This window comes from Ammospiza nelsoni, chromosome 2 (assembly GCF_027579445.1).
Source record: "Ammospiza nelsoni isolate bAmmNel1 chromosome 2, bAmmNel1.pri, whole genome shotgun sequence".
In the NCBI taxonomy this organism is placed as follows: domain Eukaryota; kingdom Metazoa; phylum Chordata; class Aves; order Passeriformes; family Passerellidae; genus Ammospiza; species Ammospiza nelsoni.
This window is the reverse complement of record NC_080634.1, coordinates 114,806,259-114,927,255: the sequence shown is the minus strand read 5'-3', so window position 1 is coordinate 114,927,255 and position 120,997 is coordinate 114,806,259. Positions and strand designations below refer to the sequence as shown.

At 46.4% G+C, this 120,997-nt stretch overlaps 3 protein-coding genes across 11 annotated transcripts; all 3 read right to left on the bottom strand.

The window, feature by feature from the left end:
• Positions 1-17,501: 17,501 nt before the first annotated feature.
• Positions 17,502-46,531, bottom strand: LOC132087620 (cystathionine beta-synthase-like). The gene is given in 18 exon segments (XM_059493978.1): positions 17,502-17,711; positions 19,484-19,568; positions 19,873-19,981; positions 20,908-21,042; positions 22,201-22,272; positions 22,763-22,868; positions 24,413-24,497; positions 26,364-26,489; positions 28,318-28,409; positions 29,792-29,861; positions 30,749-30,880; positions 32,234-32,313; positions 33,325-33,459; positions 35,399-35,505; positions 38,315-38,457; positions 41,505-41,540; positions 41,542-41,644; positions 46,527-46,531. Coding segments are annotated over 18 exon segments (1,719 nt in total). The 3' UTR covers positions 17,502-17,613.
• A 5,951-nt stretch (positions 46,532-52,482) lies between these two features.
• On the bottom strand, positions 52,483-80,467 carry LOC132087435 (cystathionine beta-synthase-like protein). 2 transcript variants are annotated; one of them, XM_059493645.1, is made up of 18 exons: positions 80,355-80,455; positions 73,084-73,214; positions 71,977-72,188; positions 71,046-71,152; positions 70,193-70,327; positions 67,639-67,718; positions 67,033-67,167; positions 66,460-66,529; positions 64,367-64,458; positions 63,420-63,545; positions 62,208-62,292; positions 61,934-62,039; positions 61,100-61,174; positions 60,258-60,392; positions 59,041-59,149; positions 58,713-58,742; positions 56,503-56,587; positions 52,483-55,225 (listed from the first exon to the last, which is right to left on the bottom strand). In XM_059493645.1, exons 2-18 carry the CDS (start codon positions 73,123-73,125, stop codon positions 55,116-55,118), a joined length of 1,734 nt encoding a protein of 577 aa, XP_059349628.1. In that variant the 5' UTR covers positions 73,126-73,214; positions 80,355-80,455; the 3' UTR covers positions 52,483-55,115. The 2 variants fall into 2 exon arrangements, with proteins under 2 accessions (XP_059349628.1, XP_059349629.1); XM_059493646.1 differs by lacking the exon at positions 58,713-58,742 and having other exon boundaries at positions 80,370-80,467.
• Positions 80,468-90,684: 10,217 nt separating this feature from the next.
• Positions 90,685-108,059, bottom strand: U2AF1 (U2 small nuclear RNA auxiliary factor 1). Of its 8 annotated transcripts, none has more exons than XM_059491536.1 (9): positions 107,918-107,991; positions 106,553-107,078; positions 105,447-105,534; positions 102,570-102,636; positions 98,358-98,407; positions 97,676-97,774; positions 96,411-96,544; positions 95,313-95,405; positions 90,685-93,650 (listed from the first exon to the last, which is right to left on the bottom strand). In XM_059491536.1, the coding sequence occupies exons 2-9, from the start codon at positions 106,720-106,722 to the stop codon at positions 93,515-93,517; spliced, it is 837 nt and encodes a 278-aa protein (XP_059347519.1). In that variant the 5' UTR covers positions 106,723-107,078; positions 107,918-107,991; the 3' UTR covers positions 90,685-93,514. The 8 variants fall into 8 exon arrangements, with proteins under 8 accessions (XP_059347519.1, XP_059347512.1, XP_059347540.1 ...); XM_059491529.1 differs by lacking the exon at positions 102,570-102,636 and adding an exon at positions 101,700-101,766; XM_059491557.1 differs by lacking the exons at positions 106,553-107,078; positions 107,918-107,991 and adding exons at positions 103,218-103,248; positions 105,178-105,234 and having other exon boundaries at positions 105,447-105,493.
• Between the last annotated feature and the right edge of the window lie 12,938 nt (positions 108,060-120,997).

Sequence of the window (120,997 nt, the reverse complement as noted above, 5' to 3'; positions counted from 1 at the left end):
TGATGTGTTTTTTTTGGTGATTGCCCAAATCAGGTAATTTGTTCATTCCTGTCACCTGGAAATACAAAATCTGTTCCTTTTCTGTGACTTAGTTCTTTAGGACCTGCTGAGTGATCACAGTTGGTTTTGCCAGAGAAAAGCAAGGTGTGAGAAGGCAGGGAAATGCCTTTCCAACCTTGTAGACACATAAAGACTCAGAGTTGGTGTTAATAAAATCCAGTGTTTCAGGTGGTGACAGAAGCTGCCCATGCCCTGCCCAAGGATTGCAGCACTGGGTCTGTACAATTGACAATCTTTAAAATGTGAACCCTCTAACTTTTCTGTCCTTGGTTATTAAGGGATTTTGCAGCAACTAATCTATCAAGGGATGAAATTAAAAATGAGAATATGCTTCATGGATGATTTATTTTTACACTGCTGCTCTCTGAACAGAAAAAGCACATTTTGGAAGCAAAGCATTTACGTTGCTTTAACAGTATTGTTTGGCTGAAAGACAAATACGTTTTCAGGAAATCTTGAGCATAGTTTCAAACTATTTAACCAGTTCTTGGCCAGGGAAAGTCCTTGGCTCTTGTATTTGTTTGGGGTTTCTTGTTTATGCAAATGAAGAAAAATGTTTACTAGTTCTTACCAGTGTGGGGATTTTTATTACGCTTTTGTAATGCAGGAGCAGCTTGGATGAAAGAAGGAATAAGCAGGTAAATAGTCCACAATGTTTGTGACTTTGGGTGGGGTTTTCTTTTTGTTGTTGTTTCAAAATTATCCATTAAAATGGCATGGACATCAAACTCCAAATAATGGTTCCAAGCATATATGGTAGTGATTTATTTGAAAACACTTCCTCTCTGCAAATCCCATGTGTTAACTTGTTTAGCCAGATTGTAACACACATCTAAAATTACCATGTTCTACCAAATCAGAAATCTTCAGGAAATGAGCAGCTCCTTTGTTACAAGATTCTTCTCAACTAAGAATCTCAAACTCATTTCATATCCAGCAAGTCCTGCTCAGCAGAGATTAAATCAGATGTAGGTACTCTTGGATTTACTTCTGTTGAGCACTGGACCATTACTTATTCCTGCTGGAGCATTATTTATTCCTGCTGTCTCTTCCCCAGCATCTGGCATGGCGACACCCATGAGTGCCTCCAGAAGGGAAGAGAGCAGATTTTGGATGATGCTTTGTGGTTAAAGGGTTAATCTGTGGATAGACAAGTAGTTTGTGTTCTAGACAAAGGAGTATTTATCATTTCCTTGTCTGGCATTACAGGGGTGTCTGAGAGTAGTGCCAATAACTCCTGGAAATAATTTTAACTCCACTGCTGCCAGGCAGCAATTTTTTCCTTAATCTGAAATGAATAAACAACCTAACAAAAAAAAAAATCCCCCACCTGTAAAGTACAAAGGGGAATGGCTTCAGACTGAGAGGGAGTAGGGTTAGATTGGATCCTAGAGAAGATTCTTCCCTGTGAAGGTGGGCAGGCCCTGGCACAGGGTGCCCAGAGCAGCTGGGGCTGCCCTTGGATCCCTGGCAGTGTCCCAGGTCAGGTTGGATGGAGCTCTGAGGAACCTGGGAGAGTGAAAAGTGTCCCTGCCATGGCAGGGAAGTTAGAATTGGATTATCTTTAAGGTTCCTTCCAACCCAAACCATTCTGTGATTATATGATTATGTCAACAAAATGAGGTCCCATATTGAGTATTTTTAGTTGGATGGTTTCAAATTCCCCTGAGAGATAAATCCCCTCTTCAAGAAGCCATTACAGGAATCAGAAGTAAATAGTTGTAAATAACTGGTGAACTGGTTTGCTTTTGTGGAGCATCAGTTTACAAAGTCCTTAGTCTGCAGTTTAGGGCTTTTCCTAAGTAACTCTCTTCATAAAAACCAGAGCAATATCCTCAAAGCTAAAGCAAAGGAAAATAAACTACACACACAGTGTGAAATGAGGATTCTGCTAAAACAACCCAACGACATGGCTGGGACACATTAGATATTTATTTATCCATATATAAACTCATGCAAGTTCAGAGTGTGTGAGGTGTGTGGGATTACATCTGTTGTGTATTTAAAACACAGAATTAAAAATCACCATTTAGATATCATCCTAAAATCTGAAAGCAATGTGACCTGTGCAGGTGAAGTTTGGTTTCTCTTCCTGATGCAAATGAGGTGTGATCTTGGGCTTGTGAAGTAATGAGGGAACACCTGTGGGTATTTCCCTTCTCTGTTGGACTTTGGGGCACCACTGGCACAAAGCAGGAGCTGAGGCCCTTGGGCCCACTCCTGAAAATTATTCCTTGCACACTTTCCATTATTTTGATCCTGAATCCTAAATACGAACTGAAGCAAACACTAAATGTGTCTGTGGTAATAAAAATTAATTTAGATAATGTTTTGCTAAGATCCAAGAATTTTCCAAGTTACATTTTTTAGAAGTCTTGAAGAAACATGCAGATCATGCTGGGCAGGGATTGTCCCTCTGTGCTGAGGCCACACCTCCAGGGCTGGGCCCAGTTTTGGGTCCCTCAGTGCAGGAGGGGCCTGGAGGGGCTGGAGCGTGTCCAGGGCAGGGAACGGAGCTGGGCAGGGGCTGCAGCCCCAGCAGGGGCTGAGGGAGCTGGAAGGGGCTGAGGCTGGAGCAAAGGAGGCTCAGGGGCCCTCGTGGCTCTGCACAAGTCCCTGCCAGGAGGGCACAGCCGGGGGGTCGGGCTCTGCTCCAGGGAACAGGGACAGGAGCAGAGGGAGCGGCCTCAGGCTGGGCCAGGGCAGGCTCAGCTGGGACAGCAGCAGCAATTTATTCAATTAAAGGTTTGTTAAACATCCGGCAGGGACTGCCCAGGAGGTTTGGAGTCCCCATCCCTGGAGATGCCTAAGGAAGGCCTGGATATGGCACTCAGACCTCTGGGCTGGGGACAAGTTGGGGACCAGGAACAGCTTGGATTCAATCTCAGAGGATTTTTCCAACCTTCCGTGATTGAGTAACCAGTGATTGACTTTTCATCTTGAGGGTTGTGTGTGTCCCTTCTCCTGCAACTTCTCTCTATGAGCTACAAACTATGGGCACTTCCCTTAATTTTGTACCATTCATCAAATTCTGTTTGCTCACGTTTCTGCACAGCTCAGTTCATGGCCCTGTTTGGTGTGTCAGGTTTAGACTCCTTGCTCTCAGCAGAGACTAGCACACAGAAAAGACAAGGGTATTTACTGATGTGTGCAATTACAATAATTACAAATTCAATTACTGCAGATACTGATTTTTCTAAGATACTTACAATATCTGTAGTTCCATGGGCAGGATCCCAATTAAGGCCAGGAAGAAGAGACAATATTTCTGTTACTTTTTTTTTTTTTTATATACAAAAGGACTGTTTTGCACAGCTGATTCTGATTAAGTTTCTTAACTCAGTACTGTAGCTGGATCCAGACCTGAAATCTCTTGAAAATTTTATGCATCATCATCAAATTAAATTCAAAATGGCAAAATTCCAAAGGTTTTGAGGAACTGGGTTGGCATTTGTTAGGTAATGCCTATGCTGCTCTCCCAACTTTCCAGATGCTGGAAACAATGTTCCTGACTCACTTGTACACACAGGGACACTTTCAGCAGCTCCAGAAACATAATTTATCTATAAGATCCTCCATTCTGCTTTCAAACAACTGGTTTTGCTTTCTTATAGTTTTGTTGGTTTGGTTTTTTGGTTTTTGGGGGGTTTTTTTGTGGGTTTTTTTTTTTTGTTTTGTTTTGTTTTGTTTTGTTTTGTTTTGTTTTGTTTTGTTTCCCCCTTCCTTTCTTTGGAAACTGGCAACAATTAATCTTTGATTACACACCCTGGACTTTTTTTGGTGTCTATTGAACTTCTGAACTGTGAATAGCCATGAGTAATGACTCTGCAAATCACTCCAGGATTCAAAGCCAGTGCTGGAAAAAGCCCAACAGCCTTGGAGAGCTGAGCTGAGGGTGCTGCTGTGGATGCAGTATCAGAATGATTTTAAAAAGCTGGTTTTAGTGGAGATGCACAATGCTGAAGCTAAATCATAGAACAGAATCAATTAAGTTGAAAAGACCTCCAAGATCACAGAGCCCAACCTTTCACCAATCCCCACTTTGTTCCCAGCCCAGAGCACTCCTATTAAATCATAAAAACCCAAATACACTTGTGTGTGTGTGTGTGTGTGTGTAGCTCCCATCCTTGTGCAATTTGCTGTTAATAAATGCACTGCACCTTTGGCATATCAGGGCAGCTTAAAATTTCCTATAATGAAATTCAAAATGACACAAAATGACAATAATGACACTTTCAAAAGTGTCAAATGTTACCTCTCTCCTTTGCCTCAAATTTCAAAGAAAAATTATTTCTAGAGGGATGTGTCAGTCCATTACCAACAGTGAGTGACCATGTTCTAATTTAATCAGGGGGTCCTCTAGGAAACCTCTGTTCTCATCCTGATCAGAAATCACCTGCCATGGATGATTTCTCAGGGGGAAAAAACTGGGGAAAAAACAAATGGCAAGCAGCCAGCCCCCCACATTGGGCTCTGCAAATGCAGTCTGGGTGCTAAAGCTGTTTGTGAACCCCACCTGAGGAATTCACTTCTGGAAGGCTGCTGGAAACGGCAGAAGGACTTGGGCAAACACTTCAACTTCTTGACAGACCTGTGCCCAAAGGAAGCTCCTGATGGGCTTTCATTCATGAATATTTTAATGTTTGACAGCCTCGTGAGGCAGGCCCTCATTAAAGGACTGAGGGCTAAAGCATGGATCTATTTAAATCAACCATTTTATGATTAACAGGATGAGGAAAGTCCCTGTGCCTTCCACAACTAACTAAACATCAGTAATGATCCTACAAAAAAAACCCCCAAAACCTGATTGCTCCATGAGCAAAATGAGTTCTTTTTAGGAGCTGCAAATTTCAGCTTTGGTTTCAGTTCTCAGGGCTCATTTAGGGATGCACAGGAGATTCTGTGTTCCTTTGCTCTTGAGAAACATTTACAGTCCTTCCCTGCAAACATGTGCCTGGCTGTGGTGCAAAGTGACAGTGACCACGGGAAGGAGCAGCCACAAAACTGCCCAGACTGGGCAAAATCTGATCTGGAAAAATACAAATAACACCAACAATACTGTGTCCAAATTGGGGGATTTATACTGGAGAATCCAGGACAACACCCACTCAAACAAAGCATGCCAAACCCCAGGACATTCAATTTAAGTGAATAAATTCTGAGAACTGATCACTGTGAGTTTTTAATTTTTTCCCTGTGCTGTTCATGGAAAAAGTAAAATAATGCAACTCCTGCTTTCATGGTGATGAAATGCAGACAGAGATCCTGGAGACAGAAGGTATTTCACATCAGAGCAAAGAAACTCTGCACCACCTCCAAGGAGCAGCTTGCAAAGGAGCCAACAGGGACCTTTTTGCAGGGATATTTGGCCAATAACTCTCTCATTGTCCCCGTGCTGACACTGGGCACAGCAGACAATCCCAACATTATGCAGGGGCTGCCCATCTGTCGGTCATTCCCCCTGCTCCAAGGTTATCAGTCACACAAAGCAGGGAGCCCTGAGACAGATAAGATGTGTGACAAAGGATAAACGACCCCAAATAGCCCACCAGCCTCCCCAGGCAGCGAGGAGCCTTTCCAAATCCCTCCCGACTCCCTCTGGATAATCCCTGTGCCTGCAAAACCCATCACTGCCCTTGCAAACCCGTCCTGATCTCCTTAAATTCTCGGCAGACACAAAAGGGAGCCCCCCGCCATGGGTTCAGACACCCTCATCTCACAAGGGCATAGAGGATGTGTAATTTGTAAATACCTGGAGAATGTGTAAATTTGTAAATACCTGCACAGCAGGTAATTAGAAACCTTCCATGAGAAGAATTTCTTGTCCTGCTGGTGGACATGGTGGCATGGGATGTCTGGTGTCTGTCTGGAAGGTGAACAATGAGCTTTAACCTCGCTAAAAACTGAGATTTTTACACTGAACGGGGAAGAGAAGAGGGTGAAGCGTTGTCAGGTCAAACTCCCTTCCCTGCAACAGGAACATGGAGCAGCTGTCCTGTGAAGAAAGGCTGAGAGAATTGGGATTGCTCAGCCCAGAGGAGAGAAGGCTTTGGGGTGACCTCCTTGTGGCCTTCCAGTGCCTGAAGGGACCTAAAAAAACATGGAAAGAGAGAATTCCCAAGGGGCTGGTGTGACAGGACAAGGGGGAACGGCTTCAAACTGAAAGAAGGGAAATTTAGGTTAGATATAGGAAAAAATTTATTCACTGTGAAGGTGGTGAACTGGCACAGGGTGCCCAGAGCAGCTGTGGCTGCTCCATCCCTGGAAGTGCCCAAGGCCAGGCTGGATGGAGCTCTGAGCAACCTGGGACTGTGAAAGGTGTCCCTGCCCATGGCAGGGGAGTTGGAACTGGATAATCCTTAAGGTCCCTTCCCCAATGGATGGAGACCCCTGCTGCATCCCAAAACCCAAATTCACCTGCTTCTTCCAACCTTTTCTTCACCCTCCACCTGAAACCCACATGCTCACTGGGGATTTTTGGAGTTTTTTGTTTTGTTGTTGTTCTTTTGGGGTTTTTTTGGTTTTGTTTTTTTTCAGTCAAACAGCATCAGACAGAGCAGAAGAGGAGAAAATTTAAATAATCCAAGAGACCCACTTAATGTATCCAGCTGTACCAGCAGCCAAGGTGGTTGGAGAGAGCCTTGTGTGGCCCAAGTAGCACTAGCTAAGACAAGAGGAAAATATGTGTCTTTATTAGTAAAGTCCTCAAAAGTTCACTGGTAACAATTATTTTATTCAATCCTTAAACAATTAACAATTATTTTATTTTATTCAATCCTTAAACAACAAAACAATTATTTTATTCAACCCTTAAACAATTAGCATGTGTTAATAGCACAGCCTGATGAAGCTGTGGGGTTTATATGCAGATATATTTATTTATGTGTGTGTATTTATATATGTCAAAGCACTCAGAAGCTGCAGCATTCTGTATCCTGTGACTGTATCCAAAGGACACAGGTACTGAGACACATTTTGGGGCATTCCTGCTGAACTGGGACTGACAGTGGCATCAGCCCTGGGTGGGATCAAGGTGGCTGTGCAGGACAGAGCCCTGAGTGCCCCCATCCCCATGTGAGCCAAGGCTTTGCTCCAGAGGGTGGAGACAGGAGAGGGATTTATCTCCTAAGAACCAGGAGCTGTGCTCACCCACCACCGATGAAAAAATTGGAGAGAAGGTGTCAGCCAGCCCTCTGATCTTGGTCCCCCCACAGGGCACAATTACAGGAACAAAAAGCCTGGCACCTGGGAGAAAGTTCATCCAGAGAGTTTAATATAAACAGCCTATATAAACACAAACACATACAAAAGCAGAATCACCTTCCAAATAAACAAACAGCTCTGTTTGCTCCAGTTACACGCCAGCAGCAGCCAGTTTGTACCTGTGGAACAAACCTCACAAGCAAGCAAGCTCAGCCCCTGCAGACACCTTGTCCTGGCCTAGGAATGACAGAGAACATGGCATCTCCCCCTTCAGAGGGGAGCAACCCCCACATCCTCAGGAACCCTTTGAAGCTGTTCAAAGAGTCCAAAAAGGAGACAGAGGAGTCCTTTTACTTTATTGGAATTAAGGGAGAAGCCATGGGGGCATTCCCCAGAGATCTCTCAAATTTTTGGAGGATGCAGACTCCTTTTTATCCCTATTTCCTGGCTGCATTTCCCTTCTCTCTTTCCCCATTGGGTGAGGTACTTGAGAAGCACAGACTGCCCAGAATGCCTGATGCCAGAGATTGCCCTCCAATATATATTTCCCTCTATAACCCTCCCTTTTAGTTTTTAATTCTTATGGAACTTAGCCTTTCCCCCATTATTTCTTTTACCTTTCAACGCCCAATTTCATTTATCTGCCAACCCTAAAGTTTATCCGTAAAAGCAAAATCTCTTTTTCCATTCATCAATCAGTGGAATCTCATTGATCAATCAGTGGAATCCCATTCACCAACCAGCAGAACCCTCCCTATTGTTTATTTTATCTTATTATTTTATCCCATTCACCAATCAGTGGAACCCTCCTCATTGTTTCTTTCATCTCTCAGTGCCAGTTTTATCCACCAGCAGACCCACAGCTTGTAAAGACAAAATCTGTCATTCCTCTCAAAGCCTCTCGGTGAGGATGCCTCAAAGCCCAGGAAGATTTTGTGTAGCCATGATATTTTCTGAAAAATCCTTTCCTTAGGATCTTTTTCTGCCGAGAAGCTGGGAGGCCTCAGGAACAAAATGTAAACAATGATTATCTGCTGCTGTGGAATGTAACAGGTGCATCTGTGATTGGTCTCATGTTGGTTGTTTCTAATTAATGGCCAATCACAGTCAGCTGGCTTGGACTCTAAGACACAAGCTTTTGTTATCATTCTTTCTTTTGATGAGCCTTCTGATGAAATCCTTTCTTCTATTCTTTTAGTATAGTTTTAATACAATATATAACATAAAATAATAAATCAAGCCCTCTGAAACACGGAGTCAGATCCTCATCTCCTCCCTCTCCCTCGGCCCCCTGTGAGCACGGTCACGGAGGTTTCGCTGCCGGAGGGACCCGGGGAAGGCGAATTTCACTCCTGGCGCTCCGCGCACTCCAAGTCCCCGCCCAGGGCAGGGCAGCGGCACTCCCGGGACCCGCTGCGCACGGAGGCCCCGGCGGGCACCGCCATCCCCTCGGGGCCGTAGCACACACACCGGGGACAGCCATCGGCCACCGGGCTGCCCAGGGCGCGGCAGGCGGGCTCGGGGCGCGGGCACAGCGCGCTGCAGGCGATGTCCCCGCTGTCCCCGCAGCGGCACAGCCGCCGCGCGAAGTCGATGTAGAAGGAGCGGCCGGCGGGGACGCGGCCCGCGGGGAAGCCGTGGAGCTCGCAGTCGGGCTGCAGGTGGGGCGGGCAGGGGCAGGACCGCGGGCACGGGGCACAGCAGGTGCTGGTGGCACCGGGGGCACCGGGTGTCGCCTCCGGGCCGCCCTCGGGGCACGGCGGGCAGGCGGCGCTGGGGTCGCAGGTGGGCTTGGGGGATGCGATGCCGAGCAGGAGCGAGGCGAGGCACAGGAGGAGCGCGGCGGGGACGGGCATGGCTGGCTCTGGGGAGAAACGGGGAAATGGGAGCGGGTGTCACACAGGGAGTGTCACACGCAGAGTGGGCACACACAGGGAGTGTCACACAGAGGGTGGGCACACGTAGGGTGTGTCACAGGGAGTGTCACACGGAGTGTCACACGCAGGATGGGCACACTCAGAGAGCGTCACACGCAAAGAGTGTCATACGCACACACGTAGTGTCACACGGAGTGTCACAGGCAGGGAGTGACACGCGGGGAGTGTCACACATAGGGACTGTCACACATGCAGGGAGTGGCACACGCACACACACAGTGTCACACGCAGAGAGTGGCACACACACAGGGTATCACACGCAGGGTGTGTCACATGCCGGGACTGTCACACACACAGAGTGTCACACTGAAGGTGTATCACACAGGGAGTGTCACACACACGGTATGTCACACGCAGGGAGGGTCACACTGAAGGTGTATCACACAGGGAGTGTCACACACACGGTATGTCACACGCAGGGAGTGTCACACTGAAGTTCCCGGGCCCCTCCACAGTTTAAAGCCAAGGGGATCAGCCCCATCCCCTTGATGAGCCCGTGGCTGCAGGTTGGGTCACCCACAGCTGCCTGTGGAGATTCTCAGTTCAAAGAAAGAGCAGAGAGAATTTCTCCCAAACGTGGAAATCTTAGAGGGAGGAATTAAAACAATTATTATCTCTCTTTCTGTAACTATTCTTTATAGTTATAGTTCTTCACAGTGTGCTCTCCACAGTCACCAATGGTGTGAGATGTTCCTACTCTGAGACCAACCAAGGATCACTTTAGCAAGTCACATTATAAAAAACCCTTTACTTTCATTAAAGTGAGCCTTCTGATCCACCTGAACACTACAGTCTTTCCATCCCTGACTCAACAGCATCAGGTGCCAGGGGGGGTTTGCTCTACACCAGACTCTCTCACTGCCAAAGCCCATCCTGGCCCTGCCCCAGTGCCCTCCATCCCCAGGGGTCACTCAGGTGGGCACTGCTGGGCACAGCCCACCCTGCAGCACTCACTGAGCCTTGGCACGGCTGCCCCATGGCAAACAGGACTTGTTCACGCTAGTGTTGGTGCTAATAATTTACATTTCAATGAGTGATTAATTGTTCCTGGAAGGCATGCAGGCCTGGGCAGAAGCAGGGCTCACAGAAGCTCTGTCTGCTTTGGTGGTTTGTCCTGTGGCTGCTCCAGGTCTGGGTGTCAGCTCCCAACCTGTCCTGCTGTGCCCCTCACTGCCTGCCTTTTCCTTCAAAGGAAGCCAAGGGGGTCACTCCATCTCTATTTCAGCAGCAAAAACCTTTGTTCCTTAAGGAAGATGTTTCCAGTGTTGGGCATCCCTGTGGGACTCACCCCTTTGTGTTCTCCATTTCTTTGGCCAGCCTGTTTTCAGGGAGTCAGTCCTGGCATGAAATCCCCTCCTTGTGCCTGCTCCCTCCTCCTCCACTCACACCTTGGATGCACAGCACCTGGCACCCCATGCTGAATCCTCTTCCTGTTTAAAGGCTGAGGACTCTTTTTTAAAATTTATTTTCAGCTTTCCAAGACCCAGTGTTTCCTTTAAGTGCATCTTTGGATCCCTTCCCTCTGTCTGAGTCCCCTTATATCCTGCTGTATTAAATCCACCTTCTTCCTTCCTGCACTGGGTCCTTCCAGCTCTGGTCTCTTCTCCCATTGTCACCTTTGATTACATTTCCATCATCACCCTTTGATAACCTCAATTTCCTACTCTTGCAGGCATGCAATTACTCGCAGTTATTTCTCAACATCTCCTTAAACAAAAAGCATTTGCAAGTTGCATAACCATAAAAAAAAAAAAAAACTTGAAAGCACAGACCCTGTCCGTTATCAATTTGAAAAAAAATAATAAAGACTTTGGAGCTTTTCTGGTTTTAAAGCAAGATTTTGCTATTTAGGTTGCTTAGGCCTGCTTTGTCTTTGCTGGAGTTGTTCTGCCCCTTCCTTTCATTCACACATTTTAATCTAGTGGTTATTTGACTGCCATTACCTGAGAACCCAGCTGTCACAGACATCTTTTATGGAAAATCTTTCCTTAGGATTTTTCCTCCTGAGAAGCTGAGAGGCCTCAGGAACAAAATATAAACAATGATTATCTGCTGCTGTGGAATGCAACAGGTGCATCTGTGATTGGCCCATGTTGGTTGTTTCTAATTAATGGCCAGTCACAGTCAGCTGGCTTGGACAGAGAGCCTGAGCCACAAACCTTTGTTATCATTCTTTGCTATTCTATTCTTAGCTAGCCTTCTGATGAAATCCTTTCTTCTATTCTTTTAGTATAGTTTTAATGTAATATATATCACAAAATAATTAATCAAACCTTCTGAAACATGGAGTCAGATCCTCATCTCTTCCTTCATCCTGAGGTCCCTGTGAACACGGTCACACCCAGCCATGCTCCCCATGGAAAAGCTGCTGCTGGACAGGAATTTCCTTCCTTCCTTCCCCAAGAGCTCCCTCCTGGCTGCCCCACACAGACAGAGCAGGACACCCCCTCCAACCATCACCGAGTCCCGTGAGAAGATTTCTCACACCCCAACCTCACCACTCCCATCCATTGCCAAAACACCCCACCCCAGCCAGCAGCGGAATTGGGCACCTCCGACAGAGCCAATTCCAGCAGAGCCACTCCATGGGAGCAGCATCCCCGGGCTCCCGCTGTTCCCTGGGGAAATGTCCATCCTCCCCTCCTTTCTGGGGGATGCAGGCTGGCCCTGACCGGATCCCCGTGGCCCCCGGGTTACCTGCAGGGTGGGACGGATGCTGGGATGCTCTGGGATTCCTTGGGATGCGCTGGGATCCCTCGAGATGCAGCCCCGCTCCTGCCCGCACCTCTATTTATGTGTCTGCACTGGGGGGCCCTGGCGGGGCGAAAAGGGAGGCGGGGAAGGCTCCGAGGTGCTGGGCAGGGCCAGAGAGATGCTTATCTCGCTCCTGGTGTTGGTGCTGTCCGAGCTCAGGCCAATCCCAGCCCTGTCCTGGCTCCCCACGCCCCTCTGGGCAAACCTCAGCGGGGTTTGTGAAGCACCATCAGCCCCCTGTGCTTCACAGAGTGCTGGGGACAGGGACACCGGGGGCCACCGGGAGAGCAGAGTGAGTTCAAAGCTCTGGGAAGGCAGAAATTCCCTCCCTGTGCCTGAAGTGCAGCCAGCCCTGGGGTGATGCACCCCAAAATGCAGGAGCCAAGAGTGGGCACGGACCTTCTCAGGGCACACACCTGCCCAGGACAGGGCAGCCCTCCTGTGCCTCATGCTTGGCATGCAGCCTTTAAAGCCCTTGGGGTTTGTTCTCCTCTGGATTGAGCTGCAGGGAGCCAAGGCTGTGGATCTCAGCAGGGAGGGGATGCACAAATTTCTGTGCCCTGACCAGCACGGGCAGCCCGAGCTTCTTCCCCCTGAGCTTCTTCCCCCTGCTATGGAAATGTCTTGCCCTGATGCACTCATGATCTCCCTGGAAATGTGTCCCCAGCCCTGCAGAACAGAGGGGGCAGAGCAGAGGCATCTTGGGGCAGATGGGGCTGGAAAGCAGTGAGGGATTTGGGGCACACAGGGCTCACCCTTTGGAGCAGTGTCACTACAGGACATGAAACAACACAACAGGCACACACTGCTCTTCTCAGGATTGTTGGGTGTCACAGACATCTTTTATGAAAAATCCTTTCCTTAGGATTTTTCCTTCTGAGAAGCTGGGAGGCCTCAGGAACAAAATGTAAACAATGATTATCTGCTGCTGTGGAATGCAACAGGTGCATCTGGGATTGGTCTCATGTGGATGTTTCTAATCAATGGCAAATCACAGTCAGCTGGCTCAAACAGAGAGTCCGAGCCACAAACCTTTGTTATCATTCTTGCTTTTTCTATTCTTAGCTAGCCTTCTGATGAAATCCTTTCTTCTATTCTTTTAGTATAGTTTTAATATAATATATATCATAAAATAATAAATCAGCCTTCTGAAACATGGAGTCAGATCCTCGTCACTTCCCTCATCCTGAGACCCCTGTGAACACCTTCACAGTTGGGAAGGATGAAAGTTTGGCAATAAAGCCTCACAGATATGTGTGCTTAGCAGAATGATTTTTAAATGTAGAGTCTGATGAAGGAATAGAGATGGAAGCAAGTTTTGATATAGAAGAAAAGAATTGCTGAGCCAGTGTGACTGGATAACCGAGGAGGCAAAGGATGTGTTAGTTAGAAGGGGTTTTTATGGCTTAGAGCAAAGGATAAACCCACCCCAAACAAGAAGATGTTTCTACCAAGCAGAAAGATAGCACAGGCAAACAAGTCAGCAAAGTTGCAAATAGAAAAAGCGTCTTAGGACTTTCCACTGCAAGAAAATTGAAAAACAACTTCTAGCTTAAACTGCAATGTACTAACTTTTAGTGATTGGAGAACAGTAACATGAATATGGTAATTATAGCAGTTATGGTAGGCTATAGATAAAAATTAAGGTATAGATTGGTTTTGCTGTATTAAGATGCTCAGCAAAGAAAAGTAAATAATGCATTGTAACCAAACCCAAAGGGTCTCCAGGGCTGCCTGCAGCTGGAGCTGACAGCTGTGGGCACAGCTCTGTCACCCACCACCCTGGGCTGCTGTAACCTCTTGGATGGAATAAACTGCATTTTGGAGAGCTGCATGGAGTCCCCCATCCCTCTTTATGGCTCTTACACAAGATGAAAAGAGGGAAGTTTATTTTCTGACTCCAACATTTATAGGTTTCCAAAAGTGGCAGTGGATTGGAGGGTGACAGTGCCACCTCTCCAATGATACTGGACAAACCAACAGCCCATCAAATTTCTCTTCTTCCATAAAAGAATGCAAAACAAAAAGTTACTTACATAAAGTGTGTGGGAAAGTTCGTTACAAGCATGTAAACATCAGAAGGGTTAGAAAATCTTAGAAATCTTTAAAAAATCTAAAAAAATCTTAGAAAATCTTAAAAAATCAAGGTGACAGAGCAGGAGGTGCTGGGAGAAGAGCAGGGGTGGACCTGCAGGTTGAGGGAGCTCTGGAGCTGGACTCTGCACTCAGGACAGTGGGCTGGGATGCTGCCTGGCTTCATCCACCTCCTGCTCCCCTCTCTTGGCTCCTGAAGCCTGGAACCCCCATCCCTCTGGTCCAGAACCCCCCAGAGCTCCAGAGCACCGAGCTGTGCCAAGCTGGGCAGGTGCCTCTCACTGGAGACATAAAATACTGACAGGAATTCAATGGGAGGGGAAGGAAAAGGAACTCCAAGGCCTGTTTATCCAGAGGGGGTCATCACTGCCAGAGGACAGGCCCAGGGATGTGTGGAGGAGGGACAGAGGGTGGTGGGAGGGACACTTGGCCACACTGATGCTGTATGGGATGGTTCTGCATGGTCCTGCAGGGATTTCTGCAGACAACTCAAATGAAAACTCCTCCCTTGCCTCCTGAGGCCTTTTCCATGCCAGAGACATGGTGGGCAAGTGTCAGAACTCAGTGCATCCCTCAGGGTGTCCAGAGTTGCCGAGGACCTTTTCGGGGACTCACAGACCCTGGCACGCAGCCCAGAACACCTGGGGATTTGATTTTGACTCTTGGAGCAAGTTGCCAACTTTGTATGAGGACATAAAAGTCACACAGTTTGAATAGTGTAATGACAAAATGATCACAGGGTGAAAATGTAGATTTTAGGATTTTTGGTATGGGGGTTATGGGGACAAGATGGAGGAACTTGGACGTGTCCAGTCCTTCTTCTTCTTCTTCTTCTCCATTTCCTGCAGTGATGTTGGCACTTTGGGATTGGTTTAGAGTAGAAGGGCACTGTCTAACATAGGTGATAGGTATTGGGAATTAAGTGTAAATATGTTATACGTAGTTTGTAGTATAAAAGGACAACACAGAGTGCCTGTGGCTGCCCTGCTGAGCAGACCTCAGCTGGGCAGAAAGAAAATTTTATAGATAAGAATTAATAAACAACCTCAAGACTGAAAAGTGAAGAGCCCAGACTCGTTCTTCATTTGCACGGGCCGAAACAGAGACATCCTGCACATCCCAGGGCAGCAATTATCAACAGCTACCCGAGAGGCAGGAGGGCACAGCCAGCCACCCAGCCCTGTGGGACATCCCCAGGGTCACAGCTGGCAAACACCAGGAGACACAGCACTGACATCCCTGGGCAGGGCAGTGCCACTGTCGGATGTGCCTGCAAAGAGCAGCCCCAGGACAGGGGAAGGGGGCCAGGAGGGCCCTGGTGAGCCCAGGTGGAGCAATCTTGGGATATCTGCAGCTCACACCCACCTTTATGAGCTCCCACACTCATAGTTAACATAGAGAAGGAGTTGTAAATATTCCAGGTGGATACTCAGCGGTTACTTCAGCTTTGCTGCCTGTCCTGGAGCCTGTCTGCAGCTCACTGCCCTGCAGCCCTGCTGCTGGAAGCCCTGAGATTTGGGTTAATCCAAAACAGCCAGGCTGGCCCAGGTTCAGACTCAGTTCTGGGCTTCATGAAGTTATGGGGCACTTTCAGACTTACTCCTGTGAGTTTGGGATACGTGCATGGACTAACAGGCTTCACTTTGCCACAGAATTGTTAAAATAAATATGAAACAATGAGGGTTGAGCTAATCAGTTTGTTTTTCTGGACAAATATGGTTATTGCTCAAGCAAAAACTCTCAGAAAATCTGATAATCACTCGTGTCACTGAGGAAACAGAGACAGCAGAGGCACTTTTCCTAAATGTAAATACTTCAGCATTCTATAACTTAATAAAAGTCTCCTACAAACTAGATTAGATTGAGAATATGGAGTAGCCACTTAGCTGAAATTGAAATTGGTTGTTGCCATCTTGGAGCAGCTCCAGAAACTCATAGAGAGATTGTGAACCTCTCTGGGTCTTTTGAGAGCAATTCCCCCAAAGTGGGTTTCAGTGTCACCTCAGTTTGCTCCCACAGCCCACTTTTGTCATTTGCTTTTATTTAAGTTTTTTGGCAGCCATGGCAAATGGCTCTGCTGACCCTCATTGTCAGTCCCCAGAACACAATGGCCTGACAGCAGAATTAGGACCAAACCTTGCCCTCCCCTCCAGCCCTTGATAAGGAGCTCTGAGGATGCATATTCAGGGATGAAGCCATGGCCCCTCTCAGTGCTCTGTGACTGAGTCTCTGCTCCTTGTTTGGGCTCCCTGCACTGTCCCCTCACCATGCAGGAGGCACCCAGAGCCACCAGCTCCCCCAGAGGAGGGGAAGGGCTTCCCAAAGCCCCCACAGGGGTGAGCATCACCACCAGCCCAGCACCTCATCCCCTCTGCTCATCACAGCCCTTGGCTTTCCCTTCCCACCCCTCCTGCTGACACCTGTCACCTCCTGTGCTCTGTGTCCCTCCCTGCCAGACCTCTCCTGTTGGAACCCTGGATGCTGAGAATTTTGGGCTTTCTGTGCTGCCAGGCACTGACCCCCAAGAGAACACTGCATTTGACCTGAGGCCATGGAGAAAGCTTCCAAAATTGAATTAAAGTACTGGGATTATGGGTGTGGAGTTTGAATAGAAGTGTGTGATATCACAGGGTGGAAAACTTAGAATTTAAGGGTTTAGAATATAGTAATAGAGATAAAGCAAGATGGAGGTTTTAGGATGAAGGCTGGACCTTCTTCTTCACCTTCTTCTTCTTCACCTTCTTGTCCATGGGTTTGGGTGGTTTTGTGTAATTGGATTAAAAAGTCCACATTGCAGGTGGTTGGTTATTGTGTTAAAAGTAAAAATAATTTAGGTGTCATTTCTTAATTGGACAGTTTACCCTTAAAAGGCATTGTAGAGAGAGAGATACATCTCCATTTTCAGTTTGTTAGAGTGCTGTAAAACTCAGTTTGTGAGACTGTAGCAGAGAGAAGAACAAATAAACATCTGAGCCAGAACAAGAAATACCATCTCACACATTTAATCCCGAGCCTGGCAAACAGAAGTTGAGACTCCACTCTCTCCTGCTGCCTTCGTGGAGGCAAACACCCCCAGGGCTGAGGGGGGACTGGCCCTGGGGGTGCCTGCAGCCTGCTGGGGGGCAGAGAGGGGCAGGGGGTGCAGCAGTGCCCTGCCTTGCCCCCAGCCCTGTGCTCTGGGGCAGAAATGGGCTCCGGCCCCGAGGAGAACCCTCAGAGCTGCACCAGGGGCACTGCACAGGAACCTGCAGCTGCCAAACCCACCAGAGCTCCTCCTGCTACACTCTGGGCAGGAGCAGCCATCCCCTTCCCATGCTGACCTTCCCTCACTCCCTGCCCAGCCCTGGGAAGCTCCATGGCTGTCAAACACAATTTCCTCAGTTATCTCCTCTTTAGGGACACCCTGGGTGGCGTTTGGCAGACAAGTGTAACACATCACAATTTCCTCCTGGGCATTTTGAGAAACTTTGGGCTGCTCTGGGCCAGAGGCTGCCTTGCCCAGGGGGTTTGGGCTCAGGGGGACACCTGGAGCTGCTGGAGGAGGGGAGGCAGCCCAGCTGCTCTGCTATTTCTTGTCATTGCTGCTGGCAAAGGTGAGGAGATCCATGGCTGTGACCACGCCGAGCACCATCTGCTTCCTGGAGGAGCTGCCATTCCCACTCACTGGAAGCACAGAAAATTCCACCTTAGTGGCAGAAAAAAAATTTAAAAAACCACCACCCCCACCAGCCCCCTCAGCACCTTCCAGCTGTGCAGAGGCTGCTGGGTTTTTTATTAAAAGAAAACCCTAACAGGGACAGTGTCTGCCTGAGCTCTACCTCCACAGAAATGATGGTGGAGCCTCAGTCAGGTCACTGTGATCACACCAGAGAGGTTTTTGCTGCAAATAACCCACCTTTCCCAGAGCAGGAAACTTAATTTCCCAGTTGTTCTTAGCCAATCTCTGTTCCAGCCCTGCTCCTGTCACCACAGAACTTTTCAGAGCAAACTAATGAGACTCTCAAAAAGCAGCAGTCAGGCACTTTTCTGCCCTGTTCTCATAACATCCCACACCACCATTAATGAAACAGCACTTCAATAATTGTTTTAACTGTCTGATAAATGTTTGCTTAAATAAAAATAAAACTAGCCACCAGAGCCCAAACACAAGATAAAATGCAAGCTCCAAAGGTGTGGGAAGAAAGTAATAAATAAGGGAGTAACTGTGACAGCATTAGAACAGCAGCTCTGATAAAGCAAGTGGGTGTTGCTTGAAAATCAGAACAAGAGCTGCTGCAGACAGCTGGCTGATACTTTTTGATGGGTGCCATTTAATTTGATGATACCATTTAATTTATATCAAAATATGGTATGGAAGAGATATTCCTTATTTTATGACAACACAGCTCAGAAAGGAAACTCTCCCTGGCATTAGTTTTGGTGACTGAATTTGAAACGTGCATCAAAGGCAGTTTTGAGTGGCAGATTTTTGTTTGCAGCCTGTTGTGGGAACATGGATGGGCTTGCAAAGCTTCAGAGCTGATGGGGCTCTGGGGGAGCAGGTCCTGGAGAGGGAAGGTTTGGGATGTTTGGGTTTTGGAGGCCCCAAGCTGAGCAGGCATCCCTTGATGGAGCCACTCACTGCTCACCTGAGGGATGCTTTGCATGCTCAGTGTGCAATCCCATCAAATCAGCACAATTACACCCTTCAGCCCTAATTCACAAGACCTAAACCTGGCTCTTCTGACTGCTTTTTGTGTTGCTCATTTTCCCAGCCAAGGTCAAATCTGTGCTCCTTGTGGTGTAATTGCTCTGGAAAGGTGTGCCAGGTCAGGTGTGCTGAGCAGCACCTGCCACCACACCTCTTTTGGCTCAGAGGAGGCACAAGGGCTGATCCCTGCTGGAATGTGTCAGCAATCCTGATGCTGCTGCAGGTGACTCTGCTGGGTTGGCTTGCACACCAAGGGGAAGGTGGTTGTGCAGTGGATTGAGAATAAAACCAATAAAATCTGCTTTAAAGGTGCTGCTAGACTGGCCCAGCATCCCTCCACCCAGCCATGGTCCAGGGCAGGCTCACACAGCTGCCCCAGGCTACACCAGTGCCCCTGGTGACCCACAGGGCTTGCTCATGGCCCACCCCAATTCTTCTCAGCTTTCTCACCTTAGGTGCCTGAATTCCACCCAGGCTTTACCTGATGTGGCCAAATGCTCCTTCTAACCTTGTCCCTGGGCTACAGAACTCTACAGAGATCCCTAATTTCCCCCTTGCTTGCTTTGCCCCTCTCCCCTCATCCCTGTGGTGTCAGGAGGAGTCCTGGGTGAGGAGTGGGCAGTTCAGGGCTCTGCAGAGCAGAAACCTCTGGGGGCTCACAGGTGCACTGAAACCTGCCTCAATCAGCTTGGGAATTTCCCTCTCCCCTCTCAAACTTGTGCCAGGAGTTCCTGCAGGTACCTACACTGCATCTGCTCGTGCACAACGATGGCAAAGTGGTCGTTTTCCAGGAGGCAGGAAAGCTTCCCAAGGCTGTCCTCCAGGCCGACCTAAACAGGGCAAAATTCAACATTTAACCTTTTACTTCACCTGGCAGTGGCTGAGCTGTGATTTTGGAGGGTGCTGATTCCCCAGCTGGATGAAATCCCCTGTCAGTGCTTGGTGTGAAAAGCTCTACAGGGCTTTTACAGGTGCTTGTCCTTACTCTCATCCCCAAGATGTCACCATGGCCCTCCCCACTCCTCTCTGCCTTCTCTTCTCCCAGCTCCTCTCACACCCCAGGGTGCTGCTGGTGCCCCTGTCCCTCTGTCCCTGTCCCCAGCCAGGCTGACACCAGCCCAGCCTCAGAGGTACCTTGGAGAACTGGTCGTAGGTGACCTTGGTGACAGGGTCTGACAACTCCACATTTCCATCCTGCACGGAGCTCAGGGCGTTGCTGAGGGTCACCATTCCCAAAATAAACCTGTAAGGGAACAGGGAGTTTTCCAGAAGGTCAGACCTGAGGTGGAACACACATTTTATGCAGGGGCTGAACTGCTCTGGTTGAAGTGAGTGACCAAATTGTTGCTGCAGTCAGGGAGAGGCACCAGGTTTCTCCTCACTTGGGCAGAACAAGGAAGTCTTTGTCCTCACCAAGCTGTTGGTTTCCCAGCAGTTAAAATCTGCTGCTGCAGTCCAGGATTCAGCAGCTGGGAGAAGGAAAACCCATGGGCTCTCCAGCTGCTATTTGTGTGGGTTTCCCCCAGCTCTCAATCCCCTGGGCTCCCCTTGCCTGTGCACTGACCCAGCATCTTCTGCTTTGGTGGGCACTGGACTGGGCTTTAACTGGATCTTTTACAGGAGTTTTATTGATGAATCTTCCCAAGGAGGCAGATGACCTTTTTAAAATTATCAGAGTCTGTGACAGACATCTTTTATGAAAAATCCTTTCCTCAGGATTTTTCCTCCTGAGAAGCTGAGGGGCCTCAGGAACAAAATGTAAACAATGATTGTCTGCTGCTCTGGAATGCAACAGGTGCATCTGTGATTGGCTCATGTTGGTTTGTTTGTAATTAATGGCCAATCACAGCCCAGCAGGCTCAGACTCTCTGTCCGACACAGAAGCTTTGTTATCATTCTTTCAGATTCTATCCTTAGCTAGCCTTCTGATGAAACCTTGTCTTCTATTCTTTTGGTGGAGTTTTAATGTAATATATATCATAAAATAATAAATCAGCCTTCTGAAACAGAGAGTCAGATCCTCGTCTCTTCCCTTATCCAAGAACCCCTGTGAAGAGGGTGACTGTCACAAGAGTCCAACACATTTACCCATGAGTGAATGGGACCTGAGCTTCATCATGACTGATTTTTCTGTCCAAATGCCCATCTGCAGTGAGCAGAAATAGTTACCCTGACTCAGCAACAACAGGAGCTTGGTCATATCCCTTCTCCTGGAGGATCTCAATTGCCTTTTGGCAGCTGACCTCTGGGAGGAGGATGAGAGGGGCCGAGAGATTCAGTTTCTGCACCTTGATGTCCCACCACCTGTTGGGAGACAAATGGCAGTGCTGAGCTGTGGCTGCTGCGCAGCTGTGGCCTTCAGCAGAGGGACAAGGCCAGAGGAGATGAGGGACAGTCTGTCTGCCTGAAAAGCCAGCCCCACTCCTAGAGCCAAAGCAGAAATGCCACCACGGCCAGGTCTTGTTGGAGCCAAGCTTTCCCTGTGCCCAGTGTTCATGCAGCTCCAGAGGCAGCGATGAGACCAGCAAGGTGCTGAGCTGTCCTGAATCCAAGGAAGGGCTTCACTTCAAGCTCAGAAATGGGAGACCTACCAGTTTGACTCCTTTGTTCTGTATCCTTGGTCCTCACAAGGCAGCATTTGCAGCTCCTGCAAGAGAGAGCCTCGCAGAGATGCTCGTGTGACTTATGGGGGACAAGCTGAGCTGGGTTGTGGGGCAGCACAAGCAGCTCCCAAACATCTCAGCCCTGAGTCCTTGCAGAAAAGGAACTGCTGGAGCCTGGAAGGGCCAAGAACAACTCTAACCAGACACAAGAGGCCTTGGAAATGTGTTAAGTTTTTAGGAAATATTTTACAAGAATTTTTGATAAAGGAGAAGGTGACATTAGCAATATCTGCTGTCTTTAGGGTGAGACCATTAGCTTTTGTAAACAACTGGCATTTGCCCAGCCACACATCAACTGGCATCAGCAGTTTGCCTGTGACTCCCTGAGGGGACTCTTTCCTCATGGTGTCCAAGGGACAGGAGAGTTGACCAACTTTTCTGGCCAGCAGCTCTGGAAGGTGAAAATTTCCTGTTTTATGTCTGAAAAGAGCTGCAGAGCTGTTTGAAAGGGGCTTGCTACAACAGGGACCCACCTCCCCAGCAGCCTGATGGTCCTTTGAACATCAGATGTGGAGCAGAGAGAGGTTTCCAGAGGGTGTTTTAGGTGGCCTGGGCTGCCATGTGGGAGTGGAGCAGCTACTTTGGGATGGAAATGGCTCGTTTATAGACTTTAATTGTAGAGCTGAGAGATAACCACTCAAAAGAGAGGAGCTGACATCACAGCTTCCCCAGAGGGGTCTGGACTTTACTGTGTTTGTCCTAAACACTAAAAAGGAACATTTTCCTTTGAAGATAACGATTTCCAGACTCAGAAAGCTGATTCTCTCAGCACAGTTTATCCCAGCAGAAGTTGTCTTACCAAGGCTTGTGCTCCTGGGCGTCATTTAGGAACCCGTTTTTTATCATCCACTGATCATTCACAAATTTGGACCTAGAAATCACCAACAAAGAGCAACTCTGTGAGGCTTCCAGAAGAAGTTTTGTGCAGCAGACCACAGCACTGCCCCGGGGCTCTCATGATTTTTGCAGCTGGCTGCTCTCAGCCCCTTTTAAGGTCAACAGGAGCATGGGGTGCTCAGTAACTCTTTGAAGCACTCCAGCTATTTGCCTTCCTCACTTCAGGCATGCAGGCTCAGAAAGTGCAGCTTGGCTGAGCCCTGCTCTGTGCAGTGAGTCAGAGAGGAGATAATAAAGAGGAAATAACCCCTAAGTGTCCCAACACCCATCCCCTGGTGGCTGCCACGCTGATGTGCTGTTCCTCCCTGCTGTTTATTTTGCTTTTTCCCTGTGGTCTTCCTGAGGGAGACTCCCAGCTCTGGGCTCACTCCATGTGCCTTGCTATTGGATTTATTGGGGTTCTGCTGAGCCCCAGCTGCTGTCCCAGGAGGCCCTGGGAGCAGGGCAGGGAGCAGGACACTCACATGTAGTTGCGGACGGAGTCGGGCAGGATGACAACGCAGCGCTGGCCCTCCTGCAGCTCCCTGGCAGCTCTCACAGCCACAGACATGGCACTGCCCGAGCTGCCACCTGCAGGGACACCAAGGACAGGGGGACAAGGGTCAGGGCTGCCCAGGGCCACTGTCCTGCAGTGGGAAGCACAGATAAAGGTGCAGAGGTGGCACCTTGCTTGGGACACTGGGATGGGAGGACAGTCAACCCCAAAGCCTTGTAGGGTTTAGGGCCAGGCAGAGGTGGGGACTGGTGGGATGTGCTCATATTGGCTTTGGAGCCAGTGTGAAAGTCACCTCATGGACTTCATGAACCATTTCTTGTGGGCAGACCAAGAAATGGAGACCTCTTCTGAGAGGTGCCATGCAGGGACATTCAGAACACACTGCCCACACCACACCCTCCCTTTGCATGAGCAGAAACCACGCCAGTTCTGGAGCTTCTGGCTGACATACTTGGCAGCCAAAGACTGGCTTTAAATGCACTATAAAGACTGAAAAAAAAAAAAATCCCATAAACATTTCATTCATGCTTGGAATACCAGGCCAACATGATGGGAAGGCCTGAATGCTGCCCGTGTCTGTGTGCACGCATGTGGTTTGCTGCACGTAGGGAAAGCAGGTCCCTGCTTTACAGGGGCAATTCCTCCAGCACCAGTCTGAGCACTGGAAGTCAGACACATTCCACTATCTGTGTGCCAATTACAGCCTGCATTCAAGGCAGCACGTATTTTACAGCAGGTTAATTATCCCTGGGTCACATTTTTCAAACAAACGAGGAACAGCCTTGAAAAATGCAGCTCAGGGAACACGAAGCTGTTCACAAATTATGGTTGAGTTCAAACAAGTGGTTTCTGTTGAAACACAGTGACTCCCTGCCTGCCAGGTTAAATCAACATTTAAGTGTTTCATTACATATATATAGGCTGATCTTTTTCCAAAACTCCCTGGATAGGAGTGCTCAGGGCTTTTATCAGCTGTAACTACGAGCCTACGTGGTGTCTGCTCCTGGGTGCAAACCTGTGTCTGTTTGCTTGGCGTCAGGGAAGGCTGAAAACAAGGCTGATGCTCTGTGGAGGCTCTCAGGGCACAGGCAGGGTCTGTCTGAGGCCACCTGTTCATTTTGGGAAGCCAGAGGGATCACTTACAGCTTGTTGGCACGGGGAGCAATACTCAGTAAGAACATCTCACACTTTCTTTGCTTTCAGGCCTTGCTGGTCCAAAGCTGGCACCTCTGGTGTGGCAGTGACACTGAGCACGGCCTCACAGAGCTGCTGGCACAGCCCACCTGTCCTGCCCTGAGCCCCACTAATCCTCCCTGCAGCCTCTGTAACTCTACACTGCCTGAAGATCCAGTTCCACTGCAAAAGTGCTCCAGTAAGGAGAGAATTATTCCTTCTATAATTACTGTGGCTGGTGAGTCAGAGCCCAGACCAGACTGAGGGAAACACCTCTGGAGCCTGCAGTGACCTCTGCACAGCCCCAGGCTCAGCCTTGCAGCCCTGCTGACCCAGCAGACACAAAAATGCAGAGGGCACCTCCTCTGGGGAGTTTTGGTCCCAAAAGGATGAGGTTCAGAGGGTTTGTGAAGGGGACAGACTGCTGTGGCTGCACTGTGCTTACCACACAACAAGCCCTCCTCTCTGATCAGCCTGCGGGACATGAGGAACGAGTCTCTGTCGTTGCTTTTGTACCACTGATCCACCACCTGCAAGGAAAGCAAGGAGGATGAGTCTTGGAAATGTCTTTTCAGGCTGCCCTGACCCTCTGAGGCACACCATGGTGCTGATGCCCACAACATCTGGCAGCTCTGAGCTGCCTTCCATATTTGCTGAAAGCATTTGTCAGAACATCCATGTGCTGGAGTTCTTGCTTGCAGACACCCATACCTTTCCAGCATCCTTTCCTTGGAGAGTTAGGGATGCCTGACAGGTCCAGAGTTAGGATGTGGAGGAGTATTTATGATGTCCCAGGTTAGGGTACATTAATGATTCAAAATTTGCCAAAATGAGATCCAGCTACAAGAATCAGTGTGGATTATTAAGGTGACAGCTCTACAGCCAGGTGCTGACAGCAGGGATGTAGTCAACACCTGAAAGCAGAAATAATCACAGGTCTGAGGCTGTGAGGAACCTTTCTAGAATGAGGCCAGGGCAACACAGGCAGCCTGTGTTAGGGATGTAAAGCTCTGTGGCAGCTGATACACTGATAACAAGAGCTGCAATGTTCACATTCTGCTGTCTTGCTTGGATCTTGTCATCAGCCTGTGCATGGTGCAGGATTTCTGCTCTCTGTGTGTGCTGCATGAGGCACAGAAGGCTCAGGAAAGAGCAGGTGATGAGGAGCAGCCTCAGCACAGACATCTGTGTGACCACAGCCAGAGGGGCACCTCTGAATGATGGTGAGGCTGAGGACACTCACACTGTGTTCAATGCCTGCTTTTCACCTCTATCTGCCTTCTCCTTGGGGGTCAGTGTCATTGTTTGACATTGGGAGGAATTTAGGGAAGTGAGGCAAAAGCTTTTTGTGTAACTGAAAGTTTGTTAAACCACTGAGAAGCCAAATACACCTCTGTGAAAAACACATGGTTTTTATCTCTTGGAAAAGTGGAAAAGTCTCCATAACCTTAACAAAAGGGACTTCTCTGCCTAAGTGAACTGAAGAAAAACCATTTTAAAGGTAGTAAACTGACTGGAAATTTTAGGGTTTTTTTCTTTACATTATCAGTGAGAAAGAAAAGGTTGTGGGGGGGACAAGAAGTGTTCTGAAGGGTTTGTTTTGATTCTTACTACTTTTTTTTTTATTTTAATTACTTTTAATAAAATTTTCTTTATTCTCTTTTAAAGCTTTGAGCTTGCTTCACCTATCTCACAGCAGGAAGTGAATGCACTAGTGATTGACCAGCACCAAAACCTACCACACTCTTTGGTGCATTGGCTGGGAAATTTTAAATTTGAAGAAACCTTAAATTAACAAACCAAAACCACTACAGTGAATTATAATCAGAGTTACTCAGAAAGTAACTGGGTATCCCAATCCCCCTATAACAACTTGTTCTGCACTGGGAAGATACATCAGGACCACCACACCTCTGGCCTTGGGAGCAGGCTGAATGGCAAGGCAGAGAGCAGGCAGAGGCCCCTCCTCAGAGTGTCACCACATTTCTCTTCACAGAGAAAAGCAAGGCACAATTCTTCCCAAGAATATTTCTGGGTTTCACATTCTCTGAACCTCAGAGAAAGGAAAAACAATTCTTATCTCATTTGCTGTGCCTGTGTTTGTGCAAAAGTAGAATGCAATATGGAGATTGTTTACCCTGAGTGATGGTGTTTTGTTTCCTTGGCCTGTCAGGGCCAGGTGTGTGAGTCAGGACTGTTGGGTGACAGCCACGAGATTCTGTGCAGTTGAGTGCTTGGCAGATTCAGTTCAGATGTAATGTAATATAGTGTAACATAATATAGAATAATATAGTATAATAAAGTAATTAATTAGCATTCTGATATCAATGGAGTCCTTCTCATCAGTTCTCCCCACCACGGGGGTTGGCCTGCTTCAATATCACAGGGTTACTCACAGATCTGTCGAGGACAGTGGGGATGAAGTCGTGCCCAATGCCCTCCACCTCGATGGTTGTGGTGTTGGTTTTGTTCATCTCGCTGGGCAGGGCAACGATGGAGCCATCAGGGTCCACACCAACAATCTGGGAGGGAAAGGCATTTTGTCAAACCAAAATGGGAATTCAGAAACAGCCAAGCACAAAACTCAAAGGAGAAGTTACCCACACCCTTATGTTATAGATGGATAATGAGAGGATTTGGTCTCACAATTAAAAGATAACAGTTGTGTGAATATTAAGAAAAGCTTTAGTGATGTATAGTTATGTTATTGTGGTTTAGATGCCCTCTGTTCTCCCCACAGTTCCCTTTCCCCCTGTATCATTGCCATCACACAGCCTGGGCTGTCCAGGACAGGTACAAAGAAGCTGCACAGGTGTCCCTTGCATGGGGCAGCTGGGAATGGAAAAGCTTGGGGGTGCTCAGGGGGTGAGCATGGCAACAGCTGAGCTCCAATCCAGTGACAAGAAAGCAGTTTGCACTGATAAATGGCACAGAAGAGCTGCCTGACAGACTTTGGGAGGGGCCAGGGCTGGCTGATGCAACCCCCAGGGGTATAAAAGACTGAGCATCCATCTTGAAGAAGACCCAACCATGTGGTATCCATGAGAGCAGTTCCCAGCACTGCAGCTTTTTCCTTATGCAGTCCTTTGTTGTATTTTTGTTAAGCTTTAATAAACCATTTTAAATTTTCAAAGTGAGCAGTTGTTTCTCACACTGATCAGCAGTGTTTCCTTCCCCTGATATTCATTAATATTCCTAATCACTGGCAGCATGGAGAGCTTCCAGGATAAAAGGGTGCTGTTTTTCACTGTCTTCTTAAATAGATCCTAGGTAGCCTTCAGCTGTTGCAGAAGTGACTGGTGGCTTAAAATGTTATCACTCTCAAGGTGTTTGTCATCACCCCCTTGGCAGAGCCTGCCACTTCCCTGAGCACAGTGCCAGAGCTCCTTAATCTGCTCTAGGTGAAGCCAGCAGTGAGCTCCAACCTGTGGAAACCTGTGCATACACACATCCTTTCTGGACCTAGCTGTGCTGGCTGATGGTGATTTCTGGTGATTTTCCCTGGATATTTACAGCTTTGTGTCTGGGCTGGTGTGCTTCCCTGTCACTGTGATATTTTCTGAAAAATCCTCTTTGTTTAGAATTTTGTTCTGGGAAGCTGAGAGGCCTCAAAAAAGAATGAAAACAATAATTATCTGATTGCTTCGGAATGTAGTCTAGAAATTGTTTACCAACAAGGAAAGCATCTTTGATTAGTTCTATGTGAATGGTTTTTAATTAATGACCAATCACAGCCAGCTGTGTCAGACTCTGAGGAGTCAGTCATGAATTTTTATTATTCATTCTTGTTTAGCTTTCTGATCTATCCTTTTTCTTTCTTTAGTATAGTTTTATAATATAATAGTATAGTATATAATAGTGTATAATATAATAGTATATAATATAGTATATATAATATAATAATATATAATATAATATCAGCCTTCTAAGAGCATAGAGTCAAATTCTCATCTCTCACCGCATCCTGAGAACCTCATAACACCACACATCCCTCAACACAGCTTCAGGTGCAGACAGCAACTACTCCCTCAGGTGAGCTGTAGGGTTAGGCAGGAAATGACATGCAGGGACAGGACAAGGGGGAATGGCTTTGAGCTGAAGGAGGGTACATTTATATTGGATAATAGGAAGAAATCTCTTATTGTGAAGGTGGTGAGGCCCTGGCACAGGTTGCCCAGAGAAGTTGTGGGTGCCCCATCCCTGGAATTGTTCAAGGCCAGCTCTGAGCAACCTGGTCTGGTGGAAGGTGTCCCTGACAGCGACAGGAGGGTGGAATGGGACAACCCCCAGTGTCCCTTCCAACCCAAACCACTCTGTGATTCCATGAAAACCCCGGCAGTCCTGCCTTACCTTGCACTCTGGGCACTTCTCCTTCAGCTTCCTGGCCACACCAGTGATGGTTCCTCCTGTGCCAGACCCAATCACCACCATGTGCACCTTGCCTGCAGATCAGGGGGCAGAGAGGTTTGCAGGGGCTCAGCACAGCCCCCAGCAGGATCTCCCCTTTATTCAGAGCCCTGTGTCCCCCAGAACCCCTGTGAGCAGAGGTCAGGCTGTGCTGGTGTCACAGCCTGGTCCTGTGCAAAGCTCAGATGAGCTTGCAGGAGCTGAGCGCAGCTGATCCTGCCTCACTGCAGGGAGCTGAAGGTGACCTCCAGATCTCCATGATTTCTGCTTCTTTGGTTCTACTGAGCACAGGGAACAGCATGAAGCTGTCTCAGGGGAGGTTTAGGTTGGATATTAGGGAAAGGTTTTTCCCCCAGAGGGTTGGTTTGGCACTGAACAGGCTCCCCAGGGCAGTGATCGCACCACCAGCCTGCCAGAGCTCAAGGAGTGTATGGACAATGCTCTCAGGCACATGGTGTGACTTTTTAGGTGTGCGGGACCACAAGACGGACTTTGATAATCCTCTCCAACTCAGGATATTCTGTGATTCTATGGTTTAAAGGGGAGGGAATGTCTCAGCACATCCACCCCTTCAAACCACAGTGTATCAAAGCAAGCCACACACACGAATATCACGGACAGGCACAACCTGCAGCCTGTGCGGGCATCCACAGGAGGGAGGGCTGAGCTCTGCACTGGCACCTGCCTCACCAGATGCTGCCCCACTGGCACAGCTGAAATCACACAGATTTAGGGCTGGAAGGAGCAGAATTGGAGACTGGCCTTCCATACCTGATGCTGCAGCTGCATTGGGACCTGCAACCCACAGCTGGCAGCCAGCTGGAGAAAACCCTGACCCTGTGGAGGAGGCAAGGTTGGGATTCTTGTTGCCATTGATACCTGACTGCTTTACAGCTCTGATAACAGCTCTCCAGTTAAAATCCCCAAGTCCTGGTCATGCTTTACAGTGCTCCAGAACTGGCAATAAATGTCACTTCTATCTGCACAAACATGGACTGGGACAGCCCTTTATCCTCCCCCAGCCCTCACTTCCAATGGCACTGTTTGGGAGGTTTTGATTTGCAAATGAGAGTGCTGGATCAGACCATGCCCTGGAGGATTTATATTCCCCTCCAAAGCCTCGTGGGACCTCTTGTGCTCCCAGCTGGCAGGTCACTGTCAAGAGACATGTTCTGTCTCCTTTAGGTACAACCTGAGTTCCTTAAGCCTCTGGTGTCCCTCCCCAGGTTTTGCAATGGGAGGGGAGAGCCGGTAAGCCCTGCTGGCTGAGGTGGCTCTGGAGTGGATTAGGAGAGGTTACAACACTCTGTGTGTCAGTGTTATTAAGATAATGCTGCCTCTGCTCCTCCAGAGGGCCTTTGGGCTGTTTCTAGACAATCAGGTCAATAAATGATGTAAATGAAGGCACAGACAGTACCTTCACACTGCTCCAGGATCTCCTCGGCCGTGGTGTCGTAGTGAGCCAGGGGGTTGCTGGGGTTTCTGTACTGTTTATTCCAGCAGAGAACAGCAGGGTTACCATGTGAAGAGCAGGTCAAACACCAAACCAGCAACAGCTCCTGACACAGCTGTACCCAAAGCATGCAGCCCCTGCTCTCCTTGCCCAGGGGAAACCCACCCCACCAGGACAGGTCACAGGTGTTCCTCCTGTTTGGCGCTTTGGGACAGATTTCCAAACCCACTTGGGAGGTTAAGTGTGCCCACAAACACTCACTGTCCAGCACTTGGTGCCCATTAGGTGTGGGGATGGTTCAGAGGCTGGAGAAGCTGTCCTGATCATCAATCAGCTCTCATGAACAGAGGGATTTTGCAGCACTGATATTTGTGCACCCCACGTTCACACCCACGGACCAAAAAATGAGCTGAAAAGCTCATCCAGTCTTTGAGCTGCTTTTTTCTCAGAAGGAAGGAGCTTGCCTGATTTTCCTGCACTTCAGGGGCTCCTTGCTCAGGGGTCAAACCAAGTGCCCTCCTTGGTCCCAAGTGGACCAAGTCCCCTGCAGGAACCTCTGGCATGAGTCACCAGGGTTTGCCCTTTACAGCACGAGGTTTATTTTCGAGGCCGCTAGCCAGGCTTAAAAAGTGGGTTTTTTTCAGGTCAAAGTTAAATCTGAAGCAATTTGAGGAGTCTGAATTGTGCAATAAAATCCAGCCTCACCCACACCCAGACTTTGGCAGAAGTGTTGCAGGTTTGGAAGTGCCCCTTATTTTGTTTCTGTCCCCCTGTGCTTTGCAGAGGGGTGATTAAATTTCAAATGCCATAAAACACTGATGAAATCTGCCAGTCCAAATGGAGCCCCCAAACACAGGCACACTTGGAGAGCACCCTATAAACCCTCTTGGGGAAGGCAGCCAGTGGAGGGATGGCCTTTACCTGGTCCAGGATGTGAGAGTTTGGGATTTGACTTTTCAGCTTCCAGGCCACGCGGACGTTGGACTCGGGGGCATCAAAGCGAGTGCACGGTGTCCTGACAATTTCAGCACCCAGGGCCTTCAGGATATCGACCTTTGGGATGAGAAGAGGAGCTGCACACAGCTGATCCCACTCAGGGAGGGTAACCTGAGCCTGCAGGCCCAGGGCAGTGCCAGATGCCAGAGCAGCTTTGCATGTGGGAGGCATTTATCATGTGGAGATACAATGTCCAATTCTGGGCTCTGCTGTCTCTGACAAGCTCCAGCAGCCCAGGGCCTCCTGCCCAAAGCTGGCAGGTGGATTTGAGCCTGGCATCCTGCCCTGTCCTACTTGGAGGGCAGGATGGGGACAGGGTGGAGGGAGGTGACAGTGTGCTGCTCCTTGGGGCCAGAGGAAAAGGGCAGAGGGAGCTGGACAGGGAACAGGGTCTCCTGTGGGCTGGTACTGGAGTCCCAGCATGCAAAGGGGAGATAAAGAAGCTGTTCTTGCCATAGGCCCCTTCTCTTGTCTCACCAAAATCAGGGAAGGAGCAATCAGCCCCTGGGAGATGGGGCTGCCAGTGGGACAGGGAGTGTTGGGACACCTGGAGATGAAGCCCACGGCAGCCGGAAGTGGCATCTGAGCTTGAGTGAGATTTGGGTTGAATTGAGGGTGACACTTTGGAGAAGGGCTCAGTCCTGAGCCAGGTCAGGGTGCATGTCTGGCTGCACTGGCAGGAGTTCAGCTGAGCTGTCTGTGAGGCTCTTGGCTCACCAGTGAGGGATTTCTGCCATCTCCAGGAGTCTGTGTTCACCTGACCATCAGCTCTTGTGCAAGTGACTTGAGGCACCACCCTGAGAAACAGCTCAGGCAACTCTGAGTGTCTCCAGGTGAAAGAAAACCATAAACACACAGAGAGGCCAAGTGACCTGTCAGATGTCAGGGGGGCAGTGAGCAGGGCTGGCAGGGGAGCCCTGCCTGCTTCTCCTGCTGTGCTTCACGTGCAGCAGAGCCTGCTCTGTCCCTGCACCCACACACTGGGTTTGGCTATCTCACCATCCTAGCTGCACTTCTGACACCAGACAGCCACCAGGCCACCATAGGCTGCTTTTTTTTCCCTGAAAAGGCAAAGTTCTGAATAGCAGCTGTGGCAGTGGGTGGTTGGCTTTTAAAGGGCTCCAGGGAGGGAGAAGCTGAGGGAGGGAGGGAGGAAGGAAAGGGAAGGGAAGGGAAGGGAAGGGAAGGGAAGGGAAGGGAAGGGAAGGGAAGGGAAGGGAAGGGAAGGGAAGGGAAGGGAAGGGAAGGGAAGGGAAGGGAAGGGAAGGGAAGGGAAGGGAAGGGAAGGGAAGGGAAGGGAAGGGAAGGGAAGGGAAGGGAAGGGAAGGGAAGGGAAGGGAAGGGAAGGAGGGAGGGAGAGGAAGGAAGGATGTTCTCTGGCTGTGGGGTAAAACCATAGAGAGCTCTGACCTTCTCCATGCTCATTTTCTCTGGCAGGACGATGATGCAGCGGTAACCCTTGAGTGCAGCCACCAGTGCCAGCCCGATCCCTGCAGGGTGGGGAGCACAGGGAATTGGTTGGCACCACCAGAATTTGGAAATTTGGCAAGAGCAGCCCTGCCCATGCTCCTCTCCCCTGGATGGAACCATGGAGGGGTCACATCCCAGCCACAGGTGAGGGCATCCCCCACGAGCCCCCTGGGATGTGCTGGGAGCACCAGGGAGGGTGGGAGGATGTGTTGACAGGGAAGAGGAGCTGCAGCATCACTCCTGCTCCCAGGAGCTCCTCATTCTCACTGAGAGAATAGGGAGAGCTTTTCTCCCCCCACCGAGGCTCAGCCACCTTCCTATGGGTTTGGAAACTCAGGAAAGTGGTGATTTTCCTTTCTCTCCCCTCAGTTGTGGGGGACAGACAGACAGACAGACAGGACTCTGCATATTTATCCATGACACCTCTGCTCCAGTTTCACTGGGGTGATGGATGGAGCCAGCTGCTCCCAGCTAGAGCAGGAAGGTGAGGCAGCAGGAAGGAGCAGCCTGTCCCTGCCAGGGCTGCAGGGAGCCTGCTGCCATTCCAGCTGCCCCAGGCAGGCAGGGAGCCAGTGTGGTCCATGTGGGACACAGCTCTGGGGGAGCACAGACCCCCCTGGCTCCATGTCTGGGGTGACACAGTGTGGTGGGGTGACAAGTGACACCAACAAGGGCAAAAAATCACAGGAATTCTCTTCCAACCCATCATGGAATGGTCTCTGGGAACCTCTGAGAATTCAAAAGCTTCCCAGCCTGAAAACACCTAGGGTTGCCCCAGCTCCTGACGCTGTCTGCCTTGGTACAAGGAGACCTTCCAGGCACACCTGTGCAGGTGTGGGACCCTCACAGGACCCCCAGGAATTTCAGCAAGGAGGCATCTCAGAATCCCAGGAAGCCCATGCCACCAGGAGGGGAGCTGAGGGGAGGATGGAGCCAGAACCCACCTTGTAACCCCAAATGCAAATCCCTGCTCCTGAGAAATTCCCCCCTGCCCAGTTCCCAGGCAGAGGGAGCATCCCTGCCCTTCCCACCTGTGTTTCCTGAAGTGGGTTCAATCAGGGTGTCTCCTGGTTTGATGATCCCAGCTCTCTCTGCATCCTCCACCATCCTGAGGCTGATGCGGTCCTTCACGCTGCCCCCAGCATTGAAGTACTCACATTTTGCCACTGGAAAGGGAAAAAAAGAGGAGACTCCATCAGGCACCAGCTCCCCCAGGCCTCATTGCAGTGTTAGGACACCTCTTCCCCCTCTGCAGGACTGTCCTTTGCTCAGGGGAATGCACCCACTATCTGCTTGTCTGGGATTATCCATCAGCACAGAGTCCTTCTTTCCCCATGTTTCCTTCACCCTGGATGGGTTTGAAGTCAACCTGGATAGCCCAGGATGGGTTCAAAATCAGCTGGGCATGGTCACTGCAAGGTGGAAGGTCCCACAAAGGCACAGCACTCCTTGAAGACTCTTCTGTGGACAAGGGATAGCAGCAAGGCCTCACTGTCTATCCTGGTGCATTGAGGTTTTTAACAGATATCTAAAACGTTGCCCTTTTGCAGTGATCTGTAGTCCTGACTGAGGTGCCATAAAAAATCCCAAACAATAGAAAGAACATTTTCAAGTGTCAGGCTAAATTATAGTTTTGTTTTCACTGAGCTAGCAACAAACTAAGAAACTTTCCAAGGCACATTCAGATTGCAATGCAAGGCACATCCCAGTCCTCATTAGGGCCTCCACACCACAGCATTCTTCTTACCAAGCCTTTGATGCACATCTGCAGCTGAACTGGTGCTACTGAGCTCTGTTTTATGGACAGCAGGGAGAAATGGGGATTTCCAGGGGTGTTTTTCCCTTCACCTTGGCAGACACAGCGACCTAAGGCTGAGAAATCAGCCCTGCACCTGAGCAGCCTGAACAGGAAAGGAAATCTTGCGCTCATCATTACATTTCATAATGCAAAATGCCACAGCTCCAGCTGCACGAGGGTGCCTGGGGGCACAGAAAACACCAGGCCATCCCATCCAGCTGTGGCTGCTTCCTTTTATTCCTGTGTTTGCTGGGAAGGGGCTCTGTGCTGACACAGAGCTGCTCTGCCTGTTCTGCTCTGCTTCCCCTCCTGTGCCAGGGGAGGGAGACACCATCCCAGAAAATGGGATCTGCCTGCTTTTCCCAGCACCTAAAGCACCAGCCAGACACACTCCAAGGCACAGGCTGCTCCAGAGGTGCACCAGGCACTGCACATCTGTCCTCCCACCCCCATGGTGTCCTGGTGTCCCCTCAGCTCTCACTGTGGGCAGGGTGAGGCAGTGCAGTGTGCAATAGCAAGCCATGACTAAGAGCTGGAATCTTAGGGGAAAAACATCCTTGGTTTTCCAGTGTGGAGGTTGCAGGGCTGGTGGCCCACGGATCCCAGATGCTGAGAAGGGATCAGGTGGGAAAGCCCACGGTGTTTTCCCTGTGTTTGTATGCTCAGTGGGGTCTGGCTGCCCTTATAGTTATTCATAATTATTTAATTTAATCATGGTTATTTCATGAATAACTCTCTGGTTCCCAGCTGACACACAGCACTGCAGGGCTCTGTTGTGCCATGAGTGCTCAGCAAGTCTCTCCTTACTCAGCTGTGTGACACTCCTGGCACTCTCTGCCTCTCAGAATTTGCCTTTCTGCCCAATTTGGACCAAATTAATTATCAGGGTTAGGAGTTACAGGAAAGGAGACTGAAAAGTCCACATGCACACATCTGAGTTTATCACCCTTGTGACTGTAGGGGACCAGCCTAAAGCCAAACCCTACATGAGACAGCACCAGCAAACATCTCCTTAGGGAGAGGACTGAGATCCATCCCCAAATTTGGGCCAGCCCTGCTCTGAGCTTATGCTGCTGTTATCTGGCAGGAGAGATGCCCCACTACCATTGCCCATGTGCTCATTGCTGCTTGAAACCTCCTGTTTGGCCCAAGAAATTACTGTGTAACAAGCAGGAGAGCCCAACATGAGCCACCTCTGCCCCTACCCATCTCTGTTCCTCTCACAGAGCCTCTTCTGAAGCCCCCTTCCAGCACCCCTCACCCTCACCTCAAGGCATGCAAAAACCTGCTGGCAAGGGGACACTCACAGAGCTCACACTTGAGCCCATAGGACTTCCCAATCTTGTTGATTTGGACTATTGGGGTGCAGCCAATTTTCTTGAGTATATTGGGCAAGATCTTCTTTTCTTCTGTCCTGAAATAATGCAGGGAAAAACAAAGAAAAAAGTAAAATCAAAACTATTGTTGTGCAACATGAACCAAGAGAAAATCTGAGTGAGGTTTCAGCAGCTTTATCAAGGCCACCAAAACACAGCCCAGCTCCAAGAGAAGAAGTCCCCATCAACAATTAGTGGCACCAGGAGTTAATTACAGTTCTCCCTCATGAGTTATTAGGGTTTTTACATAAAAAGTAAACTAATTCATTTTCAGGGGTGTTCTGAAATGCCTTGCTCTGCAAAACTCTAGGCCAGATCTATAATGAGTGAGAAGATGCTGGCAAGCCTTAGAACTTTATGCTGTGGGTGATAAAACCAGGAGATAGAGCACGAGGCTCCTCCTCTTCTCCCCATCCTGCCCAGCCCCATCTCTGCTCCCCACATTTCCAGCTGCCTCTGGGCCAAGTGCTGCTGCCCAGGACTGCCAAACTTGCAAGGATGGCTCCATCAGAGAAGCCCAAACCTCAGAGTGTTCTGGGGGTGTTTTGCAAACAGTTGAATGCAGCTCTGTGATCAGTGAGATTCAGCTGCCCAGATTTGCCCCAGCAGGACTCAAAAACCACAGCAAGAGCAACCTGAAAAAAAACAGTTTGGCCAAGACACCTTGCCAGGTAACTCACAGCCCTGAGCTCTGTCACAGATTGACAAGGGCTGTGTTTGTTTGGGCCACATCATAAGCTGTGATGGTTTGATGCTGGTGCAATGCCAGTGCCCCCATGAAAATATATTCTCCCCAGTGGCTGCTGTGAGATGTGACCAGGAATAGAGCAAAGCAGGCTTAAGTTTAGAAATAAGAAAAACACTTTATTAACCTACAGCTATATGCAAAAAGGAACATACACACAACTCAGAATGAAAACCTTCCAGAACATTCCTCCTCCCCCCACCCAATTTCCAACACAGCACAGTGAGACAAAACCTTGGATTCTGCAGGTGTGATACGAACACCTCCTGCCCTGCAGGAGTGCAGGGGTTTAGTGAAGGTCTTTCCTACCAGGAGGCTCCAGGCTCCCTGCATCCCTAGCCCAGAAATGATGGGATGTGTTGTTACCCTTCCCTCTGTGGGAAGGGTTTGCAGAGACATCTCAGGCTCCACTGGGTGCTGCCAAATGTGAGGCAACACCACAATAAATGAGCTTCCCCCACAGCTGTTCCAAAAGCCACTTTTGAAATGCCCAGGATTTATTTCAGTGGGGCTGAGCTTTGGCTCCTTCAGGCAGTTTAACTGAGCCTGGCTCTCTTGAGGGTGACCTGAGTTCCTGCATTGCACATCTGGATTGCATCCTGCAGGTGCTGATGTCAGCTCAGGACAGCAGACAAGGATGGTTTTCCCCTCAGATTCCAGCTTTTAGTCATGGCTTGCTATTCCTTGAGATGTCCGGGGGAAAACCAGTCCTGGCAAAGCAAAGGATTCCTGCTGAGGTTAGGCTGGGTCAGAACCAGCTCGAGGGGTGGCAGAACTAGTCTACCTCTGTATCTCTAAAGAATTTAAATATTTAATATTCTTAATTAAAATAACAACCTGTCTCCTCCCTCTGCTTCTACCCCCAAAACTCAATCAGATTTCACCTAGGAATCTCAGGAAGTCCAGAGATTTTTGCTCCATCTGTGGCTTACCCAGAGCAGGGAAAGCAAACCACCTCTCCCTCCACGCCCTGCTGCAGAGCTGTGATGTGTCCCAGTGTCTTTTTTTCCCTGCCACACAGGGAGTTATGTTCCAGCTCCTGCCCCAGCAGGGCTGTGTGGGCTCCCTCAGCCAGACTCCATTCCCAGAGCAGTGTTTGGGAAATGTCTCCCCATCTCCCATCTGGGGGTGGGATGGGCCCAACCACTTGCACCACCATGGCACCCTGATGCTAAATTGTTTGCAAAAACATAATTTTATCCTGCTCAGAATGATAATTGAGTGGGAAAAATAAAATTCATTTTGACTGAAACTGATTCTCCCCTCGGGCACCAGCTGCAGGGGTGGCACTGAGCCATGCACAGCTTGCTTGATCAGCTCCAGGGCTCTGCATTCCATCCATTCCTCCCTCCTGCATGGGCCAGACCCAGAGGCTGCTCTGGGCTACCCACATGCTGGTGGCTGTGCCCTGACCTTGTCCTGCCTGGCACATGGTCAGGCATAACCATGCAGAGCAGTGCTGCACCTCCCATGGCCTCCAATCCCTGCAGCTGCATTCCAGGAGTTTTACTCCACTGGCTGGAGCTGGATCCCTGCTTCACATCTCTGCACTGCAGGATGTGTCTGTAGTTCCTCTGACATTTATGGGAGAGCCTTATCTTTAGTAGCTTGTCTGTGTCTGGTTTGCAGGGTCATTAAAGCACCTCTTGTCAGGACTAGTCTGGGCCCTCACGTCACCCTGGGAGGGAACCTGCTGCTCTGAGGGCAACAACAGCTCAGAGCAAGAACTTTTCTCTGCACTGGGGCCATTTACTGCTGATATAAAAGCCCAGGCCCTGGTAATCCATTTTTGTGAAGGCCTCTCGGCCATCTAAAATAAGATGCCCCCAAACAAGGAGGTGCTCTGGAAAACACAAACCCTGAGACTCGAGCCTAGGTGTTTGCAGAGCAAGGCATTTCAAGCCACATCCTTCTGCAAAAATAAAAGGGAGTGAAAAAATCTTCTTGGAGAGGAGTTACTAATCTGCTTTTGCCATTTGGAATATAAACCATCATTAACACAATAGCTGGCTTCTGGCCATGACCATCCTGGTGTAACAACAACCTCCAGGAAAAGGTGCTGAGGTGCACCCTGAAGAAAGCAGCATGGAGGAATTACTTACAAGGGAACACAGGAGTGTGGAGACTTGCTGGCAGGAGTTGTGGCTGTCCATGTGCACTTACTGGGCAAGTTGGGGAGGATCCAGGTGCTGTCCTGACCATTGGCACCCCTGCCATTCACCAGGGGGCACTTCTTACCCAGCTCCTGTGGGGTGGAAACAGAGGCCACATGTCACTGTCATATTTTCTGAAAAATCTCTTTGCCAGGATTTCTTTTCCTGAGAAGCCTCTGCTTCTCCATGTTTTGCTATGTTGGAATGTGATTTGGAGAATTGTTTACCCAGCATGTGAATTGTTTTTAATTAATGGCCAATCACAGCCAGCTGGGTCAGGCTCTCTGAGTCTGTCAGGAGATTTTATTATTCATTCTTTTCCAGCCTTCTGTCTGTCTCTTTTCTCTTTCTTTAGTATAGTTTTAGTATAATGCAATGTAATGTAATGTAATGTAATGTAATGTAATGTAATATAATACATCAGCCTTCTGAGAACTTGAAGTCAATTCTCATCTCTCACCTCATCCTGGGGACCCTCAAGACACCACAACAATTGGTGACTACAGTCACATAGACAGCTGGGAGAAAAATAGCTGCAGAAGGGGAAAAAATGGCATTTGGGTGTGAAGGGAGGGTGGCCAGGCTGCTTGGAGCATCCTGTTATCATTGCAACCACATGGATCTAGGTGGGTAAGGAGGTTGTAGGGGTGGAAGGAGATGAGCAGATGCAAGGATGTTGTAGTGAGGTGAGTGTCAGTCCCTTCTCCCAGGGAGTAAGTGGTGTGACAAGAAGAAATGGACTCAAGTTGTCCCAGAGGAGATTATACATTAGGGAAAAAAGTAGATTACAGATTATGAAAAAAATTCATGCAAGGGTTTGTAGAGGGATAGAATATAAGCAAATAAAGGTAGTATAGAAAGTAATCTTACCCCCTAAAGAGTTGCAGGTGGGTTAATCATTAAGGATTAGAAGCAGGCCTGACTTTAACAGGCCACATCTGTAGCCAATAAGAAGAGTGTTATAAAAGAGTGGATTGGTTAATTGAGGGCAACTGGAGTCAGGTGGCTACTGCAAGAAGGAGTCAGTGCTTGGAGGAGCTGCCTATGAAGAACATCAAGGAGGTATGAAGCTCTTGTACTAAGAACACAACAATATGAAATCTCGGCAGTATAATGACAACAAGGGTTGTAAAGCACTTGAATGGAATTTCCAGTAAAGTGGTGCAGTCACCATCCCTGGAAGTATTCAAAACTCCTGTGGAGGTGGCACTTGAGGACACAGACTCATGGTGAACATGGTGGTGTGGGTTCATGGCTGGAGCTGATAATCACAACAGTCTTTTCCAACCTTAGCAATTCCGTGATTCCATGACAAAATTCCTCTTTTGGAGTGGTATGTTAGACCCCATACATCATCTGGGCATCCTCTCCAGTGCATCTTCTTCCCCATCTCAAAATCATCAGCTCCACTAGGAAATTTGATGCTCCTAATTTAATTATTTTGTCAAGAACAGCTTTTTCACCCTAGCAGTGAAGAACCTGCAGGTAAATCAATCCAGCAATAATTGGAGAATGCTTTTATGGTGATGGTGGGACTCTGCTCTGGCATTCAAGTGTATTAAAACTGAGAAAAAAGATCCAACAAAAATTAAACAGCAAAGGGCAGCAAATGTGCTTGGGGTACTGAGCAACTCCCACAGTAAAGCAGCTTAAAAAGAGGAGGATTCATCAGGCTGGAAGTGAGACAAGAGTCTGGTGCTGAGAGCAGGCTCTAAATCCTGGGGGAGTTGGAGAAGCTGCATCAAATAATGAGCAATAAATAATAATGCAGAATGGAATTATCAGGAACAACTACAGAGGCAGAGCAGATAAAAAATGGAATGAGAAAAGGGTTGAGTTCAGTAGCAGATTTTAAGCACACAAGCCCTGATGGTATCAGTGCTCTGCAGGAAGGCAATTTGCTGGGCTGTTCTCTCTGTATTGCTGGTGCATATACAGACAAAAGGAGGAGTCTGGGCTTAAAGTTTATTTTCAGCAACTCCTAGTGAACAGCAGCAGAAACAAATAAACCCAGAAAAGGGTTACATGCAGGTTTGGTGTGACCTCTCTGCTCTGATCCTCTCTGCAATCCATCCACCATGTGTGTGCTAAAAAAAAGAACCACGTGGAGAAAAACCACATGTTTTTTGGTACCTGTAAGTTCCTTTTCTGGCTTGTTCACAGAATGAATTTATCTTGATTCAACCATTAGTGAATAAAGGGACCTTGAAACTCCACAGGGTCATGGATGGAGGCTTGTGTCTCACTTAGACTGATGATGAAAGCTGCTGTTAGGCTGCTTAGTATGCCCTGTCTCCCTACACCTCTGTCGTGGTGCATTCTGCAATTAGAGCAAGTCTGACCCTTTCCTTACCTTCTATCTAAAAATTATCAAAGACATGATGCTGGACATTCCTTCTGCATTTAACTTCAGACTGAGAACATTTTGCCATCTGACAGGACCAAGCCAGTGACTCAAAGAAGAAACATCTCATTTCTAAAGACAGAGACTTGCCTGCTGCCATTGGGAGGGGCCATGGAAAATCCAGTTTAGTTGGGGAGCTTCATCTCCCCCGCCCAGGCCACAAAGCCACAGCCCTGTTCCCCCTCAGCCCCTGGGCTCCCTGCCAGTAGCTGTGGCTCACAGTTATAGAATTGTGCTCTTTGTTGATGGAGTGACAAAACTATCCCCTTAAAAAGGAAATAAGCCCAGAAGTTTCTCTCTTCAATTAGGTGAAAAGGTATTTCATTGGGCTTCACCTCAAATTGAAGGATAGCTAACTGGGCAGGAGACAAAAAGTCCTGCTTGAGCAATTTACTAGAAAAAGAAGAGAACAACTAAATTAATGGTTTTTGTGAGGTGTTTTACCAGGGGTGGGAGGGCCTCTTGCACTTGGATTGGTTTATCTGTAAAGAGTTTATTTTGCCTTTTATTAAAACCTTTTTGTTTCTAACACTCCCACAAAAGCTATTCTGCTAATTGAATGCCTTCTAAGGTAGCTGAGCTATCTTAGGTGTGAAATATATCTTTAAGAGCTTATGAGACCTGTCTCAAAGACACACCTATTTCACACAGTGGCCAGCACGCTGCTGTGGCTGAGTCCTGATTATCTGAATTCCTTGTGGCTTGACACATGAGCCCATGGGCAGCCTTAATTACCATTTCTGCCATCCTCCTGCTGCTTGCCTGCTCCTTTCACCCTCCTGGTGGGAGTTTCTCTGTAGCAGCCTGGCAGGACAGCCCGAGGTCTGTGCTGTGATTCCCTGGTGGCTTCCACGCAGGATGGGGCTGGGCTGTCCCTAGAACACAGAAACACACCCCACACTGTTAATCCAGCAACACCAGAGGGATGGAACAGCCTGTGGCGAGTGGCTGAACTTTATCCAGAGGCACCACAGCATCTCTGAAATTGGAGATCAGAAATTCCTGTTGCAGCAGAAAACTCTGGTCCAGCCCCACACCAGATGCTCAGCCACCTGTTCTTCTCCAGAGACAGCACCCCCAGCCTCAGAGAGCAGCAGGAAACCACGAGGCTGCAGGACAACCACCCCCAAATGCCTTGGATCCTGCAGCCAACAAAAGCTCTCCCAGCAAACTTTGCCTCCCAGTGCTCGTCCCCACCACTGCTGCTCATGGAGAGGGATTAAAGGGGAAAAAATGGTTCATTTCCTTGCAAGCCAGGTTTTATGCTGGCCTTGAGTATATCTCCCACAGCAAATCTGTGTTTTCCTATCTAATTAGCTGGGAAGGAGCAAAAGTCACCTGTGGGTAAAGAAGAGATAATCCACAGTGTATCAGAGGTGGTCAGCAGGCTTTCACAACTGAGCTCATCAGCTACCACCCAAAATGCAGGCTGTTAGAATTCCAGATATTGAGAATTTTAGAATTTTTTTGTGTTGAAAGACACAGGCTGTCAAGAGAACACTACATTTAACCTGAAGCTGTAGAGAAAACTTCCAAAATTGAATAATAGCATTAAGATTATGAGTGTGTAGTTTGAATAAAAGTGTGTAATATCACATAGTAGAAAACTTGGAGTTTAAAGTTTTAGAATATACAGTTTATAGAATATAGTTGTACAATATAGTTTTATAATATATATAAAACTGTAGAAGATGGTTTTTTAGAGAGATAGAAGTTTTAGAGCAGTAGCTAATGCTTCTTCTTCACCTTCTTCATAAGTTTTAGTATTTTGTAATTAGACAAAGAAGTTTGCATTGCAAGACGTAAGTAAATAGTTATTAGATTAAAAGTAAAAATAATTTAAGTGTCATTACTTAATTAGATATTTTTTCCTTAAAAGACCTTGTAGAGATAGAGAACCATTTTGTATCTATATATATATATAAATACTATAGAACTCACAGATTATAAGACTATAATATAAATAAAAATAATAAACATCTAAGTCCAAACATAAAATTCCATCTCAAGCACTTCCGATCCCTACCTTAATCCCCCAAAAAAAGAAAAGATACAAAATCAACAGCTGGCAAAATAGATTTTAGAAGTGTTTTTTTTTTCCTCTCTTTTCCTGGTGATGCCCATCTCTACCATAATAATGGTAGGGTGGAAAGGGACAAGGCAGGAGGGTGAAATTATTGGGGCTGCAGGGCCTCCCTACACAAGCCCCCTTTCCCCTCCAACTCTGGGTCAGGAGGGCTTCAGGGAAGGAAGAGCATTCCTGGCTCCCACCTTCTAAAATGAGATTGCATCCTCCTCACTGTGTTCGGTTTCCCGGACATCTGATACAAAAATAAGTCAAGAATGGGGTTTTCATTTGTTCTCTCACCCCAAGTGAATGCAGACACATTTTCTAGACGCCCAGGGAACAAAGAAGCCAGGGCTGGCCTTTGATTTGTCAACATCTACACCCCTCTCTGCTGGAGAATGCCTCAAGTGTCTCCTCAAGGGCTGGGCAATTCCTGGTGCTGCAGGAATGGCATGAATGTCCTCCTTCCATTACAAAACACTCTCAAATCACTGCATTTCTGTGCTCAGAGCCTGGATCCATATTTACATTAATATAATAGTGGCTCTGAAGGTAACTTTGAAAACTGCCTGAAGTGCAGAACCCCCAAAATGAGATAGCAGAAGGCCTGAAAGGGCACCAAAGGATGGAAGAATCCAGGACTTTTGGAGGCTTTGACACAGCACTGGATGAGTTGGTCCCTTGCTGCCAGCCTCGGTGACATCCATCAGCACAGGTTGGGTGGGGTGTGAGGAGAAAGGACAGCCATGGACTGCAGCCAGGGATGGCTGAGAGGAGCAACATCCAGCGCAAACATCTCCCCACGCTGCCTCCAGTGCAGTTTTAGATCACAAAGCGAAGATAGATACATCCTCTCTGGATTACTAAAACTCTTACCTGTGTCCCAAAACTCCTCCCAGTCCCTGGCTGAGGGCTCCGGGGTGATCTGGTCAGCCACCAAATGCACCTGAGCCACTGCTGTGTCCTGCCACAGCCCCGTTACTCGCTGCTGAATGGAGTCTTGAGAGGGCACAAGGCTGGGCAAAGGATAAATGGAAATCTCCACTGGAGCTGGGAAGCAGGCCAAGAGACCAGGAATGATAACACCCAGCTGCTGCCACTTAATGAAAATATATGACAAGGAGCACAGGCTAACGTTTACAGAGCACTCTGCAGATAGGAGATTGCAGTTATCAGGTTATCAGACTCTGATAACTTCAATGGGGAGAAAATCAAGATGCTCATTAAGTAAAGTGAGGGAAAGCTTAGATGAGCTCAGCAGGGCAGAAAGCAATGCAAGCTCGCTCCATTAGAACCAAAATGCCTTTTTCTTGCCTTACTCTGAAGAAACAGCACTGCTGCCATTGAGCAAGACAAATGCAGCATCAGTTTAGCAGAATGATGGAGTGCTGACAGGCTGACAGGGACTTTGGGAGGTGCCAGTCCAGCCTCATGCTTAAAGCTAGGGCACTCTAAATTCAGCCCAGGCTGCTCAGGGCTTTGCCCACCATAGACCTTGAGAACCTCCAAGGATGGAGTTGTACAATCTCTCCAGAAAACACTCTCCACCACCCCACTGACCTCGTAATGTGAATCCAAACCCTCCCTCTTGCCTGATTCATTCAGGACTTATTGAAGGCGCAGCTGCCCCCCAGGTGAGAATCAGCACGGTCAGCAGGGGAGGGAAATTATCTGGAGGCCAGATTCCAGCTCTCCCCACGGCACTGAGGGTCCCCATTTCCCAGGGAGGGGACAGATGAGGCACTACTCACCCCTGCGGCCCGTCAGGCAAGTGTCAGGGCCGAGCCTGAGCCGCAGTTAATATGTGCTGGTGCTGGGGACACCTGCGAGCCGCGGGAGGGACGCGATTGGGTCCTGCCCCACACCTCGCTGATTGCTCTGCAAGGGGAGGTGACTGGGGCGTAAAAGAGCAGATAAGCCATTTATTGTTTATTTTAATATGTACTTATCTCCAGGAGTGCTCTGAACCCTTCCCCCCGCAGTTTGGTTGTAGAAATTTCGTTGCTGTTTTGGTTTCGTGTCTTGCGCTGGAATTTAGGCCCAGCTCATCTGTGTCAGCGTGGGCCTTGCTGAATCAGGCAGAATGGTGACAGAAACGATTTATTGTGCTAGGTGCTGTCTGGTGGGGCCTCTCTGTGTCCCCTGGGGTCCCAGGGTCAGCCTCTGCACCACCTCCAGCCCTAAACCTCTGTCTCCTGCTTCTCATGCAACTGCTTTTCTATCAAATCAGCTGAGAGCACTGAGCAGCTTCTGCTTCATGGTGATTCCCAAACATCAGCTCCTGGGGATTAGGAAATTGCATGGATGCAGATTTCGCTGGAAGAGGAAGAGCCCCTGAGGATTTCAGTCCCTCTTTTCCCCACTTCTCCCCCGAGGCAGGGTAGCACACAAAGTTGCCTGGTCTGTGCTGGGGCTGTGCTCCTCCAGAACACAGTTGTTCAAGGAAACTTCCCCACTGCTGACATGATCAGGCAAGAATAAGGCTTGTCAGAGTGCTCATTTTGGAATTAAACTTTTGAAGACAAGACTGGTGTAGGTATTAGCACAGGGATGACTTTACCTTTGGTCTTCTTGCAATAAATGGACTCTCTGGAAAACATTGCCAGAGATAATCCATCACAGAAAACTCTTGTGGGCTATCTGATGTGACAGAGAACATGCAGCTCTCCTGTGAAGAGTCTGCAAATAACCCCAACCCCAGCAAGAATAATGTTTTCTGGGCATTGTAGTTACAGAATAACCCAGCCACCCCTTCCTGGTTGTCTCCTGAAGCACTGTGTGCTCAAAAATAAGATTATTCCCTTCAGTGACGAAACTGCAAGAAATGGGTTTTTTTTCAACCTGAAAGGCAACAAGATTTAGATGGGTATTGAGGGGATAGAAGACAATTTTGAAATAAAATGCTTCCTTTAGAGAAATACATTTTTAAATTAAATACTTAAAAACAAAGTCTAAATGAAAGAAGGCCTAAATGGTAAGTCTGGGGACGTAAAAAGAGAAAAAGTCCCCTTTTTTGGGGAGCAAGGTTAAAGCTGTTCACTGCATCTGGCCAGAATACTCAGGCTTAATTGCTGGCTGGGTTTAAACCACAATATTTTCCCATCACCATCCCCAGAGCTGCTTTGCACTTGGGCTACTCAGCATCACCAGCCCTGTGGTCACACACACAAAAATTGGGGTTTTTTTGAGGTCAGCAGGTATTTTGGTGTGGGTTTTCCTGCTTTGCCTGTGCCTGGGTTAAGAGCAGAGGAGGAGCTGGGGTCTGCACAGGGATATTTGCCATGCTCTCACCCACACAGGAACACCAGGTATTTCACAGCCTGTACACATCAGAAAATCCAATTTTACCTTGTGATTTGCAATGCTGGTGTCACTAAGTTCAAAAATCACACAAGGCAGCACAGGGCACAGGGGCTCATTCCCCAGCAGGCTTGCACTGCCCCATCCTCCACCTGAAGAGCTTCTTTGCAGCATTTAACCTGCAGGATTGCACTGGTTAACATCTGCATCCCCAGGCTGGGAGCAACAACTGCAGAGAGCAATCAGCCAGCCAAAAAAATGGGAAGAACACTGGATGGCTCTGGGATTTCCTGAGAGGCTGTGACACCAAACTTCATGCCCAGGGAGAGGGACTCTGCTGTAAAAACCATCCAAAAGGCTCCTTGCAGAGGGAGTTTTAAAGTTCTCACCTCATCTTTACTGTGAGATGGGCAGGCCCTGGCAGAGCCCAGAGCAGCTCTGGCTGCCCCTGGATCCCTGTAAGTGCCCAAGACCAGGCTGGACAGGGTTTGGACCAACCTGGGACAGTGGAAGGTGTCCCTGTCCATGCCAGGGATGGAATGGGATGAGCTTTAAGGTCCCTTCCAACCCAAACCCTCCCCCTGTGGGGATGCAGCACCCAGGTTTTACTTTTGGACACTTGGGAGGAAAGAGGGTGACCACAGTCACCCTCCACCAGTGATTTTTTTTCCTAGAAGATGAAAACAACCTGGTTTTAAAATGTTCCTGATTCTGCTGGACCAAGTGGGAAGAAATCCACATTTTCCCTCCCATGAAATTCGATATTCAAATTTAATATCCATAATGGCTTTATCAAAGCAGTTGAAACTTCACACCAGGGCTTAAGAAGATGACAGGAGAAGGATTAGCAATGTTTTGAGAGGGCCTAGCAAATAATTCAGGGCAGAACAGGCTTTCCTTGGTTATTTTTTGCCAGCAGGGAAAAAACATCTTGCTGTGAGGACATGAGGTTAAAACTGCTTCTGGTTGAGCAGAATTAAATACTGTGAGTTGGAGAATTGGTGATGGTACCTGCTATTGAATAATGTGGGAAAACTGGGGAAAAGGGAGGCTGTCACTTGCTGTTATTTTTTTTTTTACCTGTTCAACAGTGCAAAATGATGGCAGCTGAAACAGGATCCCAGCTGTCACAGGCCAAGGCAGGAATAGGTTAGAAAAGTTACATTTTTGTCACTGCCTTGGAGCAGCCAATCACACCCTCCTGTTTCAGGAGAAGTCACCATTTGCTTGTACTGATGCCTTAGGATTTTAGCTTTTATATTTTTCATATATTTGTAATTCTGCAATTATAGAGTGTATAGCTCTAAACTCCATACACAGTGTTAGCTATTGTCTTCACATTTTGGTCAGACAACACAATTCCTCTCCAGGCCTGGGAATCATGGACACCTCACTGTCTCAGGCCCCAAAAAGTGTAAACAAAACTGAGTTTGGGGGGTGTAAACTTGGAGTAAATGACTTCATTACCTGAAGCTGTAATTGGAAGATTAACCTCCAATATGCAAATGGACCAAACTTATGAAAGTGTGAAAACTTCTTGGATAGACCCCACATCCATTTTGGGTGTAGCCCCTGGGGGGCTTTGTCTGCCCTAAATGTACCTGAAGGCCCTTCAATAAATCTGCTTTTTATTCCCAGAATTTTGTCTGGCCTCTGTTTTTAGGTATTCCTAAAAAAACATCACTACAACCCCTGGAGTGCTCCATAAATCTGAGGAGCCTCCTGTAATGCTGCATCTGCTGCTGGAGGCTCCAGAGACACCCAAGGGGGAGATGTCACAGACATCTTTTATGAAAAATCCTTTCCTTAGGATTTTTTCTTCTTGAGAAGCTGAGGCCTCAAGAACAGAATGTAAACGTTGATTACCTGCTGCTGTGGAATGCAACAGGTGCATCTGTGATTGGTTTCATGCAGTTGTTTCTAATTAATGGCCAATCACGGTGAACGGGCTCGGACAGAGAGTCCAAGACACAAGCCTTTGTTATCATTCTTTCTTTTTCTATTCTTAGCTAGCCTTCTGATGAAATCCTTTCTTCTATTCTTTTAGTATAGTTTTAATGTAATATATATAATAAAATAACAAATCAGCCTTCTGAAACATGGAGTCAGATCCTCATCTCTGTAAACACAGTCACAGGGAGCAGAGCTGCTGGCAATTCCTGGAAGGAGCACAAGGCACCAGCAGCTCCCAGCACACCCTGTGTCCCCCCATGCACTGCCAGACCTGCTCTGGGGCTGATCAGCTCATTCCTGTGTCCTGCTGCACCCAGCAGGGTCTCACTGTGAATCCCCTGAAGCTCTGCAGCTTCCCCAGGGACGTGCAGGGTCTGGATGAAAGTTCATTATAAACTTCAAAATCCCCATCAGCCTAAAAATAGACTTCTATTCCCTTACCTTCTTCCCCATTGCACTATTTGTATCATGATCTATCCTACAATTTGCAACATGATATAAAGCCTCAGACCCCTACATTACAGGGAGCGCAGGCCCAGCTGGTGCCCTCAGAGCCCTGGCCCTGTTTTTTGGGCACACAAACCCAGCTGGCTGCCCCCGCACCAGGCAGGTACCTCCACAAGCAGCTGTGAAAGAAGCCATGGCACATTTTTAGCTCCTGAGAGGGCAGTGAAAGCTGCAGTGTGAGCAGCACCTGGCTGTTCCTCCAAGCAGAGGTGGATTTTTCCACAGGCCAGGGTGGTGCAGGTGAGCTGGCTGCTCTCAGTGCCCTGGAGCCAGGTCCTGTGGGCTCTGCCCTCACCCCCCCATCCTCCAGCACGTGACAAAAGCCAGCAGCCCTTCCATCAGCAACACCAGCCTGGCTTGGTGCTTGTGATGTTTTTTTTTTTTTTATTTTTATTTTTCCTCCAAGCAGAGGTGGATTTTTCCACAGGCCAGGGTGGTGCAGGTGAGCTGGCTGCTCTCAGTGCCCTGGAGCCAGGTCCTGTGGGCTCTGCCCTCACCCCCCCATCCTCCAGCACGTGACAAAAGCCAGCAGCACTTCCATCAGCAACACCAGCCTAGCTTGGTGCTTGTGCTTTTTTTAAAATTTTTTTTTCTCCTCCCCCAAAGGGAATTTATTGCTTCCATAAGGCGCCTTCCTGGACTGAAGTCCTCCCTTTATCTGCAGAGCCAGCACAGCTGATTGTACCCAGTAATTTTCCTGCTGGTGACCCAGGAGGAGGGGCTAGGGGACAGCTGGGTCCCAGGGCTGTCACCAGGCTGTGACTCAGCTGTCAGCAGCTCTTGTTGCAAAAACGGGGTTTGGGCAGTGCCCTGCTCCCAGCTCTGGCCTGGGAGCTGCTGAGGGGCCCTGAGCCCTCAGGGCTGCAAGCAGAGCCAGCTGTGGCTCCCCAGGTATTTCTGAACCTGCTGCGAGGTGGAACTTGATCCCTCACACTTCCTGCAGCTCTCTGTGTGCCTGTGCAGCCTTTGGCCTTTTGCTGAAATGGGCTCCCCACACACGGCAGGGATGCTGGCCTGCTGCCCTCAGGCTGGGAGTGCAGGATCCCCTTTCCCCCTCTGAGAGATTCTGTCTGAAATATCCCTCATCTGCCTCACTGTCACAGACATCTTTTATGAAAAATCTTTTCTTTAAGATTTTTCCTCTTGGGAAGCTGAGAAGCTTCAAGAACAAAATAGTTATCTGCTGCTGTGGAATGCAACAGGTAGATCTTTGGTTAGCTTATGTTGGTTGTTTCTAATTAATGGCTAATCACAGTGAGCTGGCTCGGACTGAGTGTCCAAGCCACCAGCCTTTGTTATTCATTCTTTCTTTTTCTATTCTTAGCTAGCCTTCTGATGAAATCCTTTCTTCTATTCTTTTAGTATAATTTTAATATAGTATATATAATAAAATTATAAATCAGCCTTCTGAAACATGGAGTCAGATCCTCATCTCTTCCCTCATCCTAAGACCCCTGTGAACACTGTCACACCTCACAATCGTCACTGGGGGACTACTGAAGAAAAGACCCACTGTGTCTACAATCTCTGGCTCTGAAGGAGAAAGTTACACATGCTAACAAGGCCCTGAGGCCTAAGGGCATTGCTAAGCTATTGTTTTCACCAGTGTATTTACTATATGTTACAGTGAGCTCAACAAGAAGAAAGAAGGACATTCCGACCTTTTGCAACAATAGCTCTGGGATTTTTCCCCACCTCTAGGCCTGGCTGGACTTCTCCTGAATTTTTGGGTGGTCCCCCCACAGAAGACCCTTCTCACTCACTTGCAACCACCATGACAGACAGACTGAGATGTAAGAAGCCTCTCCATCAAGGACGGAGACATGAAACCCCCATGTGAAAAGGCCCCTCTCCTCCTTCCAAGGACTGCAACTGAAACCCCCAGCCCAGGGGAGGTGTGTGGGGGAGGCAAGCTGACCAAAGCAAGATGTTTGCCTGCAGGTTGTGACCACTGGACCATGAAAACAACGGCTCTCACTGCTGAGAACATGGGCCACCTGTTACATCTATTCTTTATTGTATCTGTTTCCCCCTCCTCACAATTTCCAAGAGTTATCATAATAAAAACCTCTGGAGTTAGCTAGAGATTTCGAGATCTCCCCAGACGTGACCTTGTGAGCTCCATTGGCTGGACATCTGTCACAGACATCTTTTATGAAAAATCTTTTCTTTAGGATTTTTCCTCCTGAGAAGCTGAGAGGCTTCAGGAACAAAATGTAAACATTGATTATCTGCTGCTGTGGAATGCAACAGGTGCATCTGTGATTGGTCTCATGTGGTTGTTTTTAATTAATGACCAATCACAGTGAGCTGGCTTGGACAAAGTGTCCAAGCCACAAGCCTTTATTATTCATTCTTTCTTTTTCTATTCTTAGCTAGCCTTCTGATGAAATCCTTTCTTCTATTCTTTTAGTATAGTTTTAATGTAATATATATCATAAAATAATAAATCAAGCCTTCTGAAACATGGAGTCAGATCCTCGTCTCTTCCCTCATCCTGAGACCCCTGTGAACACTGTCACAGACATCCAAGGACTTTGCCACTCTATGTTTGGTAGCTCTATCCCCTCTTTCTCTCTCTTTCTCTATCTTTTTCTTTCCCTTAATCCTTCTATCACATTTTGCTGTGGTCATTCAATAAAGGTGCATTTGTTTTGATCATTACTGCAAACCCCCTGTGCTGTGTTGGGTTTTGCACCCTGAGATCAATCCACAAACCATCACGAAACCCATTCATGACACCCTCTGAGGGGGCTGCCAAAAGGAAAAGCAGGGATCTGCCAGCAATAGCAGCATTTCAGGTACCACATGAGAAGGATGTGCAGGATGGAGTCAGCCCATGCTGCTGGACTGGGGTAAGGAGAGGAAGAGGTGATGAGCACAGAGCACTGTGTGTGTGGGGAGGCACCTGAATACCCAGCATGAGAGCAGGGAGCTCATCCTGGCAGCCTGGAGACATGGAAAGAACTGCAGAGCCTCACACTGACAGCCAGGGGTCTTCTGCACAAATGTCTTACAGCCTAACACACCTACAAGCTTGAACAGGCATTAAAAAAAACCCAGTCTTACAGTCTAACACACAAGCTTGAACTGGCATAAAAAACCAATCTTACAGTCTAACATCTACAAGCTTGAGTTGCTATTAAAAAAACAATCTTACAACAACCTTACAGTATAAACACAAGTTTGAACTGGCATTAAAAACACAATCTTACAGCCTTAACACACTTACAAGCTTGAACTGGCATTAAAAAACAACCTTTCTTACAGTCTTCACACACAAGCTTGAACTGGCATTAAAAAAAACAATCTTACAGTCTAACACACTTACAAGCTTGAATTGGCATTAAAAAAACAATCTTACAGTCTTAATACAATTAGAAGCTTGAACTGGCATTAAAAAATGCAATCTTACAGTCTTAACACACTTAGAAGCTTGAACTGGCATATAAAAACAATTCTACAGTCTTAACAGATTTACAAGCTTGAACTAGCATTTAAAAAAGAAACCTTACAGTCTCAACACACAAGCTTGAATTGGCATTAAAAAAACAATCTTTCTTACAGTCTTTACACACTTACAAGCTTGAATTGGTGTTAAAAAAAAGAAACCTTACAGTCTCAACACACTGACAAGCTTGAACTGGCATTAAAAAAACAATCTTACAGCCTCCTTAATACACTTACAAGCTTGAACTGGCATTAAAAAAAAAACTTACAATCTTAACACACAAGCTTGAACTGGCATTAAAAAACAATCTCACAACAACCTTACAGTCTTAACACACTTACAAGCTTGAAATGGCATTAAAAAACAACCTTACAACAACCTTAGAGTCTTAAAACACAAGCTTGAACTGGCATTAAAAAAACAACCCAGAGCCATTCTGCAATCAAACAGCCTTTATTGAACTCTTTGTATGGTACATTTGTGAACATCTGTGCAATAAATACAGCTCATAGTGGTGATTTTTCCCAGCTCCTTGAAGCATAAGGAGTCTTCCCTTTCCCTCAGTTGACACTGCACAGTAAGAAAAGCTGTTGGATGACAAGGACAATGTCAGGAAACTTCTGACAGTGTAGATTTATAGCAAACAAGTTTTCAGAAATGGGCTTGGTGGGCAGATGAGATTGGTCTGGCTGCTCAGAGGAACCCCTGCTAGCCACAGTTCTGGAGTCAGCCCCAGCTTGTGCAAGAAATGGGAAATAACATTGGACATGACAATGTGAAAATGAACCTTAAGTCATTGCCTGGTAACTGGTTGCAAAATATTGTACAGATTTTACTGAACAGCTGTCTTCAGGTGAGAAAATAAGAAATATTTTTGCAGAGCCAACATTAGCACTGATAATCTCTTACAGTGACAAACAAATACAGCATAAATTGCTGATAAAAATATTCATGTGCAAAATAGTTTTCAGGTTTAGTCAGTCCTTGCAAAAGCAGCAAAGGTAAACAGAAGATGCAGGCACTCACTTCAGGAAAAAAATACAGTTCTGTTCAGGCTCTGGCCTTCAATTTCAGGTAAAAGACTGAACAAACTGCAGTGTCTTTCTTGGTCTTCAGAGCACTTGAAACAAAGATAAACCCAGTTTTAATCAGCCCTTCCACAACTAACCAGGACCAGGCCAGCAATGAGGTTCTCAGACATGCAAAAAAGCATCACATTCACAAACTTTAGCAGAGCAATTTCAGCCCTGCTGGATTCCCTGTCCCCTTCCCTTGGCTGCCTTCACCCCTGCCATGGGAAAGAGCTCTGGAAAGTTTTTCAGTTGTGCAGCAATTCCATTTATTTACCCAGTTCCTCTGGGAATAAAAAAAGCCTTCTCCTCCCTGTGCCAGTGCAGAGGAGATAGCTCCTGTTCTTAGCAAACCCCAGGGAAGAAGGTGAATTTCTCTGGATCCTTTGGCTTATTTGAGATGATTTACACTCCCCTCCCCTGTTCCCCACCATTTCTAACCATCCCCTGTGCCTCACTCCACAATACTGCCAGTTTCCATGGCACTGCAGGGATTTATGTATGAACAGTGAATCAGAAAAACAGATTCAAATCTTTGTATTTCTTTATAATTGACTATTTTGCTGCCCCACCTTAAACTCCCCTCTTGTGCTGCTCTGAAAAGCAGCTTTGGGAACCTCCTGCTACCACTTTCATATTTCTTGCTGAATTCAGTCAGGTCAGGTTTGACATGGGAAAAGGAGAAACCTCAGCTACTCAAGCACCTCCCTCCCTGCTGCTGTCAGCAAAGGTCAGATGGAAAATGGGGGAAAAAATCAGATAAAAGCCAGTAAAGCAAATATTCAAAGTAATGCCAAAATCTAGCAGCAGTGATAACTGCAATAGCAGAAAGAAATTCATCACTCTTTAGAAACTTTCAATTACTATTGAATTTGTACATGTTTAGATTTATAGTATTTTTCTTTCCCAGAGCCTTGGGAAAAACTGTTTAAAGTCTTAAAGAAGTGCAGGAATTTAATGGCAAATCACATTTTAAGTTTAGGATGGGTCACTTGCCTTCAGCAATAGCCCTAATCTGAGGGGGTAGCCAATGCAGGGCTTTTCTCTTGGAATGAGGCACTACAGGGTAGGAGCACCTAAACAAGACTTGGAAGAGTTCACAGCTCCTCAGAGATTATCTTTGGCTCTCCTGAAACAGTCACAGAAAAGGCACTCTGAGATAAATGGGGAGGGAGAAGAAGGTAACAGATGAAACAGCATGATTTTTAAAAAATTTCAAGCAAAATGCTTGGTCTCACCTTTTAAATCTTTCCTTACTTGTGCTTACTTATCAGGAAAAAACAACAGGAAAAAAAAAAACAGGTCTGTGGCAGGGAAAGCTGGTGCACTGTGTAAAACAGAGTCACTGGCTGATGTTTGCCACTTCGCTGCCATGATTCTACTCAAACCAGCTTTTCCTCAGAGCAGATGCTTGGAGGAAGTCTCAGCTTCAGCCCTGAGGATTTTCTTGTTTTACAATGATGCCACCAAAAGGGAAACCCTCCTTCCTTCTGCCCATGCCCCAGTCCCAGTTTTGTCTCAACACAGGTAATATCTAACTTAACACCCTTAAATGGGGGGGTGGGGGGGGGGGGGGAAATCCAGAACTTTCCAGAGCTCTCTTGGGCCTCTGCTTCAGTAACTCTTTATTTCAACACATTTTATGATTCTGAAACAACATTTTGGAAAGCCAGCCTTTAGACAGAACGAGTAAGGAACAAACCACTTAATTTAGGCAATATTTTTTACACATACATATATATATATAGGTAAAAAAATAAATTGTCTTGATAAGAAATACTGCTTAGCCTGATTAAGAAACATGATCCCAGAAGCTGGGCAATACAGCAGGACACATTGGCTGGAGAGCTGACAGCAGGATGGCTAACTACTTATTTTCAGAATTAAAAAAAAAAAGGAGAAAAATAAAAGGAAAAAAAAAATTCTAGTTAAGACATGACCCTGATTCTTTGTTTGAGGCTGCAGGATGCTGAGCAGGCTCCAGGCTGCTGCTGGCTTTAGTTGGATTTCCTCTCCCGCTCGCGTGCGGTGACGAAGTTCAGGAGGTCGATTGCTGTCACGATGCCAAACACCATCTGCCGCTTGCTGGAGGAGCCATCCGTGTGATCTGCAGGGAGAAAAAAGGGAATTCTGGCTCCAGGAGGCACAAACACATCCCCTCCTGCTTGGTTCTAGTGTTTGTGAAATGGGGAGCTGAGCCATCCCAGCTCCATCATCCTGGAGGTGTTGGGTGATCCTGGCACAGAGGGGGAACACAAAAGGCACCTTTGGCCAAGAGTCACAGAGCAGTGACAAGGATTTTCAGCTCAGAAAGGCTCCTCAGCAAAAGGGACACTGGAACTTTATGGAAGGAAGGATAAGGATCCAGTGGATTTATTGTTCTTGACACAAGTGTATTTTCCATAAACACTAATTACTTGAAACAGCTGCAAGTGGCATTACCCCACTGAAACCAGGGGCCGCTTGAATGGCCCAATGGAACCACATTTTGAGGAGGAAATGTGACACAGCCTTCTTCCTGCATCCCTGCCAACCACAGAATCAGTATAAAAACCACAATACCCCATTTATATCCAAAAAATGTACTAACCATTTAATCTTTGCTGCATTGACAGCACAGGCTCAAGTGACTTTCTCATTATCTTGGGACTTGACTTGGGAACCAAGTGGCCACACGACCTCTGGCCCTTTATCAATTGTCTAAATTCCAGTTCCTAAAGTCTGTCTGTACTGAGATGTTGAATCTACTTCTATTCTCAGTTTTTTCAGTCAGCTGGATTGTCCTGGGCTTTTTTTCACTCAACCTCTGTTTCACTGCAAGCTTCCATTGAGACTCCAGGTTTATAAATAGTCCGCTCAGAGCCAAGAGCACATCCTTATGGAGATTATCAAGAAAAACCCCAAATTTGATGGCTTTTCTTTTTCCAGTTACAATTGAGAAGCTAAAGATAAATTTATCTGGCATGACTTAATATTGTTTTCAGTCTCAGTGTCTCAGTGTTTGTAACTTTGCAAAGTTGTCTGCTATTAGGAAGATTAAACAGGACAAAATATTATTCACATATAAGAGTGATATTCCTGAGATTTGAAGATTTATTTAGTCTTACTAATACCAGCATGGTTTGGGTTGGAAGGGACCTTAAAATCATCTTGTTCCACCCCTGCCACAGGCAGGGGCACCTTCCACTAGACCAGGTTGCTCCAAGCCCCATCCAGCCTGGCCTTGAACACCTCCAGGGATGGCAATTAGGCTCAGTAGCACAAATTTACATATAAAATTAGCATTTTGCTACATCAGAACTCACTTTATACATTCACACTCTCACTTGCTTCTTGTTGCCACTCAAAGATTTGCTCTCTCAAGGTGCAGCACTTTGTACTCACATTGAATTTGCTCATGAACCACCAGAGCAAAGTGGTCTATTTCCAGGATGTGAGAGAGTTTCCCCAAGTTGTCTTTCAGGTTAATCTGAGGAGAGAGTTACAGAGCCTGAGTAAAACAGTGCTTTCTATGTTTAGCAGTCAATAATCCCCATACACTTTGTACAGAACTAAAATCAACACATCAACATTTGTGCTCTGCTCCCACCTGAAGCACTAGAGAACACCAACAAATCAAGGCCAACTTTAAAGATCACTTTTCTTTGTTTCTGATTTCCAAAAAGCACAAAGCACTACATGAAGTTATTCCTTCTGGTTCTGTAAACATAATGAATAGAATGAAGATCTGAAAAATGCTAGCAATCAAAGAAGTTTAAGTGTTCCATGTGTCTCAACAAAAGAAGTGACCATAAAAGTCTTTATATTTGGTGATTTTATCCTAAAAAATTGAAAAAGTGAATGAATCAGGCTGCCAATCATTGTGGAAGTGAATATGATCTGCAAAGGCAGAAAAGCCCAAACAAGCCAAAACCAAAACCAAGGGTGAAAGATTGCTCAGCTAACACAGGACTTGGGTACAAATCAAGGAACTGAGATTTAATAATTCATTTTCTTTGTGAAGCTCAACTTTGCTAAGACTGAACAAGAAAGCACCTGGTGTCAACTCTGAAAAAATACAGATATTTCCAAAACACTCCAGCAATCACCTGCTGCAAGCATTTTAAAAAATGCCTAAAACTGTTCAAACATGAGTTAAGAGATGAAGCAGTAGCTCCAGGTGACTCTCCCCAGCACCCACCATTTGACATCCTTTTATTAAAGGAACTCACAGCAAGGAAGAGTCTTGCACTGCAGGTTCAAAAAAGCCTCTCTGTGTTAAATAAATGCCACAGCATGAACAGTTGGGCTGCACTGGAGCACAGAGTGGGAGTCAGAGGATTCCCAGCAGCCTGTGTTTAAGAGACCTGCTATAGGAACCAATATTTAAACCTGGGGGCCAGGAAAGGAAGGAGGTGGGAAATCTGCCACATGGAGTCACCCATCAGTCCCAAATCTGTCTTCAGGGACTAGGCAGGCTACAGAGAACCAGGACAAGCAGCCCCTTGGCAGCACTGGGACAGCCATGAAGGCATAAATATGCCTGGAGATGCTCAGTGGAAATTTAACAGAACCCCCACAGAGATTTCACCTGCTTGTTCAAGCTCCTTAAATATTTTGCCCACAGGTTTTTCCACATTTAGGCTTTGCTTTTAAGCTTACTAGGTCTCTAGGCAGTGAGTACTATACTACACATGACTGAGAAGCCAAACCACTGGAACTAACATCTGACTCCACAAGGATGGCTCCTCCCTCCACTAGCACTTGTTTGGGTTGGCAAATTATCCTGTGACTGGTGTTTCAAATCCCCAGATTTGAAATTATACCAGGGACTTTCAAAAAAGCTCTAACCATTCTGCTTCCATTCTAAGAATTACCATAAAATAATTGTGGTGATCCTACCAAAGCTGGCTGCCCATGTTGTAAAATCACAGAATGGTTTGGGGTGGAAGGGACCTTTGGGATCATCCAGCTCCTCTGCCAGGGGCAGGGACACCTCCCACTATCTCAGGGTGCTCAGAGCCCTGTCCAGCCTGGCCTTGAACATTTCTAGGGATGGGAAATCCACAACCTCTCCAAACAACCAAAACAGCCATCTTTCCAAAATGTACCTTTGCCCCAGTTTGCAGGCTAAGCCTCTCATTTGATGCAGCCATGTAGGATACCAGAAGTGATTTTGGTGACACAAAAGATTCATTTTCCCAGTTTCACCCATAAATAAACCAAATAAGCTTGACTAAAGTGGCAAGAGAAGCAATACCCACAATACTTCTGAGGTTATGTGCATTCCACCACGTTTCTCCATTAACCCATCAATTCAAGTGGAAAATAACCATTTTAGTTAACAATCAGCAGTACCACAGCTTGTGTCACTCCCCTTCCAGCCTCCACCAAGAAAATACCAGAAATAAAGGGAAAATAAGTGGTTAAGCTGTTCTTTGCTAAAGAAGCATTTGAGCTGTCCATGGCCAGAGCCACAACCTCAGAAGTGCAGAGAATTGGCTGATGCAGCCAGCACCAGAGCAGCCCCAGACACCACCCCACACCACCAGCCCCAGAAACTCCTGAGATGTCCAAGGAAGGCAGAACATGAACCAGGCAGTTGTGTTACCCACCACAGGTCCCCATGATGCTGGATTATCTGTCTGGGGAGGAAAAAATAAATTCACATTTGTCCATAAAGAACCAGTAGCCTCGGGTGGCTCACAGGTTGAACAGAAGCATTAAACACACTTCCAGAACACAGCCCTCAGTCCACTTTGGGACAGTGCTGGAACTTAAATCCTGGTGGAAACTAAGTCAAGCATTCCATGGTTTTAAAAGGAAATTCTATGCTCAGTACCAGGTGCTGGCTTGGCCCCAGGTGAACCTCACCCAGCCTGTGCAGTGTTAGCACACCTACTCTAGTATTGCAACCAGGAGCTGCAGAGTACACCTGCCTACCTGCTGAAATTGCTTGTAGATGACTTTTCTGACTTCATCAGAAGGCTTAACTTTTCCAGCCAGCAGTGAGGAAAGCATGTTACCCAGGGTAACCATGCCCAGGATCACCCTGGGGAAGGAGACACAAGACAGGGATAAACAACACAAAAGCTTCAGGTGCTCCTGTAGAAAAAAGCATCCACTCCCAGCCAGCCTGGAGGAGTCAGTTCAGCTATTTCATGGTAATAATGCAGCATTATTGATGGCACACTTGGATTGTGTGTGTCTGCAGGAGAGAGAGCGCAGCTCTCAGAGGTGCTGGAGACTCACACACAAGGCAGCGGATGCTGCAGGTCCTTCTGAGCACCAGGACCTTTTCATCTCTGCTCCTTGCAGCTGGAGAGAGCTGCCTGCAATCTCAGAGAGCTTTTGGAAAGCACAAACCACTTCATTTTTTCACACTCCCATCTGTGCTTTTGAAAGGTGTGACAGCCAGAGACAAGCTCACCCCAGCTGGGGTCATTTCCCTTCTCCCTGTGAGGATCTACAAGAATTCATCCTTCAGGTCAGCACAATTGAGCAACTCCTCAATACTCAGCCTGTTTGCAGGAGGGCTGAAGGGTGATAAGGAACATTCCAGCTTGCTGGAAAACCCTGGTTTATGGGGGTCACTGCAGCCCTGCACTGTAACACAGTGTGCTGAAGAAAGCTCTGATAGATGTGGACACATTTGGGGTTGGTTGTTTTTAACAGGAATTTTTGCTTTTTTTTTAAGTTAAACTGGTATTATTAAAAGAAATTAAATTATCCTGCAGAGACACAATGACTGAGTAAAAACAATTCCTGTGAATTGTTTTTACTTAATGACCAATCACTCTGAGGAGTCAGTCACGAGTTTTTATTATTCATTCTTGTTAAACCTTCTGTCTGTATCCTTCTCTTTCTTTAGTATACTTTTAGTACAGCATAATATAATATAAGATATGATATGATGACATGATATGATATGATATGATATGATATGATCATTAGAATCTTGTAAAGGGCAGGACAATCCTGGCATGAAAACACAAAGCCCAGCACTGGCGTGTTCAAGGCAACATTTCTGAACTGTGTTAATAAATGAAAAAGGATGGGTGAGAAGACATTTTATTTCCAGCAAGCATTTAAAAGACATCCCTGAGGACCTGCTGAGGGGAGTGGTAGAAATGGATGAAGAGTGATAGATGTGCACATACCCAGATTCATCAACAACTGGTACCTGGTCGAATCTCTTCTCCCGGAGGATTTCCACTGTCTTGGCACAGGTAACAGTTGGAAGCACAGTCAGGGGGGCAGAGAGGCTCAGCTCCTGAATGCTGATGTTCCACCACCTGGGGATGGAGTGAAAAACAATCCCATGCAAGTTTTATGGAGAACACAGAACCGGCCCTTGGTGCACAGTGGCCTCCAGCAGCACAGGAAAGACAAAGGCTGCAGGGAGAGTCAGGATTCAGCCAGAGTCAATAAAGCTTCAGGGCTCTCAGGTGTTATTCCCTGCATCAGAAAGTCTCTGAAGTGTGAGATGGCTTGAAAATCAAACCCTTTCTCCTCATTTCATCTGCTTTCTACAATTACAGATAGTCAGTGGAGAGCACTGATCTCCCCAATTTCTTTATTTATCTCTCACACAGAAAATTTTGCACTCCTACTCAAAGACCTATCTGTATTTACAGTTATCATAGACAACATTTAGGGAAGAGTCCCTTCTAGCTACGTAGACCTGCAGTGCTTTGCAGTCAAGAACTCTGATTTTGGAAGGATTCTTTGCTTATTTCCTTTTTGTTTAAATTCCAGATATAATGCTTTTCATTAAAAAAACCCCAATCATTAAGTACCAAATTTTCTGCTGCTGCAAAACAACTCAAGGAAGGATGTCAACTAATTAAAGCAAATTTGATTAATAGCTGCACAAGACAATAGCATGGAAGATCAGCTAAATCAAAGGAGAAGTGTAAATTGAAATGAGCTTTAAATTAGCAGCTGCCATGAACTCTATTGAATAGACTGATGGAAATCCAGATGGATCTGACTGGCTTACCAGGGTTTGTTGCCAAGGTCTTCTTCTTTCATGAACCCTTTCTGAATCATCCATTTGTCACTCAGGAACTTGGACCTGCAGAGCACCAGGGGGTGAAAAGCTCATTAGCAGGGCTTGAACATCTGACAGCAAACAGAGACAGCTGTTCACAGCTCACTGCCACCAACAGATAAAGTGGAATTGGAAATTGGACATCATTGCCCATCCAAGCTTGGGTGGCAGGGACATGGAGAAGAAATACTCATGGGGACAAAAAGGAAACAAAGGAAACAAAGCTCCAACTCTATCAGCCCCTTGCAATATCACAGAGACACAGCCTGGAATGGGGATGTGTCTTGTCTGCAACTTCTGTCTGTCTAATATTGAGCTGGATGTAACATGGGTGAGGAAACTCAGCTAAAAATACCATGTTTTTGGGGTATGTTTCAATGTGATTGGAGAAAAACTTCTCAGCGCAGCTTAAAGCCTTGACATTTCCACCTGCAAACTCACCCTGAGTGTGGCTGCTGCAGGACTGCTGGATCCTGCTCAGGGCAGGAACCCAGCTCAAGGGCAAAGGAACCCTTCCAGGATTGGGATAACCAGTGATCCCCACAAATAACACAGTGAAAGCAAGGCCTTTGCTGTGAGAAATGCTAACCAGTGATGATTATCTACTGAAATCAGAGCTCAGATTTAAAGGGGAAAGGATCCTCCCTGCTCCATGTGCCAGGCCCCTTTTAGACAGCTCAGAACTTGCGCCCCAAGGCATTCCTTGCTGGGATAACTGGGTGTTCCAAGGTCTGAGGGACTCCCTCACCCCTCCCCCAGAGAAGAAGAGCAGCAGATCCTTACATGTAGTTCCTGATGGAGTCAGGGCAGATGACAACACAGCGCTGGCCCTCCTTCAGCTCCTTGGCTGCCTTCACAGCCACAGACATGGCACTGCCCGAGCTGCCACCTGCAAAATACACAGCAGGGGCAAAACCATCAAACCACCCCATGGAAGCCATCATAGGGGAGGAGCAGACAGAACAGAGGAGCCCAGAGCGAGGGGGACAAGATGTGGAGCGGAAGGAGGTCTCTGATGTGCATCAGAGGAGGGCAGGGGGCTCCTGCCTGCTCTTACCACACAGCAGCCCCTCCTCGCGGATCATCATCCGGGCCAGGGCAAAGGACTCCTCATCATTGCTCTTGTACCACTGGTCCACTGTCTGGGCAGGGGCAGGAGACAAAAACAAGGCTCTGTTTAATTTAACTGGGGAGGGCCAGGGGAACTGCACAAGCAGTGTGGGTTCAGCCCTGGCTCTTTGAGGGAACAGCTGAGCCCCGGGTTTCCATCCTCCTCCAAATGCCAGGTGGGGATTTTTGCCAAGGTGAGATGATCGCATCAGCACAAAAGGCTCCTTGCTGGAACCCTTCTGTGAGAGCAGCCTCAGACAGCATCAGCTTCCTCCCCCCCTGGAAAGCATCCCAGGGACACAGGCTCTGTTCAGGACAGTCTTAACCCCTTTGTCCAGGAGGGATGCTCTGCTGGAAGGTTTGGTTTGGTTGCTTTGTGGGGTTTTTGTGATTGGTAAGTTGGTGTTCTTTGCTGTGTGTCTGTTTTATGTCACTGTCATATTTTCTGACAAATTCCTTCCCCAGGATTTCTTCTCCTGGGAAGTTGAGAAGCCTCAGAGAAAAATATAAATAATAAAAATTATCTGATTGCTTCTCCTGTGTTTGCTGCTTTGGAATGTAGTTTGAACATTACTTACCAACAGGTGCATGTTTGATTGGTTTCATGTGAATTTTTTTTAATTAATGACCAATCACCATCAAACTCTGAAGAGTCGGTCATGAGTTTTTATTATTAATTCTGTTAAACCTTCTGTCTGTATCCTTCTCTTTCTGTAGTATAGTTTTAGTATAGCATTCTTTAATATAATATCATAAAATAGTAAATCAGCCTTCTGAGAACATGGAGTCAGATTCTCAATTCCTCATCTCTCACCTTGTCCTGGGGACCCTCACAAACTCAACAGTTTTATTTTTATTGTCTGTGTTTCATGACTGGTTTTTTCCAGGTGTGTTTTGGGGTTGTTTTAAGCATGAAAAAAGTGTGTGTTGTAGGAAAATGTTATCTACTTACAGCATTTTGACTTAGATTTGTAAAACTAATGTGGCCTTAAGCCTTTCAAGGGCTGTTTATGCTGACGGAAAGAATAGGAATAGTTCTGCCTGCTAACCCTTCTATTTCAGCTTGAAGAAATCCTCCCCCAAGTTTTCCCCTGCCTTTAACCTCAATCCTGCATCCCAGCAGAGGGCAAAGGGCAGTAAACCCAGCAATGTGACTTACAGATCTATCCAACACTGTGGGGACAAAATCATATCCAATTCCTTCCACTTCATACATTGTCTTGTCAGTCTTGTTCAGTTCTTCTGGTTCAGCAAGGATGGAGCCTTCAGGATCCACACCTACAATCTGGAGAAGATTTCCCCTCAGGCCACCAAGACACAGAGCTTTGGAGAGCACTGGCCTTGTCACAGCTGCTGGTGGCACACAGCCAGCCTGCTCTCCTGTTCATTTCCTCCTGGCAATATTCAAAGGTTTTGCTGCTTCTGGCCCCCTTGGAAACCCATCCCAGCTCCTCAGGGTGATGGCACCACTTATTCCACACATGGGTTTTGCTTGGTTTAAACAGAAAACAGAAACCAGGCTTTCCCTGAGACAAGGTTGTCCTCATCCACATGCCAGGCATCATCACAGACAACTCATTTTGTGCCAAGTCAAGCAGACCAGTTTTATTTTCTTTACCACTCCCTGCCTGTGTAGAACTCTCAAGATTGAAGCAGGATCCTGAGTTCTGTGAGGAAATCTCACGCATCACACAGGAAAACACACAGGCTGGTGTGTGCAGAGAGAATTCCACTGGGCAAAACCTCAGCAGCTCCAGAGCTGCTGGGGATGGGACAGCCAGGGAGGAAACAAAAGGCTGCAGAGCACAGAAGAAGAAGAAACTTCCAGAGAAGGAAGTTTCACAGGCAGAAGGAAGTTTCCCAGGCACCCCATGGAGGGATCTGAGTGTCAGTGTTCATCTGCTGAGCCAAACCTGAGCTCTGGTCACCAATGGAACCAGAGCATGATGATTTCAGACACTCTGAAACCCTCTCTGCAGCCAGAACAACCTTTTAACTGAGAAGACCCAAGAACCTCCCTTCAGAAAGCCTTACAAGGAGTGGGATGTGCCAAGGGGAGCATCTTGAGGAGACATTAAAGGCAAAAGCAGTGGGGTTCTCACTTACTTTGCAGCCTGGACATTTCTCCTTCAACTTCCTGGAGATGCCAGTGATGGTCCCTCCTGTGCCAGCCGTGGCCACCACCATGTCCACCTTTCCTGTTTAAGGGTGTGGGAGAGAAGTGTGAAATCTCCAGCAGAAGGATGGATTGAAAGCTCACACCCACCTAAGGATGGACTTTCCTCAACAAAAAATGCACAAAGTGGCTGAAAAGGGCAGGGTAGGACTCTTTGCCTTGAAACTGCATTGCTCGATCATCATTTTCTCCAGCAAGGGTTTTGAAATGCCCACCCAGAGGCCTGGCAAGACACCAATCTGTGGCACTTTGGACACAGCTGGATGTGGCCCACAGAGCTGACAGCTGCAGTTTTCCTGTTCCTGTATCTGCTGATACACACAACTCACTCTCTGAGTCAAACTGAGCAGCCCATTATGTTTGTTAATTAACTGAGTGAGTGCCAAGAGCGTGGGACAGGCAGCTCTGGAGAGAAGTGTAGACACAACTACTCCCTCATTTTCATGTGAGAAAGGCTGGTTTGGTCACTAGCACTCAGAGGGAGTGTGGATATGACAGTTCATCCCTGTGTCACCACCTGCAGCTTCTCTGGTGCACCCACATGACAGCTTTGTTAATTTAAAAGGAAAAAGGGTTTTTAAAAGGTCACCACACACAAAATCAATTGCTTAGCAGCCAAAAGAATAACACCCCACCAAGCAGGGGTAACTGAACAGTGTCTGGGCTGTAAGGGGAAGTAAAGAGAAACAAGAAGCCTAAATCTGGAACTCATCTGGACTCTCAGTTTGTGGGATGGCAGCTTGTAAAAGTGCCATCAGTTTAACTCCAAGTTTGTCACAGAAGGACAAGGCAAATCCTCTAAACAGCCAGAGGAGAACCTTCCACATGGTCCTCACCTTTATGTGAATGAATTTAATTGCTGATTTTCTTATCAGAAGGTCCAATCAGAAGCTGCACTGTTTAGTAAGGCAGGTCTAGATCCTTCCTAGAACTCCCTTCTGTGCCCTATGGAAATGCCCACGTGCTGCAGCATCACAGGGAATGCCTCCAACAGCTCCCAAAGCAGCTCCTGAGCTGAGAACGAGCCCAGCTGAAGCTCTGCTGCCTCAGCTCAGTCCCCTCTGGGGCTGGAGAGAGCCCTGAGAGCCAGAGGGTGCTGCTGGGGACAGCTGTGGCACAGAGCAGCCTGTGCTCCTGAGAGCACTCTAAGGAGCACACAGCTGCACTCCTAAGTGAAGGTGCTTCCAGTGTATTGGAGTATTTGCTCTGCGAATGTTAAAACCTATTTCTGTATTTGTGATCAAAGAATGACCCTATTCTATGCCAGTCTACCTATAGAAGGGTTTTTAAGTAACTTAAACAGCACTGCTTTCTCCACCTGCTCACAGGCAGAAAAGTCTAAACTATAAAAAATTCTTCTTTAATGGGAAAAAAAAATCATTACTGTGACCACTTGTCACTGTCATATTTTCTGAAAAATCCCTTTGCCCAGGATTTTTCTCCTGGGAAGCTGAGAAGCCTCTCAAAAAATGAAAACAATAATTATCTGATTGCTTCTCCTGTGTTTTGCTGCTTTGGAATGTGTCTAGACATTGTTTCCATGGATTCTGCTGTGAATTGTTTTGACTTAATGGCCAGTTGGGGCCAAGCTGTGTCAGGGCTCTGGAAAGAGAGTCACAGGTTTCCATTATTTTTTTTTTTTTGGCCTTCTGTCTGTATCCTTTCTGTATTTTTTAGTATGGTTTAGTGTTCTTTAATATAATATGCATATATATATATATATATATATATAAATATTTAATATAACACAATATTTAATATAATATAATTAATATAATATAATATAGATAATAAAGTAATAAATTAGCCTTCTAAGAACATCATCATTCCTTCCTTCCTCGGGGGTCCCAGAAAACACCACAACCACTGAAACAAGGTAACTCTCTAAGGACACACAGCACATGTATGGGGTTTGCTCTATCAAAATCCATGTTTTTCTCATCTGAGGGCTCATTCTCCAGGCACATAAGAGCAGGGCCCTGCCAGGGGCTCTTGGAAGGGTTCAGCAGTAGAGCAGACCTACCATCACACTGCTGCAGGATCTCCTCAGCCGTGGTGTCGTAGTGGGTCAGGGGGTTGCTGGCATTGCGGTACTGAATTCAAAGGCAGATCAGAAGTACAAAAATCACCTTTTGAGTGAGTTCAAAAACACTTCAAACAATCCCCAAACCCCACAACACCTAAACATGCTCTCTGCAGAATGTATCATTGTGTATTATCTGGAACTAGGCCTCCTAACTGACCTAATTTAAGCGCAGTCCTAAGGTGCCAGCACCCTCCCATGCCAAAATCAGTCCTGTCTGTGGGACAGCACTCCTAGCAATGTGACCCCTGTGTCCATTCTTCCTCACAGGATTGCCAGCTCACTGGAAACAGACACTCTTAAGTGCTGTGGTTGTGGCAAACACCAGCTCATTGCTGCTCTCTAGTGACTGCAAAAACTTCCTTTCCTACAACGTGCTCACTGCTCAGCTCCACCTCCAGATTTGGGGCATCTTCTCCTCCAGAGACACATGGAGAGTGTTGAACAGACAACCCAGAACACCCCAGAGCCTCCTCCATGCTACACCTGCACCTCTGACACCCTGACTCTCACCTGGTCCAGGATGTGTGCATTGGGGATTTCATTCTTCAACCTCCAGGCCACTCCCACGTGAGATTCAGGAGAATCAAATCTGGCTGTAGTTGGGGTCCTCACAATCTCAGCACCCAGAGCTCTCAGGACATCCACCTGCAGCAAATAAAGGTGGTCACAAAATCCCAAAACACCCTCAACAGGCCCCCTTCACCTCCCGAAGGCCAGAACATCTGCAGGATATTCAAAGCTCCAGCACTGTCTTCCTTCACCCTCTGCTCAGCGAGGAACAGCTCACCTGGGGCACAGGTAACCCCTTCAACGTGCCAGGCAAACCTCAGGCTGTCTGTATTTAAAACAATTATGGGAGTTTTCAAAGTGGCAGTGCTGTGGGGATGGGTCCTAAAGACATTTCCTATCCATGGCCAGCCAGCCTGGATTTCATTTTCTATTCATGGCCAGCCAGCCTGGATTTCTCCGGGCACTGGCAACAGCACCTCAGCAGAGTTTTCCCTGGCCAAGATCCTGCACCTTCGTTGCTGAAGCCCCAGCACTGATCTGCAGCAGGAGCTCAGCGAGTGCAGACATGTTTATGTTTAAATTCTTGCAAGCAGAGGCAGCTCTGACCTTCTCCATGCTCATTTTCTCTGGCATGACGATGATGCAGCGATAGCCCTTCACTGCCGCCGCCAGGGCCAGCCCGATCCCTGCAACAGCAAAGGCACACAGAGCACTCAGTGAGCAGCAGGGCACAGAACACACAGGGACAGCTCTGGCACGCCCTGCCTTCCATCATCCCTTTGCCATCAGAGGGGTGGCAAAGGGGATGTTTCTGCCTGTGGGGTTTACAGGTGCCGATCCTTGTTTGAGGTTCACAGCCCAGAGGAAGTTTAGCCAAGGGTGGGGAACTTGGCTTGTGCAAACTGCTGCCTTTGCAACATGCACATCACCTTCCTCCTGTCTCACCCATTTCATTTTTCCAGATGTAATTTGGGAAAGGAACGTGCTTTAAGCTGGAGGAGATGAGAAGAATGAATCACTTTGATTCTACAAAAGGTCTGCAGAGCCTCTATTGACTCACTGCTGGACAAATCCCAATTTACAATGTGCTGAGACTAAGTCCTGTCTAAAAACACATTATTTAGATGCTGTTGGTGATTGAGGTTCTAAAACACTGTGTCAGCTTGCCACAACAGTGAAGCACCCTGGCTGCTGGAGACAGACATCTCATTTCCATTCTGAACATCTCCACTCCATGTCCAGCCTGATTTCTGCCTGCTCACCTGAGGGCTGAGCTCAGCAGAGCTGTCCCTGTGGGAGAGAGGCTCACACCTGCTATCAGATCACCTTTCTGTGCTGTGCCTGTGGGAGAGAGGCTCACATCTGCTATCAGATCACCTCTTTGCTCACACCTGCTATCAGATCACCTCCCTGCTGGACAGCCTGAGCTGATCAGGTTGGCTCAGAGGTGTGGAGGTCAGGCTACAGCTCTCCTGCTCCTCTGGGCACCAGCACATGCAGCTCACCCTACACAGAGGCTTGCTTGTTCAAAGCTGCCTCTGGTTTTGTGTGGGAGAAAAAATCCCCACCTTAATCATCTTTAACTGTTCCTGTAAGAGAAGCCCAACCCACACCTCAAACAACTCAAGTGGTGTTTAACATATTGGGAAGGGAATGTTTTCTTAGTATATTATAGATAAATATGGATGACCAAATACACAAAACAGACCAGCAGCAGCTTCCTTAAAGTCAAAAGCTGAAGAGAAGTCATGCAGATCTTCCTTATGGTCTGTGATGAAGAAAGGATTTTGAGACCTGAACTCTAATACTTTGTACTTTCTGCTACTGGAAATACAGCAAAACATCAAAACAGGACTTTGGCTGACGGAGAACTGGGATGCAGAGAGGATAAAAATATAACACATTAGCTCTCACATTCAACACACCCAGTAACTCTGAGCAGTAGAGAGCAAAAACCAATTCTCTCAGGTTACTGTGTGCCCTGCTCTTTGCTCTTATGTGACAAAAAAAAAAAAAATCAGCTTTCTGAAGTAGTTGCCCTGTATTTCCTTCAGTTCTGCCTTTGTGGATTCTGTGGCAAGTAGAATCATTTATCAGCTACTGACCCAGAGAGAGGGATGTCATGGTAGGACCTTGGATACTGGAGGAATGCAACACACAAGGATATTTTCCACTCCTGGCCATGCTTCAGGCAGGAGCTACAGCCACACTCACCAAGGCTTCAGCTGCCCTGAATGGCCCCAGAATCCCCTGAGTGGCCCCAGAATCCCCTGAATGCCCCTAGAATCCCTTGAATGCCCCCCAGAGCAGCTCCTGAGCCAACAGATGTGACTTCCCAGTTTCCTGCTGCTGGAAGAACTGAAAGAAGGGGAAGATCCAGATTCACTCAGGTTTTAGCTTTTATATGTTTCAGGTTCTGTTCTGCTTTAGTGTGTGGGTCTGAGCTTCATATGAGGAGATGGTGAGCTTTGCGCACAGAGCAGGGAGACAAAACAATTCCTGCTCCAGCTGGGCACCAAGGACAAATGATCCAAATCTCAGCCCCAGAGCACAAACACCGTGGGCTGGAGAGAGAAAAACAAGCAGGGTGGGACTGCAGGGCTAAAGCTGGAATGGGACAATGAACTGCAAGGTGCAAATGGAGCAGAACTGATCCCAGGGACAGAGCCCGTGCCCGGCCGTGCATTTTGGGGCCATTTTGGTTCATCTTGGGTGCAGCCCTGGCTGGGCTCTGGTGCTGCCCAAGGTGCATCCATGGAGGCCTTCTCATAAATCCCTACTTTATTATTTAGCTCTGTTTGGCCTCTATTCTAGGTCTGCCTACACAAGGCGTCAATGCCAGTCTTATGGGTGCTTCTTTACACAATAATTTCAGTCAGAATTGAATTCCCAAGGACTCTTATGAGTCTGGCCTAGCACTTCCTTTCTTTAAATCAAAGAGGCTCTGCAGTTCAGCAGAACTCCTTCCCACCTGCTCTGGTCAGCAGAGGACAGTTCAGAATTGTTCCTGGTGTGAGGTGAAGAGGCTCAGCTCCCTGCACCAGGCAGACAGGAACAGATTCCCTTCCCTCCCTGCACAGGCTGTGATCTCAAACCTGCCTTTTCCAGGAAAACCACCACAGCCTTTCCCCACACTTTCCCCAGCCTCTCCACGCCCTACCTGTGTTCCCAGAGGTTGGCTCAATGATGGTGTCCCCAGGTTTCAGGATCCCAGCTCTCTCAGCATCCTCCACCATCCTGAGGCTGATGCGGTCCTTCACGCTGCCCCCGGCGTTGAAGTACTCACACTTGGCCACTGCAAACACACAACCAGCAGGGCTGCAGGGCATTCCAGAGCTCATCCAGCTCCTCACCCTGCCCTGGGCACAGATATCTTCCACCAGAACAGGCTGCTCCAAGCCCCATCCAACCTGGCCTCAAACCCTGCTTTTGTCCCTTTCCCCTTTCCTGGTAAGTTCTCCAGCCAAAAATGTTCTGATCAAACTGAACTTTCTCTCTCCAGAACTCCCAGCATTAATCCCTTGAGCACCTTTCAGCACTCTGATCGGAGCCTCCTAATATCTACAGTATTAATATACAGTATTGGCTGGGTTAAAAAACCCCAAACAAAAAAAAATCCACTGACCATTTCACCCCTTTAATCATTTCCAGTGATCTTTAGTGACACCTGCAAAGCTGCATTTTGCACACACTGATGGATAGGTGAAGCAGTCAAAAACTTCACACAACTGCTTTGAATTTAAAAAATTATTTTCTATGAAAAACATTTTTGTGTTTTCTACAGAAATGGAAAAGCTGCAGGAATTGTTCTCATGAGGTACAAACTGAAAGATGTTTTAGATGACAAAATCCTAAAACCCAGAAAATCTACCAGGGAAAACCAGGAATTTTTCCTCACCATTTCCTGCCAATCACCTGCACTCCTGTGGCCAGGTTATATGACACTACTAACCCAAGCTACCCAAGTTTCTGAACCAGTGTTTGTAATTTATTCTCTGCCTGCAGAAACTCACAGAGTTCACACTTGAGCCCAAAGTGCTTCCCAATCTTGTTGATCCGCACCAAAGGTGTGTTGCCAACTTTATTCAGGATGCTGGGCAGGATCTTCGGAGGCTCTGGCCTGGCACAAACACAAACAAAGTCAATGTAGTCACAGAAGTGTCACACAACAACCACACAGCATTTATTGCTTTTATTTCTCCTTTTGGGGAAACCCAGGGCACTGGGAATATTTCTCTGTCTGCTCTGGGGTGCCCTGACCCCCAGGGCAGCACTGACTCTGACCCTCATTCATGGAGAAAGTTTCCTGAACTAGAATTCTAGTTTTCCTAGAATCCACAAAAATGTGAAATAGATTATAGAGAGCAGTGTAGGTGTATCACTTGTTCAGAAATTGAGGGTTTGGGGTTTTTAGTATGTTGTGGATGGAAGCAAGATGGAGGGCACAGGGTGTTGTCCTGGGTTTCTTCTTCATGCTTCTTCTTCCTTCTTCTCCATGGGTTTGGGTGGCATTTTGTAATTGGGCAGAAAAGTCCCCATTGCAGCTCTGTGGGATCAGTTATTGGGGTAAAAGGGAAAATAATCCAGGTGTCAGTTCTTAACTGGATAGTTTAGTCTTAAAAGACCTTGTACCAAGAGATTGTTGCCATTTTGTGCCTTCTAATGAAAAGCTGCAGAACTCACAGCAGTGAGACTGTTTTACTGATAAGAAACAATAAACACCTGAGTGTGAACATGAAACACCACCTCAAGTGCCTTCAATCCAGACCCAGAGAAACCCACAACTGGTACCCCCACATCCTTTATCAGGCTGGTTATTTTAGCTACTTTAGCTCAAAGGAATATCCACTGAATACAAACTCAAAACATCAAGTCCTTGATCGAAAACATCACTTAATCAGAGCTGGGTTTGTGCTGAAAATCAGCAAATAAGGCAACACTCACAGGGTGGCATGATGATGGGGGGAGGCAGAGAGGGGCTTCCCGAGCTTCCAGGTGCATTTGCTGGGTGTGTCAGGGCGGATCCACTGCCTCTCCTTCTCACTGCCCTTGCAGTTCTCAGCGTCCACCCCACCAGAGACAAAATACTTGGCAGGTGCATGAGGGCATGAGTTGGTATCTGGCTTCTTCTGGGAAGGAAGAGTAGGGATTCCATTCTTGGGGGAGGGAGAAGGAAAAGAAAAGGAATAAAAAAGGAAGGAAAAAAAAAAAGGAGTTGATGTTTCCATAGTGCTGTGAGGATGGGAAGTGTTCCAGCATCACCTTGATTTGCCAAATCCTTATCACCAACACCAGAACCTGCACTGCAAGTCTGGCAGCAAAGGCTCACCACAGTGCCCTGCACAAAGATAATTTAAACACACATGGCTCACTGTAACCAGCCTGCACAGACACAGAAAACCCAGGGCTGTTCCCATGGGAGACTACCCTCCCACACCAAAAGCTCTCTGAAATAAAACATAAAACCTCCCCACTCCAAGCAGACTGGAACACAGTGAGGCTGCTTGGTGACTCATTAGAAATCTGTGCCAGAGGGCTCTGCATGGCTGAGTGGTCACAGAGAACTCTCACAGAAAGGTTTCAGCAATTCCTTCCTCCAGCTCAGAGCCCCGTCCAACCTGGCCTTGAAACCTCCTGGGCTTGGCCCTTCCCTGGAAAATTCTCCAGCCAAAGAGAAAAATGGAAAAAATTGAAAAAATGGAAACTTCTCCCCTTGTTCAGCCTGCATTCCCACTCCAGTACTCCCAGCATTAATCCCTTCAGCTTATTTTATTTATTTTTATTTATTAATCCCTTGAATGGGGTGTGTGGGGGAAATCCAGAACTTTCCAGAGCTCTCTTGGGCTCTGCTTCAGTTATTTCAACACATTTTACGATTCTGAAACAACATTTTGGAAAGCCAGACTTTAGATATAACAAGTAAGGAATAAACCAGATAATTGAGGCAATATTTTTACACACACATATATAGGTAAATAAATTAATTGTCTTGATAAGAAATATTGCTTAGCCTGATTAAGAAACAAGTATTCCCCAAAGAGCTGTGAGTACCTTAGAGACAGGAACAGGCTTTTCTGATACAAACTTCTCCATGGTTTTTGGTGGGGGTGGTGGCACAGAAAACTGGATTTTCTTCAGGAGAAGAACTGCTGTGGGTCACAAGACTGGAGTTCTCTTCAAAGCTGTAGACCATATAAGTTAGAAGAAAAAAAAAAAAAACAATCAGGAAACTCTCTCACAGGGGCAAAACACACACATCTTTTTCATAGGGGGAAAAAAAGGAAGCTGCAAAAGAAAGTGAAGATGACTTCTATAAATAGGATTAAAAATAAATCAGGCAGCAGAGAAATTGTGCAGGATTGATGGAGGGTGCCCTGACCCTGTCCCTCCTGCATTATTAATCTTCCCTCTGCTCTGTCCTCCACAGTAAGCACAAAACATCTTTATCAGACCTTCTGCAACTCCAGGAGCTTGAAAGCCACAAAAAGTAATAGGAAATACAGTTTGTTCAGTACAGTCCTTCATGGTGCTGTCCCCAAAAGACCCTGTACACAACTTTGGAAAGGGATTTATCCAGGAACAGAGGCCTCTCCACCCTCAAGGAGAGCAGAATCTCACAAGTTCCTGCCCAAAATTAATTAGTGTTCATGCACAGCTTCAGTGGTGCTGCATAAAACACACACAGCAAACACTTCAAGCTTCTAGCAGCTTTTAGCTTCAGAAATTAGTAAATACAAAATAGTAATATAAATACAAAGTTCATTTCTCCTACCAGTTGCTCACAGAGCCTGGCTGCTCCCTATCAATTAAAGACAAAAATCTGGCTGAAATCTTGGAAAGCATGAGGTGTTTTCCCCTAATATTTGTTTTCTTCATCACTATTCTGCAGCAAGGTTCAGCTCTTTCCATTACTGAATTTTGCTGGAAAGGGTCCCTGGCCTCATCCTCCTGGCAGAGGTACACAAAACACATATTTAAGATCTCACACAGCTGAGAAAACTGGAAAAAAAATCTGGATCACAGCATCAGTGAAATTCAGTATTTGATCCTGCAAGTTAACACAGGCCACTAACCACTGCTGCCTTGAGCACTGCAATGCTTAAAGCATTTAAACTGCTCTCCTCTAGGGGAAAAAAACCCAAAAACCTCTGAAAATATCAACTTTCCAGACTAAGACTTGAAGTAATTTTCCTTCAACAAAAATATTTCCATGCTACCAAAATGATACAATTCTATTTGATCAGTTAATACGTGAGCCAAGATGGATTATAACCTGTTATAGATGGATTATAACCTGCCATAGACTGCTGACCAGGATTAGAATGACAGACACCAGTCTAAAAAAGCACAGATCCCATAAATACACAAAATCTACCACCAAGCTCTCTTTGCCACCAGAAATCAGCTTACTCCTGTGAAAAATGCATGTATTTTATGATTGGCTTTTTGCAAATATTAAAATGAATATTATATGTGTTGTGTTAGAAAGTAATGCTGTATTAATTCTCTTAAGTCGTGTGTTAAATATAGTTTTAGGTTATAAAAAATGTTAAAATAGAAACTATGCCATGTAGGATACTTTTTTTAAAGAAAGGACTCGCACTGAGATATCAGTCACAGGACACCTGCATCTTTCAGAGAAAAAGAATTTATTGCTCTCTTATCAGAAGAAATGAACTTCTTCCCACCTCAAAGACACCATCAGGATTAAGAGGAAGAAGCTGAGGATGACCAGACAGAATCCTGTGTTTGAATGGAATTTATGCATCATGTATGAGGTGTATGAATATGCAACAGGCTGTTGCTTTTAAGGGCTAATCCTCTGTTCATGGGTGTCCATTTTCAGGCTTATGCTGCCCAGAAAAAGGTACCCTGACGTCCATAACTCTTTGTATTTATTGTCTCATATTGTCCTAATCCAAATTGTCCAAATTATCATTACTCTAATTGTATTACTATTTTTAAAACCATTTTATTACTATTAAACTTTTAAAATTTTAAAAACAAGTGATTGGCATTTTTCACACTCCCAGTTCCAGATTGAAACCCTGCCCTCATTTCTCTTTCTAGGATGCTCAGGTTCACAGTCCCGAGTATCACTGGGGATTTTTTGGGAAAGGAAAAGTACTGGAGGATTTTCAAGGTTGGCATGAAACACATGGAGTGAGTGCCTTTGCCACAGGTAACACTGACAATATTGACAAAGTCCAGCTGAAAAGGGGCCTTGCTGCCAAAGGGTCAAATAATTTCAAAATACAGGAGAAAAGCAGCAAGGGTTTAGAAACAGGAGACTGAAAATTTTGTTCTGCTTCCAACTTATAATAAAATAAGAGCACAAAACCTTTAAAAGCTTTAAAGCACCAGCTCTCAGTGTCTTTCAAGAGTGCCCAAAAGCTGAGATGAAAGAGGGGGGAATTCACTGCAGTAAAAAATAAAAAATAAGAGGTTTACAGTATTTGTTATTTGTATTGATGGCAGGACAGAAATTAATGTGGCTCTCAAAAAGCTGCCTTTTGGACTGGGCAAAGCAATAGCATCTCATTTCCTTTATTGTAAGGCAAAAAATTAATAATTTACTAACAGCAACTCCCATTACTTCTTGAACAGCAGAAATTGAGAAAAAGCTATCTTTATTTCCCTCAAATAAGCTGTGAGATTCTCTCACATTTTCATAATGGCAATACTTGATGTTTGATCAAAGCTTCAATAACAAGGCTTCAACTCTGAACAAAAATAAGGAGAGAGACAAAAAGCTCAAAATCCTGTCACCAAATACAAACCTTAAGCAACATAATTAATTTCTTACAGCCCTAGGGGACACAAATTCAGAAAAATGGGGTCAGATGTGGTCTAGGACATCCAAATCCCCATCCTGATCCTCCCTCCAGGCCCAAACCAGCATTTTTGGAGGGTAAGCAGGACAGGAGGATGGCAACTCTGCTTCTGTAGGTGAACATTGCTCAGCAGAGGCCAAGGGAAATGATAAGCTGCAGGAAGAGCTGCTCATCTTTAGGAAAAAGAATCTGTCAGCCTGAATTTAATTTTCCTCTAAAGGGGAGCACTGCCATAACCAGTTGGGGGTGTGGGTAGAGTCTAACTAGAACAGCCTGACTAGCTCCTGCCATTACATCTGCAGATCACAGAATCACAGAATAATGAGGTTGGAAGAGACCTCTGAGATCTCAACCAGACCATAGCACCAAGTGCCATGGCCAGGCTTTTTTTAAACACATCCAGAGATGGTGATGCTACCCCTCCCTGGGAAAAGCATTCCAGTGCTTTAGTATTCTTTCAGTGAAAAAAATTTTCCTAATATCCAACCTATCCCTTCCCTGATGTAGCTGGAGGCTGTGTCCTCTGGTTCTGTCAGAGACCGACCCCACCTGTCTGCTGCAGCCTCCCTTCAGGAAGGTGTAGACAGCAGTAAGGTCACCTCTGAGCCTCCTCTTCTCCAGCCTAAACAGCCCCAGCTCCTTCCATTGTTCCCCACAGAGCTTTGTTCCAAGATCACACAAGGCAAAAAACAAAACAAAACAAAACAAAAGAATAATTACTCAGAAAGAGAATTTACAAAGCCACTTAAACCTAAGTCACAAAGGGGAGTGAGTGGGACAGAGGGATGAGATCCAGAGAGCCTCATGGGCAAGGCTCACACCCCCGGGTCCATGTCCACAGGGGAGCCAAGGCCTAAATTATTTCTCAGCTGCTCGAGAGCAGGACTGAGGGCCAGTGACTGAAATGAGTCCTGAGCTGAACCCAGTGCCCAGGTGAGTCAGGAGCTGTGTGAGTTTCCATGGCTGTGCACAGTGTGTGCTCTCAGCACTGCTCAAACATCCCCTGAGCAGCAGCAAAGGAGCTGAGCCCGGCCTGGAGCAGGGATGGAGCCGTGTGAGGCAGCTGTGAGAGCTGAATCTCAGGGAAATGCTGCTCAGGCTGGGATGAGACACAGAATTCCTGTATCCCATCCCTCTCTCTGCTGCACCTGAGAAAGGGAAACTTGGTGGTGTTAAGCAGGTACAAATAAAGCACTGCAGAACATTGTTCTGCTCAGCCTGAGCACCACAGGGTATCTTTGTAGGTAACCATGCAGCCTTTGGAAACACCACAACTGGAACATGTTTTGCAGAGATAACTAAAAATTCTACAACTTTGTGAAAGTTGTAAAGCTGGTATGGTTATTACAGCGCTGGATGCATGTGGAGATTACTCTCCTTAAAAGACATGCCTACTTCTGGGAATGAACTTTAGGGTTTTTTTATCTTCTTCTCAAATCCATATGCATACAATTTCACAATAGGTTCACACATATTCATTTTTACAAATTTTGCATGACATTTTTTGCTAGTTCTTCTCTACCAGAAAGAATTCTTAGGTCAAGTTGACCTGCTCTCACAGCAGTCTTTCTGTTTCTTTTCATCACTTCTTGTTTCTTTTTTTATTTCTGTCTTTTCCTGGAGCAGTTTCTCTGATTTAGGCTTTTGCAGTCAGGTTAAACAGCTATGTTTTCTAACTACAGACTTAAAGATGTACATTTCACTTAAATCAAAATGGATTTCTACTCTGGAGAATTTTGACTTTGTTTCAAACAGATTAAGGAGAAAGCCAAACATTTGGGTTGTTTTGCTGCTGTGGTTTCTCTGTGAGTGTGTGTGTGTCCTTGTCACTTCCCCAGGAGCAGCCATCCCTCCTGTGCCAGGAGATACCAAGTGACCTGAAGCAACCTGAATTAACATCTGGCTCTAGGAAGAGATCCTTCAAGAATCCCAAGCCTTATTTCCATTTTCTCCTACAGAGCAGGTGAGAACATGCACATCCTCTCCATGATCACTCTTCAAAAGCCAGACTGGCACAACTCAGAACTTTCTGGAAGGAAAGGGGCAGCTCTTTAATGCCCTCACCTCTGTAACACTGCAAAGATCAAACTCTGGCAGCAAAGCAACTCCCACTGCTGTGGCAATTGTTATTTTAGAAACCAGCCTGGAAGAAGAGGGGAGTGTTCAGTTTGCTGTGCCCCAGGGAAGGGAAGCTGAGCCTGCAGCCCTCACACCGGTGTCTGACAGCTCCATTTCCTCAGCTCACCCCACCTGGACTCACTGATAACTCTCCTGATGTCTCAGGAGCACAGCAGCACCAGAGAAAAGACTGGAGCATGCTGTATCTGTGTTTTCACCTGTTGCAATCAGAAGCTTTCAGTATTTCCTCCCTTCTAGTTCCCCTTCCTGAGCACAGAGATGGACCAGCACTGCAGCAGGGCTCTTGATGTGCCCAGCCCAAGCTCAGGGACAGGAGGATTCCATGCTCAGAAATTAAATATCTTGCTCAGCATCACAAAAAGAGGGAGCTGCTCTCAGTTTTTGACGAGCTCTGTAAGACAAGCAGAAGCACAGCACTCCTTCCCCAGCACTGTGCTGCCTCCTGCAAAGCTCCACAGGTTTTGCTGGCCCTGAGATCTCTGATAAAGGCTGGCACAGAGCTGGGCAGGGAGGCAGCTTTTGGCTGATGAATATTTGGTGGGAAAGACCAGCTGCCATCACTCTGTGGAGTTTTTAGCAGGATCCCCAGGGCACAGCAGTGCTGTGTGCCTGGCTCCTGTCTTTTTAGCAGGATTGGCAGAATTAATCAGAAAGAGAATTTACAAAACCACTTCAACCTAAGTCTCAAAGAGGAGTGGGACAAAGGGATGAGATCCAGAAAGCCTCATGGGCAAGGCTCACACTGCTGTGTGCCCAATTCCTGTGTTTTTAGCAGGATCCTCAGAGCATCCACAAGCACTGCTGTGTGCCCAATTCCTGTGTTTTTAGCAGGATCTCCAGGCCAGCAGCCAGGGCCAGCCCATGCCAGCCACCCCAGGCTGCCGTGCTGCCAGTGCCACCTCAGTCCCTGAGCCTGCACACTGCAGGACATGGGTCCCTCCTGCCCCTGGCTGCCACCACCTCGGTAGAAACAGGTTCTGCTTCTCACCTTCTCTTCCTCTTCAGGGCAGCTGGGGACTCACACAAGGGCATGGCAGGGCACCAAGGGGACTCACACAAGGGCATGGCAGGGCACCAAGGGGACTCACCCACAGGGCATGGCAGGGCACCAAGGGGACTCACCCACAGGGCACCAAGGGCCACCAGCTACTCTGGACAAGGATGCTCAGTGCAAATACCCCCAGACCCCACGTCACCAGTGGTGATCTAAGCAGAAGGGAAGCAGCAGGCTCTGAGCTCTCCAGGAATGCCTTCCCTGTCCCTCACTGGATCCCCATGCTCCTCTGCCCCCACGCTCGGTGTTTTTCCGCCTCTGCACAGCGCAAGCGTTGCGGAACCACCTCGGATCAGCAAACAAACCCCTGGCAAGGGCGAGCAGAGTGAGCAACGCTGCTGGAACGGGCCCAGAGTTCCAAAACCTCCGTGGCCAGAGGCGTTGGGAGCACAGAGATACACGGCAGACTGGATACTCAACCAGGAGCAGGAGAATCACTCGCCTTTCAAGTTACAGCTGCTCCGAGACACCAGGAGGGTTATTAATATATTGGGAAAGTTTTCTCAGTATATTATAGATAAATATATTTTCTCAGTATATTATAAATATATTTTCTCAGTATATTATAGATAAATAAACATTTTCAGTATATTATAGATAAATATGGATGACCAAATGACTGCTACTGAACAGCTCCCTCAGGACCTAGCCACGTTCAGATCCCTCCCAGTTGGGGAGGGGGAATAGACGAAATCAAATGTAAAAAATAAGCTCCACGGTCCAGTGCATCAGCCTTGCAGAAGAACCTCATGGCACCCACGAGAACAATGGGCAGCGAGCCAAGACCAGGTGCAGGACCCCGAGAGAGACCCAAAAGGCACAAAGTCATCCCGTGAGGCTGCAGGAAAAGCCGAGAGCCCATCTCTGCTCCGGGCACCGTCCCGGGCCCCGCAGCGGAGCCAGCACCGCCCGGGGCTCCCCGGCTGCGGCTGCCGCTTCCTCCACTGCAAAACCGAAAGAGAAACGCAGCACAGAACCACTGAGGGGTCAGGATGGGAGGGACCACAGTGCTGCAGCTGGTCCGAGCTCCCCGCTCCAGCACAGCCATCCCGGAGCACATGGCACGGGATGGAATCCAGACGGTTCTGGAATATCCTCACCCAGGGAGCCTCCGCAGCCCCTGCGCGCACTCTGCTGCCGCCCTCCATGCCCCATCCATCCCCCTCCGGGATGAGGGGCACGGCCACCCCCCGCTCTCAGCCCCCACATCCCGCTCCCGCGGATGATGCAACCTGCGGCCACCGGGATGCGCCGGACCCGCCCTGCCCTGCCCTCCGCCCCGGCCGCCACCTCACCCGCGCGATCCGCACCTTGCCCAGGACACCGCCGCTGTGGGGACGGCGGGGAGGGAGCCCGTGAGGAGGATGAGGGTGAGGATGGTGATGATGATGGTGATGAGGAGGAAGAGGAAGATGAAGGCGCGGGGGATGCGCGGGGTTTAAGAGGAGCCCGCGAGCCGCGGCCCCGCCCCCCGCGCGCCCCGGCCCCGCCCCCGCCGCTCCCCGGAGGGGCGGGAGAGGCGCGGCGAGCGCTGATTGGTCAGGGCGGGGGCGTTGGCGACTCCGAGCCAGCCAATGGGAGCGCGGTGCGCTGGGCCGGAGCGCCCGGGGATGTCCGGCAGTGTCCGAGGATGTCCGAGAGTGTCCGGGGATGTCTGGGGATGTCCGGCAATGTCCGGCAATGTCCGGCGGTGTCCGGGGATGTCCGAGAGTGTCCGGGGATGTCCGGCAATGTCCGGCAATGTCCGGCGGTGTCCGGGGATGTCCGAGAGTGTCCGGGGATGTTCGGCAATGTCCGGCGGTGTCCGGGGATGTCCGAGAGTGTCCGGGGATGTCCGGCAATGTCCGGCGGTGTCCGGCGGTGTCCGGGGATGTCCGAGAGTGTCCGGGGATGTCCGGCAATGTCCGGCAATGTCCGGCAATGTCCGGCGGTGTCCGGCGGTGTCCCGGGATGTCCGAGAGTGTCCGGGGATGTCCGGCAATGTCCGGCAATGTCCGGCGGTGTCCGGCGGTGTCCCGGGATGTCCGAGAGTGTCCGGGAATGTCCGGGGATGTCCGGCAATGTCCGGGGATGTCCAGGGATGTCCGGGGATGTCCGGGGATGTCCGGCAGTGTCCGGCAATGTCCGGGGATGTCCAGGGATGTCCGGGGATGTCCAGGGATGTCCGGGGATGTCCGGCAATATCCGGCAATGTCCAGGGATGTCCGGGGATGTCCGGCAATATCCGGCAATGTCCAGGGATGTCCGGGGATGTACGAGGATGTCCGGCGGTGTCCAACAGGGTCCGGGGATGTCCGGCAATGTCTGGCGATGTCCGGTGATGTTCGGGGATGTCTGACAGTGTCCAGGGATGTCCGGCGATGTCCAGGGATGTCCAGCAATGTCCGGCAATGTCCGGGGATGTCTGGTGATGTTCGACCATATCTGACCATGTCCAGCAATGTCCGGCGATGTCTGACGATGTCCGGCAATGTCCAGCGATGTCCCAACAGTATCTGACAATGTCCGATGATGGTCTGGCAATGTCTGAAAATGTCCAGCAATGTCCAGCCGATCACCAAGGGAAACACCCAGGGTTTACCCACAGGGCCTCCAGAGAGTGTGTCCAGTTCTGGTCACCTCAGTTCAGGGGGGACAATGGGTGATGGAGTGTGTCCAGAGAATGGTGAGGGATGTGGTGAAGGGTCTGGAGCAGGAGGAGCGGCTGAGGGAGCTGGGGGTGTTTAGCCTGGAGAAAAGGAGGCTCAGGGATGGTCTTGTCACTCTCTACAGCTCCCTGGCAGGTTGTAGCCAGGGGGGAATCAGCCTCTTCTCCCAGGCAAACAGCAACAGGACAGGAGAAAATGGCCTGGAGCTGCAGGAAGGGAGGTTCGGGGTGGACATTAGGAAGTTCTTCACAGAACAGGGGATGAGACATTGGAATGGCTGCCAAGGGCACGGTGGTCACTGTCCCTGGAGACATGGGATGTGTCACTCATGCCATGGTCTAGTTGACGTGGTGGACATCACTCAAAGGTTGGACTTGATGACCTCAGAGGTGTTTTCCAACCTCATTCATCCTGTGACCCTGGAGAAAGGGCACTGCCAGGGCACCTTGGAAGATGTTTTATTCATGTCCCCAGGGGCAGTGCCATAGTGGGGACACAGATGTGGCTGCCAGTGGCTCCCGAGCACAGCCTGTGTCACAGACATCTTTTATGAAAAATCCTTTCTTTAGGATTTTTCCTCCTGAGAAGCTGAGAAGCCTCAGGAACAAAATGTAAACATTGATTATCTGCTGCTGTGGAATGCAACAGGTGCATCTGTGATTGGCCTATGTTGGATGTTTCTAATTAACGGCCAATCACAGTCAGCTGGCTTGGACTCTCTGTCCAAGACACAAACCTTTGTTATGATTCTTTCCTTTTCTATTCTTAGCCAGCCTTCTGATGAAATCCTTTCTTCTATTCTTTTAGCATAGTTTTAATATAATATCTACAATAAAATAATAAATCAGCCTTCTGAAACATGGAGTCAGATCCTCATCTCTTCCCTTATCCTGGGACCCCTGTGAACACTGTCACACAGCCTGTGGCAGTGGCTGCTTGTCTGGTTTGGGAGCAATTCCCACTGCATCTGAGGGGTCTGTGAGGGGCCTCATGCTGGGCAGCAGTGAGCTGCTCCCCTAAAAAGGCCTTGGGGTTGTGCAGGCATTGCCCAGGCCAGCAAGGTGGGAGAGAGGAGCAGGCAGCCCTAGAAATGCCCATCTCAGGGCAGGGAGCCTGCTGAATCATGGAATGGTTTGGGCTGGAAGGGAGGGAATGCCCATCCTGTTCCACCCCCTGTCATGGGCAGGGACACCTTCCCTAGGCCAGGGTGATCAGAGCCACATCCAGCCTGGTCTCACACACTTCCAGGGATCCAGGGGCAGCCACACCTTCAGGAACCCTGTGCCAGATCCTCACCACCCTCACAGCAAAGAATTTCTTCCTAATTTGTATTGAAACCCTGCCTTTCTTCAGCCTAAGGCCATTGTGAGAATGTGACCATGAGTTATTCAGTGTCACAACAGCTCCATCCTCACTTTTGAGAACAGGGCTTGGTGGTGTGGAACACAGGGTGCAGGTGAATTTAATACACTCCATGCTAACTATCTCACAGTAATTCTTAAAAACGTTGCTCTAGATTATTCAGAAAGTTTAAAAAAAAACAAAACAAGACAAAAAAAAACACAAAGAAAACCACAGAAATATTTGCATGAAAGAAGATACTGAAAGGCCTCACCAAAGAGAAGCTCCTCAAGAATGCAGCCTGTGGCTCTGCAAAGTCCAAGCAGCAATTTTTTCTGTATCTATAAAAAGTATCAATACAGAGAAAAGCAGTTCAAGGTAGTTTATTTTAGGACATGAGATTCACCCTGAAGTGTTCCTTGTGTTTCAGGCCATGGTAGGAGTTGAGACAGCTGCATGTCTCCATCTGCACATGATATACATTATATGGAGCTATTTGGGGAATATTGCATGCTGTAGGAATAGGAAAAATAAGAAATAGGATGCTTTAATCAAGTGGTAAAAGTGACAGAAAAGACTTTCCAAATGGATGTGACTGGTCTAAAGCTGAGGGACCAGTTTCAGCATTAAAAAGTCAAGGGTTTGTCTCTCTGGTAAGGAAATGGAGCATGGTTAGAATGTGGGGTGAAATTTATGGAAAAAAATGCAGCAAAAACATTGAGCAATTAAAAACAAATGAAGAGAAGAGCCAGATATTTTATATTTGCCATAAGTAGAGATGCTGAAGCAGCTGTCTCATTACATTGTTAAAAATTCACAACTTGCAGAGAAACATCCACATCAATGGCAAATTATAGAATGACAGAGTCACAGAAAATTCTGAGTTTAAGGGACCCACAAGGATCATCAAAATACAATTTCTGATTGAAATGACACAGTTTTTTCCCTACCCTCCGTATTCTAATTTTACTATAGAAGAGTTTACTAGAAAATAGTGTTCTTAAACAAAACAATTTACTCTAAATCATAGTTTGCTTAGTTAACTACATCTGAAATATGCTATAAAGTGACATTTGTACAAGTAACCATCAGCCTCACTGGTAAAACATCAGTTGGAAAAACATGTGGAATAAGATTGTGGCTTTCATCTGGTGCAGATAAATTATGGGATGGGCACAGAGTGTAAAATGGTGATGTTAAGGAGGAAGCCTGGCCTTTGATTTGGGTCTCAGAGAATGCCAGGGCACACATGAGGCAAAGCTCTGCAAAAATCCATCAATATTTGGAACAGAAGGAGTGCAAACACTGACAAACTGCAGTTGTAGCTGTAGTGGTTTTGGTTTGTTAATTTAAGATTTTCTGGTTGAGGATGTCCTAACATCCTTTAAGAATGATCTTTCTGTTCTTTTAACTACATTAGCAGCATAAGCAGAAACTGTAATCAACTGTAATTGAAAGGCTCCTGAAACAGCTGAAATGCTCTAACTACTGCTGCTAATTTGACAATTTGAGGAGAACCTTGGACTGTTTGAATGTCTGATTCCCATGTTTTAGTTGTTTGGTCATGTCATGTTATTACTGATTTGTGTGTTTTCCTGGAGCCATCACTAAATACTGTTGTGGCATTTAAAGGCACTTCACTTAACATGGGATTTTGTCTGAGAGATCCTTCAAGAATCCAAATCTTTTCTCTGAAGCTCAGAGAATCTTTTCTCTGAAGCTGTTTTGCTTGCAACAGCAAGAGGTGTTACCTCTTTGCTAGCTGGAAGGGAAAAAAAGAGAGTTTTTGGGTTTCTTTTGCCTTTAACGTGTTTTTCACACAGGAGTGTACAGCTTTTTAGTGGTTTAAACAGCTTGTTAATTACACAGAAGCTTTGTATCACTTCTGTGAATGCTTCTTATGCAAAACTACTGGAGTAGCCAAGGAGGGATATCCAAACCTGTCACAGACATATTTTATGAAAAATCCTTTCCTTAGGATTTTTCCTCCTGAGAAGCTGAGAAGCCTCAGGAACAAAATGTAAACAATGATTATCTGCTGCTGTGGAATGCAACAGGTGCATCTGTGATGGGTCTCATGTCGTTGTTTCTAATTAATGGCCAATCACAGTGAGCTGGCTCAGACAGAGAGCTGAGACACAAGCTTTTGTTATCATTCTTTCTTTTTCTATTCTTAGCTAGCCTTCTGATGAAATCTTTTCTTCTATTCTTTTAGTATACTTTTAATGTAATATATATCATAAAACAATAAATCAGCCTTCTGAAACATGGAGTCAGATCTTTGTCCCTTCCCTCATCCTCAGACCCCTGTTAACACTGTCACACACACCTTTCATGCCTTTGAGGAGGGACTGGAGTCTCAGTGCCTCTCACTGCTCAGAGGGACCCCAAGAAAAGTTTGAAAGTCTCTTTTCCCAGCCTGGAGCTTGAAGAAGGAGTCAGAGCTCTTAATTTCTCGGCCTCAAGGTTGTTTATTGTTCCTTATCTATAAAATATTTCCTCCTGTCCAGATGAGGTCCGTTCAGCAGGTCAGTTCCAGGCACTCTGCCTGCCCCCAGGGCAGTGTTATGTCTTTATACTAAAAACCACGTGTACAATATTTACAATTACTTTCCAATACCTATCACCAATGTTAGACAGTGAGCTTCTACTCTAAACCAATACAAAAGTGCCAACATCACAGCAGAAGAAGGAGGCCAAGAAGAAGGAGAAAGACTGGACATGCCCAAAATCTACTTTTTCACCCCATGATAAATTCACTGTCATTCTACTTAAACTGTTGTGGCTTGCTGATCTTCATCTAAGGTTGGTAACTTGCTCCATGGGTCATAATCAAAACCACAGGGGCATTTTGCGCTCTGTGCCAGGGTCTCTGAGCCCCTGGCAGGGGTCCTGGCTGCTCTGGACAGCCAGAGGGGTGTCCTGGGTTCTGGCACTGGAGAAGAGGCCCTGAGTCAGCTGCTGTGCCTGGAGAAGCGCCAGCCTTGCAGCAACCACTGCAGCTTCAGCAGATGGGTGTCGAGGTGTGGAACTGCCAGCACAGATGGATGTGCCAGATCCTGAGAGATGTAAGACAGACACCTCAGAGAAACTTGTAAGACCAAGTGACAGCTCCAAGTGCGTTGGAAACTATCTGAACACAATGTGTGAGGCAAATTAGAGGGATTTGTAATTGCAGCACAGCTCTGCACTCAAGATTTTATTTCCTTCACCAAGCCAGGTGAAGAATGGTTTGGGTTGGAACGGACCTTAAAGAAAGTCTTAGTTCCGACTTCCCTTCCACATGCAGGGGCATCTTCCACTGTCCCAGGCTGCTCAGAGCCCCAAACAGCCTGACCTTGAACACTTCCAGGGATGGAGCAGCCACAGATTCTGTGGGCAGCCTGTGCCAGGGCCTCACCACCCTCACAGGGAAAATTTCTTCCTAATACCCAATCTAATCCTGCCCTCTTCCAGCTTAAAGCCATTCCCCATTGTCCTGTCACTACATGCTCTTCTGGAAAGTCTCTCTCCACTACAAGGGAGTTTTGGTGCACATAATAAACGGATTTAAATTATCTCCACAGCAACATCAACCCACACTGTGCCATTGGCATTAAAGCCATTAAAATCAATCATGGTGTCTGGGAATGAATACACAGCACTAATTTGCTCCATTAGGGCTTAGCCCAATCAGTGGGACACAGATTACTCCTCATCCCAGCCTTGAGAATAATTCCCAAAAATCAGCACCAATTTCATAAGGAGAGCCACTTAATCCATTTCCTGAGATCTGGCAGTGATTGGGTTTTTTTCTCTTGCAAGGGACAAGAGGAGCTGCAGTGAGTGTTGGTATAAAAGCAGAATTATCATCTGATCAGCTTAGCAGTGAAGGGACAGCAGCTGGAATATTAACATGGATATAAACAGCTTTTTTAGGTAAGCAGTGAATGATGTTTTTTTGTATCAGTGATGAGTAGATATGAGAAGATTGAAAGGTCAAAAAGAGGAACCCCTTGGAGAAGCACAGTCAGTGATCAAAGAGAGGGGAGAAAAGGTAAATGCTGTTGTGGCAAGATCACTGAAGAAGGAGATCAAGTGGAGGAGGCTTTTTATGAGCAGCAGATGAAGTCACCAAAAGAGCCAATGGAACTTTGGTGGTACCCAGAGCCCTTTTGGGAAGGGAGAGCAGAAGCCTATTGCACAAGTTCATGGAAATGTTTTTATGCAAAGAGGGGAAAACACAGCCCAAAAAAGAATTACTCTTTATTTTAACTGCATGGGATAAGCCACAATTTGGACAGAAACATATTTCAAAGTGATCTTTGGCAGACTGGAGAAATCAGAAGAGAAAGTAAAAGAGGAAGGTGGCTGATAAGGGCAAGTGCTAAATTTTGCAGCCAGGCAGGAGGAATAATCTGCTTGAGTGGCCATTACCTGGCCAGGAACTGTGTGGAGTGGAGGGGATGACTACAGTGGCAGGCAGGCTCGATGTGAGTCAACAAGGCCCTGCTGTTGTGTAAAAAGCAAACACCATACAGGGTTAAGCAAACAGGGATCCAGGCTGCAGGACACATGGCACTCCCAGCACCCACGTGCTCTGGGGAGGTACCTGTCCCACCTGGAGTGACATGGGCCATGTGTGACGTGGCCTGGGGAACAACAGAAGTTGTAGAGACAAATACAGGCCAGGAGTGAAGAGTGAAAGAAGTGAAGTTGTCAGAGAAGGGAAAACAGACAATAAGAAACCTTACTCAAATCAGCTGCAAGTACTACAAGGGGAAATAATATATTTGCTGCTTGCTCTGCACTGCAGGTCTATTCCCTTTGCTGAAGGTGTTTTTTGGTGAGGTGTAACAGCTGCCACCACACATGTGCTTGAGAATCCCAGGGCTGTCCAAAAAACCAAAGGCTGGCCTCCTTGGAGACTGAGCAAAGAAGGCAGTTAAATGTCTCTTTATTGTGGTCATGAAAGGGTAAAATATAACAAGTTAAACCATTGCAGAATGAAAAAATGGCCCAGACATTAACAAGACAGTTACTTGGTGAGGTTCTGGTGAGACTTTGGACCTTCCTTCGCCCATCTCCAGTCCAGCACTGCAATAATTAATGTTGCATGCAATCCCCAAGGCAGTGAGGGCTGGCTGCTCACTCTCCACTGGTGCTTTGTCCAGAAATCAGTTCTTCATGTTCTGCCTGGAGTCCCTTTACCAACTCCTCTCTCCAGGACTTTTTTCCTACAACACAAGAGCAAACATTTTGCATGTTCACTGAAGAGGAAGGAAAAAGGATGATGGAAGATGCAGGACTGTTTTGATCTGTAAGGTTCTCTCCCATTTCTCTCTAGGACAGGAGCAGCATTTGCTCTCAAGGAAATGGGTGGCAGAGAAGGGAGGAGCAGTGGTTCGCCTTGGCTCTTCCCCCAGTCCCCGGGCCCAGGAGCAGGCTGGTGCAGAGCCTGCAGTGGGAGCAGCTCCTCCCTCCTTCCCCCTGTGCCTGGCCAGAATCCCAGACAGCTCCAGGAAGACAGTGAGGAGGATCTGAAACACATCCAATATTCAGCTGAATAGGTAGCAAGACTTGAAATGAAGCCAGGTGCTGGCAAAAGCACAGCAGGGCTCAGCCTGGCAGACTAAAGGCTTTTCCCTGAAAAACAAGGAGCCAGGGAGACTCCATTGCTCCCTGCTGCCTTTCTCCCCACTTTGTCTCACTGTTCAATCAGAGCAGAAACTATTTTTTTCCTCCAGACTTAACTACACGTGCAGTCATGGAAGTGCACAGCTGAAGAGTCCCACAGTGCTTGGGAAAACAATGTTCTGCAGACTTTTGTCATTAACACACGGGTTTGTCCCATAGGAACACCTGGATCACAGTAATTATCTCTTCCTAGGGAAAACAGCTCCAAGAAGGCTGTTAAGGCACTTGGATAAAAGGGGCAGCCACACACACAGGCTGCTGTCCACTCCTCACTCACATCCCACCCTTCAGCAGCTGTCCTGTAAAAACAATCTTGGAAAGCAAACACCCAACAACACAAATTATGCAAAAGTACCGGGCTCGATGCTTAGCAGAGCACCAAGAAGTCGGCGCTTGCATCTGAACAGAGATAATCAGAGATAAGCACACCCCGCCCCCTCCAGCCTTTGATACCTCAAACGAGCCGCTGCTACCGGAGCTGGCAGCTGCCCTGGGCTCTCGGCCGCCACCGTTCCACCCGATCCCACACATCCCATTTACAGCTGAAACTTGAGCTCAATTGAATTAACTCCACTCCTGGCAGGAACCATCAGCAGGGAAACAGGGATCTGCTAAAGCAGGTCTGGTGCTGAAGAACCGCGGGGCTGCAGAGTGGGACTGTGCTGGCCTCTTGCTCGTGGCTCTCCTGGCTAAGGTTATCATTTTGTTAAAAATGAAATATGAAAGGTTAACAGGATCAGAAGTATTTGGCTGATGAGCACATTGCTGACAAGGAGAGACTGTCTACATAGCTGAGGAGACTTGCTGAATTTTTATACGAGTGCATTTAACACGATGAAAATCACAAAATATAAGAACAATTTGGAGACACTCTCACGACTGACAGTGCCACAGGGGTTGCCCAGAAAAGCTGTGCACTCCCTGCCCCTGGAAGTGTTCAGGACCAGGCTGGAAGGAGCTCTGAGCAACCTGGTCTAGTGGAAAGTGTCCCTGCCCATGGCAGGGGGGGTGGAACATGATGGTCATTGAGGTCCCTTCCAATGCAAATTATTATATCCTTCATAAAAAAATCAGTTAATTGGATGAATCCTGAAATACTTGTGGATGGCTTTAGAAAGCACCAGGTATCAATTCAACGTGAAGACACATTAATTTTTTCCTACAGACATCTGGATGTAATTCTGGTATTTTTTTTTAAATTGAAATTCATTTGCTCCAGGGTAAGACTGTACAGTAACACAGCTCAGTCCAGCCTTGCAGTAAGTGATAAATGCAGCAACAAATATTCTCCTCCTGTGACAGCCACTCAGCCATTACTTCCTTACCAGCTAAAAAGAAAACACCACCTCAGCTCTGCTTTTCAGCTGGAACTTTTCCTGACCAGGACTGTTTTTAGGGAATCTTCAGTACAACAGTGTCAGGAAAATGAAATTATTTACCCACAGCTGCCATAGAAGTTTCACTTCTAATGTATTAAAGACAACAGATGCAGTTTAAAGTGCTGATGTTAACAATCATTAACACCCAAAATTTTGCAGCCTGGATGGTGCAACACCAGGAAGAATCCTTTTTAAAATGTCATGACCCCCTTTGATTACCTAATTTTTCAATTGAACACATTCCTTCTGTAAAAATGACCTTTCTTGTCCTCTGCAGAACACAACAGAAATTTGCAGGTTCTTCCTAACCTTAACAGCCTTACCAAAAGCTTTATCAATTGAAACAACCCAAACCAACCCTCCCCAACTCCTAACCCCAAGCTGCACTCTTAAAATCCAACTTGATCATGTCAATATGGAGAGCCTGTGGTTATTCTAGCTGAAGACATGGTTCACGAGCTCTGAAAAACAGAAGGCAAAGAATTGCTCAAAAAAATAGCTTAAGATATAAGAATTTAAAACTTTAGTCTGTCCTCACTAGATATTTAGAGAGCGGCATCCAATTTAAAGGAAAGGGATAATTTTTGTCAGATTCTTATAAAAAAAAGGCTTTATTTTGAACAAGTTTTCTCCATTTGGTTTTACAGTCTCAACATACATCATATTCATGGACAAGCAGCGTTTTCACAGAATAAGAGCCAAATACAAAGCCACTTGGGATTAACAGTTTCAACCTAATTGACTCAGACCTCAGAAAATCCTGTATGCTGTCACTTATTTGAGGTAAAAGAATTCCATAAATTAAGATCCACTGTTCAACAGAAGAGTCAACAATGAAATATTTGAGAAGTAAGAACCTTGGGGAGGAGGGGGAAAAAACCAAATCTTAAAGACATTGTGGGCAACAAGAGGAGGGGGAGGTAGGATTTCCACTTGGTTTGTATTGGTGAACGAACACTTGGTGTAAATGTTTAACCAAATTGGTGCAGTTTAAATTTCAAATTTGATGGATTTTACTGGCAGCACAGTCTCAAAAGAAGAACCTAAAAAGATATGTCATGAGCTTAGTTCATATGCTGAATGCTGTCACTAGGCACTCATTAGAGTATCCATTAAAATCCACTGCTTTCAGTGCCCATTCCAACATATCCCAGTTACTTGGGGAATTTTTGGGCAACTGTGCAATCAGATCACAAAATTGTACATTTGGTAGAATTCTAGAATGCTTTCTTCAGCAAAATTGTGTTAGGGGAGACAGAAAAACCCACCTTCCACTATCTGTTCATGCAAAAATATACCTGCAGTGAAACAGGATTTAGATAAACTGATTAAAGCCATTACAGGGACACATCTGTACTTGTTTTAAACTAACTTTATAGAACAACTAACTTTTAAACTAGCTTTATAGAGCAAATCTTAAACCTTTTAAATACTATCCACATTGTATTAGATACTGTTTAAAAACCAAAAACTATCCTCGCCTTTTGTAGCTTGAGATTTAAATTAGCTCACCAATAATCCTGAATCTCATTTACGAGAAATATGAAACTGGATTAATATCCTGTAAACTCTAAGAACTAAATTATCAATGTGAAATTCCTAATGCCCAGCAGAAATACATTTCATCTCAGTCATTTAATGCCAGGCACTGCTCAATTTCTTTCAGTAAAGCATCATTTGATTTATGTACTTACAACAAAACATCATGTGGAGATGGGCTTCACTGCTTGAGTGATATTTCTTCTAAAAGGGTCCTGGCACACCAAGTTCTAAAGTCTGGTTAGCCAAACCATCCAGTGGGAACAAAAAAAATTCAAACTGAACTGATACAAGAATTTAGTCTAAGAAGCAAAGCAGATTAATTTAGAAAAGCTCAATTTTTGATAGTTTTGTTTTCCAATTTCCAGTGAGAAAAAGGGTCTATACTTAAGAGGCAGAAAGAAGCTGGTTTGTTAATCATCTGACTATGTGATGCACTCCTATCCTATTTCCATTTTTTTTAAAAAGAATCACCAAGGAGATTTATCACTTAGCAATATATCTGGCTCAGAACTAAGGAAGCAGTAGCAAATTCTCTCCCCCACTGGAAAGCTGCGGTTTATTGCCTAGCTTTGTGTACACACAGTTCTATTTTGCAGAAATATGGTCAATGACCAAAACTTCTTGCTACATTACACTTTGAATAAAAGCAGACATGAATGAGGTGAAACTGCAAGTCAACCATTGTACAAACTGTCTCTCAGAATGCCAACATTTCCACTGGAGCTTTAATGCTTTGGGACACAACCTACAATGTTCAGTGATTGAGCAATCTGAGCTCAAAAAAAAAGAAAAGAAGTATTTGTGAAGGAACTGCCATCTGTCCATTAGCTTTCATCACACTCCAGACCATCAGAAAGGTGGAAACAGGATTTATTTTCCACTAGCATCCAATTAGTTTTCTATGACCTTGAATGCTAACAAAATGCTTTTTATTAAATGACGGGTGAGAGAGCATAGATTAGAAAAAAATGTCTGTTAAGGACTTTGATACTTGCATTTCCTTCAATAGCACTTCTCTATTATGTTGCATGGAGCATAATTTTGGTGGCTTTTTTTTCACAAAACCCTCACCTGCCGATTATGAATCATTGCAATAAAAATATTATTTTTTTCCACACTGCACTAGGCAACTTTCTTTCCAGCTAAAGAAAGGAGTTTAGTCAAGAATTATAAAAACCTGAACTATGAACTCTGGCACAGCCAGGAGCAGCCACTCAACTATGCCAGAGTGCTTAGAAAATAGGCAGCTAGGAGTAGCAACTCAACTACTCCAGAGTGCTTAGAAAATAGGCTTTAGATTTTACACCAAGAAATTGGATTTATTGTAAATGCCACAGTCACATTGATAGACAGAGCACAGACTTCTGGTAACAAACAAACATACATTTTTGTAACTAAGCGTTTCTACTCAGTAAATAAATGCATTTCGCACAGCCTTCCTCTTAAATGTGCCTAAACTAACCTAAATAAGCAGACAGCATAGCAGAAAAGGGAAACTTATGTGAGTAACTGTTTCTTAAGCAGTATATTATTTTTACTATGTATATAATATTTTATATTATATACACACACATTTTCATCAACAGTTCAAATGATACCCAAATAAAATTAAGAAAAAACCCAAACCAGAACTGGCGCTCCTCCAATACATTTACCACCTTTCCCTCAGGCAGACTTATCCAGGTATTTGTCAAGATAGAGGAATGACAGTTAAAAAGACTCCCCCCACAAGAAACAAGTTACACAAAGAATACTGTATCACTACAAATTTTTTATTCAGAAGCCCATCTTTTAAAAAAAATGTCATTATGAACTTGTTTGGTCAAACTACAACACTTTCTAGCAGACATACAGTAAAAATGGCATGGCTCAGAATCGACCGGATCGTTCGCGATCCCTTGACCGCCTCCTGTCGCGCTCGCGGCCGCCGCCTCCTCCGCCGCCGCCACGGCCGCGATCTCTGGATCGGGACCGGCGCTCACGGGACCTCGACCTGGATCGATGCCTTCAAAGAGAGTTTGGACATTTTATTGTTTCACCCCAGGCAGTGATTTACTTGCAGTACCACACAGTGGAGCATGTAATTAAGGATGGGAGTGATGAGGGAGAAGAAAGCAGTGTGTCATTAGAAGGATTGGTTAATTGGCACTCGGGCTGCAAAGCACAATGGATTTACAAAGTGCCCAAATTTCATGCTGGGGAGTCAGCACAAACAGGTACAAGAACTGGCTGCTCCCTGCAGTCTCGTCTTACAATGGATGTGCAAGCCCTGCAGAGAGGCACGGTTACACTGCTGTTATTTAAAGCAGGAGAAGGGGACACCTGCTTTGGCAGACAGGAATAGCTCTTAGCAACACACACCAGAAGTCCACAGCTGCTTCTAAGTCCACTTGTATTAAATCAATTGCATTAAGTAGCAATTAAAATCTAGTTCTCTGTTGCTCCTCCCTCTATGTGATTTCTACCCCTCCAGGACACAAGCACTGGCAAATTATCCTCCCTGCCTCTTAGGTTGATAAATTCAGGAAGGGAGCTACAACCACCCAGAACATACTGCTATCACAGCCACTACCAATCAGCATTACCGAACCTGAGAGTTCCAGATTTGTAACAGTGATCAAAAGGTTAATATAAAACACACTTGGTCTTTTTCATAAAGCATTCAAATACATGAAAAATTACTTAGCCACAAATATATGTGGCTAAGCAACACAATCTATGTTTTTTTAAAGTTTAATTCATCCTCACAGATTCTGAAACTGCCAATTAGAGATGTTCACAGGAAAAACACATTCACAATCCCAGGCTCCTTGTGTGATTGAGAGAAAGCTACATAAATCATATTCTATATAAAAGCAAGATCAAAGATTTTATATGCCTATTCCAAATAGCAAGGTCTTAAATGCAACCAGATTGAATCCAGTTCCAAGTGAACCATCACAGTAACAGCAGCGGTAAAAGCCTTTCTGCAAGGTACCTCACTAAATGAATAATTCAGTACATAATGAAATGTCTTTATAAATTTCTTTTTTACCATTAAGTGAAATTATTTCTCCTTTTTCCCACTGGGAATTCCTATCAAGGAACACACTGTGAAGCTAAGAGTGAGCTCCATACAGTGACTGGCTGGTATTAACAGTAAGAAATTAATACAGGCTACCACATTTCACCATTAACAGTTAAGGGCAAATAAGGTTTGGTCCTTAGTATAATCTATAAATGCTTGATTGCACATAATGCTGAAAGCTGCCAAAATGCCCATTGGCCAAGTAGCCTGCATCTAACAAAGGCCATGAGCAAACACATTTAGAAGAGAACAAAACAGAAGAAGCATAAAGCAACTTCTAGTGATGTCCATCTGTACCTGAACAGGAAGGGCCTATATATCCTCAGTAACTCAGTGAGTCTTCTTCTCCTTGAACCCTGCCTGCCACACCAACCTTCAGAATCCACAGCATTGCAGAGCAAGAAGCACCATGTTTTTAAAGCCCTACTCCTTTGTTGGAAACTGGCCACCTGCCAGCTTGACTTGATGCCCTTTGGCATGTGCCAGAAATGTGTCAGAAAAAACAAGAGGACTTGGCACAAGCTTAAAGATTTGCCTTCAGATTTTTCAGCAACTGATCCTTAAATTACTTGTTTTAGCAGTGTTTAAAAACAAACTTACTTTTTACGACGCCGCCCATACAACTCGCGCCTTAACTCTCGAGAAATGGGCTTCAAATGCATAAAGTTGCAGAAACCTCCTCGTGTACACTCTCTGGAACAGAAATCAAGAGGCACAGTTACAATTCCCAGTTCTGCACTATCTGCTAAGACCTCAACGCCTCTGATATTAAACACAGTAAATTACTAGTGACCTAGACCCTGTAATACTTCTAGGAGAAAATCCTCAAAAGATGGTAGAAGTCAAGAGGTTCACACTGCAGGTTCTCTGTCACTGTGATATTTTCTGAAAAATCCCTTTGACAGGCTTTTTTCTCCTGGGAAGATGAGAAGCCTCAGCTTCTCCATGTTTTGCTGCTCTGGAATGTGGTCTGGAGATTATTTATCCCAACATGTGAATTATTTTTAATTAATGGCCAATCACGGCCAGTTATGTTGTGTGACAGTGTTCACAGGGGTCTTAGGTTGAGGGAAGAGACAAGGATCTGACTCCATGCTTCAGAAGGCTGATTTATTATTTTATCATATACATTATATTAAAACTGTACTAAAAGAATAGAAGAAAGGATTTCATCAGAAGGCTAGCTAAGAATAGAAAAAGAAGGAATGAATAACAAAGGCTTGTGGCTCAGACAGAGAGTCTGTGATTGGCCATTAATTAGAAACAACGACATGAGACCAATCCCAGATGCACCTGTTGCATTCCACAGCAGCAGAAAATCATTGTTTACATTTTGTTCCTGAGGCCCCTCAGCTTCTCAGGAGAAAATATCCCAAGGAAAGGATTTTTCATAAAATGTATCTGTGACAATGTTGGACTCCTGAGTCAGTCACGAGTTTTTATTTTTCGTTCTTGCTAAGCATTCTGATGTATCCTTTCTCTTTCAGTATAGTTTTAGTATAGCATTCTTTTAATATATATCATAAAATAATAAATCAGATTCTCATCTCTCACCTCGTCCTGGGTCCCTCACAAACACCACAGCCCCCCACACTACTGGTACCTGCAGTGGTTTATTTCCTGCACTCAGCTCCATGAAATCCACACCCCAGCACCCTCCCTGGTGCCCAAGGCAGGAGGAAGGCCCTGTTTATTTACCCCATCTCATACTGACGGCAGCAGGCCTCTCTGAAGTCAGTCACAGGGGAGAGCTCGGCATGGATGGGCTGCCCGTTGAACCAGCGATTGTTCAGGTCGATCACGGCCTTCTCGGCATCTTCCTCACGGCGGAACTGAAAGCAAAATCAGCTTTTCAGAGAAGCAACAGCAGGAGATAAAAGATTCCTATCACATCAGTTGGGTGATAGCTGAGGCTCAGGGCTCTAGTAATGAAATTAGAAGCTACTTCAGATTTCTTGGACAGTCCATCAAAGCTTTTCATTAGCTGGGACTCAAGGGCTAATCAAAACATTGATTTTCCTCTTCATTATGCTCTGTTTGGTGTCTCAAGTGGGAAAGTTAGTCAATACAAGATACTGTGTTTTCTTAGTACAGCTTTAAACCAAGAGAATGCTTGTAAATAGTTTCTGGAGCACCATAGTCCTGATGTAATGCATTTTTCAAATATTTAAGAGTAATTTATATAAAAACTGCAGATTGCATTCATGTAAATGAGAATTTGCAAAAATTAAGATCCCATTTTATGATGACTGTAAAATTTAAATTTGAAACATCTTTTCACAGTAATTTTTTAAAACAACTTTATTTTCTGATTATGACCTATACAGTGAAGAATTTCAGGTGTGAAAATACTTTCCAGCTGAGGAAATGTACAGCCAAAATATTCAAAGCAACTCTCTCACACCTCCCCCTCACTGTGAACACACAGTAAAATTTCTGCAGGTGACAATTTTGTACTCATTATTCAAGAGATACCAATGACTTTTTAAAGTTAAGCCTAAGTGCTCCAGTTTGCACCTTGAACCACACAGCTACTGCCAAATCTAACTTGGTCACAGATACTGTGTTTAACTGGGAAGTTAGAAAATTAATGCACCTGTGGCATATAAAACCTCTCTCACACTGATGTGCTTCAAGGGCAGCATGATGCTAAGACAGATCCTAAATTAACCCTGCCAATCTAAGCAGTCTACTAGTGGTGACTGTTTATAACTATGTAAAAGAAAAGAAAAGTTTCTATTTCTGAAAATTACATGGATTTTGACTATCAAGAAAGCTTCTCAAAATTCATTCAAATTTCTTTTGGATTCCTTTAACATTTTTACTCTAAATTGTGAGGTTGGAGAGTAGCTTATATACTGAAGAGCTTTCCTGCAGAGCAATCTACAATCACACAGCAGCTTTTAAAATTCTAAATCAATAAACAGCACCCCCCTGCCTGCATGAACATCTCTTCACCCTACCTTTACGTATACATTTCCAACTAGGTGATCTCCAAGGTTATCACACACGTTCATCTCCTCGACTTCGCCGTATTTCTCCTCCATTTCTGTGAAGACCTCCTAAGCACAAAGCAACCCAGCACAAGTTTGCAGCACATTACTTGTAAGTATAGAAATAAATATTGCATCTACCTCTAAGTAAGTATATAAAAGACCTTCCTTGGAAAAAAGCAAGATCACTTGATTTTTATTTTCTTTTTTACATTTGGGGGTTTAAAATGAATACTTTCTTGGCCATCTGTAAGCACAGCACTACCAACATACAAGAAAAATCTATGGAAAACACACACAGCATTTACAGAATGCACAGGATGCACTGAAAACACAACACAGAAACTGATGCTAGCTTCAGGTGCTTTGTTTTTATACAAATAATTAAGAATACTTTAAATTTATACAAAAGGAGATTATACAATCAAAATGCTATGTCACTTAAGCTGCTGATGTTACACAAAAACTATTTCAAGCAGTCAAATGAAGGCCAAACTAACCAATGGTTACCCAGGAAATATTTAATACAAAGTTGTATGTTTTATAGGAACACCCAAGGAAATAAGTGGTTTTTTTTTTTCCCTGAATCTAATTGTGCTATCCACTACATCCATTTAACAATCCAGGGACACTTCAATGCACCTTTACATACCTCAAAGAACTCATCATAATGTTCCTGCATCTCAACATCGCTCACAGCACCTGCAAAAGTCAAAGAGTCAGACTGATTAGAGCCTGCCAATAAGGAAGGGGAGATTTTGATCAAACTACAAAACAATCTAGAGAGGCCATCTGGAGCATGAGAGACACCATATAGCATGGAGCTAACTAACAGGAATATTGCAAAATAAGGATGTGTGAAGAGCTTTGAGTCCCTAAAGTATCTGTCAAAATATTACATTGGTATGATCAAATCAAAGCAAGTTTTAATCAGAGCCAAAGTTGTATGCCACAAATTTAAAGGGGAAAAGAATTACTCTGAAATATCACTTAAAATTTAATGTATAGTCCCACTCTCTAACTACCAACAATTTTACCTAAACAGAAGGCAAGTGCTTTGTTACAATTCCATACCTTAAAATATTACTAAAATTTAGTATTACTTTTCCTAAAGGCAGAAATTTATGCCTACTTCTCCAGCATATCCACTTGAATTTGAGAGCTCAGAATGTAAAACAGCCCAGAATTTTTTTTAATTTGCTGAAAATAGTCATTGAAATGACACATTTTTCTCATTGCCCTCAATGCTTTGCAACAGAGAGCCATTTTCTAGTTTAAGTTTGAGTGTCACTTATTTTTTCTGTAGTCCTGCAGAACATCTTTCAGTGCAAGACAAGCCAGCCTTATATTCAAGTTAAGATTATTTTCATGCTACAAGCTGGACTTTAAAAACGAGTGCTGCTTGCCTGCTGCTACAAAACCCAACATAAGTGTGGCCTCTTTTTCAAAGCATTAAATGTATAAAAATCAGTTTCATTTATTTCTTCCAGTCTACAGCACTTTAAACAAGCTGTATACATTAAAGCCATTAGATTAGCTCTTCAGCAGTTAAGTGGTTTATTAAGATCAAGCGGAGCAGTTTTACAACAAACCCTGCATTTTATGCTAGGAAAATATGCTAGTGTTTAAAACTACAAACCAGACTGGTTTAGTTAACAGAATGTGAAAGACAAGAAACTGAGCCAATAAGGCTGAGTTTATTCATTTTCAGGCTGGTATGAAAAAAATTTTTGGCTAGTATTAGCACTTGGACAAACTTTGTGCTTTTCTTCAAAGGCTGTAATGTTAACCAGCCACACTCTCTGGAACTGCAGTTCCTGTTCTTCCACCCAGCTCATCCCCACAAGAGGCTAAGGGGCATTTGGTCTATAGTTTAGGCTGACAGTGTTTCTGCATTTGAGACAGGTTTGCTTTTAAGAAATTTCTTCTCCCCCATGGTTGTAAGCAAATTAAGGAATATCAAACATTAAACCAGTAATTCTAGGCAGTTTAATACTTAACTATATTTTCAAGGTTCTGCCAACATCACTGATAAAGCTTACTAACACCTAAGGATTTTTTTGTTTTGTTTCTAAAGGTATCAGACAGGGGCTCTGGGAGCCTCAGTGGGAATAATTACTTTTTACCAGATGGACAAGAGCTAAAAATGTTTTTTTGTCAAATTAGGATATCACAGGCAACAGTTAGTTAATGACTACTTCAATGACCTTCTGAAGTGGGAGGTATACATATGACAGGCTTTATAAACATCCATATTCCAGGGCTAATGGTATCTGAACCATGAGAAGCCCAATTTCTAATTAAAATACTCAGGAAAACTATTGCTGTTCCAAACTAAGGTTAATCCTCTACGATGGCAATAGAAAGGAAGACAGTTAAGCAACAATGACAAGGCATTAAACAGCTACCCAAGTTATCCATTTAAAATACATGCAATACTTATGTAGGGACAAATATCAAAAACCAAGGAGCCAGGAGTTTCAGCAAACCTACTGCTTGCAGAGCTCCAGCTCTACCCCAGGAGGTACAGGCAGGCTCTGGCACACAGCTGCTGGCTTGTCACAACGAACTAGAGTTGGATACCAGCATTTACAACACTGGAGGATCTGTGCAGGACTCTTGCAGCTGTAAATCTAAACAGCTCCACAGACCAAACTGCTGTAACTCTGTGCAAATTAGTTACCAGCTCATTGAGAGTTCAGGGAGAGAGTGGAAACACCCAACTGGAAATGTTTTGATCTACTGAAACAGCATTAACTACTAAGCATCTGCAAGGAGAGAGCCTACAAACCAATGGGACTGGTCAAGCATCTAGACAAAACAACACAGCTCATTTACATGTCCAGCTTGATTGTGTGACAAAAACACAAATTACATAATAGAGCCATTATTGCTTTTAGAAGCAAGAGAGACAGTGTTGACTTTGAAGTTAGTGGCCAATTCACAAAGCACTTCTAATCAAATGCTGGTAACTAATCTGAACTGGTCTATAAACCAACAGTCAAAAAAAAAAAAAAAAAAAAAAAAAAAAGAATAGCCAAACAAAGCTTTATTACCACACAGTAAATACTCACTTCAACAAGAAAGATTAGTTAGAAAAGAACACCGACCCTTTTTTGGTTCTAAAATGTTTTTTTTTAAATCTTATTTTGATATCGATGATTCAATTACAATGACAAATCAGTTAATCGCCGATCAGCAATCCTGGGCATTAACTGCTGCCAGTCTCACAGGAGGTGTGTTTGCTTATGCCCATTTGTATCTCAGGAGGAGTCATTACTTCATGACCATACCCAAATGCCTTCCCCTCCTCAAAAGTACTTTAAAAAAATATTTGTCTTAGGTAAATATGCCAAATGGCATCAGAATTTGAATTTTCAAAGTATGGAAAGAATTTTAAGCATGCACCCATCCAAAAAGGACAGCTGCCAGGAGGAGTTAGTCAGTCATGGTGTGTTCTTCCAAAGTGCACTCCCTAAATTGAAGCTGCATTAACCTAGGACAAATTTATGCATGCAGTCTGAAAAGTTTCAGTTCAAGTTCTCTTAACATTTACAGAGCAGGACATTTGTTCTGAATGAAGTCAATGTGTCACTGTCCTGCTCTTTCCGACAGTGGAACCTAATGGATAGCACAAAACATACAGAAAACCATTCCTAAGATGCAGGCAACTGGCAGGGAGAGAGGTGACAGGAAGAAAGCAGTGCAACCAACACTGCTTCACAGGGGAAGTATAATTTTAACCCTTTTTGATTTAATAGTTGGTATTCAGATTGCCCCATAGTTCTGGGAGCAGGGAGAAAGGTAGTGGGACAAATAAAATTGGGGCGTTTTATTTTTGCTTTTTGGGTTTTTTTTTTTGTTTGTTTTGAACACATGTAACGAAACATGGTCAGTTTGATCTGTTAAACTAAAATGGCAGACCAGTTTAAGTCGACACTGAGCTCTGACAATCAAGCCCAGGGAACCAGTGAAGGAACTTGTATGAACTTACAGCGCAAACCGTCAGCAGACTGGGAAGAGTTTTGAGGGTTACGGTAAATGTTCAAGAGGGCAATGGTCTGAAATACAAAACGCAACAACTTTATATTATGGAAAATAATTTTAACAAGAAACTGGTTTCCTTTAGGGTCGCTTTAGTCGAGTCTGTGCTGAAAGAGAGGTGGTTATTCTCTCCCAAGCAGGAGAACTTGCACTTAGCTGGTGACCTTTCTATATCAACCTAACACTGTAAAGTAATAGAGATCTCATGATACTCCATTATTGTATTCTTAATTTCACTCCATTCACCAATATTACTATAGAGGGGTTTTGCATGATTTCAGACAGCTCTGAAAACAGGTGGTATCCAAATGGAGCAGTCATGTTACAAGCAAAATAATTTTAATTTGGTATTACTGAATGACTTCTTAGTAGCAAAATCCCAGGAAAGGAAGCAATACAATAATTAGAGTATAACATGAAATCTCCATTTTCCTAAAAAAGTTAAGATGAAAGAAAACCCAGGTTTGGGACTTACCGTACATATATACCTATTTTTTTTTTTTTTGGGTGTTAAATCAAGAATTTGAGAAATGTCTGCAGTTTAACCCTTTCAAAAGAATGCAGTGTTACCAAGTAACCAAGTTTCACTTTGCAGCACAAAGGGGAATCTGCATCAAGTCCAATTTGTGCAGCCCCTTCTGCACTCAGAACTGCAGACATTCCACAAATTCTTGATCTGTGCGCAAGAAGAGTTCCGTCACTTGTCCTGTTTGCAACAGCTTTATGTCAGCAGCTCAGAAGCCAACATTATTTTATCATAATTAGGAGTGGGCTCTTTAACACCATTCTTTAAAAAAATTTCTCCAACTGTGGGACTTACAGTGTGAGCCGTCAGCCGTCTGTGCACTGTTTTGGGGGTTACGATAGATGTTTTGAATCAAGATGGTCTGCGGGGAAAAAAAATAAAAAGGGGAATTCTACTGGCTGCTGTGCATATAATAGACAATTGCAAAGAGACAACTTGTTTGCAAACAGCTAAAAGTCATATTTTATCCTTAAGACTTCCTTTTGTATTTGTAGAGTATCTTCCAAAATTGCATCCAGACCATCATATTATGAAAACAGTTTTAATTAACCACCAAGAAAGAGCTGCGTTTGTCTCAACAGCTAGCCTCAAAATGGGAGGTGTGAGTAACCTAAAATGTCACACGAGGTACTCTGGAGATGCCTAAACTTTTGAGACCAGATTCACTACTGCAAGTCTAGGGGGGGAAAAAAAGAAGTGTTACGTGCACAGCATGTAATACATAATGCCACAGTGTCCAAAATGCTACACCAGACCATAAGGCCTTGAGGCAACTGCTACACCTCATTTTGTGCATCAGGGTTTTCTTGGTGGAAATTCTGTTTAAATAATATAATAGCATCATAGGTTCACATGTTTCCGATCCTTCAAATAAGGACAATATCCTTTTAGCCCTTCTGCTTTTTACTTGAAGAATTAGCCCAGGCAGACTTGAAACCTTACATTTGTACCGTTCTTCTTAAAATCAAGTTGTCTGAAAAAACAAACCATGTTTAAGTTAGTAAACTAATATTACAAAAAAATTCCAAACGTCCATATCACTGTAAGCAGCTCAAAAATTGAGATTTGATTACTTAAAATACAAGCTCAATGTTAGTCAGTATGAATGGCAATCCCCAAGTAAGTTTAGCTTAGACATTATAATTATTAGTCACAGTAAGAATTCAGAGCTTAAAGAAGTCAGAGGACCAGCAATTGCACACCTACATACACTACCCATTTAACATGTAAAAAAAAATACAACTGTACCATCACATTTAAAACCACACACTCGTTTGATTACAGGCCCAGCCATACCAACCAAAGCTTTGTGCTTCCATGGCCCAGGTTTAAACTACCTGTGCTTCAGCCTACAGCTGGAGAGTGCCAGAATCGGGCATCTGGTTAGGGTGTTTCTGCTGATGGGGGTAATTTGATCACCCTGGATTGTGTGACCTTTCCTAACAGAGCTCTTCTGTAAAGCAGCTGCACCAGCAAGAGCTGCACAAGGTTAAAACATTGTGCTGGTAACTTCCCATTAGCAGGATGTCTGCTCTATTTTCTATCACAGCTGATTGTCAACCTGCACACAAATAAAGATTTCTGCAGACCCCACACAGTGCCAGGGACCTGGGAGATGTCACAGCAGAGCTGCCAGCACGAGGCTGCGCAGTCCCAGACACCCCTGGCTGAATGGGATGTGCCCTGCTGACCCACTGCAGCTGGCACTGCCACCCAGAGCCTAAAGCAAAGCTAAAGGCTGCTCTGACAGAAAGCTGCAGTTGCACACAAACTTTTATTGGTAAAAAGAAAAAGTAAAAGTTGAGGGGGTTGTTTGTTGGGTTTTTAGTTTTTTTTTTTTTTTTTTTTTTTTTTTTTAACTTAAAAGACAACTACTGTACAAACTCTCTGCTTTAGGAATATTGTTTCATAGTCAATGACCTAAATTTAGGTCTCTAAATAACCAACTGCACTTCAACTTCTGCTCCATGTAGGTCAGCAACATGGCATAGTTTTGAAAATGGACAATACTCATTTGAAATAAAGTATCTGCATTACAAAGTTTTAAAATTCCAGAAGCAAAGAGGTGTTTTTGTTGCTTAAGTACCAGAAGTCCCTATTTACCAGTAACTTTGACATCCTCCCCTAGAAGTTCCCCTGCCCACTCACAGTTTACCTTGATCCCAGCTCTGAACCTGTCACATGGATAGAATTCCCCTCCCTAATTTCTCCCCAAAGCAGCATCAGCTCACATTTCTCATCAACTCTGCTCCTAAGCAGATTCAATGAACTTGCAGAAGGCTCTGCTGTTATGTGAACTTTTTCTCTGTAATTTTAAAACTGCAGTTGAAAAATGCAGTAACTTTCAAAGGCACTACTGCTCATGTACAAAATTCCCAAAGAAATTCATCTGTGTACCTTGACAATCAGCAATGATAGAAAGAGGGAAAAATACATTTCTCCAGGAACGTAATTTGTGAATATTGTACAGCTCATAATAATAATAACAACAATAATGAAAACCCTGTCACTCCCTGCACCTTTTCAAATTTATTTTTATTTCTGGCAGACGTGCAGTCACACATCATTGTCTCTTAATAATATTTATGGAGGCAAAGATTAAACAATCTGTCATGAAAATTGACAATTCACCCTCAGCAACCAGGCAAGTTGTTTTCAATAATAATTTCTTCCACATTCAAAGGAAATATGCAAGTCACTCTTGAAATTAAAGAGCCTGGGTCAGAGAGCAAGTGTAATGACAGATGAGTCACTTTTATTCATTAATTAGGTTTCTTTTATTATGTGCATAAAAGATTGAAGTTCCCACCTTTGGGACAGATGGGATGAGCTGCCTTTGTCTGTGATTTAAGAACTCTGGGATGGTTTAAGTGCCTGAACACCACTGAGAAGGCACACTCACCTGAAAGTTAGCACTGGTTGGTCTCTACTACAGGCAAGCTTACAACAGCATCGCTTCCTGCAGCCATTAAGGGTGACAGGAGATAATTAGAAATGCTGGGAGAAGTAAATGGAACACCCCAAAAAAAAAAGCAAAGACCCAGATAAACTGGGGCTAAAACTGAACTAAATTATCTGGAGCTTGGTAATTATTGACTTGTATCTGAGACTCTATGTTTTAAAGAAGCCAGAGTATATTTCCACAAGAAAGAGAAAAAAGGGGAAACAAACCTGGCTAAATGTTGGTTTGTTGTGCAACCGAGAACATCTGTCTCCATGGCGACAAGCTCCAATTTTGAAATAAAATGAGCAGTTGACTCTGCAAGAAAAAAGTGAATAAGGTAGTTACACACTGGCACAGAAACCAATCATTTGAAAAAAGCCTACGCCCTAAATGGCTTTATCTTGATGTGGATAAGTAATACAGAGAAAAATCCACATCAGAACTGTACAGGAAAGCATTCCAACCAACCTGTCCATATTCTTTCCTTTTACCCCTAACTTACAGCCAGTGTCTGACCAATTTCCCCCAAAGTGGTTCCATGATTCACCACACACAAGTGATCTCTGTTTTATCTTCTGCTTCTCCATTCTTGTCTTTGCATCAGTTTCAGTGGGTGATGGGATGGAAAGTAACGAGAAAACCGGTCTGAAATTGACACTGGGAGCTCTGTGGCTGAGCTGAATCTGATTTAAAACTGACACACTTGCACCTCTCTCACCTTTATAAACCACCTGGTTAAATCATACTCTAAGGGTAACTCAGGCTGCTACCAACACAGTATCCAAAATAATTCAGGGAACAGAAAATCATGTTACAGAAAGAATACACATCAGCAAAATCAATCCATTTAGTTAAGCTATTTCCATGAATATAATGAATGATTCTAAGAGTAAGCTGCTTTTTGTTTTAAACCACAAGCTTTTCTTGAATGATCCATCTCAGGACACCTTGATAATGATCTGGGTTTAGAAATGCTACCGAAACTCCCACAAAAAGGTGTAACTCACACAGAATGATGAAAGAAAACCACAAGGAGTTTAGTTACCTTGACAGGGAAATGCAAAATTCTGAAGGGCTAGAAAACTATGATGGGCTATATATGGGTAAATGAAATATTAGAATTCTCCTGGAAGAAAAATTATTATTCCCATAATTAACACCAATTATTTTCCACAATCCTGTGTAACCAACATCAACTCATGGAGGGGAGAATTATTAAAGTACTAAATAAAGCACATCTGATCTCTAGCAAAGCATTCTACTGTAAAATTGCAACATGCTCACTCTTGATTATGTTTTTGAAAACAAACACTTAGCATGATAAAATACTTACTGTCTTTTCTGAACTCTAACCTGAAACAAAAAGAAATACCTAACTACAAAATTTCCAATAGTGCCTCCAACTTCAGCACCTTCTGGAAGGTTCCGTTTGCTTTTTTTAACAGAAAAAAAGAGCTGCACAGGAATTTCATGCCTGATTAAAACTCTGAAACTGTAATGCATTAAATTCCTATGTATCTCCTTTGTGTGAAAGGATGCTACAGTAACAGAGCTCAAAAAAGAGGCTGCCGACACTGCTTTCCTGGAATGGCAGCGCTACAGAGCAGAGCAGAAGCCCCACGGCCAGGGGCTGACAAGAGTAATTTAGTCCAGCAGCACATCGATGCCCCCTTTTCATTTTTACGAGTGGAAAAACACGCCGGTTTGGTCAGGCCGATGGTGACCAAATTTTCGTTAGGAGGGTTTTGTGTGTGTGCTTCCAACAACCAGAGAAACTAGAGGCGTTCCCGGACGCGTGGAAGGCTGCAGGCAGAAGCCTGTAGGATCAGGATGCAGCAGTCGGGGAAATCCTCCGCACCCTGGGGAGGGGGGAGAAATAACCAGTCGCTGTCCTTGCAGCAGAGCGGGAGCTCTCAGGCTGCTGCGAGGCTCAGGGACACGAACAAAAGGGGAACAGGAGGAGGAGGAGGTGGCGCTTTCTGGCAGGAGGCGGCGGGAAGCTCCGGCACCCAGCGGCCCCGGCAGGAAGGCGCAGCCGCGGGGGGAAGGGGGGAGGGCGGAGGGAGGACGGGGGAGGGCGGCAGCGCGCCACGAGGCGCGGCACACCCTCATGGCGGCCAGGGGAGGGGTGGGGAAGGGAGAGGAGGAAGAGGAGGAGGAGGAAGAAGTGGGGGGTGGGGAGGGAGTGCCCGAGAACGGCCCCGGCCCGTGAGGGGGATGGGATGGGGGGGGGGGGGGGGGGGGGAAGGGGGGAGCGCGTGGGCGGGGCCGCCGGGCGCGCGCGCGGGAACGCGCGAGACCCACGCGCCGCCGGGCGCGCGCGCGCCTGGGATGGGGGGGGGAGGGGGGGGGAAGGGCCTGAGGGAGGCGATGGCGGCGGGGGGGAGGGGAAGGGAACGGGGAGCGCGGCCGCCTCTCGCTTCCCTCTTCCCGCCGCGTTCCAGCGGGATGGGAAAGGCGGGGGACGTGCCCCCGAGGCAGGAGTGGAAGAAATGGGCGAAACGGGCCGGGAGTCCCCCCCGCAGGGAAGGAGGGGCAGGGAGAAGGGAAGCAGGGCTGACCGCCGCGATCGGAACAGGCCGCGTCCCCGCGCAACGCGCTACGGGCCTCCGGCCTCCCCTCGAGCTTCCCCCCTCCCGCCCGGGGGGTGCCGCAGCCGCGGGAGCGGCGCCGGGAGCGGGGGAATGGGGCCACTCACTTGTCCTTCTCGGTGCCGAAGATGGAGGCCAGGTACTCCGCCATCTCCCACCGCCCGCCCGCCCGCCGGACCGCCCCGGCGCCGCCGCCGCGTCACAGCGACCGCGCCGGAAACGCTGCGGTGGGAGAAGGGGGGGAAGAGGAGGCGGGGTCCGCGCCACACGCGGGGTCGCCACGGCAGGCGCGCAGGGGCGGCGGGGCGGGACCAGGGGCGGAACCTCCAGGCCGCGGGTTCGAGTCCCGCCCCCGGCAGCGGCCGAGGGGAAGGAGCTGAACGGGGTCGCGGTTTCCAAAAATGCTGAAATAAAGGGATTCCCTCCAAAACCGTGTTTGTGTGAGTGTCTGTGTGCACGTTCTGAAGGGGCTTAAATTAAAAAAAAACCCAAAACCTTGCTTTTGAATTAAAAGCAGAGCGCAGAGTAGAACCAAATTCTTTCTGATTGTTGTTTTGGGAGTGTGAAAACCGCCAATCACTTGTTGTTTAAAATTTTAAAAGTTTAATGATAATAAAATGGTTATAAAAATAGCAATGTAATTAGAGTAATAAAAAATTGGATTAGGACAATATGAGACAATAAGAACAAAGAGTTACAGGTAGTCTGGGTGCCCCTTTCTGAGCAAAATAAGCCCAAAAAAGGACACACGTTAACAGAGGATTAACCCTTAAAAGCAATAGCCTGTTGTATATTCATACACCTCATACATGATGCATAAATTCCATTCAAACTCAGGATTCTGTCTGGTCATGGTCAATTTCATCCTCTTAATCCTACTGGCATCTTCAGGGCTGAGCAAGGTGGGAAGAAGTTCATTTCTTCTGATAATTGGGCAAAAAGTTCTCTTTCTCTGAAAGATTTAGGTGTCCTGTGGCTGCTGTCTGGTGCGAGTACCTCATTCCTTTCTTAAAAAAATATATACATAGTTTCTATTTTAACATTATAAGTTATAACCTAAACTATATTTAACACACTACTTAAGAGAATTAATACAGCATTACTTTCTAACATAACACATATAATATTCATTTTAACATTTGTGGAAAGCCAAACATAAAATAAGCATTTTTCACGGGGAGGTTTCATGGAATTACAGGCCAAAAGCTGCAAGGCTGAACCCAGTGAACTGAAATTCTTGTGATGGAGCAGCAATGCACGTGGAAGAGTCCAATACTGTACATCACTGAAAACCACATCAGGAAATAAACTTAATGGTTGTGGTGATTCAGCAAACGAGACTGAGTGCTTAGCATGAGATGAGTAAAATTCATCTCAGATGTTTTGCAGTTCCCTGAAGCAGTAACAAATACAGTCCATAGAGCTCACAGCATCAGTTGGATTGTTCACAGACTCATGGAATGGTTTGGGGTGGAAGGACCTTAAAGATCATCTCGTTCCAAGCCCCTGCCCTGGTCAGGGACACCTTCCACTATCCCAGGTTCCACTCCAAGCCCCATCCAACCTGGTATCTCCTGCAATTCCTGATCTGGTTTGAGCTGTGCCCTGTCTCAGGACAGGGACAGACACTGCTCCATGTCCTTTGTGTTCTTTCTGTGCTCTTTGGGGATGTAAACCTCACCTGCTCCCTGCTGCTCCTTCCTGCAAACTTGCACTGATCTTTTCTCCAATGTTGTTGTTTAAGCCTTCAGCTGAAATATGTCAAAATATTTTTTTCCTGGGGAATCAAGACACATTTTCAATATTTTAAACACGCTGGGTTGTGTGCTAGTGTCAGTCAGGGGAAGGGAGCTCTGCCTGGCATGGTAACAGCGGCGAGTCTTTTCCCATATTTCCATTTTTTTGTACCTATCTGAAAATCTCAGGTTAGTGATCTACTGTGGGTTACTCCCTGCCCCAAATTGCTCAGCTCTGTTGGGTTAAATGCTGCCACAACCCCTCCTCTGTTTTGCTCTTCCTCCTTAAGGCCCGCTGTCATCCACCCAGGACAAAATGGTGACACCCACATCTGGTTTGGAGATAAAAGGGCTGAGAGGAAAAATGAGGAAGGAAGCAGCTGATTTTAGGAGAGGAGAAAAGGCAGGAAAAAAATTGTGAAGCAAAAGAAAGCAGTACTTGGATACAGAAAAAAGATTAAAACAAACACAGAAACTCATCCAGGGGGGTCAGTACATGAAGTACTTAAAGCATTCACTAGAAAATAGCAGTTTTTTGTTGCCAGAGCCCAGAACTATGTGCTAAAGAGCTACCTGGAGTTCCAGGCCAGTGCACAGGGCTTGGTTTCTCAGGTTAAAGGGATTTTGCTAACAGTGTCTATGCAGGGATAATTACTGACCCACACCCACCAAGCCCTTGAACAATTTTGCCAGTGCTCTGCTTGACACCCCTTGGAACAAGGCACAGCTGGGAGCAAAGAGAACCAATTTAAGTTGTTGTAATGTCAAAAAAAACCCAAAAATCATCTGAGAAGGCAGCCAGTGTAGATTAGAGCAGAGCTGTAGCTGGGAACCTCATCTAATCTCCTTGCATGCCTGTACTTCACTAATCACCATGGTTATATAAGCAGATCTTTGACAATATCCTCAATTTTAGCAGCCCCAGGAGAGGCTGCACAGCCCAGCAGAGAAGGGTGAGGGTTTTTGGAGCTATACCTTCCACAGGGGTCTGGGGGAGAAGTGGATGTGGCTTTGTTTCATCTCTTGCGGCAGCGCTGGTGGGGTAAGGAGAGGAGGGGAAACGAGGGGAAAGGAAATGAAATTTCAAGGAAATTTCAAGGAAAGGAAATGGAAAGGAAATTTCAGGGAAAGGAAATTTCAAGGAAATGGAAAGGAAATTTCTAAGAAAGGAAATTTCAAGGAAATTCCAAGGACGGGAAATTTCAAGGAAAGGAAATGAAAGGAAATTTCAAGGAAAGGAAATTTCAAGGAAAGGAAATTTCAAGGATATTTCAAGGAAAGGGAACAGGCTTCTCCCATTCAGTAGCAGCAAGCACAGGGGGACAGAGCCTGTCTGAGGCGCCCAGGGAGCCCTGGCCCTGTCTTTGCTGTGAGGATGTGGGGACTCTGCTCTGGTGCTGTGGCTGGGCTGCCCTGGAGCAGCCTGGCACCAGGAGCTGTCCCTGGGCTGGGATGAGTGGCAGGGAAGAGGAGAGAGATGCTGAGTCAGAGCCTTGGGGAGTGCAGACACTGCAGAGGGATCTGTGTGTCTTAGGGAAGCTTTTCCTTGGACAGGCTTTGAGATCCAGCCCCTGATTAGGAGCACTGCTGATTTATTATCTGATTTATTATCTGATTTATTATCTCTTAGGGACAGCTTTACAGTTGTAAACCAGGAAAATTAATAGAGTTTCAGGGCTTTTGAGTTCAACACAATATTTGCTGTGATTAGAACTCTCATCCAGCAAGCTGCTGTGTAGTCTGGGGTCAAGGCCATCATTGGGGCAGTTGCTGTTTGTAAAACGCTCTCTCTCCTTACAAGCCAGACGAAAATGCCACCCTCCCTCCTTTACAGAGGAGACAGAGAGAGCAGGTGATTTTCCTAGCATCAAGGTGGGCAGGAGATGAGCAGAATGAGGGTAAGAATTTAGGGATAGCCTTGTTGGCCCAGATGGAGGGTTCAGCAGGCTGCACATGCTGTCTCCTTGCTCACACACGAGGCAGCAGGACCTGGCTGTGAGGGTGGGGGGACAGAAAGAGGAATATTCTGCACTCAGTGGTGAGCACTGGTGTGTTTGTGGCCTCCTCTGCTTCATTATTCAGTGCACAAGTAACATCTGGTGCCCACAGCTGCAGCTTCACTTCTGGCTCCTCCAGAACCACTTCTTCATTTTTTAATATTTTTTTAACCCATTGTTAACAGTCTCCTTCTCTGGGTGCAAGTCACTTGTTTTTTCCCTGTTCTGCCCTCCCATGCCCCCCTTGCTAGGCAGGAATTCCAGGTTTTGATCAGGATATGTGCTAGCCTGGCCAGGAGAGAAGGTGTCACTAGAGACTGTAGCAATTCCAGCCTGGCAGGAGAGCTCTAAACCCATGTAGGTGTGTTTTTCAAGGTGAAGAGGCCATCCCTTGGCCTCTCTCTGAGCTCATCCCTGTGCTTTCCCCCAGTGTGGGCAGTTGGGCAGCATCACTGTGCTGTGACCATGGGGGATGGCATCCCTATTCACCACAAAAAGAAGAAAAACCCCTTTTCTTCTCCTTTCAGTGTGAGTGTAATCCTGGCTCTCCTGTCTCACACTTCCCCTCCCAGCCTTCTGAGGTGCTGCCCAGGGCTGTCCCTGATCCACCTCCTCACTCCAAGGGCCAAAAGGATTCACTGTAAATAAGCAAAGTCCGTCTCATAAGCAAAGCCAGCTGCTCCTTTGAGGGAAATCCCTCTCTGGGCTGTCCTGGGCAGTTTGGATGAAGCATTTTGTGGGAGCAGTTGATGTCTTTTGACCTTTCTGAGTACTCTTTGAAGAATTCTCCAGGTATTGCTTGCTTGCTGCCCTCAGGTACTTTGAGGGCCAAGAGGACACCAAGGCAGTGAAAGGAGAGAATTTGGTGGGAATCTCTCATTACATCTCTCCTCCAATGACTTGTCCAGTGCCCCTGAGCCCATACAAGCTCTTTGCACAGTGTGGTAGTTTGAAATAGCTTGGTTTTTTGGTGAGGAGGAAAAGGGATCAGAGTGGATGGATTTCCTGAGTGCTCTGGCATTTGGGCAGCAGTCTGCCCACTGCACACAGGAAGGCAGCTTGCAGATCTGCTGTGCCCATCCCATAGTTTTGTTTGCTTTCAGGCTGTCTTCATTTGGTTGTGGTTTCCTGGTACAGCAGGACCTTGGCTCACATGGGCTCAGCCCAGGGTCGAGGGGCAGGGTTCCCTCCTCCCCTCCCAGATTTTATTTTGTTCCATCTCCCATTGTGGCCACATTGTGAGTGCCTTGAACTGGATCAAATGGCCAAGTCAATAAGCTGGATTGTTTTATCTTGATTTTCTTAGGATGGGGAAATGAAGCTGTACTGCACAGATGGGAGCAGCACACTGCAGGAGGGGAGAGGGAAATCAGAAAGGATGGGGGAGAAGGAGAAAAGAGAGAGAGAAAGAAAGAGAGAAAGAGAGAGAAAAGAAAAGGAAGTGTCGGAAGTGTCGGAAGTGTCGGAAGTGTCGGAAGTGTCGGAAGGAAGTGTCGGAAGGAAGTGTCGGAAGGAAGTGTCGGAAGGAAGGAAGTGTCGGAAGGAAGTGTCGGAAGGAAGTGTCGGAAGGAAGGAAGTGTCGGAAGGAAGGAAGTGTCGGAAGGAAGGAAGGAAGGAAGGAAGGAAGGAAGGAAGGAAGGAAGGAAGGAAGGAAGGAAGGAAGGAAGTAAGTGTCGGAAGGAAGGAAGTGTCGGAAGGAAGGAAGTGTCGGAAGGAAGGAAGGAAGGAAGGAAGGAAGGAAGGAAGGAAGGAAGGAAGGAAGGAAGGAAGGAAGGAAGGAAGGAAGGAAGGAAGGAAGGAAGGAAGGAAGGTTGGTTCTCCTTTTCTGTAGCAGCCAAGGTGTTCAGCTCAAGCCTGTCATGGGACTGTACCCTCACAGTGCAGCTTTTTTATCAGCAAATATTGAATCTAAAAATAGCAGGTGTTTCTGCCAGAGAACCAGAGCAGAGGTATCAAAGAACCTTGTTGTAGGAGGGGCAAAAAACTCCTGCACATTCCCTTTGCTATCTGCAGCTGAACTCTGCTTATAGCTCCACATTCACAAAAAAGGAGATTGTGCCAGACTTACCCTGAAATATATTTACAGAAAATTCTTTGTTTAGGGAAAGAACTGTGATAGATGAGTAATGCAATGATTGACTCTCACAATTAACAGACACATATCATGTATAGAGGTTAAGAAAAGTTTTATAGATTTATAGTTATGTTGTACCCCCTCACGTAGATATCAAGGACAGCTGGGGTTGGGACACCTGGGAGGGCTGGCTTGTCACTATGGACACATCTGACCTCCAGTCAGGATTTGAGGAAGAGATCTCCACCACTGGACAGTGAAGAAGGGGTTGATGGACAGAACTTTGGGAGGAGTTAAAGGGTTAAAAAGGAAAAAACCTCCATATGTGGATGAGCACATGGTGGGGAAAATCCTTTGCTCCTGGCGTGGTAACCGTTTCTCTCTTCAGTCTTCTGTTGTATTTTTGACAAGTGTGAAAAACGCCTATAATTTGTTTTTTAAAATTTTTAAAAGTTTAATAGTAATAAAATGGTTATAAAAATAGTAATATAATTAGAGTAATAAAAATTTGGACAATTTGGATTAGGACAATATGAGACAATAGAAACAAAGAGTTTTGGAAGTCCGGGTACCTCTTTCTGGGCAAAATAAGCCAGAAAGAGAATCCAAGTTAACAGAGAATTAACTCTTAAAAGCAATAACCTGTTGCACCTCATACATGATGCATAAATTCCATTCAAACACAGGATTCTGTCTGGTCAGTGTCAGCTTCTTCCTCTTAATCCTGACGGCATCATCAGGGCTGTGCAAGGTGGGAAGAAGTTAGTTTCTTCTGATAAGAGAATTAATCTAATAAATTCCTTTTCTCTGAAATATTTAGGTGTCCTGTGTCTGCTATCTCGGTGTGAGCACATAATTCCTCACATTTATTTACAGAAAATTATTTGTTTAGGGAAAGATCCCAGTCGTAACAGAAAACTGCAGAAAGACAAGGCACCTTACACCCACAACAGGTTCACTGCTGCTTGCCCTGCTCAGACGAAAAATCAAAATAAATCCTCCCAAATGCCCTGGGAGCTGTGCTGGCCAGTGAGGGGAGGCAGTGCAGGTGCAGAGGCTGTGGCTCAGGCGCTCCATGGGGGCCCTAAAGCTTTTCTGCCTGTGCTTTAGCCAAGGAGCAGCCTCAGGTGTGTGCTGGACCCTGCTGGAGGCAGAGGTGCTGCTTTCCTGACCTGCACACGGAATAATCGCTCCGGAGATGCTCGGGGGATACTCGGGGGATGCTGCACTTCCAGGGGGAATGCAGGAGTTTTCCATTGCCTTTGCTGGGGCTCCCTCCACTGGCTGGAAGGGCTCGGAGCCCGCAGCGCTGCCCCTGCATGGCAGGAGCTGAGCCGGGCATCATCCAGGGCAGGATTCCTTCTGAGAGGAATGGCAGATTTGTATTTACAAACCAGCTGTGGGTCTGCTAGTAGATAAAACTAGCACTGGGAGACAAACAATGGGAAAGATTCCACTGATTGATTAATTGGAAAAGATATTTGCTTTTACAAATAAACTTTAGGTTGGCTGATAAATGAAATTAGATGTTGAGAGATGATAGAAACAATGGGGAAGAAAAACCCCTAAATTCCATAAGAATTAAAAATTAAAAGGGAGGGTTGTCCATTAGAGGGAAATCTTTGGTATCAGGCATTCTGGGCAGTCTGTAACTCTCAAGTACCTCAGCCAATGGGGAAAGAGAGAAGGGAAAAGTGGCTGGGAAATTGGGATAAAAAGGAGTCTGTGTGCTCCAAAAGTTTGAGAGACCCCAGGGGAATGCCCCATGGCCTCTCCCTTTATTTGAATAAAGCCAGAAAAGACTCCTCTGTCTCCTTTTTGGACATAAACCTCTGATGTTTATGGATTGATTTTCCTAACACCACCAGAACCCTGCTGAGCACACGGGGTGCTCGGGATGGGCCCCAGGGGACAGCAGAGCCCTGAGCAGGGCTGTGAGTGATCCTGAGCTCCAGGAACAGGAGATTTTCTTCAGTGGGGTGGTTTCTGCAGTGTGGGCTCACCCCAGTGCAGCTACTGCTGCCCTGTCCCCACCAGGAGCCCTCTGAGCAGCAGGGATGCCTTGGTGATGTATGATAATGTACATCCCACAAGGAATTTTATGCCTCCATCCCTCTTGCTGGCATGTGAAGCAAGGTGCCAAGGGTTGAGCTGCCTGGATTCCCCTCAGTTCAGAGGTGCTGGGTGGTGCCAGGGGGGTTTGCTGTGTCCTCTTGGAGCTGTGGAGGTCCTGGGGGAACACAAGAGGGGGCCCAGGTTTGGGATTCACTCAGGGGCAGGAGGGAGGGATAACTTGGGAAAAGCTGCTGGCATGGCAGCCCTTAGGAAAGTGTTAGCAGACCAGCCTGAGTTCACAGAATTCACAGAAACCCTGTGTTGGAAGAGACCTTCAAGATCATTGAGTCCAACCCAGCCGCAGCAGCTCAACTGAACCCTGGCACCCAGTGCCACATCCAGGCTTTGTTAAACACACCCAGGGATGGGGACTCCACCACCTCCCGGGCAGCCATTCCACAACTTTATCACCCTTTCCGTAAAAAACTTTTTCCTGCTCTCCAACCTGTATTTCCCTTGGTGCAGCTCGAGGCTGTGTGCTCTGGTTGTGTCAGCTGTGAGGTGACATCTCCTGGTGCAGAGAGAGAAGCAGGATGGTCCCTGCCAGGCCCTGAGAGGGGATGGGAATGCCCTCAGGAGCTCTCAGGGTGAAAACAGGATCCCCTTGCTGTGTGTGGAGTGCCTCAGAAAGGCTGTGGTGTGTGAGCTCTGCTCTCCTGGCTCCCAGCAGCCCCTGTGGAGGGCAGAGAGCTCCATGGAGGCTGCTTGGAACCCCTCCTGCTTCCCCAGGCAGCCAGAGCTGGGCAAGGAGAATGCAGTTTTGGCGTGGGGTTTTGTTCAGGGGCTTTTTGTCCCCAGGGCTTCCCTGTGCCCTGCGCAGCTGCACTGCATGGGTGTGTGTAGGAGTGTAGGGGGGTAGGATGGTCAGGACGGATGGAGGGCAGAGATCTCTGAAGCTAGGACTGGAACTTGTGGTTTATTGTAAAGGGCCTGGGTGCAGGGCCCTGCTGGGAGCTGCCAGCCACAGCTCAGAGCAGGCCCGAGGGAAGAAAGGGGGAGAAAGGATGAGAGGGTGAGAGGATAAGAGCATAATGGAGTAAAAAAGGTGAGAGCGTAAAAGGGTAAGAGAGTAAAAGGGTAAGAGAGTGAGGTTCCCGTTACAATTCCATAAATCTTCTTCTGTGCTGAATATTCTGATTCTCACTAACCAATCTAGTATAATATACAAATGCTATAACATTTCCATACAGCCTATAAGAATCATTACATTACCATACTGTGTTACATTTTAAACCCTAAAAACTCCTCTTTGGGTCCCTTCTGCCAAGCTGGCAGGGTCTGCTCTGACCCTTGGAGCTGCCTGCAAGCAGAGGGTATTGTTTCATCAAAAGGGGATTAATTACCTTCAGCCCAGCCACACCATTGTTTTCCAGTTGTTCAGTAACTGAGGTATCTCAAAGCTTGCTTTCATTTCACTCTCACTTGTAGTTTCTATAGTCTTAAAATCTTTTGCCAGACAATCATATTTATAAGGCTTTCCTGTTTCATCTTCCCCAACAGGTGTCTCTGTTGTGCTCTGCTCATCCTGCCCTCACACAAATCACTCCCAAAGTGAGCAGGAGCTGGGGGCCACTCCTCTTCAGGTTGTCCCTGATGTGAGCACACAGGTGTACAACAGGCAAATCTGCATGTGGGGCTGTGTTTGTGGCTTTGCTTACCACAGGTGAGGAGTTACACCTGCAAAAGTGATGGCAGTGGAAACCAGGCTCTGAGGGGCAGCCTGAGGTGAAGCCTGAGCCCAAACTCCCATTTCTCCCCTGCCAGCATCACCCCTCGCAGCCAGCTGATGAGCTGAGCTGAAGCCAGGCTCTGCTCCCTGCACCTTAGGAAAATTTTACCAGAAGTCAAGCTGCTAATTTTCAAAGCAAAGAGCTCTAATACTGTGAAATTATTATTTCCAATTATTCCTTGCAGGATGCCTGGTGCAGATCTTTTAGTGAGCCCTGTGAAAGCACCAGCATCAGAGCTGCTGCCTCTGACGCAGCTCCTGAGCTGTGGTGCCTCCTGTGAATTCTTCCCATTGTTGTTTTAGCTCTTAATTTCAGGGCAATCACTGCAGCAACAAACTTTGCTGCCACCTGACTAAGGAAGCAATGAGGTCCAGGAAGAAGAAAAAAAAATTAAAAAATAAAAAATAATAATAAAAAAATAAAGGTCAGTGTTGTTGTTAAGCTGTATGCTCTTAAAGCATTTACCAGCAGCTTAGCAAGAAGTAAATGTTCACAACACCCAGCAGAACTGTGTTTTTGCAGAGCAGAGCCCAAGATCAATAGTATTTACAGCACTGGTTTTAGCACTGAGAAGCAGCTCTAGCTGAAGCTCAGGAAGTAACACTTGAGGTGTGAACGTGTTACAGGAAACCCACGCAGCTCTGCACGGCTGGTGAAATGTCCTTTGGGTGTTGAAATGTCCTTTGGGTCCTGGGGAGGATCTGCTCTACTCTGGATTAGCAGAAGACAAAGGGAGCTTCCCAGGAGCCCACATGTGAGGTTAAATTTCAGAGCAGAGCAATACTGAATGCTGCAGTAATACTAGACAGCAGTTTCCCCACAAGATTAAAATCTGTTTGAAACAACCACAAGCACTGGTTCCTGTTAACTTTGCTGGTATGAGGGAGCTGGAAGGTGGCAGTGTCACAAAGAAGGAGCCTGAACTGTGCTAGAAGGCAGCTGAAGGCTCAGCTGGCATGAGGCTGCTCAGCCATTTAGCCCAAATTAAAGTCTCCCTGTGCATTCATTGATGCTGCTGCTGCTGCAAGGTTTTTCCCACTGCACCTGGAGCAGCTTTCCTGCACCCCCGGGCTCAGGTGTGCACAGCTGATTTCAGTTCCCTGGCCCTGTTTTGCCTCTGGTTGTGCTGAATGGCCAAAAGCCTCCCCATGGACCCTGTGCAGGAGCCCGGGGATGCTGGCTCTGGGCTGGCAGCTGCCAAGGGCCCTGGGGTCCCTCCCCTCAGCTCCCCCCAGCTCCCAGACTGCAGACACCCTCCAGGCTGATCCCACAGAGATTCCAGAGGGAGGCCAGCATCATTGAGGAGACTTCAGAACCGTGCTGCTGCAATCTCAGTGAGCTGATTTCACAGGTCCTAGTGAATTTTCCAGGTCTCATCTACCCCCAAAAGGGCCTGAATTTTATTTCATTACTGTCCTTAACAAAAGAAGAAATGAAAGTGCTGAAGATGGAGTTAGACTGGAGGGAGCCTGCAGTAAGGGGCTCCCAGGATCCACTGATTCCTTGCCTCTGCTTGGGGCTGACACACCTCTAAGGAAGAGGCTGTTAACCAGAGGCTGAAAGTGGCTGGCTGCACACTCACCTGACACCAAATATTAGATTTTATTTAAAAAATGAATCAGTTGTTGGCCCAAGAAGTGTGTGCGTTACCTACAGTATTGGAAAGCCCAGTGTAAAAGAAGTTCTTTTGAAGGAGATGGTGTCTGGTTGTTCACCAGCTTGAAGTGGATCTTGACACAGCCAGGGAGTCGTGGGCAGTGGGTCCCTGTCCAGCTGCAGGCTGGGATGAGGGGTGTGCCTCAGGGCTCTTCCATGGCTTCCCCAATGGCACAGAGAGTGGATCCAGCTCACCCTCAGCACTTTCAAGGGATGGGGAGCTGAGAGGGGCAGGTGATGCTATGGAAAAATGGGATCATGCAGAGGGACCTGAGCAAGCTTGGGAAATGAAACCACAAGAACCTCACAAGGTTCAACAAGGCCAAGTGCAGGGTGCTGTACCTGGGTCAGGGCAGTCCCAGACACGAGCACAGAATGGAAGAAGAATTTACTGAGAGCAGCCCTGGAGAAGGACTTGGGGATGCTGCTGGACATGAGCTGGCCATGTGCACAGCTCTGAATTCCCCCATGTCCTGGGCTGCAAAACAAGGGGGTGTCCAGCAGGCCAAGGGAGGTGATTCTCCCATTCCACTCTGCCCTCAGGAGACCCCCCTGCAGTGCTGGATCCAAATTTGGGGTCCTCAGCAAAAAAAGTCCCATTGGAGCAGGTCCAGAGGAGGCCACAGAGATGATGCAGGGACAGGAGCACCCCAGCCTGAGAGAGCTGGGGTTGTTCAACCTGGAGAAGGTTCCAGAGAGACCTTGTTTTGGTCTTTCAGTGTTTAAAGTTATTTCATAAAAAGGAAGGAGTTTGATTTGGTATAAGAGCAGACAGTGATAGGACAAGGAGGATTGGTTTTAAACTAAAAGAGGAGAGATTTAGATTAGATACTGGGAAGAAATTCTTTGTGTGAGTGTGGTGAGGCCCTGGCACAGGTTGCCCAGAGAAGCTGTGGCTGCCCCATCCTTGGAAGTGCTCAAGGCCAAGTGTTAGGCTGATGGGGCTTTGAGCAAACTGATCTGGTGGAAGGTGTCTCTGCCTACAGCGGGGAGTTGGAACAAGATGATCTTTAAGTTCCCTTCCAACCCAGACCATTCTGTAATTCTGTGAATGTGGGAATCATTACCTCCACACGGTGAGGAGGGGTTCCTGGAATACCTCTGTGGCAGTATTAAACCCAACCACTTCCACATCTGCAGTGGCAGAGCAGCAGCACATGCCCATCCCAACCCTTTTCCACACAGGCTCTGTGCCTTTGTCTCTCTCAACAAATGGGAGCTGCAGTGAGCACCCTAGGGCAAGATCCACGGCTCTTTAATCACTCTGCCAATGCCTACAAAACAGCCTGCTTGTTTTATTCCCCCCATATAAACTGCTTTCCTAAGCAGCTCTCTTCACTGGAATGTCATGAGAATTTTGCTGTGTTTCTAGACCAAAAGTGGTCCTAAAATCATGGCTGCAAAAAGCGTCCTGTTAGCAGAGCTTGGGTATTGAGCAGGTATATCAGTGCAGGCTCACCTACAGCTGCTGTCTAATTACACATTCCACTAAATAGCTGGATTAACAAGGTCCAATCCTACAGGCTGTCATTCCTCACTGTTTTGATGTGGTATGTGAAAAGGGCATATTACATGGCTCTGCACAGATATTTACTATACGTGTTATGTTGTATTGATTAGTAGTGCTGTATTAACTTTTTAGAAGTATGGTAAATGTAGTTTTGTAGTTAAAATGTAACTTTTGTAGTTAAAATAGGAACTATGTATGTGAGATTTTTTTTTAAGAAATGAATGAGGTACTCACACCAGACAGCAGCCACAGGACACCTAAATCTTTCAGAGAAAGAGAATTTATTGCTCCATTATCAGAAGAAATGAAGTTCTTCCTGCCATGCTCAGCCATGAAGATGCCACTAGGATTCAGAGGAAGAAGCTCATA

Excerpts from the sequence above, each read along its gene's own strand:
- LOC132087435 (XM_059493645.1), bottom strand. The coding sequence starts at position 73,125 with ATGGAGAAGTTTGTATCAGAAAAGCCTGTTCCTGTCTCTAAG. Across the intron at positions 71,153-71,976 it reads CCCCATCATCATGCCACCCT|GCCAGAGCCTCCGAAGATCC; the intron begins GTGAGTGTTGCC and ends TGTTTGTGCCAG. Across the intron at positions 61,175-61,933 it reads GACTCCATCAGGAACTACAT|GTCCAAGTTCCTGAGTGACA; the intron begins GTAAGGATCTGC and ends GGTGCTCTGCAG.
- U2AF1 (XM_059491536.1), bottom strand. The coding sequence starts at position 106,722 with ATGCATTACAGTTTCAGAGTTTTAATCAGGCATGAAATTCCTGTGCAG. Across the intron at positions 98,408-102,569 it reads GACGGCTGACGGCTCACACT|GTGCTGTGAGCGATGTTGAG; the intron begins GTAAGTCCCACA and ends TGACTTTTGCAG. Across the intron at positions 93,651-95,312 it reads TATGGGCGGCGTCGTAAAAA|GCATCGATCCAGGTCGAGGT; the intron begins GTAAGTTTGTTT and ends CTCTCTTTGAAG.